The sequence below is a fragment of the Acinonyx jubatus genome, chromosome D3 (assembly GCF_027475565.1).
Source record: "Acinonyx jubatus isolate Ajub_Pintada_27869175 chromosome D3, VMU_Ajub_asm_v1.0, whole genome shotgun sequence".
NCBI lineage: Eukaryota > Metazoa > Chordata > Mammalia > Carnivora > Felidae > Acinonyx > Acinonyx jubatus.
The window spans coordinates 173,314-315,446 of record NC_069392.1 but is presented as its reverse complement, the minus strand read 5'-3'; the positions used below and the strand labels follow the sequence as shown (position 1 = coordinate 315,446).

General features: G+C 43.2%; 5 protein-coding genes, 1 long non-coding RNA gene and 2 pseudogenes across 30 annotated transcripts; 6 read left to right on the top strand and 2 right to left on the bottom strand.

The window, feature by feature from the left end:
* The first annotated feature begins 960 nt into the window (after positions 1–960).
* Positions 961–20,585, top strand: LOC113596961 (zinc finger protein 140). 11 transcript variants are annotated; one of them, XM_053205709.1, is made up of 7 exons: positions 1,565–1,927; positions 2,122–2,172; positions 2,629–2,683; positions 2,953–3,033; positions 3,827–3,953; positions 5,438–5,536; positions 18,321–20,585. In XM_053205709.1, the coding sequence occupies exons 5-7, from the start codon at positions 3,920–3,922 to the stop codon at positions 19,478–19,480; spliced, it is 1,293 nt and encodes a 430-aa protein (XP_053061684.1). In that variant the 5' UTR covers positions 1,565–1,927; positions 2,122–2,172; positions 2,629–2,683; positions 2,953–3,033; positions 3,827–3,919; the 3' UTR covers positions 19,481–20,585. The 11 variants fall into 11 exon arrangements, with proteins under 11 accessions (XP_053061679.1, XP_053061678.1, XP_053061684.1 ...); XM_053205710.1 differs by lacking the exon at positions 2,629–2,683; XM_053205707.1 differs by having other exon boundaries at positions 2,629–3,033.
* LOC113596974 (uncharacterized) lies at positions 7,501–7,610 on the bottom strand (annotated as a pseudogene).
* An 11,699-nt stretch (positions 20,586–32,284) lies between the features above and the next one.
* On the top strand, positions 32,285–40,682 carry LOC106985901 (tubulin alpha-1A chain-like; annotated as a pseudogene).
* A 99-nt stretch (positions 40,683–40,781) lies between these two features.
* LOC113592415 (tubulin alpha chain-like) lies at positions 40,782–41,392 on the top strand. Its single transcript, XM_027052095.2, has one exon. The coding sequence runs from the start codon at positions 40,916–40,918 to the stop codon at positions 41,384–41,386; it is 471 nt and encodes a 156-aa protein (XP_026907896.1). The 5' UTR covers positions 40,782–40,915; the 3' UTR covers positions 41,387–41,392.
* Positions 41,393–55,044: 13,652 nt separating this feature from the next.
* Positions 55,045–65,609, top strand: ZNF10 (zinc finger protein 10). 2 transcript variants are annotated; one of them, XM_053206785.1, is made up of 5 exons: positions 55,045–57,700; positions 59,451–59,577; positions 59,967–60,062; positions 64,144–64,330; positions 64,733–65,609. In XM_053206785.1, exons 1-5 carry the CDS (start codon positions 57,590–57,592, stop codon positions 65,607–65,609), a joined length of 1,398 nt encoding a protein of 465 aa, XP_053062760.1. In that variant the 5' UTR covers positions 55,045–57,589. The 2 variants fall into 2 exon arrangements, with proteins under 2 accessions (XP_053062760.1, XP_053062759.1); XM_053206784.1 differs by having other exon boundaries at positions 64,144–65,609.
* Positions 65,610–65,846: 237 nt separating this feature from the next.
* Positions 65,847–74,125, bottom strand: LOC113596962 (uncharacterized). Its single transcript, XR_003417796.2, has 3 exons — positions 73,880–74,125; positions 69,212–69,361; positions 65,847–65,986 (listed from the first exon to the last, which is right to left on the bottom strand). It is a non-coding gene; the product is annotated as an uncharacterized LOC113596962 (long non-coding RNA).
* ZNF268 (zinc finger protein 268) lies at positions 74,126–108,745 on the top strand. 5 transcript variants are annotated; one of them, XM_053206783.1, is made up of 7 exons: positions 74,317–74,741; positions 91,984–92,039; positions 93,204–93,309; positions 93,842–94,015; positions 96,997–97,123; positions 97,411–97,506; positions 101,566–108,745. In XM_053206783.1, the coding sequence occupies exons 3-7, from the start codon at positions 93,304–93,306 to the stop codon at positions 104,001–104,003; spliced, it is 2,841 nt and encodes a 946-aa protein (XP_053062758.1). In that variant the 5' UTR covers positions 74,317–74,741; positions 91,984–92,039; positions 93,204–93,303; the 3' UTR covers positions 104,004–108,745. The 5 variants fall into 5 exon arrangements, 4 of the variants coding, with proteins under 4 accessions (XP_026907865.1, XP_053062757.1, XP_053062758.1 ...); XR_008291958.1 differs by lacking the exons at positions 91,984–92,039; positions 93,204–93,309 and having other exon boundaries at positions 74,126–74,741; positions 101,566–105,933; positions 107,825–108,709; XM_027052064.2 differs by lacking the exons at positions 91,984–92,039; positions 93,204–93,309 and having other exon boundaries at positions 74,126–74,363; positions 74,660–74,741; positions 101,566–108,744.
* Positions 108,746–123,848: 15,103 nt separating this feature from the next.
* ANHX (anomalous homeobox) lies at positions 123,849–138,487 on the top strand. 10 transcript variants are annotated; one of them, XM_053205902.1, is made up of 9 exons: positions 123,849–124,416; positions 126,667–126,794; positions 128,898–129,021; positions 130,072–130,288; positions 130,747–130,867; positions 132,434–132,726; positions 133,250–133,401; positions 134,321–134,457; positions 135,649–135,755. In XM_053205902.1, the coding sequence occupies exons 1-8, from the start codon at positions 124,123–124,125 to the stop codon at positions 134,432–134,434; spliced, it is 1,443 nt and encodes a 480-aa protein (XP_053061877.1). In that variant the 5' UTR covers positions 123,849–124,122; the 3' UTR covers positions 134,435–134,457; positions 135,649–135,755. The 10 variants fall into 10 exon arrangements, 8 of the variants coding, with proteins under 8 accessions (XP_053061877.1, XP_053061876.1, XP_026907892.2 ...); XM_053205901.1 differs by having other exon boundaries at positions 135,617–135,749; XR_003417795.2 differs by lacking the exons at positions 133,250–133,401; positions 134,321–134,457 and adding exons at positions 137,501–137,582; positions 137,845–137,901 and having other exon boundaries at positions 123,859–124,416; positions 135,649–135,761.
* Positions 138,488–142,133: the final 3,646 nt, after the last annotated feature.

Below are 142,133 nucleotides of genomic sequence, written 5' to 3'. Positions count from 1 at the left end.
CAAGCCCCACGTTTGGCGCAAAGCTTACATAAAGTTTCTTGCATCAGTTTTCCCTAATTCCCATGCCTTAGATCAGATCACCATCCCCAGAACACACAAAATTATTGCCTTCGTTGGCCATCCTGGCTCAAATTTTCCTTCCCTTCAATTCACCCTTAACACTAGGCACTAGAGTGCAAATGATGATCATACCATTCCTTAAACTTCTTCAGTGTCTTCTCATTGCAAAATATCCAAGTTCCCCCACAATGACTTCCTTACTTTTTCAGTCTCATTTCTTTTCTTACTACTTCTCCCTTGCCCTCTTTCACCAGGCCAGTGAACTAAAAAATATATATATGTATTTTTTTTTTAAAGGAAGGCTTAACGCCCAGCGCAGGGCCCAGTGTGGGGCTTGAACTCACCACCCTGAGATCAAGAATCTCACACTTAACCGACTGGGCCACCCAGGTTTCCCCCATCCCCACAAAATAATTTTTTTTTTAAATTAAAGTATAATTGACAATGTTAGTTTCAAGTGTAGAACACAGTGATTCAACAACTCTTTATGTTCAAGTGTAGCTGTCACCATACAACCTTATTAAAGTACCATTGACTATATTTCCTATATTGTACCTTTTATTCCCATGACTTCCTCCATAACTGTAAATCTGTGACTCCCACTTCTCCACCTATTTTGCCCATCCCCCCAATCTCTCCCTCTGCAACCATCAGCCAGTGGAGTACTTCTTTCTTCCTTTTTTTTTTTTTTTTTTTTTTTAAATAATGGACTTCATTTTTTTCTTGCCTTTAAGTCTTGCACAAACTATTCCCTCCACCTGGAACAATGCTCCCGGATTCAATGGGCCGGCTCTTTCAGTGTCTAGTTCTTCCTCCCGCCTCCCTCCTCCTGGGGCCCTGAGCTCTTCAAGGGCAGGGCGGTGTCTGGCTTGCGCCCCAAAACCTTCCCTACGCGGCCACGACAGCATCCTGCACGGCGTAGGGAGGAAAGGAGCCCCTAGGTCGTTCTGGCAGTTCAGCTACTCCAGCTCCTCTTTCCGAAGGGCGTCGGGCAGGTCAGAACCTGGGAGGAGGAGCCGGGCCACCCCGGGACTGCGTTCTCCTGTCACGGCCGATGGATGCAGCGTCCGTGCTCGGCCGACGGGAGCCATCGCTGCCCTGGCGCAAGAGTCTCTTAGAATCTCAGCCCTTCACGCGGGAATTCCGTTTACTACAGCTGCCGACGCTGGTGGTTTGTCGCGGAAGTTCGGGGCCCGCAGTCCGTTTGGGTTTCGTAGCAGGTCTGAGGGTGGAGTCTTGGTGTCAGGCTCGGGACGTGGGGCATTATGGGAGTCGTAGTTGAGGCCACCGGGATTTTGGAATGGTCTCGGGGCATTCTGGGAGTTGTAGTGTGTGGGCCACAGTGTAGTCCTAGGAAGTGTCGTCGTCCCAGGCCCCCTGGCTCTGGCGCTGCGTACGCAGGCGCCTGGCATTCTGGCAGTAGTAGTGCGTGAGGGGAGCGCCTCAGCCCTCGCGGGGGAGGCCGCGGTAGGTCTTCCGCAGTGCAGCCTTCCGAGGCCCGCGGGCTCTGGCGCTGTGTGCGCAGGCGCGGGGCGTTCGGGCATTGGTGGTGGGTGATGGGAGCGCCTCTGCCCTGGCCCCGCGGCCGCGGTGGGTCCTGGGAAGTGTAGTCGTCCGCGGCCCGGCCTGGTCGCGGGGTCTCGTGTCTGAGGCTGTGGCGGGTAGAGTCCCTCCCCGGACGCGGATCCGAAAGTCTGGCTCACTTGGGCCCAAGATACTTAAAGCGGCCACCTCTGTCCGAGATCCCCTCCAGGTGGCCCGGGCCGAAGACCACCTGCAGCTCGAGAACGCCTCGTCCCCCCCTCCCGGCTAAAGGCGCAGAGGAAACGCGCCGTCCTGTGACTCCGTTACAGGAGGCGGTGCCGGGGTGCGGGTCGGGTCTAGGCTCCCCGGATCCCACACCGTGGCTGGGAGGGACTCTCTTTGGCGGCCCCGGTCCTCTGGGTGACGAGGAAGGGTGGGTGGGTGGGTGGTTGTGCCGCGGTGGGAGTCCGCAGCCGGTGGGGCCCGGTCGCTCCGGGACGGCCCCGCGCGCTCAGGGCTGCCTTTTCTCGCTGCCAGCTGTGCCGTTTCCCCCTGAGCTCCTCGGTCCCGCCGCGAGCCATGTCTCAGGTGAGCTGCTTCCTTTTTTCTTTCCCAGGGCATCTGTGTGCTTCAGGACTGGGGGACAGAGGCTTGCTTTCTGCGGAAGCGCCCTGCTCTGGTCCTCCCCTTCGGGCACCTGGACCTGAGGGGACGTGGGAAGGTTGACGGGAAGCTGTCCGGTTGTGGGCGGGTTTCGGCCCTGGGGGAAGGTCGGGAGCCGGCGGGGGAGGGGGCGGGTGTGTTAGGTCACTTCTTCCTCCTTTTCCCAGCGTTAGAATGAGGAGTGCTTTACTCTGTCCCTCGCTCCAGCTACCCCATTCTCAGTCGTACATATTAAAGTTTGTTTATTTTTGAGAGAGGGAGAGAGGAAATCCCAAGCAGGCTCCTCGTTGTCAGCGCAGAGTCAGAAGTGGGAGTCAGATCCTTAACCGGCTGAGCCACCCGACTGCCCCGATCATATTCTAATTAAGCATGTACTTTCAGCACCTGTGTCAGTGGTCTCAAAGTGGAATTCCTGGACCAGCAGTATCAGCCTCACGTGAGAACTTACTAGAAACGTATAGTCATGAGCTCCCTTCCCAAACCTTCTGAACCAGAAACTCTGGGTGTGCGGTTCAACAGTCACTCCCAAGTGACTCTGATGCGTGACCCATCCTGGGTGTGGGGGGTTCAGCTGGGGCAAACAAAATCTCTGGCAGTTGTTTCACAGAGGTGGGGGTAAGAAGGCCAGCTGTTTGATTTAGTTCTTGTTTTTAGTTCTACTTCTCTGCCCTACATACATTGTCTCATGCTTGTCTCCAAATCCAGATGCTCTCCCAAATTTGCTGGGGAGTCCAGTTTCCATCTGTGCTGCAGATTCCGTTGTTGAGAAAATAGCTTCCTTTACTAGTCAGTAACCTTTATCGCTTAAAACTTTTTTTTTTTAACTGTAAGATACAACTGCCATGCATCTGGAGCTCTTACTAGTTTGACCCCTTTTAAAATTTCTGCTCATGCTTAATGGTTCTGTGGGTTACTGAAGCAGTGCAAAAGCAGGCCGTGAAGTGGGGGCACATTATTACTCCTAACCCTGAGGGGAAAGCTTTTGGTTCCATTCTGGGATGGGGGACATGTCTTCCTTGGGTAGTCTTTCTTACTGCGTATCCTTGTTCTGTGACACTGCTTACATCCCGGGTAAGTTTCATAGCCCTTTTTTCAGGAATGGCGGTAACCGTGTTGCACTTGAGTGCATGCCCCTTTTTAAAGGTACTGCTGCTGTCTGCTGTAGCCGGTTGTTACCATGAAGATATTCTTGCCGGATCTCATTAAAATGGACTGCTATCAAGGAAAATATACACTGCCTACTGAATACAAAGGGACTGTCTTTGTTATTCATTAAGTGTTCTAAGATTCTAAGAACTTGAACAACAAAAGGCAGAAATCCATGTTGTTCATGTGTATAATCCTTTATCTTTCACAAAATTGTAAATTATGTCAGGACAAATTGTATTTGTTTTTTTCCTTTTCTCCAATTATGCAATAAAACAAAACAGCCAGGCTCTTACTAATTAGAATTCTGAAAACCCCCATTGCTACTCTGTGCATACACTGTCTACTCTCCATGGTGAGACTCATTTCACTCCTAATCAGGGCCTTTGGGAGCAGGGGTGCTGGTTGTGCAGATATCTGTATATCATTTCAGGGGTCAGTGACATTCAGAGATGTGGCCATAGACTTCTCCCAGGAGGAGTGGGAATGGCTTCAGCCTACTCAAAGAGATTTGTACAGACATGTGATGTTGGAGAACTACAGCCACCTGGTTTCACTGGGTAAGTGTATTCCTTCTTATCTCCTCTAAGTCAGAATTTAAACTTGGGGATGGCTGTTGTAAATCTTGGTTTTCTGACTTAATATTCCCAAGGGAGGTATGTTAGTTTTCTTTTTGTTTGTTTTTTACATTCATTCATTCATTATTTTAGGGAGAGAGAGGGAGAGGGAGTGTGTGAGTGGGGAGGGGCAGAGGGAGAAGGAGGGAGAGAATCCTAAACAGGCTTCACGTTCAGCAAGGAGCCTAATGTGGAGCTTGATCCCACAAGGCTGGGATCTTGACCTGAGCTGAAATCAAGAGTTGGGCGCTCAACTGACTGAGCCACCAGATGGCCTTCTTTTTTAACTTTTTAAGATGGATTATAAGCACTGAATCCTAAGCGTTCATGTTTACATCTGGTAGATATTTCTTTTTCTTTTTCTTTTGTTTTTTCTTAATGTTTTTGTTTATTTTTGAGACAGAGAGAGACAGAACATGAGCAGGGAAGGGGCAGAGAGAGAGACACAGAATCGGAAACAGGCTCCAGGCTCTGAGCCGTCAGCACAGAGCCCGTTGCGGGGCTCGAACTCACAGACTGTGAGATCATGACCTGAGCCGAAGTCGGACGCTCAACCGACTGAGCCACCCAGGCGCCCCAAGATATTTGTTTTTCGAAAAATTTTATTTATTTATTTTTAACATTTATTTATCTTGAGAGAGAGTAAGTGAGCGGGGGAAGGGCAGAGAGAGAGGGAGAGAGAGAATCCCATGCAATCCATGCTGTTAGCGCAGAGCCTGACACAGACACTTAACTGACTGAGCCACCTAGGTGCCCCTAAAGATTTTATTTTATTTTTATTTTTTATTTTTAATTCTTTTTTAACGTTTGTTTATTTTTGAGACAGAGAGAGACAGAGCATGAATGGGGGAGGGTCAGAGAGAGGGAGACACAGAATCTGAAACCGGCTCCAGGCTCTGAGCTGTCAGCACAGAGCCCGACGCAGGGCTCGAACTCACGGACCATGAGATCATGACCTGAGCTGAAGTCACTGCTCAACCAACTGAACCACCCAGGCGCCCCTAAAGATTTTATTTTTAAGTAATTTCTACATGTAGTGTGGGGCTCAAACTCACAACCCTAAGATCAAGAGTTGCATGCCCTACCAACTGAGCCAGCCAGGTGCTCCTACATCTGGTATTTCTTTAAAAAATTTTTTTAAAAATATTTATTTATTTTTGAGAGAGAGAGAGTGCGTGTTAGCATGAACAGGCAAGGGGCAGAGAGAGAGAGAGAGAAAGAGAGACAATCCGAAACAGGTTCCAGGCTCCGAGCTGCCAGCACAGAGCCTGACGCTGGGCTCGAACCCATGAACTGTGAGATCATGACCTGAGCTGAAGTCGGATGCTTAACTGACTGAGCTACCCAGGCACCCTTGGCATTTCTTTTAATGGCTCCTCTTCTAGGGACTGAAGGACTGATTTTGAATTTATTTCCTTTTCTGCAAGCAGGTCTTAACATTTCTAAGCCATATGTGGTTTCCTTATTGGAGCAAGGGAAAGAGCCCTGGTTGGAGAAAAGAGGTGTGAGAAGAGATCTGTTTTCAGGTGAGTAAGTTAATAACAACCCAACTAATCAATGAGAATGCAATACTTTTTTGTATGTTGGTTGGAAAGTTTTCCCTTAAAGATAGCAGAGGTATGGAGACTATGAAGTCTTGCCCACACAGCTCCATAAGGAACCGCGTTCACACCCACTTACCAGTCTGCCTTTAGTTCTCATCTTATGCTTTCCCCACTTTCTTACAAATAGATGTGTGCTTTCTTTCCATCGTTAGCTCTGTCTGGGCTCTGGATTTCAATTCTTTTTGAATTCTCCTCCCTGTCTTTCTTGAAATTGACCTCTGTTTCTGTTGCCTAAGTTAAAAGGTATATATTTTTTCTGTGTACTACTGTTCCAGTTAGCCACCTTGGAAAGACTGATTCGTTGCTTTTTGGTTACCTGATGGCTTTATTCGTTCACTCACACATTCCTTTAATGTTTATTTAAAAGACTTTCTCTTAGGTGCTACAGAGAGTAGAAAATATAAAAAAGTATAATAACCACCAAAGAAATTATAGTCTAGTGAGATATAATAGTTCTGTAAATAATTTCATTAGATGTCCTCAAATTGTCAGTTCAGCAGTAAGGAAAAACGAATTCCTATTTGTTTAGGCCTAGATGATTTGGATAGGGATAGTAGTAATAGAAGCAGAAAAGACAGGAAAGAGATCAGTTTTGGAGAGTAAGTGCTGAATTAGTAAGGAGATGTGCTTGGTGTGAGTAGATGATGGTATTTCCAAGTGAAGAGGTGCATAGGCTGTTGGAATAGATCACGGAAAACAGTTCAAGTTGGAGATGTAGATGTGGGAATTTTAACACTCAGAAGCAAAAGTTGAAGCCCTGAGATTGAGCAGTGCCTGAAAACCTTCACCTTCAGTTGACAGTAGAATGGCTGGTGAAGCTCTTTAAAAACAAATGGCCGTGCCCTGCCCTGGAAGAGTCTATGGAGAGTAGACTTGAAGATCTATGGAGCCTAAATTCTTTATTTATGCAGGGTTCTGTAAGTTCTTTCGTTGATTCTGAAACAAACCTCTCCTGGAGGTACACTGACCTTCCACTGAGATAACCGGAGACTGCCTCCATGTGCCGGAAGCAGCAGCTTGGAAGGACTGGTGAGGGAGCAGGAGCAGGTGTCAGGAACACTGAGCTCCATCTGTCGGGAGAGCGGTGGTTAATTGCATGTGCTGCAGACTTCCAGGAGGGTGTGGAAGGTACTGATGTGGGCTGAAGTCATGAGTGGAGCAAATGCAGGGAGAGTTCTTCATTTAAGTATGAGCTGAAGAACAGTGTCCTCTTGTACATGTAAAAATAATAAAACCAATAAAACTGTGTACAGGGGAAGGGAGGGAAAAATTGCCGCTAGTCCCACTACTTCCTCCCTCCCTCGCTTCCACCCATCTCTGTGCCCGGTGTGGGGCTTGAACTCATGACGTCAAGGATCGAGAGTCTAATGCTCTCCCGAGGGGCGAAGTGCCCCTCCGTTACCTTAATACAGCTTGTCCAGTTTTTGTGTGTTCATTCTAGTACCTCTGTCTCCCTTTTTTTTTTTTTCAAACAGAGTAGGATTTATTGGTGGCACAAAGGTGGGGGGCAGTGGTGCTGAGGTTCTCATGAACACAGGGCTTGCCATGTGTCCAGGGGGCCATGATTAGGGATGTATTTGACCCCATAGTTATTTGGGATGAACTGTTTTTTCAGTCATCATATCTTCAAATTCATGCGCATTAGAGTTAGTGAAGCCCCACTTCTTGGAGATGTGCCTCTTCCAGCAGCAGGGAACTTGCACTTGGCCCTGTGTAGGGTGCCAATCACATGCTCCTTATTCTGCAGCTTGGTATGGATGGACATGATTTGGCCTGTGCGGACCCTGGCCATGGTGCCCTGGGGCTTTCCAAAGGTCCCCCCACGTGCCTGTCTGGAGCCCAGATTGGGGATAGCATGAGGTCAGACATGAAGGTCCACTGGAAAGGACTGCCTCCTCTAAGGCAACTCACAGAAGCAACAGGCTGCATATACGACTGAGGAGGCTGCACACCAGGCCCCATGGGGAGACAGCACGGTTGGCTTAATTGGCTGCAGTCCAGTACATTTTTGAAAGGTGAAATATCACACAGAAATAATGCATAAAACATAAATCTGCAGCTTAACCAATTACTAAGACACCCATGTAACCACCACTGAGGTCAGTAAATAGAACACTGCCAGGTCCCTAAGAACTTTCTGAGTGCTCACTCCTGCCCCCACTCAAAGGCAGCCTTCTCTTTAATGGGAGTAACTTAGTTTTCTTTATAGCTTTGTCATCTGTTTGTGTCTGTAATCACTATAGTTTAGGTTTGTATGTTTGTGAACTTTACATAGAGGGGTTCATAATGTATATGTTGTGATTTGCTTCTGAAAAGTACTTTTAAGATTTATACATTTTGCATATTACCCTAGAGGTCGTTTCATTGTACAGCTAAGCCTTCCCCCATTTATTCTATTATTGAGGCCTTCATGGGTTGTTTGCGTTTTAGGGCTGTCGCAGGCAGTGTTACTATTGTCCCTGTATCCTGGCATGGGTTTCCTGGGGTGATATTTAGGGCTGGAATCGCTAGGTCAGAGGACAGTGACCCTCCTTCACATTATTAGATAATGCCAAAATGTTTTCCACAGTGCTTTTACTGACTTACGTTCTCACAAACACCGTACGTGGGGTCCTCCTGTTCCCCAAACTCACCAATGCCCAAAAGTTAGGCACCATAATATTCAACTCTCAGAAGAGTGTGCAGTGGTAGCTTGTGGCTTAAGCTTGCATTCCTGTGTCCTCCTCGTTAGGATAGTGGTGAGTGTCCCCGCCTGTCATAAACTTGCATTTCTCTGATTACTAATGTGGTTGAGCACCATTCTGTGTGTTTATGGGATATTTAGATACCGTCATTTGTGAAGTGCCTCTTGAAGGTTTTTGCTCATGTATTGGATGACTTACCTTTTTCTTACCGATTTGTAGAAGTTACATATCTCAGATTCAGATTCTTTGCTAATTATTGTCACTCACTGCAAATATCTTCTCTCACATGTGACCTACTTTCCCCCTTAATAACTTTTTTTGATGAATGGAAATTCTTTTTTTTTTTTTTTTAATTTTTTTTTTTCAACGTTTATTTATTTTTGGGACAGAAAGAGACAGAGCATGAACGGGGGACGGGCAGAGAGAAAGGGAGACACAGAATCGGAAACAGGCTCCAGGCTCTGAGCCATCAGCCCAGAGCCTGACGCGGGGCTCGAACTCCCGGACCGCGAGATCGTGACCTGGCTGAAGTCGGACACTTAACCGACTGTGCCACCCAGGCGCCCCGATGAATGGAAATTCTTAATTTTAGTGTGGTCAGATTTACCAATTTTTCCCTTTATGGTTGGACTGTTTAAGAAACTGTTTCTTACCATGAGGTCATAATGAAGACATCTTCCTGTATTTTCTCTTAAAAAGCCTGGTCTTTATGCCATTCACATTTAGGTCCGTAGCCTATTTTGAGCTTATTCTTGTGCGTCATGTGAGTTACTTGTCAGTTTTGATCCCTTCTGTGAGCAGATCCAGTTCTCATAGCACCATATACTGATGTGTCTGTCCTTTCCTTTTGTTGTCTTCAGTTTGTCATAACTTAAATACCATTTTTTGTGTATGTTTCTGGGTTCTCTGTTCTTTAGTGAATCTCTCTTTTTCTATCCTTGCATACATCTATTCAGTCTTAGTCATGGATTTAATAATGGATAACATTTTACTGTATTTGCCTTACAGCACCCTTTTTTTGCTGAATAATTTAAAAGTAAATTACAGGGGCACCTGGGTGGCTCAGTCAGTTAAGCGTCTGACTCTTGATTTCGGCTCAGGTCATGACCTCATGGTTTGTGGGTTTGAGCCCTGCGTCGGGCTGTGTGCTGTCAGCATGGAGCCTGCTTAGGATTTTCTCTCTGCCCCTTTCCTGCTTATGCTGTCTCTCTCTCTTTCAAAAGAAATTACATTAAAAAATTTTTTTTTTAATAATAAAAAAAGTAAATTATAGACATCTCAACATTTCACTCTACAATACTTCACTATCGATGAATAAATGGGACATTTCCTACATGAGCAAAATGTCATTTTTCATACCAAAATAACAGTTTTGCCTAGTATTTTTTAAATTATTTATTCATATAAGTTTTTAAATTTTTGGGGGGGAGAACGTGTGTGAGCGAGCACACACTGCGGGGCAGGGACAGAGAGAGGTAGAGCGGGTGAGTTGCCAGCAGGCTCCAGCCTCTACACTGAGCCCGATGCAGAGCTCGATCCCATGACTGTGAGATCATGACCTGAGCCAAAATCAAGAGGCAGTTGCTTAACTGACTGAGCCAATCCAGCTGCCCCAGTATTTTTTTTAAGTGCACTGTCCATACATAAATGCGTCACAAGTGCGTGCTGGTTGTCCTGCCCTGCAGGATAATGAAACGTTTCTGTTTCTCTGTATGTCCTGTAACTTTCATTGTAATGTATTCATTTTGATATTTTAAGACTTTGGGTCTTGTTTAAGTCACATTGAGATGTTAATTTTATTTAAGCAAGTTTGAAGCCATCAGTTCTAACCTCTCTCCTATGTATGCGGCTCCGGGACAGCCCTGTCTTTAAAGGCTTTGTGGGTCTGTTGTACTTGTCTTGCATGTGCACCTCCTACTGGCCTTTCCGAACTTGCGTGGTTTGTTCCCCTTTGTTTCCGTTTTCACAGTTTCTAGTATGTGATGCAGGGTCAGATCCATGCACGTGCAACTCAGGGATGAGCCCAGGATTTCATACACAACTTTACGGGAGCACTTTCCTGAGCTACCTCTCCTACACGTTTTGGCTCCCAGGCCCCCCTCTTTCAAGTCTTCTGGGTAGAAAGGCAGACCTTTAGTTTCCCTTCTGCTCTGTATTTCCTGCAACTGTGTCTGCCTCTGCAGCTGAGTAACAAGGAGACAGGGAGAAAAAGAATAAAAATGGGTGGGATCCCTGTGCTCTTGGGAACACGGATTTTTCTGCTGAGAGAGAAAACTCCTTTCGTAGAGTTTTAAGAGCCTGTATGGCCACCACTGCTGCTAGATGCCTTGGGGTTAGGCAGGAATGGGAAATGAACAGACAAAAGATAAGATTTCTCTCTGACTAGTATAGACCCTCTTTCCCATTCCTCAGACCAGAAATAGAGGCTTCTCTGGGAGCTCTTTCTCATACCTACTGCCCAGTTCCTGGTTTCATGCTGCCTTTGGCTTTAAGCCTGGAGAGTTTGGAGGGGGAAAAAAACCTAAGAAACTCACCACCGGTTCACTGTTACTTTAAGGTCTGATTTCCTTCTCTAATCACCTTGCTACCCTTTACTTTTTAGGGCTCTTAGATTCTGTGCACAGCGTTTACCTACATGCAGTAGGAGAGACAGGTCAGAGTGCACGAACTCCATCTTTACACGACTGGAACCATTCATCTTGTGTTTTGTAAGTGGAAAAAAAAAGCAAAGTTATAGCATGTAGAAAGAGGATACTAATAAAATGAGAATAGGAAGTTCAGTCTAGATTGAACAGGAGTATAAAGTAAAGTAAAAGGAGGAAAATGGTGGGGATTAAAGATGGTTAGGGAAAACATCGGTCAGATCATGCAGGCGCTTTACAAGCCATGTTAATGAACCTAGAGCTCCTCCCTATTAGGGAGTCATTAAAAGATTTTAGGCAGGCGAGCATTTTATCTTAGCTAACGTTTGGAAAACAGGTTTGTCGGAAGCAAGACTAGGAAACAGCTCTCATTTAAGAGGTGTTGCCGTGACCTCGGCCAGATGTAATCATCACATGAAGTATGGAGGGGTCCAGGGAATGAGTGGAGGAACGCAGGTTGGTAACAAACTAAGGAAGTGGACGCAAAGGGACCTGGAGAAGCCTGAGGAAACGTAGTTGACAGCACTCTCCATGGCGTTACTGGGGGAAAAAAAAAGTGAAGGGGAAGGAAAGACTGTCAATTTGTGACTGAGTTTTGGGGCTTTGTGGGATACTTGAATATATCAGTTCAGTAGGTAACTGGGTATCATTCTGGAGCTTAAAGAGATCACAGTGCTTCTCAAATTTCAGTAATTTTGAGAGTTTTAAAGCACATATTTCAGACCCTACTCTGGAAAAATCTAAGTCATTACATTTGGTTTAGAACCCAAGAATCTGCATTTTTTATTTTTTTAATTTATTTTGAGAGAGGGAACACGTGAGAGAGCGTGAGTGGGGGAGAGGCCGAGAGAATCCTAAGCAGGCTCCACGAGGACAGTGACACAGGGCTCAATCTCAACGAACCATGAGATCATGACCTGAGCTGAAATCAAGAGTCAGATGCTTAACTAACTGAGTCATGCAGGCGCCCCAAGAATTTGCATTTTTTTAAGTTTATTTATTTTGAGACAGAGAGAGAGAGAGTGCGAGTAGGGGAAGGGTAGAGAGAGAGGGAGAGAGAGAATCCAAGCAGGCTGTGTGCTGCCAGTGCAGAGCCTGATGTGGGGCTCAAACTCATGAAACCGTGAGATCCTGACCTTAACCAAAACCAGGAGTCATACGCTTAACTGGCTTAACCGAGGTGCCCCCCAAATTTGTATTTTTAACAAGCTCCCAGATGCTGATACTGAGCTAAAGTACATATATGGGAGTTATTTTCACAGCTTCTTAAAATTTTGAATCTTCCGTGTAAACTCCCTGCATTCCCTGTATGTTGTTGAACTTACTCTTAAGTAGCTTTACCTAGTTTCTTTTTTTACAAGTCATATTGCTTTTCTGCAGGAATGCTAGTGAATTTGTATATTTATATCCCTCAGTCTTTATTGTAGCAATAAAAATACCCTAAACCTTTCTTTGCTATAAATACTGTAATGCTTTTTTTTAAATTAATAAACTTCTTAAAAAGTAGTTTTAGGTTCACGTCAAAATTAAGTGGAAGGTACAAAGAGTTCCTATATACCCCACCCCCACCACAACTTCTGACACTGTGGACATCCCATACCACAATCTCATATCACAATAGTACATTTGTTACAACTGATGAACCTAGATTGACACATCATCACACAAAGTCCATAGTTCACATTAGAGTTCATTCGTGGTGGTGTGTGTATTCTGAGGGTTTTGACAAATGTATAATGAATGACATGTGTCCACCATTTTAATAGTGTACAGTATACTTTTACTTTCCTAAAAATCCTTCACGATCTGCGTGTTCCTCTCCCCCCACCCCGCCCTGCAACCCCTGGCAAACACTGATCTTTTTATTATCTCCATGGTTTTGCCTTTTCCAGTGTGTCATATGGTTGGAATCATACAGTACTTAGCGTTTTCACATTGGCTTCTTTCACTCAACATTGTGCAAGGTGATTATATACCTTTTCATGGTTCAACAGTTTATGTCTTTTTAGTGCCAAATAACGTTCTATTGTCTGGATGAAGTACAGTTTACTTTTGCATTCTCCTACTGAAGGATATCTTGGTGGCTTCCAAGTTTTGGCAATTTTAAAGAAAACTGGTATAAACATTCATATGCAGGCTTTTGTGTGAACATAACTTTTGAATTAATTTGGAAAGATACCAAAGAGTGCAATTGTTGAATCATGTGGTGAGAGTATGTTTGGTTAAGAAACTGCCAAACTATTTTCCAAAGTGGTTCTACCATTTTGCATCCCCACCAGCAATGAATGATAGTTCCTGTTGCTTCACATCTTTGCTAGCATTTGATGTTAGTGGATTGGATTTTGGCCATTCTAATAAGTGTGTACTGGTATCTCATTTTAATTTAGAATTCTCTCATAACATGATGTCGAATATCTTCCCATATTCTTACTTGCCACCTGTGTATCTTCTTTGGTGCAGTGTCTATTTGGGTCTTTTGTCCAATTTAAAATTGTATCATTCATTTTCTCATTGAGTTTTAAGAGTTCTTTGTATATTTTGGATGCTAGGTCTAAACAGATATGTCTTTTGCACATATTTTATCCCAGTTTGCAGCTTGTCTTCCCATTCTCTTGACGCTGGTTTTTGCAGAGCATAAGTTTCTTATTTTAATGAAGTCCATCCAGCTTATCAATTACTTTCATAGATCATGCTTTTGGTTGTTGTATCTAAAAAGCCATTGCCATATCTAAGGTCATCTAGGTTTCCCCGTGTTATCTTCTAGGAGTTTTATAGTTTTGTGTATTACATTTAGGTCTATGACCATTTTGGGTTAATTTTGGTCAAGAGTGTAAGGTCTGTGTCTTAATTCATTTTAATGCATATGGATGCATAGTTGTTCCAGGACCCATTGTTGAAAAGATGTCTTTGCTCCTTTGTCAAAGATCAGTTGACTGTAATTATTCTGGTCTATTTCTGAGTTCTCTACTCTGTTCCATTGATCTACTTGTCTTTCTCTAGAACCAAACTGTCTTCATTACTATAAGTTTAGAGTAAGTCTTCAGGTTAGGTAGTATCAGTCCTCCGACTTTGTTCTTTCCCTTAAATACTCTGTTAGGTATTTTTTTTTTTTTGCTTCTCAATATAAACTTTAGAATAAGTTTGTTGAGATCTGTAAAATTGCTTTCTGGGATTTCATTGAGTCTGTAGATCAGGTTGGTAAGTGTTGTAGACTCTAAGTCTAAAGTTCTCTCTTGTCTAGCAAAGGAGTGGGATACAGGATTAAAGCGAGAGATGGCTAATGTCTGGTAATAGACAAGAGCACTGAATAAGGGTCTTTGCCCCGTTTTTATTGGGATCAGAAGGCTAACATGGTGACGGATGTGCACAAAGTGACAATAATCTGTGAACATTAACTCATGGACGTGGCGGAAAGGGGGTCTTGAAGATATTTGGGGTTAGGTGTTTGGGTTAATACAAAACAAAATCCTGGCGCCGGGCGGCGGGACGGAAGGTTGTTTACAGTGGACATGGGGCACCACCTCTGTTTATCTCAGCCTAGGGGATGAGACAGGTAGGGCGAGTAACCTCAGGGTTGACAAGGCACCTTTTCTTTTGTTAACCATCTCTGCTCAGGGCAACTTTGCCTGCAGCACAGAGTAGCGTCTATAGCCCAATTTACCTGTTTATCTAACTTGGTCCTTCCCTCCTTTCTGCTATAGTACTAAATTGGGGGGCACTTCTGCCCTGAATGCCTAATCTTGTTTATTTCACATACCTCTGTTCTATATTGGTACCTTTGCACCTCCCTATTCTGGGGCCTTTTCCCCTCCCTCTCTATTCTGGGGGCTCTGCACCCCCTTGCTGTTCTCGGGTGCCTTTGCCCCTCCCTCTCTATTCTGGGGTGCCTTTGCACCTCCCTGTTCTGGGGTCCTGATCTTATTACCCAAACTCGGGTGTGAGCATCTTATGGCTTTGTCCTTCTTTATGCCTTTGTAACCATTGGTGTAAGCCCGGGGGATTCCTAAGCTTATTTCCCACAGGTAAGAATTGACATCTTGACAATATTGAGGCTTCTTATGAATGTGGAATATTTCTGTCTCTTCTGTTACTTCTTATTTCATATCTTTCATCAGAGTTTTGTAGTTTTCCTCATACAAATCTGGTACATGTTCTATTGGGTTTATACCTAAGTATTTCATTTTTTTTGGTATGCTAATACAAATAATGATGTCTCAGTTTCATACTGCATTTGTTCATTGCTGGTATATGGGAAAGACTGACTTTTGTACATTGACTTTGTATCCTGCAACCTTGTTATAATTACTTATTCCAGGTTTTTGGTTTTTGGAATCTCTGCATAGATAATACTGATATCTGCCAAAAAAAAGTTTTATTTCTTCCTTGCCAATCTGTATACCTTTTATTTACTTTTTATGTCTTTTTTTTTTAATGTTTGTTTTTGAGAGAGAGAGAGAGAGAGAGAGAGACAGAGCACGAGTGGGGGAGGAGCAGAGAGAGAGGGAGACACAGAATCTGAAACAGGCTCCACGCTCTGAGCTGTCAGCACAGAGCTCGATGCGGGGCTCGAACTCACAAACCATGAGATCATGACCTGAGCCGAAGTCGGACGCTCAACTGACTGAGCCACCCAGGTTCCCCTCGTTTTGTTTTGTTTTTTTTTTTTTTAGTGTTTATTTTAGAGAGGGGGAGAGAGAGAGAGAGAGAGAGAGAGAGAGAGAGAGAGAGAGAGACAGACAGACCAACAGAGCATGAGCCAGGGAGGGGGGGAGACACAGCATTGGAAGCAGGCTCCAGGCTCCGAGCTGTCAGCACAGGGCCTGACGCGGGGCTTGAACTCATGAACCACGAGATCGTGACCTGAGCTGAAGTCAGACGCCTAACTGACTGACCCACCCAGGCACCCCCTTTTCATGTCTTTTTACATTAACTAAGAATTCCATCATGGCATTGAAAAGCAGTGCTGAGAAGGGACATCCTTCCTGTGTTCACATTTAGCAGGAAAGCTTCAGATTTTTCACCATTAAGTCTGACATTACCTGTAGATTTTTTGGTGTTCTTTGTAGCTTGAGGAAATTCCACTCTATTCCTAATTTGTTGAGTTTTTTTTTTTTTTTTTTTTTTTTTTTTTTTTAACGAATGGGTGTTGGATCTTGCAAGGCATGTCTCCTGATGGTATGTTTCCTCAGTTTTTGTCTCAGAAAATCTTTATTTCTCCTTCACCTTTGAAGTATAATTTTGTAGGGTACACAATTCTAGGTTGGTGGATTTTTTTTTCTGTCAACACTGTAGTACGTGAAGTACTTCCTCAATGATCTTAAGTAACGTGATAGAGGATTTTTTTTTCATGAGAAGAGAGTCAATGCATCTAAAATTTTTTGCTTTGAGCATATTAGGTTTTGATTTATCATAGGAACCCTTTGTTACATTAAGAATGAATCTTTGTATCTCTTTAGGCTTTTAATAAGTGTAAGTGCTTTGTTATAGCAGATCCATTTGGGAATTACCAAAAAGCGTGTGGGCATAGTAGGCGATGGAAGAAGGGGAGGTGATGTTGAGTGAAGGAAGAGGGGGGTGAGGAATATATAATTAGCGTTCTATTTATGTCTTGTACCTAATTTTCTTGGTTGTGCTTTTGACTCTCAATGGTCTGGGAAACCATATGGCAGATAATATACTAACTCTGTGCAGTTAACATCAATGGCTTTTTCTAATATCATGAAATATCTAGGTTCACCTGACTTATAATATATTTCAGTTCCCAACTAATTTCCTGAATGAAGCCTTTGTTTATCTGTTGCAGTGATTTTTATGTGTTGTTTCTGATCTTTTATACAATTTTTATTCTAAATATAATGAATTTACTCCTTTCTTACATTATTAATTGTTTTCTTCTGTGTCCTCTTTATCTCCCTATTTAATTTCTCAGCTCATGAAAAGAATTATTCAGTTTATATCCCCAGGGCTCTTACTGAGGTGCTCAGTAGATATGAGATTGGTTTATAGAGGAGTCAGGAAAGTAATGTGAGATTTTCCCTTTATTGGGGTGCCTGGGTGGCTTAGTTGATTAAGCATCCGACTTCAGCTCAGGACATGATCTCGCATGTTCAAGCCCCGTGTCGGACTCTGTCTGACAGCTCGGAGCCTGGAGCCTGTTTCGGATTCTCTGTCTCCCTCTCTCTTTGTCCCACGCTGCTTGTGCTCTCTCTCTGTCTCTCAAAAATAAATAAGCATTAAAAAAAAATATTTTTGCTTTATTGAGATCATTTTCTTAACTGTTATTTCACTCTTTCCTGTATCCTAATGTTTCATTTTTACATGCCTACCCTATAAATATAGATCTTGATCCTTTGTTCAGATATGTATTAAAGCAATAGATCTATTTATATTTCCTAGAAGCTTATGGTCAGTGATAATAAAAGATAGCATCCCCTCAAACAAAATAAATGTCACAGTGTGTTTTAGAGGAAAATGAAGTTTTTAATGTGTTTTTGGATATAATTTTAAACTTCCAGAAAGCTTGCAAGAATAGTATAAAGAATAACCACAAGCTTGTTACTGAAATTTACCTACTGCGGACATTTTACCTTGTTTGTTCTATCCTTTGGTATATGCTTTTTTTCTTGAAACATCTGAGAATAAGTTGCATACATCATGGCCTTTTACTCCTACATATTTCCTAAGAATTAGGATATGAGTGAATATATTTTTAAAAAAGTCTTCATATTATTCATATTATAGTTTTTGTTTCCCCCCCAAAATGATAAAGTTAGCCTGGAGAAAATCGGGGCCTATGTTTGTCTATCAAAAGCATCTGATGGAAAGACACTGTTACATCAAAGTAGAGTGTCAGCTGTCAGTTTGGAAAGTAGAGTTAGAGTGAGGGTCATAGACCGTCATTGTCAGAGGTACCTTTTACTTATTTGGTCATTTAGAATAAGTTACTGTAAGGTGTTCCAAAGGCATTAAGTAAACAGAGTGTGATGTCTTTGTGGGACGTGAGGAACATTTGTGGTTTATTAGCAGCATTATGAAATTGTCTTTCTCAAGTCATTTTGGCCTCAGATAAAGTTTAAGTGGAGCTGAGGACTAAAACCCATCCTTCCCAATTATTTATCTTCGTGTTCTGTTTTATCCTCCCTCTTCAGTTACTTCTACTTAGCTTTTCTTGTTATTTACCTACATCTCCCCTCTGATGTGTTCTGAATTTCTGGGCTTACTGTTCTGATTTCAGTCTCCACGAGAACTACAAAAACTGTGAAAGCTATGCACTGCTGAGATGCCTTTTTAAAAAATCTCTCATTAAAAAAGTGAGGAGTGGCTTTATCTTACTCAACACAGAAAAAAAGAGAAACAACTGCTTTGTTTTTTCCTTTTCAGAACCAAATCGTGAGGTCAAAGAGTTTTCTCAAAAAAATGTCATTTATGAAGATGACTCACCCCAGTGTTTGGTAGTGGAAAGAATTCTAAGCCACGGCCCTGAATATTCCAGTTTTAAAGGAGGCTGGAAATTCGAGGAAGATACTCAGATGCAAGGAAATCAGGGGTGTATCCGGCAAGGAACAGTGTCTCATCAGGGAGCCCTGTCTCAGCACACGAGTATCAATACCGTGGAGAGGCCCCACGGATGTCATGAATGTGGGAAGACTTTCAGTCGGCGCTTTTCCCTTGTGCTGCATCAGAGAACTCATACTGGAGAGAAACCATACGTATGTAAGGAATGTGGCAAAACCTTTAGCCAGATCTCAAACCTTGTGAAACATCAGATGATACATACTGGAAAGAAACCCCATGAGTGTAAGGACTGTAATAAAACGTTCAGTTATCTCTCATTCCTCATCGAACACCAGAGAACACATACTGGGGAGAAGCCCTATGAATGTACTGAATGTGGAAAGGCCTTTAGCCGTGCCTCAAACCTCACTCGACATCAGAGAATTCATATAGGAAAGAAACAGTATATATGTAGGAAATGTGGGAAAGCCTTTAGCAGTGGCTCAGAACTCATTCGCCATCAGATTACACATACCGGAGAGAAACCTTATGAATGCATTGAATGTGGGAAGGCATTTCGCCGTTCTTCACACCTTACTCGGCATCAGAGCATCCATACTACCAAAACCCCCTATGAATGTAATGAGTGTAGGAAAGCCTTCCGATGCCACTCATTCCTTATTAAACATCAGAGAATTCATGCTGGAGAAAAGCTCTATGAATGCGATGACTGTGGTAAAGTTTTCACGTGGCATGCATCCCTTATGCAACATATGAAAATTCATACTGGAGAAAAGCCCTATGCGTGTACTGAATGTGATAAAACCTTTAGCCGGAGCTTTTCCCTCATTCTACATCAGATAACTCACACTGGGGAGAAGCCCTATGTATGTAAGTTTTGCAATAAGTCCTTCAGCTGGAGCTCAAACCTTGCCAAACATCAGAGAACACACACTCTAGAGAACCCTTATGAATATGAGAATTCATTTAATTATCACTCGTTCCTTACTGAACACAAAGAAATTCACGCTATAGAGAAAACATAAGAATATGGATTAAGAAAAGCAAACAGTTAATGCCTTAACTTTGACTTCAAAGGATTCTTGGAAAGAAGCCTTATGTGAATATGTTCAATGTGAAGAAAAATGGGTCATACTTGATTCAACATTCTGGAGAAAAAATAACCTAGGAATATGTGGGAAAGCCATTAATAGCTTTGCATTCTTTTTGTAATATCAGAAGATGAAATCAGTCAATACTGAGAAGCCTTCATTTGGTGAGATTCCCTTACTCTACATTTGTAACTTCCTACCAGACAAGGATACGTGGCCAATAGATGTGAGAAAGCTTTTAATTAGAAATTGGCCCTAGTTCTGCATCTGTCGGCTCAAACAGGGCAGAATGTGTGGGTAAGATTGCACTTTTTCTTGGACATCAGAAAATTCATAATGAAGCAAAGTCATGCAAACACAATGATTCAGGAGCGTTTTTTGTACCATGCAGTATTTATTAGGTTTTAAAATACTCTTCTAAAGAGAAAACACAACACTATAAATGAACTGAATATAGGGTGACTTTCTGCATTATATCAAACTACAGAATTATACTGGGGGAAAAACTACCATTGTAATGAGTGTGGCAAAATCTTAAGAGTTCTGAGAAGTCATACTGGAGGGAATCTGTGGGAGGTTTTTTTTTTTTTTCTTTTTTTTTTCTTCTTTTTTTGGGGGTGAGGTGACTTTTGCTTTAAAGCAAATTCAAAAAGCTATGAATAAATATTTTATTTTCTAGTTAATTAATCTAGTACTTGCAGAGTTTTTTCCACACATTTGTGATTGTGAAAATGCAACTACCACAATATCGATATCACTAACAAGAGTAATGCGCTTTTGTTGAAACATACATGATTACTGAAACCTTTTTAATATATTATGGCTTTAACTGTGAGACAATTTAGATTTAAGGTTATGCTAACTCATGTTTATCCTTGAATATGACTAGACCTGTTTTAATCTGAAATAAATGTAAATAAGGTGTGTCACAGGAAAATGCCAAGGTACTTTTCCTCTTGTTCCATTTACAGTAGGAACATTTCTTTTGTAAGCACGTATTTGTCAAAATAAATCAGATGATGTTTTCACTCTCCATGTACACCTTGCCCATTTTTTAATGTCCCAGTTAAAGGTGTATCTTTCAAACATCTGTCTGCCTCCTTTTAAGAACTTACCTTGCATTTAATATAGATAATATGCAACTTAGCACTTGAATAAGTGCCTTATTTAAGTCTGTTTTTTTCATGTATGGGTAAATCTTTCACAAAGTGAGAGGCTGGCATTTTTCTCTCCTACTCCTTGTGACATACATCGCTGCTGCCTAATAATTTTCTCCAAGCCTCAATCTCTACCAGAACAGCTCCGTGGTACAAATCCTCCCTTTCCTTTGGTGTGCCTGGCATTATTTTCCTAGCACCATATGGGGGTCTTTGGTGAACAAAAATGTATTTATCATTTTAATTTTTTTTAATGTTTTATTTTATTTTTGAGACCGAGAGACAGAGCATGAGCGGGGAGGGTTAGAGAGAGAGGGAGACACAGAATCCGAAGCAGGCTCCAGGCTCTGAGCTGTCAGCACAGAGCCCGACGCAGGGCTTGAACTCACAGACGGTGAGATCGTGACCTGAGCCGAAGTCGGAAGCTCAACCAACTGAGCCACCCAGGCGCCCCAAATGTATTTATCATTTTAGAGGTTTGTAACATTGAGACGTGGCCATAGACTTGTCTCAGGAGGAAGGGGCTGATTGGACCCTGAGCAGAAGTTATATTGGAACATGATGACTGACAACTATGGGAACCTCATCCAAGGTTACTATTCCTGCAAATTTAGAACCTGAACTTAGGTATCTTTGCTTTCTCTTTAGGAAATAGGGAGTGGGCTTTAAATTGCCCACCTGGATTCCTTCTCCATATTCTTGAGAGAATGAATTAAAATTGGTACAAGTGGGAAGTGGCTTGCTTGTTTCCTTCTGCTTTTGCTTTTCTTGTAATAGCTTTTCTGCCTTTATATTAAGAGATTGGGTCTGGATCTAGGAGGAACCATAATATTTTGAAGTATCTATTTTTTCCCTCTTGTAAGCAGGACTCTCTGTTTCTAAATCAAATGTGACCTCCTTACTGGAGCAAGGGAAAGAATCAAAGAATGATGGAGAAAAAATGATAAGAGGCCTCTGATCAGGTAAGGGTGGGGCAATCAGGCAGGGAGCACCTTTGCAGGTAGTGGCCCAGCTTACCAAATTGCCTGAATCATTCTTTCAAAAATAACAATTTGCCCATAAAATTCCCTTCATGCAACATCATCCTGAACTATGTAACTCATCCTAAGGGTATTCTCAATTTGTGGTTGAGATATTTCAGAAAATAAGAACTATGCCATTATTTTTAATTAAATTTAAATACGTAGTTTCTAGATTATACAATAAGAGATGTCAAGACACTACTAAGTAAGAAAGAAAGTGAATGGTTTGTGGGAATTCTGTTATACAGTATGTTTTATTTGTCATAGCAAGAAGGTGCTGGCAAGGTTCATAGTTGTTTTCTTTCTCAATTTTAGCACACAAATCTGTTACATCTTTCCATATTTAACATAATCACTTTTTGTAAGCTGTAGTGCTTTCCAATGGTAGCGGAAGCCCAAAAAAGAAAGTTGCCTGTTTTTCAAGGAGAAATTCTGCAAAAATAGCCAGACACACTAAGATATAACAGCAAACAGTAGGAGAAAAACGTATGGATGATATTGCACTTTATTTTTTGTAATGTTTCTTTTTGAGAGAGACAGAGCATGAGCGGGGGAGAGGCAGAGAGAGAGGGAGACACAGCATCTGAAGCAGGCTCCAGGCTTTGAGCTGTCTGCACAGGACCCAACGCGGGGCTCGAACCCACAAACTGTAAGATCGTGACCTGAGCTGAAGTCGGATGCTTAACCGACTGAGCCACCCAGACACCCCGATACTGCATTTTAGGTCACTTGTAGAACATAATATTATTTCAGTTCCTATTTGTATGCTTGAGACAGAAACAATGGTGATCTATAGTATGACCATCTCAATACACATGAGGGGGTAAACATCCAGCTTGAACGCTTTTTTTTTTTTTTTTTTGAGAGAGAGAGAGAGAGAGGGAGAGAGAGGGAGAGAGAATGAGCAAGGAAAGGGGAGAGGGAGAGAGAATCCTAAGCAGGCTCTGTGCCCAGTGCAGAGCTCAACACGGGGCTCAATGTGGGGCTCTATCCCATGATCCTGGGATCATGACCGGAGCCAAAATCAGGAGTTGGGTGCTTAACTGACTGAGTCAACCAGGTGATCCCCAGCTAAAGCATTTTGATCTATGTAGTAGTTTGTATTTCAGGCACAATTTTCTTAGGATTGCATATTCGAGATGTGTAAAGTTTAGTGAAACGTGCTCAGGAATGCAACCATTATTTGAACTGAGACAGACACAGTATTTTCATTATTCTGTTGTCCTTTGTTCAGTTATCCATATAGTATAAAAGCATCATACTCCAAATGAATAGGTCTATCCTTTATAGAAGAGCACATTGGGTAGTCATTCACATAACACATTGTATCTTCTGGAATATGACTCCTGTATAACTACTGTGGGAAATCTTCCTGAGTTGACTTTACCTTCGGAATAATTATATTGTATACTGTCAAGCTAGGTCTACAGCTGAATGACTGTCCACATCTGGCAACTCCTAGATGCAGCTGTCGTGCTGTTGTGAGTGTAGAATGTGTACCAGTTTTTACTGTTCTCTCTTCAAATGAATGTGATGTTACCATCAGGTTGGATTCCACTGCTACTTCTAATGTTTTCAACAAGTCTACTTTCAAATAGGATGAAGTATTGTGGCAACAACCAGATAAAGCAGATAAAATACAAATATATTTTTACTAGTTTTTTTTTTTTTTAATGTTTATTTTTGAGAGCGAAAATGCGAGCCGGGGAAGGGCAGAGAGAGAGGGAGAGAATTCCAAGCAGGGTCCACACTGTCAACACAGAGCCCCAGTGCAGGGCTTGAACCCACAAACCGTGAGATCATGACCTGAGCCAAAGTCGGATGTTTAACCAACTGAGCCCAGGCGCCCCTTTAGTAGTTTTTTGTTGTTTTTAAAATGTGTATTTATTTGAGAGTGTGAACGGAGTAGGGGCAGAAAGAGAGAGAGAATCCCAAGCAGGCTTTGTGCTCCCAACACGGAGCCCGATGTGGGGCTTGATCCCACCAAACATGAGATCATGACCTGTGCTGAAATTAAGAGTCAGGTGCTCAACCGACCGAGCCACCCAGGTGCCCCTCAAAAATCATATTTTTAAAGGCATATTTGAACTGTGGAAGCAATGATGACTAAATGGACCAATATTCCAGAGGGAAATCTCAAGTTTTTGCGGTCATTTGAAGGTGATGTGGCAGATTAGCAACTTGAGAAGCTTCAAGTGCACACAGCTGGTTCCCTCTCCTGGGACATTTGCTGAATTTTAGGGCTGTGCAGAACTCTGGGTGGTTAGAATAAAAGCTGAAAGAGTGAAGTATCTGCAGTGTCTGTGGTACTTAGGAATGAAAAGCCCACTAGAGACGGGCGACTGCCCAAAATAAGTGGCCAGTCTTCTCCTCAAGCCATCTGTGAAAAATTTGAAGCTGCATGAGGTAGGAGGTTAAGGAGACTAGGACCTACCAAGCCCTCAGATTTAAAAGCTTTAGGAGAGTCCTGCCTAAAATACAAAGGCTAAACAAGGCTAACATGAGGCTTATTAAAAATGCAGTGTAGCTCTGAGCCAGCTCAAACTTATGGGACTGAGGTGATTAGCACCTCAAACAGAGGAAAGGAGAAACTCTCTGGTAGAAGGTAATGTAACCTAGAGCCCCTGTGGTTCTTTTAAACATGATGTCTGGTACATAATTGAAAAACAAATTACTAGGCATGTGAAGGACAGGAACATATATAGATATACTTCATTTTAGTGTGCTTTGCAGATACTTTTTTTTTTTTTAAACAAATTGAAGGTTTGTGGCGACCCTGTGTTGAACAATTCTATCTGTGCCATTTTCCCAACAGTATTTGCCCACTGTATGTCTTTGTGTCACATTTTGGTGATTCTCATAATATTTATTTTTCGTTAATATTATATTGAATTGCTGCAATCTCATGATAAAATTTTAACAGATGAGGAGTTGCTTCTTATCAATGAGCAAAGAAGGTGGTTCCTTGAGATGGGATCTAGTCTTGGTGAAGATGCCGTGAAGATTGTTGAAATGACAAAGGATTTAAATTATTACATAAACTTAGTTGACAAAGCAGTGGCAGGATTTGAGAGTGCTGACTCTAATTTTGAAGGAAATTCTACTCTGGGTATAAAGCTATCAAACAGCATCATATGCTATAGAGAAATCATTCTTGAAAGGAAGAGTCAATTGATGGGTCAAACTTCTTTATCTTAAGAAATTGCCACAGCCACCCCAGCCTTCAGCAACGACCACCCTGATCAGTCAGCAGCCATCAACAGCAAGGCAAGATCCAATACCAGCAAAAAGGTTATGAGTCACTGAAGGCCCAAGTGGTGGTTGGCATTTTTTTTTTTTTTAGCAATAAAGTATTTTAAAAACTAAGGTGTGTGGTTTTTTTTTAATAGAAATTAACAACATAGCACACTTTATAGACTGAAGAGTAAACATAACATATGCACTGGGAAACAAAAAAAAAATCATTTGACTTGCTTTCTTGCGATATTGTGCTTTACTGTAGTGGTCTGGAACTGAATCCACAGTATCTCTGAGGTATGCCTGTAATCAATAAGAGACAAAACAGACGAGAGAAGCAGACATACAGGTGCCTAGATATTGGGGGTTTTAGACAAGGATTTTGATGTATGGTTAATATGTTAAAATACAGGAAAGAATGGAAGAAAAAACCATTTCAACTAGTAAGAAGAATCTATAAAAAAGGCAAGTGGCTATTCTAGAATTGAAAACACCATATCTGAAATTAAGAATTGAATAGATGGACTAAACACAAATTGAATACATAACTAGAGATAGTAAACTGGAAGGTGAATCAATAACAAAAATACTGAAACAGAGATGGGGGAGGGGAGAGAAAGAGAGGAAAAATATGCCATGGTCTGAATGACGACTTTGACTCTTGTTGTTCTATTCAGAAAGCTCTCCTGTTCCCCCCGCCCCGCCAAGGAGGACTACTACCTTTCCTTCAGATTCTGGCTGATGGTCACCTGGGGACCTTTCTTGACTGCCTTATCTAACACAGGTGCCCTTATTCTTATCCCACCATCTTGTTTCCCTCTGCTTTGAATTTAGCCTCAAAGTCCACTTAGATGAAGTCTAAAAAGAGCCCACACTCTTAAGCAATAATTTAAAACATGCTTTTTCAAAAGGTTTGCTTTTAACAAGTTGGGAGATAGTAAAGACAGTTTAAAAATGTAAAAAAAGAATTATCTGACACTTCAAAAATGGATAGAATCGATATCCAATAACAGTCTAAGCAAATCTATGTATGACTTTGAAGACATTATAATCATGCTTTTGGAAATTAGTTCGTGATGGAATTGTTCACCTAAAAAGAACAGAAAACTTAGTTCTGTTTACTACATGGACTAGAGGACAGACAAGTAAAATAAAATTATGACTCAGAAATAACCACTAATAAGACAGATCAAGGAATACATGGATCAATGGAACAGTACAGAGAGCCAGAAATAAGCCCTCGCCTATATGGTCAATTAATTTATGACAAAGGAGGGAAGAATATATAATGGAGAAAAGACATCTCAATAAGTGCTGTTGGGGAAATGACCACTTTCTTGCATGATACACAAAAATAAACTCAAAGACTTAAAATGTGAGACCTGAAATCTTAAAACTCTTAAAAGGAAACATAGGCAATAATCTCTTGGCCATTTGCCTTGGCGACATTTGCTAGACATGTCTCCTTAGGAAAGGGAAACAAAAGCAGAAATAGACTATCGGTACTATACCAAAATAAAAAGCTTTTGAACAGCAAAGGAAATCAACAAAATGAAAAGGCGACCTAGTGAATGAAAGAAGATATTTACATTCAGTATGTCCAATAAGGGGTTAATAGCCAAGATATATAAAGAACTTGTTCAACTCAATGCTAAAGAAGTTGAATAATCTAATTTAAAAATGGGCAGAGAACCTGAGTAAACGTTTTTCCAAAGGTATACAGATGGCTAACAGACATATGAAAAGATACTCAACATCACTAATCATCAGGGAAATGCAAGTCAAAACCAAAATGAGATACCACCTTACACCTGTCAAAATAGTACTGAAAAGACAAGAAATAACTAGTGTTGGTGAGGATGTGGAGAAAAGAGAACTTTCATGCACTGATAGTGGTAATGTAAATTGGTGCAACCACTGTGGTAAATAGTGTGGAGGTTCCTCAAGAAAGTAAAAATAGAAATACCACATGATGCAGTAATTCTACTGGGGATCTACCCAAAGAAAAATGAAAACACGAGTTTGAAAAGATATATGCATCTACATGTATATTGCAGCATTTTTTACAATAGCCAAGATATGGAAACAACTCAAGTGTCCATGGACAGGTGAATGGATAAATATGTGCTATATACCTACAATGGAATATTACTCAGAAATGAGATCTTACCATTTGAAACAATATGGATGGACCAAGAGACTATTATGCTAAGTGAAAAAAGTCACAGGTAAATACCATGTTATTTCACTTATATGTGTAATCCAAAAAATATAAGAACTAGAATCATAAATACAGTAAATAAAGTGGTGGTTGCGAGAGAGCAGGGGGTTGAGGAAGTGGGCAAAATAGATGCAAACTTCCAGTTATAAAATAAAAAAGTCCTAGGGATAGACGTACAGCATAAGAGGTGCTTGGATGGCTCAGTCAGTTGAGTGTGTGACTCTTGATTTTGGCTTGGGTCATGGTCATGGGGTCAAGCCCACATTTTCTCTCGCTTCCTCTCCCTCTGTCCCTCTCCCCTGCTCATGCTCTCTCTCTAAAAAAAGTACAGGATGAGGAATATAGTCAATAATACTATAATAATGTATGGTGACGGATGTAACTACATTTATGATGAGCACACAGCATAATGTACAGAATGGTTGAATCACTGTGCTGTAGACCTGAAGCTAATATAGCATTGTATGTCAACTATACTTCAATTAAAAAAAAATTGTTACTCAGAAATAACTACTGATAACATTTCAGTGTATGTCTTTCCAGGATATTTTTAATGCACGCACATACACACATACATACTTATATATTTTAACATGATCATATTCTGATATCTGTAATTGTATTTTTGAAAGTCACAATATATTGAATACATCCCCACACCAATAAATATAAAACTACATTTTAATAAGTGCATTTTGTCCCATTTTATGGACATACATGGTGATGTAAAACCCAACTAGATGCTATTAGAAATTTAGGAATTTTGCAGTTTTTCACTAGAGCTTGAAACTGAGATGACAAATGTTACTTATACAAGCTTCAATGAAGAGCTCTTTCATAAAAGCTCAGAAAAAAATTGCTAGGTTAGGAGTTATGAATATTCTTGTTTTGGGCACATATTGCTTATCTGTCCTCCAGAAAAGTTGTATTAATTTATGCTGCCATCAACAACCTGAAGAATACTGCACCCTCAACAATGCTGGGGCATTTCATTCCTTTTAATACACAGTGTAGCAGCATACGAACACTGACTGCAAAATAAATTACATGAGTGTGTGACAGAGGAGGCAGGCTGTGAGGTGAAGGAAGAGGGCTGAGGGGCTGGGAGAGGAGAGAATAGGAATACATATCCATTAAACTGAAGTTCTCTTGACATGCCTGTCATGGTGGGATATCTTGCTATGCTGAGTGGGACTCCAGTGCTTAGAAAACAGACATTTTGATACATGCAAATTTTGCCTTATACAATCCCTTAAAACTCAGCCCTTGTTTTAACCTAGGCCTCCACTGAAATACTAAGTAAACAAGAAAAGGCATACAATGCATTGAAAAGTTTTTTTAAAGTCTATTTGAGAGAGCATGAACGGGGGAGGGGCAGAAAGCGAGAATCTCAAGCAGGCTTTGTGCTGTCAGCACAGAGCCAGACATGGGGCTTGATCTCATGAACTGTGAGATAACGACTTGAGCTGATAGTGCTTAACTGACTGAGCCATTCAGGTGCCCCTGCACTGAAAAGTTTTAAATGTTTAAATCAATACCTACTATGGGCCAAGTACTAGGAGTAAAATAGTGAAAAACTGAGACAAAGTTCTCCCCTTACCAAAGCTTACGGTTTAGAAGGCAAGATATGTATTTAAACAGGCAACACTGTGTCTGATCAGTGTGTTAAAGCAGACAGAGGGTTCAGAACCAAGGGTGAACAGGCCAGGTTAAGGTCCAGAGAGAGAGTGCAAAGATGGGTGTAGCAAGGAAGGCAGCCCAGAAAGACAGCTAAGAGTTTGAGTGTGGAAGGCCATGTAAAAGGAATTTATCTTAATGGAGGAAAAGCCAGTGGAAGACTTAAAAGTGAAATGTAATACAATGGGATTAGTACTTTGATGGGTCACCCTGGGAACAGTATGAAGAACAGATTAAGGGAAAGCAAGATACATAAACAATATTGTTCATGGCAGTGTTGTTTATTATAAAATATCTGGAGGGGGAAATGACTGAATACAGTACATCCATATGGATGTACATATGGATGGACAGATGTATAGGTATATATAAATACTAAGCAGTTGTTAAGAATGAAAAATTAACTACACATACTGGGGTGCCTGACTGTGAGGCCTTCAGCTTTGCTTTTGTTTTTCAAGATTGCTTTGGCTATGTGGGGTACCTGGGTGGCTCAAGCAGTTAAGCAAGCATCGGACTTGATTTCGGCTCAGGTCATGATCTCATGGTTCTTGAGATAGAGCCCCGCATCGGGCTCTGTGCTAATGGCGAGGAGCCTGCTTGGGATTCTCTCTCCCTCGCTCTCTGCGTCTCCCCACTCACTCACTCACTCTGTCTCTCAAATAAACTTCAGGAAAAAAAAAAAAAAGATTGCTTTGGCTATGCACGGTTTTTTTTGCGGTTCCATACACATTTTAGGTTTGTTCTAGCTCTGTGAAAACTGTTGGTATTTTGATAGGCATTGTGTTAAATATGTAGATTGCTTTGGGTAGTATTGACATTTTAACAGTATTTGTTCTTCCTATCCATGAGCCTTTGTGTCATCTTCAATTTCTTTCATTAGTGTTTTATAGTTTTCATAATACATGTCTTTCACCTCTTTGGTTAGGTTTATTCCTATGTATCTATTGGTTTTGGTGCAATTGTAAATGGGATTCCTTAATTTCTCTCTCTGCCACATCATTATTGGTATATAAATGCAATGGATTTCTGTACACTGATTTTATATCCTGTGACTTTACTGAGATCAGGTATCAGTTCTAGCAGGTTTTTGGTGGAGTCTTTCAGGTTTTCTCTATGGGTTTCAGGTCATCTGCAAAGAGTGAAAGTTTGACTTGTTTCTTGCCTATTTGGATGCCTTTTATTCCTTTTCATTGTCTGATTACTGAGGCTACAAATTCCAGTACTATGTTATGTTACTGTTATTTAACAGTAGTGAGAGTGGACATCCTTGTGTTGTTTCTGATCATAGTGGAAAAGCTCTGCCTTTCCCCATTGAGGATGGTATTGGCTGTGGGTTAATATATGGCCTTTATTATGTTGAGGTATGTTCTTCTAAACCTGCTTCGTTAAGTTTTTTTTTTTTTATCATGAATGGATGCTGTACTTTGTCAAATGCTTTTTCTGCATCTATTGAAATGATCATATGGCTCTCATCCTTTTTTTAAATTAATGTGTATCATGTTGATTGACTTGCGAATATTGAACAATGCTTGCAACCCAGGAGTAAATTCCTCTTGATTGTGGTGAGTGATTTTTTAAATATATTGTTGGATTTGACTTGCTAGTATTTTATTGAGAATTTTTGCATCCATATTCATTAAGGATATTGGCTGTAGTTCTTGTTTTTAGTGGAGTCTTTATCTGGTTTTGGGTTTGGGGTAATTCTGGCCTCATAGAATAAATCTGGAAGTTTTCCTTCATTCAGAAAGTAACTCTTAAAAAAACCAAAGAACACTTTACACTTCGGATGCTCTGAGGGCAGCTCCATTAACTTAGCTATAAGTAAATAAGCAGAAATTAAAACCAGCCCACCCACTCCTCCCTTCCTTTGATGGTGGAAGTATCTTCTTCGAGATAACATTAATACATCTCTCTGTGCTCCAGACACCTGCAACCCCTTCTCAGGAACTTTGTGTGATTGACTGTCTCTCTTCTTACATCTGCATATTTAATCTCTCCAAACTGGGTGTATTACGTTAGGACTTAAACATGTTCTAGTTTCCCATTACTTTAAAAATCTTTTGCCATGGACGCATGGATGGTTCAGTAGATTAAGCGCCCATCTCTTGATTTTGGCTCATGACCTCCCAGTTTGTGGGTTCAAGCCTCGCGTCAGGCTCCGCAATGACAATGTGGAGCCTGCTTGGGATTCTCGCTCTCTCATCCTCTGCCTCTCCTCCAGTTGTGCACGTGCACTCTCTCAAAATAAATTAAAAAAAAATCTTTTGCCTTGGCCACATCTTTCTGTAATTACTACACTTTGTCCTATTCACACTTGTCTATATTCAGTCTTTACTTATTTGTCCTTTATTGATTACTAAACCTACCCAACCTACCATCCATCCTTAATGTATTATTTCCAACTAAGGTTAACAGTATTCCTCATGTTGCTCTATGATATGTTCACTTTTTAAGACTTCATCATCTAATCTGACCTCTAAAGAGCATTTAGAAGAACTGACTTTACCTTCCTTCTTGAGACACTGGTTTGTCTTGGTTTGGCAAAACTCCAGTCTTTCTGGTTTTCCTTTTACCTACTAAGACTCCTTTATTCAGCCTACCTTTAAATAGAGCAGGTCTTCATGGTCAGTAGCAGACATTCTCTTCTCACACCATCCACTTTCTCTCTGCAATGTTAGTTGCCTCCACAAGACCTACTGTAGTCTATCTACTGATGTTGCTAAAATTGTATCTTCATCCTGGACACGTCCTCTGGTCCAGAAGTGCAGCCTGTTCATCTGGATGTCTCAAACTCTATAAAGTTAACATGACAAAAACTGCAGCTACTGCCTCTTTCTTCCATCATAGACTCCTCTATATTTTGTTTCTTAATATATTAGAGCCAAGCTAGTCAGTTTTTATAGGACCAACTAGCAAAATCTCATGGGCTTCATTCAGCAATTAAAATTGTAACGTCTCCTTTCTCTGAAAACTTGATTACTAATACTGAAATGTTTGGGATTCCCTGCTTCTCTGATCACTTGGTTCAGTGACCTTGGTTCCATCATCATTTCTAGCCTAAGCACAAGAGTTCTGTAAATATTCTTCTATTCCTCCCTTCCCTATGTTCCTATCCAAACACATGCATCAAACATAAAATATTTAACTCTACATACCTCTGTGACCTTTTTCTTTTTTGTGTGTGGTCTTTTTTCTTTTTAAAAAACAAGGTTACTCTGTTGACTGTATATACATACATATATATGTGTGTGTGTGTGTGTATATATATATATATATATATATATATATATATATATATATATTAATAAGGTTACTTTTCTCACATAAAAATATCCAAATACAAGCAGTATACTGCTGGCACAGCTATTTAAATAGGTCTCTGAGGAACCAGGATCTCCTTCTTTTATACCATCCTTAGGCCATGGCTATCATTCTCAAGGCCACAGATGGCTCTTTGAGCTCTAGGAATGGAAAACTCGAAGGGAAAACAATGGAGAAGGTATAAAAGGTGAAGTGCAAAAGGCAAAGAGAAAAAGCTACATAGGTCTGTTTCCAGTGATAGTAGTTTTGATTCTCAAGATGAGGAAAATGGCTACACTTGGCTGCAAGGAGACTGCGAGGAGTTTTATACCTGGACATATTGCTAGTGTGAGCCAAAATAGGGTTATCAGTAGGAAAAGATGAGATGGATGTCTGACTGACTAGTAACAGTATCTGCCACAACAGGCCAGAAAGAAAATACCAATAAAGTAGTATCAGATACTCCAGCTACTCTAAATATAATGCAATTAACTTAGAAATCATTAAGAACATAACTGCAAACTTCAAATCATATTTTAAAAAGCATAATTCTAAACCCATATAGATTCAAAAAGTTGTGATACATTTATACATTTAGAATTAAACTAACACAGACCAAAATGTATTACATTGCTGAAGAGGTGTTTTAGAGGACTATATAGTGTTACATGCTTATTTTGGATAACAAACACTGTAACAATGAGTTGGAGTTCACTTGAAGACAATGAAAAAAGCAATTCTACATTCATAACATTTATAGAGTTTCTCTCCCAGTATGAATTCTCTTGTGCATAGTAAGTGAACAACTCCAACTGAAGGCTTTTCCACATTGAATACATTCATAGGGTTTTTCACCAGTGTGAGTTCTCGTGTGTCTCCTAAGGCAAGAGGAAACACTGAAGGTCTTCCCACATTCGTTACATTGATAGGATTTCTCTCCAGTATGAGTTCTCACATGTACCCTAAGGGATGAGAAACCCTAAAAACGTTCCCACAGTCATTGGATTCATAGAGATTCTCTTGAGTGTGTATTTTCTTGTGAACTTTAAGGTGCGAGCTTGTTGTAAAGGCTTTTCCACAGCCACTGCATTCATAGTTTCTCCCCAGTGTGCATTCTCTTGTGCACTATATGATAACTTGTGCCAAAGGATTTTCCACAATGATTACATTCATAAGGTTTCTCTCTGGTGTGAGTTCTCACATGAACCTTAACAGATGTTTTCTGACTGAATGCTTTTCCACATTGATTACACTCATACACCCATGTGACTTTTCTTGTGCAAAATAAGATTAGAATTTCTTTTGAATGCTTTCCCACATTGATTACATGATATTTCTTTTCACTAGGAGTTTGCTCTTGTTGCCTAAGGGATGGATAATGACAAAAAGCCTTGCTTTTATTACATTCATAGGGATTAAATTGTTATATATAGGAAGCATATTATTATGTTTGAAGTGTATGCCATATTTGAAACATGCATACTCTTTTTGTGCTGTTTGAGTTTTTTCCAAGGTGTCACAGAGCTCTACCATATGTATGACTTTCACAGAGATTCCCAGTTTCTTGTAATTGTTTAAGACTGATTTTTTTAAAAAACATTTATTTATTTTGAGAGACAAAGCATGAGCAGGTGAGGGGCGGAGAGAGAGAGAGACATACAGAATCTGAAACAGGCTCCAGGCTCTGAGCACAGAGCCTGATGCAGGGCTCAAACCCATGAACCATGAAATTATGACCTGAGCCTAAGTTGGACGTTTACCTGACTGAGCCACCCAGGCACCCCAAGATTGAATTACGTTCTTTTAAAAATTTTTTTTTTCACATTTATTTTTGAGAGATAGAGAGAGACAGAGCACAAGTGGGGGAGGGGCAGAGAGACAATGAGACACAAAATTCAAAGCAGGCTCCAGGCTCTGAGCTGTCAGCACAGAGTCCAATGCGGGGCTTGATCTCACAAACCGTGAGATCATGATCTGAGCTGAAGTCAGATGCTTAACTGACTGAGCCACCCAGCCACCCCAGATTGAATTATATTTCAAACACTCAATACTAAGTAGCATTTATGGCAATGTTTAGTGGAGACTCTCTTGAAAAAAACAAGTTTTGATTTAAGTTTAGAGTTTTCCTCTAATTCATGATGGTCATAGAATCTCTCCTGAGATGCTGTTTTCTTTTGGATCACTTGCCTCATATTTCTCCCTGGGATCTTGCACTGTTTTCTGGTCTTATGGAATTCTTGGTCTTCAGTTAATGTGGAAGACCAATCATCCATTATGAATCTTATCATTTTCACTGCACTGGAGGATTTTTCCTTACAAATATTCTGCTTAAGAGTGGAGTCTTTTAAGTTGAATTTACTAGACTGGATAGGTGCCTTGGGGAAATCGCTTTGTCATAGTTTATATATATATATATATATATATATATATATATATATATATATATATATATATATTTTTTTTTTTTTTTTTTTTGAGACAGAGAGAGACAGAGCACGAGTGGAGGAGGGGTAGAGAGAGAGGGATACACAGAATCCCAAGCAGGCTCCAGGCTCTGAGCTGTCAGCACAGAGTCTGATACGGGGCTCGAACCCACGAGCTGCGAGATCATGACCTGAGCCAAAGTCAGATGCTCAACTGACTGAGCCACCCAGTCGCCCCTCTTTCTCATAGTTCTTATCTCTTCTTTACCCAACAGGGAGATCACAGTAGGCTTCTGTAATTGATATTCCACTGAGATAAGATTTATATAGCTTCCCAACATCACATCTCTGTAAATTCTTCTCTGAGCAGAATCAAGCATCATCCACCCCTGGGTGAACTCCCCAGCCACATCCTTAAAGGTCACTGGTCCCTGTAACCACGTTGTGGGAAATCAAGCCATCATCCTTTCTTCCTCAGTGTTTCTCACATAGAAATAGAGTCCTGTGTCGACAGAGCCCTTATGGAGGACAGGTTAATGGCTGCCATCTTGAGAGTCTAAAAGTGATATCTGCTTGCACAACAGAGCAGAGAGATCAGGATATTTCTTTTTTCTCTGATCCAACCACAGCATGGATACATTTCACTGGGTATCCTCCCTGCAGCCAAAGAGGCAGGTTCAGGTGAAAGAATAAAGGTGGAAACAGGGCTCCATAGGTGGCAAGGTAAAAAGAAAAATTGTAGACCCCCCTCAACTACCCCAGCAGGGTTTGGCCAGCTTAAAATCTTTTTTTTTTTTTTAATGTTTTTATTTATTTTTGAGACACAGAGAGATGCTCAACTAACTGGAGCCACCCAGGTGCCCTTAAAATCTTTACTAGGATTTGTAGTCACATGCAAAATAGTCATCGTGGTTTCTCTGGTTTCTCCTGGAGACTATTTGTCAGTAATGGGTGGGAGAAGCATGCATTATTATTATTTTTTAAAGTTTTTCCATTTCTTTCAAGAGAGAGAGAGAAAGAACAGGGGAGGGGAGGAGAGAGGGAAAGAGAATCCCAGGCAGGCTCTGTGCTGTCAGCACAGAGTCTAATAAGGGGCTCGATCCCCCGAGCCACAAGATCATGACTTGAGCCAAAATCAAGAGTCAGACACTCAACTGACTGAGCTACTCAGGTGCCCCAGGAGCATGCATTATTAAAAGAAAAAAGATTAAAACTAAAGAGAATCAGCTAAAAGAAGCATGGTTGTTTAATTTTGTGTGTACTTTTTAGTTACCTTCTGAAATGGAAAAATAATTTTCCTGTTAAACACAACTATTTTAGGTAGGCTTACTTTTCTACATAGCACTTGATGTTTTTAACTGAATAACACACATGATCAACAACACTGATGATGTGGCTGCTACTCTACTCAGGAATTTTATTAAAGTTGTTAAAGGTAGATATGTGACTTTGAAACAAATGTTCATTTGTTTACCTCCAATTCAGTCTCTCTTCCCAAAGTCTGTATTTTCTCATGATAATTTATTCTATCTAGAAATTGAATGGGATCTACAAAGAAGCACAAACCATGATCCAAATGTTGGGAAGAAGGTCATAACAATGTTAATTAGATGGTATAACACTTTCCTAAATAATTTTTACAATAGCTTTAAAATAAATTTAAAAAAAACCAGTGTGTATACAAAAAATTAGTGCTTAGGGAGACTTTAAGGATCACAACAAATCATGCAATAATTTATTAGGTTAATATTTTTACAAGTCTCACTTTTTGAAGATTTGATGATAACCTCCAAATGAGAGCCCCCATCTCAATACAATAGAGTTAAGTTTTAATGGGAAAAAATACAGAATTGGCATTTATTTTTATTTTATTTTATTTTGTTTATTTTATTTTTTAAAATTTTCATCCAAAGTAGTTAGCATATAGTGCAACAATGATTTCAGGAGTAGATTCCTTAGTGCCCCTTACCCATTTAGCCCATTCCCCCTCCCACAACCCCTCCAGTAACCCTGTTTATTCTCCATATTTATGAGTCTCTTCTGTTTTGTTCCCCTCCCCGTTTTTATATTATTTTTGTTTCCCTTCCCTTATGTTCACCTGTTTTGTCTCTTCAAGTCCTCATATGAGTGAAGTCATATGATATTTGTCTTTCTCTAATTTCACTTAGCATAATACCCTCCATTTCCATCCACGTAGTTGCAAATGGCAAGATTTTATTCTTTTTGATTGCCGAGTAATTCTCCATTGTGTGTGTGTGTATATCTATCTATCTATCTATCTATAGATAGATAGATAGATAGATATCTATCTATCTATCTATATATATATCATTCATCCATCGATGGACATTTGGACTCTTTCCATACTTTGGCTATTGTTGATAGTGCTGCTATAAACATTGGGGTACATGTGTCCCTTTGAAACAGCACAACTGTATCCCTTGGATAAATACCTAGTAGTGCAATTGTCATAGGGTAGTTCTATTTTTAGTTTTTTGGGGAATCTCCATACTGTTTTCCAGAGTGGCTGCACCAGATTGCATTTCAAAAGCAGTGCAAAAGAGATCCTCTTTCTTCGCATCCTCGCCAACATCTGTTGTTGCCTGAGTTGTTAACGTTAGCCATTCTGACAGGTGTAAGGTGGTATCTCTTTGTGGTTTTCATTTGTATTTCTCTGATGATGAGTGAAGTTGAGCATTTTTTCATGTGTTGGTTGGCCATCTGGATGTCTTCTCTGGAGAAGTGTCTATTCATGTCTTTTGCCCATTTCTTCACTGGATTATTTGTTTTTTGGGTGTTGAGTTTGATAAGTTGGCATTTTTATTTAGACAAATATCTTTGACAGGTAGATTCTATGTCCTTAAAACCAGAAAGGTCTGTCTCTTTGGGGTAAACCATATAGAAATAGATTTCCATCTGATTTGTTGATTCCTGTATTCCAAGTACCTAGAACATTTCCCAGCATATGTCAGACACTCAACAAATATTTATCGAATAAGCTGAATGAGTCCACAGCAATTAAGGTTTTGTGAAGGAGGTCCTCCCACCCCCCCCCCCCCATCCCCCATCCATACCCTTCTTTCAGGAGCAAAACAAAATTAGAAAGTTATGTTTCCTGTTCAAAAAAGGAACTTACTTTGCCTTCTGGTTAAAGCTTTTTAAGTTAAGAATTATACTCTGGACTTGCTCCTTAATTCCCCAAGTTTCATTTCTTTTCTAGTTACAGAACTAATAAGAAAAACTAAATGACTTTAGGGACAAACAGGAAAAAAATATTTGAATAAATGGAGACATTCATCATGATCATGGATCCAATATTATATTGGTTTCAATTTTTCTCTGACCAGAACTGAATTGTATTTTCATTAATCTATATATTCAACAGGGACTTCTTGAAATGAGCATCTGATTTTTTAAGGTTTTATAGGAAAACAAAGCTACATGAATAACAAGGCAATTATTAAAATAGTGCTTTGCCCCTACTATATTTCAAAATGTGTTATAAATCTCTAGTAACTTAAACATACTAATAAGGAGGCAATAATAAAAAGTAAAACAGTAACTTTAGAAACAGGTTGATGTGTAGCTGGCCATTTCGTACATGATAAAGGCAGCAGTGTAAATCATGGGGGAAAAGGATGCACTAGTTATCAAAATGCTGTCAAGACAAATGACTATTTTTTGAGAAAAGCGTAAATTCTACTTCACATATTTCCAGAGAGAGGGGGAGAGAGAGGAGACACAGAATCCAAAGCAGGCTCCAGGCTCTGAGCTGTCAGCACAGAGCCCAAAGCAGGGCTTGAACCCATGAACTGCAAGATGATGACCTAAGCCAAAGTTGGATGCTTAACCTACTGAGCCACCCAGGTGCCCCAATTGTTTTAACTTTTAAAGGAGTTCTTATTAGAGATAGATTCTGAAATATTTACAATATATCGTGTAAAAGGTCTGCTTCAAAATAGTGATGGATACCAGGGTGTTCATTATCTTTTTTTTTTTAACATTCATTTATTTTGAGAGAGAGACAGGCTGAGGGAGAGACAGAATCACAAGTAGGCTCCACACTGTCAGCATAGACCCAATGTGGGGTTCAATCTCATGAATCTTGAGATCGTGACCTAAGATGAAATCAAGAGTCAGATTCTCAACAGTCTGAGCCACCCAGGTGCCCCATCATTACACTTTTTTTATGTTCTGAAATTTTCATAATATAAATCTAAAAATCATAAGAGAGAGATTTTACTCATAAAACATTAATAGGATGTATGGGTTATTATTTACATATAAAATCACAAATTAAGAGATCTTAAGAAATTTAAAATTATAACAGAAACCAAAAACAGGTAAAAAGGTTTAAAGATAAAGCTGAGGAACTTTTCCAGCAAGCAGACCTCCCAAAAGAGATAAGCAGTGAGAAAGAAAATGTAAGAAAATGATATGATCAATTTCAAAGGTTCAACACCAGATTATTCAGAGTTCCAGAAAGAAAAAAAAACAGGAGGAAGAGAGAAACAAATACAGGAGAAATTCCTAAAAACAGTGAAATACCTAAGCACTGACCCATTGAAACGGGCAATTTCTTAAAGACTGGAACTAAACATATCATCATGAAAGCTTTGAATACCAAAAATAAGATGATCTAAAAGTTCCAAGAGATGATAAACAGGTTACATACAAATCAGTAACAGGCATGACTTTTCAATGGTAACACTGTTCATTTTTTTTTTTTTAACGTTTATTTATTTTTGAGACAGAGGGAGACAGAGCATGAAAGGGGGAGGGTCAGAGAGAGAGGGAGACACAGAATCTGAAACAGGCTCCAGGCTCTGAGCTGTCAGCACAGAGCCCGACGTGGGGCTCAAACTCATGGACTGTGAGATCATGACCTGAGCCGAAGCTGGATGCTCAACCGGCTGAGCCACCCAGGCACCCCTGTTCTTTTTTTTTTTTTTTTTAAGTTTATTCATCCATCCTGAGAATGAGAGAACACAAACACCCCGTGCAAGTGGGGAAGGAGCAGAGAGAGAGAGGGAGAGAGAATCCCAACCTGGCTCCCTACGGTTAGCTCGGAGCCCAATGCAAGGCCTGACCCCACGAACCGTGAGATCATGATGTGAACCAAAACCAGGAGTTGGACATCCAACCGACTGAGTCACCCTGGCACCTCTTTATTGTTCCATTTCTATCTAGCTTTGCCTGCTTTCAAAATCCCGAGGGAAGGCAGGTTCTTACATCAACCACCTAAGACACATGCTGTAAGAAGCAACAGCCCCTCCCTGTCCTCCCCACCACCTGCTCAGTGGCCAGGTGAATACATCTCCATCCATGTTGGCCAGGTCGGCATCCAGTTGCACTGCCTGGAACAGGGCATCCCGCCCATTGGTCAGAACAATGGGGGAGGGGATGTGTCCTTCAACACCTTCTTCACTGAGATGGGTGCTGACAAGCATATGCCCAGGGCAGCGTTTGTAGACCAGGAAGCACTGGCACCTACCGCCGGCTCTTCCACCCTGAGCAGCCCATCACAGACAGGGGAAGTGATCCCGATAACTATGCCTGAGGGCACTACACCATCAGCAAGGAGATCACTGACCTTGTCTTGGACTGAATTCAGAAACTGGCTGACTTGTGCACGAGTCTTTGGGGCCTCTTGGTTTTCCACAGCCATGGAGGGGGAACTGGTTCCAGGTTCACCTCCTGCTGACGCAACTCTGTCGAGTCTGACAAGAAGTCCAAGCGGGAATTCTCCATTTACCCAGCCCCCAGGTTTCCACAGCTGTAGTTGAGCCCAACTCCATCCTCACTACCCACACCACCTTGGAGCACTCTGATTGTGTCTTCATGGTAGACAATGAGGCCATCTAGGACATCTGGTGTAGCAACCTCGATATCGAACATCCAACCCACGCTAACCTAAATAGGCTGACGGGTCAAATTGTGTCTTCCATCACTGCTTCCTTCAGATTTGATGGATCCCTGAATGTTGATCTGACAGATTCCAGACCAACCTGGGTGCTTTACCCCTGCGTCCACTTCCCTCTGGCCACATACGCTCCTTTCATCTCTGCTGAGAAAGCCTACCACGAACAGCTTTAAAAAAAATTTTTTTTTAATGTTTATTTTTGAGAGAGAGAGAGAGTGAAAGAGAGAGAGAGAGAGAGAGAGAGAGAGGGGAAGGCCAGAGAGAGAGGGAGACACAGAATCTGAAGCAGGCTCCAGGCTCTGAGCGGTCAGCACAGAGCCTGATGCAGGGCTCGAACTCACAAACCGCAAGATCATGACCTGAGCCGAAGTTGGACACTTACCTGAGCCACCCAGGCGCCCCTACCATGAACAGTTTTGAGCCAGCCAAGCAGACAGTGAAATGTGACCCTTGCCATGGTAAATACATGGCTTGCTGCCTGTTGTACTGTGGCCACGTGGTTCCCAAAGAGGTCAATGCTGCCACTGCCATCAGCAAGACCAAGCATACCGTGCCATTTGTGGACTGGTGCCCTACTGGCTTCAAAGTTGGCATTAATTACCAGCCTCCCACTGTGGTATCTGGTGGAGACCTGGCCAAAGTACAGCGAGCTGTGTGCACGGTGAGCAACACCACAGCCATTGCTGAGGCCTGGGCTCACCTGGACCGCAAGTTTGGCCTGATGTATGCCAAGCGTGCCTTTGTTCACTGGTATGTGGGTGAGGGCATGGAGGGAGGAGAGTGTTCTGAGGCCCACAAGGACATGGCTGTCCTTGAGAGGGATTATGAGGAGGTTGGTGTGGATTCTGTCGAAGGAGAGGGTGAAGAAGAATACTAAAGTTAAAAAAGCCACAAACGTGCTGCTTTTACAGGGAAGCTTATTCTGTTCTACACATTGAAAAGTTGTGCTCTGATCAGTTAATTTCATATACAATTACTGACCTATGCTTTAAAACACAATGAGACCCAAGCTGTCCATTTCTCTGATGGGTTTGAAAAAAGTATTCCCTGTTTTATTTATTTTATTTTATTTTTTTTAACGTTTATTTATTTTTGGGACAGAGAGAGACAGAGCATGAACGGGGGAGGGGCAGAGAGAGAGGGAGACACAGAATCGGAAACAGGCTCCAGGCTCCGAGCCATCCGCCCAGAGCCCGACGCGGGGCTCGAACTCACGGACCACGAGATCGTGACCTGGCTGAAGTCGGACGCTTAACCGACTGCGCCACCCAGGCGCCCCAAGTATTCCCTGTTTTAAATGAAAAGAAAAATTCTTAAGGAAAATAATTGCCTTTCCAGGACTTATACAGAAGGCCAAAATACCAAACAAATATGAGGACGAGATAAAGTATTTTGTAGTTATAAACAACTTAGCTCATATGGGCTCTTTTTCCAGAAGGTAATAAGATTATAATCTACCAAAAAGGAAAAAAAGCTTCCAGGAAATAAATCCAAAACAGAGATGAGCTGAGGGAATACATAAGCGTAAAGGGACGTCTCACAATGCCAGGAGGGTTATATATGCCTGGAGAGTAACGGATCTGTCAGACTTCAGGAGGCTCGAAGGCTCCTCAGAAAAATGGTAAGGCTGTATGACAGGTTTGACCTTGAGGAAAACAGAACTGAGAGGCATTTTACATGGACTTAGTGAAAACAAAGAAAATGAATAAGAAAGGCAATTACTAAAAATAGGAAGAGCAGAATTTGCACAAGAAAGAAACTTATGGTTCAGCACTAAACCATATAAATAACTGTATTTATACAGTTATTACAATGAAAGTACTGCACATGGATAGAACCAAAATTTGTGAGAGAACTACATTGTAACACTTGCAATATAATTGCATTATGGTTTAAGAATGTAGGAAGGATGGACATAATAAGATTCTCATTTAACGCAGTAAGAAATGGAAAAATGTCTCAAATTGATGAACTTAAAAAATACTGAAGACAGTTTAGGGGCGCCTGGGTGGCTCAGTCGGTTAAGCGTCTGACTCCGGCTCGGGTCATGATCTCGCGGTCCGTGAGTTCGAGCCCCGCATCGGGCTCTGTGCTGACAGCTCAGAGCCTAGAGCCTGTTTCAGATTCTGTGTCTCCCTCTCTCTCTGCCCCTCCCGTGCTTATGCTGTGTCTCTGTCTCAAAAATAAATAAACGTTAAAATAAAAAAAAAAATTAAAAAAAAATACTGAAGACAGTTTAAATAAGTGCAAACAGCTTAAAAATTTGAAAGTGGTTGCCATTGAGAAGAAGCAGGGACCTCTGTTTTTATTATGAGCCTTTTTAACATATTAGATATCTATTTATTTGTTCATTGCTTTTGAGAGAGAGAGAGAGAGAGAGAGCACATGCACACATGATCAGGGAAAGGGGGAGAGGGAGAGGGAGAGAATGTTAAGCAGGCTCCACACTCAGTGGAGAACCCTATGCAGGGCTCCATCCCATGACCCTAGGATCATGACCTGAGCAGAAATCAAGAGTGGGATGCTCAACCGACTGAGCCACTCAGGCACCCCAACATAATAGATTTTTTAAAAAATGTATATATATATTTCTTAAAAAGTAAATAAATTTCAGAGAAAATACATGAATTAGTCAACCAAATCAAGAAGTAGACAAACAGCAACAAAGTAAATTTAAAAATACAGAGTAAGTTACTGTACAGAAAACCAAAATACAAAGACATAAAACCAAACACAAAAACTATCAAAATCCACCTCTTTGAAAAGATTAACATAGATATATATAATGCAGGACTAATCTATAAAAAAAGGATGGCCCAGAAAAAAATTAAACTCAAAAAGGAAGAAATGGCTACAATTATAGCAATGATTTTTAAGTATCACTAAAAAGTAGTGATTTTTAAAATTTCCAAAAAAATCACTGTAAAAGATTAGTATAAACAACTTTATGCCAGCAAACTTGAAAATTCAGATGAGATGAACAATTTTCTAGAAAACCTAAGTGTCCAAATTGACAAAGAACTAGAAAACTTAAATCCATCAACTACCATTTAAAAAAAATTGGGAGTGCCTGGGTGGCTCAGTCAGTTAAGTGTCAGACTTTCGATTTCAGCTCAGGTCATGATCTCACAGTTCCTGAGACTGAGCCCCTTGTCGGGCTCTGTGCTGACAAGATGGAGCCTGTTTGGGATTCTCTTTCTCTCTCTCTCTGCCCCTCCTGCATATGTGCTCTCTCTCTCTCTCTCTCTCTCTCAAAAAAAAAAAAAAAAAAAAAGAATCAGATGTCAAATATCTACCCCTAAGGATTTTGAGCCCAAAACTTACAATGGAAAAACTATTTCACAAAATAGAAAGAAGAAAATCTATACTTCCCAAATTATTCATGAGACTTGTGAAATCTTTCTGGTACAGTACAGGAGACAGTCGCACAAGGAGAGTGTAGAGGCCACATTGAGGCAAAGAGTCTTGAGAGATGGAACGTAGAAAGGGCCACAGGGACCACCTGGCTGAATACAGACAGACATTTCAGGCCCTAACTGACCAAGGGGCTACTTACAACCAGGCAGTTACCAAAAAGGGAAACTTCCATGCATGGCCATACCTGCCGCCTCATCTTCCCCCTTTAAAACAGCCCCCACCGACGGCCCTGTGCAGATGGCCTCCCCTGGGCTGTCCTGCCCTTGACAGGGAGCACCGCTCCCTTGAGGTGCGCTCAGGCAGTTGATCTCCCTCATTCTGTTTCGGGTGAATTCTTTTCACCCACCGCCACCAGCTTCCGCTTCATGGTGGCCCCACATTTGGGGACCCATCTGGTAGGGTGAGACTCCCACATGTAAACACCACAGATAGAACAAGAAGATTAAAATGCAAGTAAAATATTAACAAATTGAATACAGCTGTTTACTAACGTGATAAAAGAACATTACATTTAATCACTGTTTGCACATTTGCAAGAATTACTGACAAGCAGAAAAACTACTGTTGTTACTATAACAGCTACTGAACACTCTTGTACCCACTGTATCCTGAAGCAGATCTGAGGACGTTATATTATTTTTAAGTATTTCAGAATTTATCGCTGTGTATCTGTATAGGAGAGAGAGAGAGAGAGAGAGAGAGAGAGAGAGAGAGAGAGAGAGAGAGAGTGTGTGTGTGTGTGTGTGTGTGTGTGTTTTAAGAAAGCTCTATGCTCAGGGGTGCCTGGGTAGCTCAGTCGGTTAAGTGTCCAACTCTGGGTTTTGGCTCGGGTCATAATCTCATGAGTTTGAGCTTTCGTGAGTTTGAGCCCCACATCCGGCTCTGCGCTAACAGCGCAGAGCCTATTTGGGATTCTCTTTCTCTCTCTCTTTCTCTCTCTGCTCCTCCCCTACTCACGCTGTCTCTGTCTCTCTCAAAATAGATAAACTTAAAAAAAAAAAAAAAAAGGAAGCTCTATGCCCCTCCTGGTGTTTGAATTCACCACCATGACATCAAAAGTTGCATACTGGACTGAGCCAGCCAGGGACCCCCGGAATTTATCTCTGAATAAGATGACCAGGATACTGTCACACCCACAAAATTAGCAGTAATTGCTTATTATCAAATATGTAGGCAGTGTTCAAACTTTTCTGTTATCAGGATGTTTTTATTATTTTCTTTTAAATGTTTCTTCATTTTTGAGAAAGAGAGAAGTGAGCGGGGTAGGGGCAGAGAGGGAGGGAGACACGGAATCCAAAGCAGGTTCCAGGCTCTGAGCTGTCAGCACAATGGGGTTCGAACCCACAAACTGAGATCTGACCTGAGCCGAAGTCAGATGCTCAACCAACTGAGCCTCGCAGGCGTCCCTCCGTTATCAGTTTTTTATTATTTTCTACTTTTTTCCTTTGTCCAATTATTTATTTATTTAGAATTTTATTTTTTTCATATAATTTATTATCAATTTGGCCAAAATACAGTGTGTAAAGTGTGCTCTTGGTTTTTGGGCTAGATTCCCGTGGTTCATGGCTTACATACAACACCCAGTGCCCATCACCCATTTCCCCCTCTCCCCTACTTGTTACCAGTTTTTAAAGTTATTTCTTTGACTCACGGACCAAATAAAGGTTCATACAATTTCAAATCCTTTAAAAAAAAAATTTTTTTTTAACGTTTATTTATTTTTGGGACAGAGAGAGACAGAGCGTGAACGGGGGAGGGGCAGAGAGAGAGGGAGACACAGAATCGGAAACAGGCTCCAGGCTCCGAGCCATCAGCCCAGAGCCCGACGCGGGGCTCGAACTCACGAACCGCGAGATCGTGACCTGGCTGAAGTCGGACGCTCAACCGACTGAGCCACCCAGGCGCCCCTCAAATCCTTTTTTAAAAAAGGTTATTTATTTTGAGAGAGAGCGCGCGCCCAAATGGAGAAGGCATAGAGAGGGAGGGAGAGAGAATCCCATGGGTGAGCTCGAGACCTGAGCAGAAATCAAGGGTCGCACGCCCAACCCACGGAGCCACCGGGGCGCCCCTCGAGTCCCTTTGAATTTAAGGGTTGCCGGGGAGAACGGAGACACCATTCCTGGGCCGCGACCCACGAGCAGACGAAGGTTAGGGCAGACCCAGGAAGAGCTCGCGGATGAGGTCACCGGTACATCCCAGCGCCCACTCCCGAACCGGCGGCCCCCCGCTCCACCGCCGTCCTGGGACCGCGCGCGGCTCCGCGCCCTCCCACCCTCGTGGCCTCGGCCGCTCACCGAGCCTGGAAGAGCGCGCGGCGCGGGAGCGGCCCCTCCCCACGTCGCCTCTCACAGGCCGCGCCTCCTCAGCTCCGCGCGCTCCCACGCGCTCCCCCGTCCTCGCGGTACCTGCCTCTCGGAGTCGGACCCGCCCGGCCGCCGCGAGAAGGGAGCGGAGAGCGCGCGCCGGGCGGACGGCGGCGTCTGGAGAGCAGCGAGCGGAGCTGCGGCGCCCGACCGCCCCAAGAAGCCGAGGGGCCGAGACTACATTTCCCAAGAGCCCCCGCGCCGCCCCTCCCTGCCCCGTGGAGGGATTCTGGACTTCTGGTCAAGGCTGCCGCGCGTGCGTGCGTGGACGGGGGCGTGTGTGTGACGCCGGGGGCTGCGGCGTGTGCGTGAAGGGACGGGGGTCCCAGGGCGCGGCGGGCCGGGGGCGTGAGCGCGAGCCGGCGGCGGGCAGCGAGGAGCCCCGCGCGGAGAGCCGGCCGCCGCCCGGGCGGCCCGTGCGCGCCTCGCCGCGGTCGCGTCGCCTGCTCGCGGAGGCCTGGCTCGTCATTGATTCGCCGTGGCTGCTGCCATTGTGACGGGATCGCCTCGCCCACCGCGCCTCCCGGTGCTCGCTGCGGGTACACGCGCAGGCGGCGGCGCGTGTGTGTTTGCTTCGCAGTCGGGCCCGTCGTGTTGTTGCTTGTTGACCTCAGCGCTCGGGGCGGACGGTGATTTCATTGTAAGTTTTCTTCCCAACTGATTTTTACCCCTTGCGTGGATGACTGTTTTCCCCGTTGCGGGTGATTCTTGAATTCACGTCGTAGCATCAGTAGCGCACATTGCTGCTTTGCAAGAATAATGACAATACCCCCTAGCGTTTGGTGTTTGTGTTGTGTGGTGCTGGTGGTAGGTTTGAACCACATAGTCTCAGTGGTTCAGAATGCGGTGTCTTTTGGTCCTGCTTCTCTGTTTCCAGCTAGGGCTGCAGGTTTAAATTTTGCATTTGGCTTTTTCTAGCATTTGCTGAAAATGATCAGCAAATTTGTTAGAGGAGGACATTTCTTAGCAGTAAGAGCCTCACGTTCCTGGGAGAAATCCAACGTGGTTGTACTGTTTTTAAAACGTGTACACTATTGGATCCTATTTGTGGATATGATCAGAGTTATAGGCTACTTGCTTCTTGGAGAAGTAGGTCTGCTTTAATATCCAGCCTGTAGAAAGGGCTGGATAAGTTTCTGTTTCTTGATCTAGTCTAGAAATACTAAGTTAAAAACACGTATTTACCTCTTACTGCCAGCATTGGCCTGATGCGGGGCTCGGACTCACAAACTGGGAGATCATGACCTGAGCCAAAACCGGGAGTGGGAGTCGGAGGCTTAACTGACTGAGCCACCCAGGCGTCCCTATTTTATTTTTAAGTAGGCTTCACACCCAGTGTGAGGCTTGAACTCAGACCCAGAGGTTAAGAGTTGCACACTCTACCAGCAGAGCCAGCCAGTCGCCCCTAACTTGTGTAGTTTTTTTTAATCAAGTAGATTAACTGGAGGTGCCTGTGTGTTTAACCTAGTTTTAATTGTTATTTTATTTTCCCTTGACACTAGAGTTGTTAAGCCAATCAAAATGATGCATATCATCTAACATCTAGTATGATGTCAAAGGTCAGGTTAACATCAACGTTACTTAGATCCCACCCAAAGTCTATGGAGAAGGTGGAGCATTTCAATTCTGGTAATAGCAGAATATACCTTGCTTTTAAAGTACAAGGGAAGATGAGATGGCATCCAGAATGCTAGCTACAAATGTGTCAGGTTGGCGATGTTGACTGTAGTTAACTGTCTAGACAGTTAAATAGCACAACTCGTCCTCACCCCTTTTAAACTAACTCAGCCCTACACTAACTTTTCTCTGTGACCTAATTTACTTCTCTTCTGTTGCATTAAGATTGTCTTGCAAAGCCTCCTGGAGGGTGAATTTCACACGTTCATGCCTATTCTTGAAAATTGTTCCCTTGTGCTGTCATTCCTTCTCTCAGTACACATTTCTTGAGCTCTGAGCATGTGCCAGTCATAGGGCAGGGATTTGAGATACAGATGAAGAAGGAAGTCTGTTCAGTATTTTATATTAACATTGTCTCAAAATTCTACTTAGGACGATATACAAGGTATATTTTTTGGAAAAGATATTACAAAATTATTCTTATTATTTGTCATTCCCCCCCCCCCCCCCGCCGCGTAGAAGAGATTCAGTTAACATCAATGAGTTTTTAGTAAAGTGACTGAAAAGGAAATAGGTAAGTGAATAGATTCTTTACTGTCTTCAGTAACAAGCTAACACATGCATTTGTAAAAGAAAGTCTACTCACAATAGGAATAAAGTATCTAATATTACTTTTAACTAGAAATATACCTCAGCTAAGTGAAAAACTTTAACACCTTACTAGTAGATAGAAAATAAGAATAAAGAATGAATAGAAATGAGAACAGTTCTGTTTTTTATTAAATTCATTTGTCTAGGAAATAAAACTGGGATTTTTTTTTCAAGAATCCCTATGCACTTTGTTCTTTATATCTTCATCTTTTTTTTCCAATTTTTAATTAAAAACATTTTAAGATATAATTTATTGTCAAGTTAGCTAACATACACAGTGTGCTCTTGGTTTCAGGGGTAGATACCCGTGATTAATCGCTTACATACAACACCCAGTGCTCATCCCAACAAGTGCCCTCCTCAATGCCCATCACCCACTTTCCCCCTCCCCTGCCACCTGCATCAACCCTCAGTTTGTTCTCTGTATGTAAGAGTCTCTTATGGGTTTGCCTCCCTCTCTGTTTGAAAGTATTTTTTCCCCGGGGCACCTGGGTGACTTAGTCGGTTAAGCGTCTGACTTTGGCTCAGATCATGATCTTGCGTTCGGTGGGTTTGAGCTCCGTGTCGGGCTCTGTGCTGACAGCTCAGAGCCTGGAGCCTGCCTCGGATTCTGTGTCTCCCCTCTCTGTCTCTCCCCACTCCCTCTCTCAAAAATAAATAAACATTAAAAAAATAAAAAAAAAATATTTTTTCCCCTTCCCATCCCCCAATTATGGGGGAATGTTATGGAAGTAGCTCATTTCTTTTCTTTAAAAAAAAAATTTTTTTTTTTTTTTTAGTGTTTATTTATTTTTGAGAGACAGAAAGAGCTTGAGCTAGGAGGTGGGGGAGCAGAGAGAGAGGGAGACACAGAATCTAAAGCAGGCTCCAGGCTCTGGGCTGTCAGCTCAGAGCCCAACATGGGGCCTGAACCCACAAATTGTGAGATCATGACCTGAGCCGAAGTTGGACGCTTAACCGACTGAGCCACCCAGGTGCTCCTTTTTTTTTTTTTAAGCTCGTTCCTTTTCATAATTTGATGAGAAAATGTTTCTGTTAAAAAGAGATACTCCTAGAAACGGTGGGTTACCTTGGTTTTCATGACATAATTTAAACACTGAAGGCTTAGTAACATAGTTTAAAAAACTTACAGGTTTTAAGAATTTGTATTTTAAGGAAAAAGAAGTTTAATATCGTAATATGTCTGTTTTGCTTACAATACACTTTGGTGTTCAGTCACCGTATAGGATGTCTCACATCAGACTGAAGTTTCCTATCACATCAGCATATTTTGTATCTTCTGGGAAGGAAGCAAGGTCAGGACTGGGTGTGGCATAGGCTGTATGTGTATCTGGCACAGAACCAACACCAAGAGCATTGTTTGTGCCTCTTTCCCCACAATATCTGTTGTCTCATTCTTACGTTTCTCACATTTCATTATGAAAACTTTTGAACATACAGCTGAATTAGAAGCAGTTTACAGTGAGTACTTGTAACCCCCCCGACTCTACCATTAACATTTTATTATTCTTATTTTAACATACATCTGTTTCTTCGTCAGTCCCCATCTTTTTTTTTAATGCATCTCAGTGTAAATTGCCGACATCAGTATTCTTCCCCTAAATACTTAAGAATGCATGCACGTTATTAACTAGAATTCAGTATTTGTATAGCTTTTTCTTTTGATGTAAGATTGAGGTAAAATGCACAAAATGAAAGTATACGTTTGCTGAGTTTTCACAGACGCATGGTCCTTGCCATCTTTTCTGGTCCCAGAGCTCTAACCGTGGCTTCTGGGTTCTTTTGCTAATCATTCCTTGCCCTTTGCACGTGCTAAGTCCTGATGTACTTACTCAGAATCTAAAGAGATTCTGTTTGCTTTTGTTCAGAAGCATATTCTCCATATGCCCGATTGAAATGCTGTCCCTGTCAACGTTTTGCTTGTCTCTGGGCACTGGCCCTCAGGTACTGGGGCTTAAAATGGAGACTGGAGGGCAGACACCTTGGGAAACAGATGTGTTATCTTTTTTTTTTTTTTCCAACATTTATTTATTTTTGGGACAGAGAGAGACAGAGCATGAACGGGGGAGGGGCAGAGAGAGAGGGAGACACAGAATTGGAAACAGGCTCCAGGCTCCGAGCCATCCGCCCAGAGCCCGACGCGGGGCTCGAACTCACGGACCGTGAGATCGAGCCATCAGCCCAGAGCCCGACGCAGGGCTCGAACTCCCGGACCGCGAGAGCATGACCTGGCTGAAGTCGGACGCTTAACCGACTGCGCCACCCAGGCGCCCCCAGATGTGTTATCTTTGTGGGTGCTTGTTAAGAATTTGACAAACGCCAGTGGAACAAATACGAAGTTCAAGGCACTGTGCCAGTCTCTTTCTGAGATTGTGAATGAGATTATCCCAATTCTGAAGTGGTTCCTTGCCTCCGAAGGGATGTGGACAAGTGAGTAGTGGTAGCTTAAGGCAGAGTGAAGTGCCGGAGTGTTCCATGATTACTGTTCAGGGAAGTTATTCTTTCTCAGACAACAGAAAGGCTTGTCAGAAAAGGGGGCATTTAAATGACGCTTAGAGAGCGTGGGATGAGTGCAGCAGGAATTCAAGTCGCAACGTAGTCAGGGCCCGGAATGTAGATGGTTGTGAATCCCGTATACTCAGTGGCTTGATCAGAGATGTGCTGCAGAGCCTCTTGTGCCTCGATAGTAGCTTTCATAGCCTCTGGTTCATACTCGGAGCTTCTTGCAGCTGATCTCTGCCCCGGCGGTTGGCAGAAAAATCACTCCCCAAAGAACCAGAACCTTATGGTGGATGTGTTGCCTTATATGGCAGAAGGGAATTTGCAGATGTGATTCAGCTAAGGACCTTAAGATGGGGAGAGTACCCTGGATTGTTCAGGGGGACCCAGTATAATCACAGAGGTCCCTTGGAATAAGGGGGCAGAAGGTGGGTGTCGGGGAGACGTGACCACAGAAGAAAGGCACAGAGAGAGACGGTGTCGCCAGCTTCCTGGCCGTCGGTCCTGATGCCTCCATCAGAATTTCTGACTCTGCCCCTTGCCCTCCTCTCTGCTCTGGCTCCAGCGTGCTTCTTTGTCACTTCCTTGCTCTCCGGTCCCCAGCACCTCTTCCAGCTGTGCCTTTTATCTTCTTTCTTCACCTCCAAGCTGTTCATTCCTTTTGTGGAATGTGTCTGCTGCCTCCGGCAGTATGTTGAGACCGCTCCCCCAAATCGTTGCTGAACCCTTATCTAACCAATCCAGCATGTTAGAATCCAGGCCTTAGCTTATCTGAACCCTTGTTTTAAGTCTGCCCTCCTTGAAATTCTTCTGGCTTTGGATATGCCTCTCTTCTGGATCTTCTCATTCATTAGTGGGTCTTTCTTTCTCTCCTGTTTGCGTCCTAAATGTTGATTTTTCCCCCATAGTCTATCCTGGTTTTACACTTTATCGTACTTCTCGTGTTATCTTTGGTTGACTTTATGTATTGCCATGGTGTCATCTGACAATACCATGAGCTAGCTTTATCAAGTCTTACTGTTTCTTACTGGGCTTTATAGGAATTATGTCATAGGGTTGTTGATAGGAGTGTCTGATCTCTCTCAGACTCCTGTCCATTTGCCTACTTCATCTTTATCTCATAGCAGAAGAACACAGTCACTCTCAAATCTGTGACAAAAGGCCACCCCTCACTCCCCCGAGTCTTGAGAATAGAGCTGATTAGTTTGGATAGATACAGACAGAACAGAAATGTGGAAGGCAGATGATACAGCTGGATAACCCTCACATCTAAATGTATCTTCCTAAATGTCGTTTCTCTGGCCCATTTTCTGTGTTTAAAACCAATGCCATGAGGATGTGAGGATGATCTGGCTGTGACATCGGTCAGGCCATCGATCGCCAGCGTTGATTTGGCTGGTCTGGTTTTCTAGGCAGGTGTCCCCTTCCTCCCCCACTCCATGTGCGTCCCTCCCGAAGCTGTGCGCTTGGTCAGAGAGGACGACCTTCCCCAATACAGGAGGACTTTCAAGGGTATATGAGTAGCTGCGCTCGCTGCTAGACCCTCCAAAGGAGCTCTCAGGGACCATTTGTAGGAGAACGTGGGGTAGTTAGCTTCCAGAACTCCAGACACGTCCAGATGAGGCGCTGCACACGGCAGTTTGCCTTTCTTTAAACAGACACACAAATACACACGGTCCCCTCCTTCCTGTAGTGCCTCCTCCTGATACGTTGTTGTTCTGTCAGTCACCCAGGAAACTGGGAGTCTCCTCTAACCCCTAACCTGTCTTCACATCTGTACCCATTTGATTTCCAGGATGTACCAGTCTTTCCAAAATCTGCCTGCTTTGCGTTTCTATCCTCAACAGCCCTAATTTGTGTTCCCATCCTCTGTATTATGATATTAGCCTCCTTCCTGTTTCCTTTGCTGCTGTTACATCTTCCTCCAGTCCGTCACAGAACTATCCCAAATGCAGACGAGGCATTTTTAAGGTGCAAATCTAGTATCATTTCTGGGCTTAAAACACATAGGAGAGAGTCTGAAAATGGCATTTTTGTCCTTTTGTGACCGAGGTCTGGCCATATGTGTTTCTGGGCTCCTTTCTGGCTCCTCCCTGCCCTTCCCAGTGTGCATTGTCTCAGACTCTGCCTTTGTTCACACAATTCCCCACCCTCCTTTGTCTGCCTGTCTCTCTGACTCAGCCTTGAACCCACCAGGTGGTCCGTGACCCCTTTGCCATGGTGTTATCAGAGCAGTAATCATAGTGAACTCTGGGTGTCTGTTTCAGTTTCTTCTGCTAGACTCAGCTGCTTGATGTCAGGAAGAAATACTTAATTCGTGTTTTTATCCCCTGGGCCTTGTACAGAGCCAGGCACGGAGTAAGTGCTCACTAATGATGTATTAAAACGACAGAAGAAGATCCAAATCTGTAACACCAAGATACTCATCAACTTACCAGCAGTTCGGCTGAACACAAATAAAACTCATCCCAGTATCCCTTTTGGGGATCAGTTTTGGCCAGTTGCATAGAAAGATACTTTGTGTATCTGGTGACTGATTAAAGAATCTGGTTATCCCTAAGAAGTGGTAGGATTTAATTAATTAGCTCAAATAGGTTTGAATTAAGTAGATTAAATAATGGCTCAAATCAGTGGTTCTCAACCTTGGTTGCACATTAGAATCACCAAGGAAATTATTTAAAATAAACAAAACCCTGGCCCCTTTGCAGGCAATTAAGTCAGAATCTCTCAGAGAAGGACGGCATGGGATGCTGGTGTCATAATTTATAAATATACTTGGCAATCCCAGTATTCAGTTAGGGTCGAAAACCACTGGTTTAGACAAAGGTTAGAGTGAATTATCAGAAGTGGAGGTTAAGGGAAATTAGGATGAAATGAGATTAACTATAAACTTTTTAAATTTTATATAATCATAAAATGGGAGAGTCACTGGAATGGATCTTAGATCTATGTAGAGGCTGTACTGTAGTTGCTTTTTTTTTTTAATTAAGATCTGATTGAAAATTTATTGGTGGCCAGAAATTTCCTGTTTCCTTAGGCAATCTGATCTATTTCCAGGTGTCATATGATTAACAGTGTCTTATTATATTGACTTGTAACTGACTTTTTTGTGACTCTGCACATTATTCCTAATTCTGCCCTCTGGAGCAACTCAAATATCCCTGTTCCACAGGACCTCTAAATATGTGAAAACCATTCTCTTGCTTCCATAAAGTGATTTCTTATGTAGTTTAACATCCCTGGTTATTTCAGCCTTTATTCATCTGACATGAAAAGTAAGCTCCATGAGAGGTTAAGAAGACACTTAGTAAGTTTTGGAGCACAGTTTGAAATATGCACTTGGGGTTGAGGAACAAGGTTGGGATAGGAGACAGAGTGATCTGTTCATTCCAGCTGAAACACTTAGGTCTGTTGTGTGCGATGCAGTGGGAGAGACAGGATAAAACAAGTAGATATTCTGTGTCCTGCTAGTGCCTAGGGCGTCACTGAAAATGGACACCAAGAAAGGCTGAGGACGCAACAAAGGGAAACCTACGTTAAAGTTCATCATAATTTTTGAAATCATTAGAGGAGACTAAGAACCAAGATATACAGAGGGAAGCGAGGTGGTGAAGGAGGCAAAGTAAATAAAGAGCTTCAAGAACATTCCAGAGGCCAACAGTGTCCTCTGTAACAGATGTTGTGGGTGAGAACCGTTTTAATGGTATGGCAGGGCAGAAACCATGTTGCTTTTATTCATATAAATTTGCATAGAACTGCGAGGAAATCCTTAAGATCTCCAGAAGACAAAGGGGGAAAACAATAGGAATGAAAAGTTCAAAAGAACTGTAAATACAAACATACGGAAAATAAGCCCAGTATTCAAAAGGTGGAAATTAAAAATACAGTCTAAATTTAAAACAACTTAAACACGCAATGTTTATAGACTTCTGTGTCTGGCCATGCTGGAGTGACGGGGGTGGGGGTGGGGGGTGGGAGTGGGGTAGATTTACGGTCTTGCCCGTACAACAGCAACAACAATAAAGAGACAGACAAAATACACGAAACAGTTGGTCTATCTGGATATCAGATGACAAAGGACACTCATCCCTGGGAGATGGAAAAGCAACGAGGTAAGCCTTCTGATTGCCCAGTTTATTGCCTTTGAGAGGGTTTCCAGTTTCCAGTAGAGGAAGGAGGAGCTGAGGTGGAGTCCAGCAGACTTCCTGAGCCAAGGACGGAGCTGAGAATCTGGGGAGAGCAAAGCAGCTGTAGTTCATAGGACAGACCAGCAGAGAGGAGAGGTCTGCAGAGGGCCTCCCAGGAGGACTCAAGAGCACAGAGCAGCACATGTGTGAGGAAACTCCCCAAGGACAGGGAAGGAATCCTCTAAAGGGTTGGAGGGAATAGTCCTGATATTTGCATGGGGAATACTGTTCCTATGGGCTGGGCTGGAAAACTCCTGCAATTCCTGGAGCATTAGGAATGGAGCTATTTATGTAAAGCACTGAAAGGAAAAATAACTCTACTTAGAATTCTGTATTCAGCAAAAATACATTCCAACCACAAAGACAAGACCGCCAACAGAATGGGAGAAAGTATTTGGAAATTATACATCTGATAAGGGTTTAATATACACAGAATACGTAAACATATTTGTGTATGTATACATGCTCATATGTAGAATGTACAAAGAACTACAACTCAATAACAAAAACACAAACTTAACTAATTTAAAAATGGGCAAAGGACTTGAAAAGACACTTGTCTGATGGCCACTAAGTACGTGAAAATAATGCATATCAAAACTACAATGAAAGGTCACTTCAAACCAACTAGGATTGCTGTAATAATCTAAAAAATGGAATAACAAGTTTTGGCAAGCATGTGGGGAAACTGGAACCTTGGATGTTGCTGGTGTGACTGAAAGGACGCTACTACTGTGGAAAAGTTTTGTGGGTCCTCAGGGAGCTCAGCACACAATTACCATATGACCCAACAATTCTGCTCCTAGGTACAGACCCGAAGGGATTGAAAGCAGGGACTCAAGCAGGTACTTGTACACCAGTGTTCACAGCAGCACCATTCACAAGACCCACTAGATGGAAACAACCCAAGGGTCCATCAACAGACGATGGGGTAAACAACATGGTCTGTCCATACACTGGAATATTACCTGGCCATTATAAGGAGTGAAGGTCTGATTCATGCCACAGCATGGATGAACCTTGAAGACATTATGCTGAGTCAAGTAAGCTAGACACAAAAGGACAGATATTGTATGAATCTATTTATATGATTATCTAGAATTGGTAAATTCAGAGAGACAGTAGGTTATCAGAGTCTGAGGAATAGGGAGTTTGCTTAATGTTTCAGAGTTTCCATTGGGTGATTAGAAAGTTTAGAATTCTTAGTGAGGGTTGTACAATATTGTGAATGTAATGAATGCCACTGAATTGTACACTTAGCAATAATAAGCAAATTTTGTTAATTTTTTTACTAGAATTTTAAAGATGAATAATGTAATTACCAAAAACCATTGTGATTGTGTACTTTGAGTGGATGAATTGTATGGTATGTGAATTATGTCTCAGTAAAGCTGTTTTGAAAAAAAAAAGCAAAATGAAGACATTCTCAGATTTAAAAAGCTGAAAGAATTTATTACCAGCAGACCCACATTGCAGGAAATGTTAAAAGATGTCCTTCAGGGAGAAAGGAAATGAAACCAAATGGAAATCTGGATCTACTGGAAAGAATGAAAAGCACTGGCAATGGTAACTACGTAGGTAAATATATAATATTTTTTCCTTATTGTTTAAGTGACTTTAAAAGATAATTGACCGTGTATTAGATTTCTAGTGCTGTGTAACAGATTATCTCAGACGTGGTAGCTTCAAACAGCACCCATGTACTAGCTCACAGTTCTGTAGGTGGAAGTCTGACACACTCTGGCTGGGTTTTCTGCTCCGGTATCCCAACAGCTGCTGTCAAGGTGTTGGCTGGCCTGGGTTCTCATTTGGAGGCTCTGATTGTCGGCAGAACGCGGTTCCTTGTGACTGTACGCTGTCCTAGGACTGGCTGTCAGCTGGGTGCTGCTCGTAGCTCCCCGAGGCCGCCCACACTCCTTGCTGTGTGGCAGCCTCCACCTGCAGGCCAGTAGTGGCCCATCCCAGTGTTCTTGTGCTTCCAATCTCTGACTTCCCTCCTGTGATCAGCTGGAGAAAACACTTGTTTTCTTATCTGTAAAGTAAGGATATTAGATCGAGGCGGGTTTGGTTTTTGGTTTGTTTTTCTCAAAAAAGAGAATTTGTAGCAGTAGAACCATATAAATTGCAAATGAAATTTTGCGTGGAACTCTAGAGACTAAGGGGAAAAACTCCAATCGACATAGCTCTTTTCTTCCTGCTCCTGGGAATTTCAGCACTGTAGATGTGTTTTTGGACTATCTCTGATGTTCCTCTTTGTGTGGTGGGTGTTTGCATTATACTCAGCCAAGTATGAGGGAGTCTAGGTTGATGGTTTATGAAACCTCCCCATGATAGCAAACCTTCCTCATGTTTCTTTCTTTTTTCTATCTTCTCCTCCTCAGGATCTTCATTACAGAAAAAAGCATCATCAAGAACAAGGAGGGCATGGAGACCAAGTTGTTAACGGCCCGGTCCCATGTAAGTTGGGCTGCCTTCTTTGTTTTCCAACTGAGAACCCCTTTCTGCTTGAGTTTTGGAGTCCTTTGACTAGGAACTTGAGAAATTATATCTTGGACACTCTTCTCTGGGAGACTGGCACTATTTTGTTTGCTTGTTTGTAGATGTAGTTTTATTTCCTTGCATGTAAAAGAAATAGAGGTTTAGCAGTGATGTGGGCAGGAGCCAACTGGGTGATATTGAGGATTCTGACAACATGCTTTCATCCACACTGGGGATGAAGGCCACAGCATGCTTCCTCCCCACAAAATGATGTGGGAACTGGGAGTGTTCGTGCCTGGTGGGTCTCTCTGGCCCCTGGTTGTCCTAGATGTGGAGCTGGCTACATGATGCCTCCCTGGGGAGCTCCTGTCGGAAGGAGCTCAGGCACAAGTTATGTACTTATCCAGGGGTGACCACAGCCAGGGCACGAGGAGCTTGGGGGATGGAACCTCTGGGAGCATCCAGGGTGGGAGACGGGGCCCCTGGTGCCTCATTCAGCTTCCTCCCCTGGAGCGTCCTACACATACTACCTCTGCGTATGTGGAAAATCCCACCGAGGAGTGCTGTGGGTTTTGCTTTCACTGTGCTACATATTTTGAAGGAGTTAGGAAAACTAGTAATATTTACCCAGATGTTTACCGTTTTTGTTCTTCATCCTTCATTCCTGAGATTTAAAGTTTCTCGCTGTTAATATTTCCCTTTTGCTTAAAGAACTACTTTTAGCGTGTCTTTTAGAGCAGCAGGTTTGCTGGGGACAAATTCTTTTACTTCACTTGAGAGTATATTTTGCATCATTCCTGAACGATATTTTCACTGGATATTCTGGCTTGACAGTTCTTGCAGCTTTTGAAAAGCTATTATTCCACGGTCTTCTGACCTTCATGGTTCTTGAGGAGATATCCTCCTTCAAAGTAGGTGTTGTTTCTCTGTGTAGTCAGCATTTTTTTTTTAATGTAGCTAATAAAGGCCTTGCTTCTGTGACTATTGTTTCTTTGTCAAATCTTCATTTAAAAAAAATGCCTACCATGGAGGCGCCTGGGTGGCTCAGTCGGTTGAGCATCCAACTTCAGCTCAGGTCATGATCTTGCAGTTCGTGAGTTCGAGCCCCATGTTGGGCTCTGTGCTAACAGCATAGAGCCTGGAGCCTGCTTCGAATTCTGTGTCTCCCTCTCTGTCTGCTCCTCCCCGGCTCATGCTCTGTCTCTCTCTCTCCTTCAAAAATAAAATAAAAATAAATAAAAAATTAAAAAAAATGCCTACCTACCAATGTTTAGGAAAAATGTTTTGGATAATTGTTTTAGATCAGAAAACATGGTGAGTTTGGTCTCTGAAGCATGAAGTTATACTTGAACTGAAGACTGCTGTGTCCGTCTTTTTTCTGCCCTGAATTGGGTTCTTTATTTCACGTAATATAAATGTAGATTAACTTTTGGTGTCTGATGCTCCTTGCTGTAGGTGTCATAACAGAGTTGATTTAAATACAAGTTCTGACAATTTCTAAACCTAGAGCATAACATGGAACTGGATTTTAGACAGTAGGTATCTAATAGCCATTCCTGTTAGGACTTGATCAGAATCCGAAATAAATACTACTCACTTCTGGAATGAATTCTGGCCCATTCTCTTTCCCTACCCCAGTGCTGTCTGCCTAATTCTCTTTCTGTCTGTACTCAGGAAGGAAGGGCGGAAATATACATCTGGCTTGATACAGATTTGTTCCATGTTGTAGGCACTGGTGACCTTCAAGGATGTACTTGTGAACTTCACCAGGGAGGAGTGGAAGCTGCTGGATACTGCTCAGCAGATCATGTACAAAGATGTGATGCTGGAGAACTATAAGAACCTGGTTTCCTTGGGTAAGACTAAGTTGTATTCTCGGAGCTATCCCCGTGAGGATTTTGGTTTCTCATTGATCAAAAGGTATGGAGATCGTCAAGCATGTATATCAGAGTATGAGCTTGGGGCCAGGGATGTGATTTCCTTGGGGCAGAGAAGAGGGCTTTTGTACTCACTCCTACTTTTGTGTTTGTGTGTGGGATATATATCTATATCTATGTCTATATCTATCTATATCTATATCTATATCTATATAGATAGATATATCTGTAGCCTCCCCTTGTCTACTTTTGAGAGTCCCCCTGGGAGTAAGAAGGGGTTGGGGTTGGGGCTGAATCTGGGATGCTCTTTGTGTCCAGGACAGAGCTTCCCAACCCTTGCCCAATTCTTTATCTTTCACCATGCACAGGGCATCAGCTTCCCAAACCAGATGTGATCCTCCAGTTGGAGAAAGGGGAAGAGCCGTGGCTGGTGGAGAGAGGGACTCACCGGGAGACCCACCCAGGTGAGGACCAGTCAAGAGGTATTGCAGGTCATGGCCCGGAGGAGCATGAGGGGCTGGACTCCCTGGGCATAGTGGTCACTGGTTCTCATTTCCGAGGCGAAGACTGAGTTTATTTACCTTCTGTTTCCCCGTGACCAGTCTTTCTGCAGTCTTGCCACACGTCATTTGCATTCAGAGACAAATGTGTACTCTTCATGAAAATTATCTTTCTGTTCACGTGCTTGGTTTCAGCCCCGTTGGTCTTGCTTTCCTGGTTCTTACGCTTATTCTAGTGTCGCCATGCTCTCATGTGTTACACAGTCTCCTCTTTCATCCTTGCCTGTCTTTTCCCTTTCCTGTGGCCCCTTCCCATGGCCTCGTGCTGGGGGGCTTGGTCACTGGCCACTCTTCTGAGTTTGCTGAGGGGCTTGCCAGTTCTGCTGGCTGAACTCCCTTTTCTCCAGAACTGCTGCTCCCAAAACACATCTTTCTTACTGTACTCCAGCTCTTTATTTTGTATTTTCTCAATTCTTACTTTTAATTCTTTTAATTAATTTTTTACTTTAAAGATTTTTTTAATGTTTATTCATTTTTGAGAGAGAGACAGAGAAAGCGCGCGCGCACGTGAGCGGGGAGGGTCCGAGAGGGAGACACAGAATCCGAAGCAGGCTCCAGCCTCTGAGCTGTCAGCACAGAGCCTGACGCGGGGCTCGAACCCACAGACTGTGAGATCGTGACCTGAGCTGAAGTTGGACGCTTAACCAACTGAGCCACCTGGCTACCGCTAAGTGTACTTTTAAATACCATAAACTGTTTTTTAGTTTTCTTATATTTGGTCTTGTAGGTGACTGTCTCAAATTTCTGCCTCAAAGGCAAGTCCTTTAATACAGTGTTAGAACTTGATCATGCAGTTGCTTTGGGGCCGTGGGAAGAAAGATTGTCCTCTGTTTTCTTTTCATTTCTCTATTATTTCCTTTATTTTTTTCATCCACGTCTTCATTCATTTACAAGCTTTCCCAGGTGTCTCTTGACTGCTGTCTAAAACTAACTGACTAGATCAGCAGTTTAGATTTTTATTGAGAATTTGCTGTCCAAAGAAATACTGAAACTCCATGTGCTTAAACACACGGAATTTAAGGGAATCTACCAGGCTATGTGAGCTTCATAATCAAAGTGGAAAGAAAGTATAATGAGTGGTGGCTTTAAAAATACAAATGATGAGATGATGAATGGATGCTACATATTTTAAATATAACTCACTAGAGTATTGTGTTACGTAATATATGACAAGTTTTAGGATTTTAATGAAGGGAAGAATCACATGTATGTGTTCAAACATGCCACTCACAGCTGTTCCCCATTGGTACCCAGCCCCCAGTCTGCATCACACATGTTCATTTTAGAATTTTCCACTTGGCATTTGTGGTTTGAAAAACTTCTCTGTGGGATTTTGATGCCCTGGAAGGAGGGGAGGGGAGAATAAGGGTGGTGTGTTTCTTATCAGAAATCATGGCTGCACACGTGCACGTGTGCACGCGCGCGCGCGCACACACACACACACACACACGCACATACATAATGGGCTATTTATTCAGCCTCAAAAAGGAAGGAAATTCTGCAAACTACATCATGGATCAGCTTTGAGGATGTTATGTTAAGTGAAGCCAGACACAAAAAGATAAATAATATGATTAGTTTACATGAGGTTACTTAAAGTAGTCGAAATCATAAAGACAGAAAGTGTGATGGTGCCTGCCAGGTGCTGGTGGGATGGGAGAAGGGGCTTCCTGTTTAAGAGGCACTGAGTTTTGATTCCACAGAGGAGATGACACAAGGGGATATCTGTACAACCATGCAAATGTATGTCATACCTGAGCTGTACCCTTAAAAATGGTTAAGATGGTAAATTTTATGTCATGTGTATTTTACCACGAGAAAAGAAAAGTCAGGGTGAGGGAGAAGCTAGTCACTAACAAAGTAGTGACTGAAAACGGAGACTGGTGGGGGTTCCACAAAGAAGGCGGTTAGGGGCCTGGCACAGGGATTATCAGCAGGCCTGTTAGTTCCTGGCACTGCGAAGATAAAGTTCCACAAACTGGTAGTTTACACAAGCGTGCTTTCTCAGAGCTCAAGGTCAGAAGTCTGAAATCAAGGTGTCAGCAGGGCCACACGCCCTCTGGCGCCTGGAGGACAGGATCCTTCCTTGCCTCGTGAGGCTCTGGTAGTCTCAGGTGTTCCTTGGCTTGTAGACACATCATTCCAATCAGCCTCTGCCTTCATGTCTGTCTTCTCTGTATGTCTGTCTCTGTATCTCCTCTCCTTTTTTTTTTTAAGTGTATTTATTTTGAGAGAGAGGGAGAGCGAGAGAATCTCAAGCAGGCTCTGTGCTATCAGCACAGATCCCAACTGAGCCACCCAGGCCCCCTCTTCTCTCCTTGTAAGGACACCAGTCTCTGGATTAGGGGCACACCCTGCTCCAGTACTACTTCATTTTAACTGCACGTGCAGTGATCCTGTTTCCAAGTCAAGTTGCGTTCTGAGATACAGGCACATATCTTATTTGGGACACACAGTTCAACCCGTACACCAGATAAGAGTAGAATATTACCTCACTTGTGTAGGGAGAGATGGTACTTTGTAAACAGTGTTTTTGGGTGGGGGGAGCCTCGCTGGCTCGGTCGGTAGAGCATGTGACTGTTGATCTAGAGGTTGTGAGTCCGAGCCCCGTGTTAGGCATAGAGATTACTTAAGGGGCGCCTGGGTGGTTTGGTCAGTTGAGCGTCCAACCTGATTTCGGCTCAGGTCATGATCCCAGGGTCATGGGATAAAGCCCTGTGTTGGGCTCTGTGTCAAATGTGAAGCCTGCTTAATGTTCTCTCTCTCCACCATTTCTTTAATGGTGTTTCTTTTCTAGGTTAAGAACCAACATTTTACCTAAAAGGCATTGAGAAACAGGCTTTTAACTAGGGTAAATAATGTGCAGTAATACAAGTACAAACAAAAGGGCAGAAAAACCCAGGAGAATATGAGTTAGGGGCCAGGTTGTGAGTTAGTGTCCTGTGGTGTGAGTCCTATCAGTTGTTAAGTCTTGATGTCTCCAAACAAAGGAATCAGGATGTAAGACCAGAATAATGTTGTTGTTGTTGTTTTTTTAGTGTTTTTTTTTATTTTTGACAGAGGGAGAGAGAGAGCATGAGCGGGGAGGGGCAGAGAGAGAGGGAGACACAGAGTCTGAAGCAGGCTCGAGGCTCTGAGCTGTCAGCACAGAGCCCGACTCGGGGCTCGAACTCACGAGCCGTGAGATCATGACCTGAGCCGAAGTCGGACGCTCAACCGACTGAGCCACCCAGGCGCCCCCCTTTTTTTTTAAGACCAGAATAGTGTAAATAATGATTACTATGGTATTGCTTTGACCACACGTGTGTCAGAGTCTGTGATGAACTCATACCGTACAGTACTTAATGACAATCTTACGCCACAGTTAACTGTCGCTCCTTGGATTACAGATGAGCAAAGTGATGTTTGAAAAGTTTAACAACTTGTCTGAATTCACCACTAGTAGTGTTCCAGCTTAGAATCAGAGCCTGTGGCTGGATAATGTGTGTACAGTTGCTTTTCCAGCCTGTTGCTTGGCCTTTCTGAGGTTCTTGGTGCCAGACGTCTGGACATTATCGTGTTGCACTGTGCTGGTGTCAGGAACAGGCACTGCCTGGCATAAGGCTGAACTCGTGGTTTAGGAATGTGAAATTGCAGTGTGAAGAAGGCATGTCAGGGGAAGGGCCTGGCAACAAGTAGACATGTTAGGTTCTTACATCATTAATAGTTTAGATCATGGGAGTGCCATAAGGGATTTCCCTTATTGCCACCCAGCACTGAATATCCTGATCCCGTGTGTCCTGCCCAGTCCTGTGGCTTCCCCTTGGCCTCACTGCTTCTCTTCTGTGCTGCACAGTCCAGCACCCTTCCTGTTTGCTGCTCTCCTCTTTGCTTTCTTACTAGGAAGGCAGCTGTATAAGCAGCTCGTGCAGCCTCCATACTTCACATCCCACTGTTTGCACCTTAATGGTTTTTTAGTTACACAAAGGTTCCTCATTTCTTTCAGATTTGGACACTGCGGTTGAAATTAAATCATCAGTGTCCAGTAAGAGCATTTCTAAAGATAAACAATCCTATGGCATTAAAATGGAAGGAATCCCAAAGAACGATCTCTGGTATTTGTCATTAGAAGAAGTCTGGAAGTGTGAAGACCAGTTGGACAAGTATCAGGAAAATCAGGAGAGACATTTGAGGCAAGTGGCATTCACCCAAAAGAAAGCACTTAATCAGGAGAGAGTCTGTGAAAACAGTAAATATGGGGGAAATTGTCTTCTTCCTGCTCAACTAGTGCTGAGGGAGTATTTCCACAAACATGACTCACATACTAAAAGTTTAAAACATAATTTAGTTTTTAGTGGTCATCAGGAAAGCTATGCAAGTAATAGTAGTGAATGTGGTCAAACCTTCTGTCAAAATATTCATCTTATTCAGTTTGCAAGAACTCAACCAGGAGATAAGTCTTACAAATGCTCCGATACTGTCAACTCTCTTACCGGTGGTACATCCCTTGGTGTATCGAAGGGCATACATAGGGAGAAACCATATGAATGTAAGGAGTGTGGAAAATTCTTTAGCTGGCGTTCTAATCTTACCAGGCACCGGCTTATTCATACTGGAGAAAAACCCTATGAATGTAAAGAGTGTGGAAAGTCTTTCAGCCGGAGTTCTCACCTCATTGGACATCAGAAGACTCACACTGGTGAGGAACCCTATGAATGTAAAGAGTGTGGAAAGTCCTTCAGCTGGTTCTCTCACCTTGTGACCCACCAGAGAACTCACACAGGAGACAAACTGTACACGTGCAGCCAGTGTGGGAAGTCATTTGTTCACAGCTCCAGGCTCATTAGGCACCAGAGAACTCATACTGGAGAGAAACCTTATGAATGTCCTGAGTGTGGGAAGTCTTTCAGGCAGAGCACACATCTCATTCTGCATCAGAGAACTCATGTCAGAGTGAGGCCCTACGAATGTAACGAGTGTGGGAAGTCATATAGCCAGAGGTCTCACCTTGTGGTGCACCACAGGACTCACACGGGACTGAAGCCCTTTGAGTGTAAAGACTGTGGAAAATGCTTCAGTAGAAGCTCTCACCTTTTCTCCCATCAGAGGACGCACACTGGAGAGAAACCATATGAATGCCACGACTGTGGGAAGTCCTTCAGCCAGAGTTCTGCCCTCATCGTGCATCAGAGAATTCATACTGGAGAGAAGCCATATGAATGCTGCCAGTGTGGGAAAGCCTTCATTCGGAAGAACGACCTTATTAAGCATCAGAGGGTTCATGTTGGGGAAGAGACCTATAAATGTAATCAGTGTGGGATTATCTTCAGCCAGAACTCTCCGTTGATAGTACATCAAATAGCCCACACTGGAGAGCAGTTCTTAACTTGTAACCAATGTGGGACAGCGCTTGTTAATAGCCCTAACCTTATTCGATATCAGACAAATCATATTAGAGAGAATACTTATTAATATTACGAATGTGGAAAGTTCTTTACAAAGAGCAATAACTTGGTTTTACATTAGAAACTCCTTCTGGAGGGAAGCAGTATAGATGTAATCTGTGCAGAAATGCTTTCAATCTTGTCACTACCCTTTTGTGCACTAGAGAATTGGTCCTAGAAGGAGAAATAACCTACAGATTTCATTGTAGTACAAAAACACATCAGCTTTTCTTTCCACAAGTTCCTATAAAAGCAGTTGTCCTTGGAGCATTCTTGACCGAGCCTTAAAATGCTAGAATCTGAGAAGGAACCATTAAGTAGGTGGGAGATTATCCAGCTTCATTGCCTTCTTCAAAAAGATGTCAGTCAGAATGATACTTCAGAAAGATAAGTCAATGAGAGTTCCTATTGCAAAGAATAAAAAATTGATAGTTATTGTAAAAAAGTGGAAAATAATATTCCAGTGAAATAACCTGCCATATTTTTACTTGATTGTCCTTCTGGGACAGTTAGTAGTGTCTACTCTTTTATGTGTCTGATATAAACCACATTTTGGTTAGCAGGGAAAATGCTTATAATGTAAAGCTGAAAAAGAACACATTTACTAGTAATGGTACTTATTTTAAGTATATTTGCATGTGAGCAAGAATCGAAAAACTGGATAATGAACAGAATCGATTTGTTAGGTGATGGGATTGAGTGAGTTTTATAGTTTATTCCATGTTACTCCAATAATTATTTGAAGATATTTTTAAACATTAAAAAGGATATCCAGTTTCTCTATTCTATCATCAAGGATGCTTAAGGACCACCTGCTAGCAAGTTTCCTATTCTACGTTGTTTGGGTCATGGAGTTGTGCTCTTTGAGACCGTGTGCTGAAGGCTCCTGGGAATTTAAACACAGGGTTTCTTTGGACTTTGAGACCTAGAAGATTAGGTGTTTGAGCACATGAGGGAGGGTCCCCTTTGAGTGGGAGCAGGTACCTGGGCCATTCCTAGAGCAGCTATGCTCATGAAATAAACAGCACTGCTCAAAGCCACCCTCCTTCCAAGGTAGTCTTTTATCTTTATAAAGGAAACTTAGTGGCTAAATGCACAAGCTTGAGCTACACTACCCAAGTTGAAATTCCACCTCTGTCCTTAACTTGCTGGGTGAACTTGGCATGCTGCCTAACATCGGTGCCTCTTCTGTAAATTAGGGACATTACTTACCTTGTAGGACTGTGGTGAGTATTAACTGAGTAAACATATAAACAGCTTAGAATAGTGCCTGACGTATATTAAGTGCTTTATTGTTGTTAGCTGTGGTAACTGGTGTCACTGTTGTTGCCCCACCTCTGGTGTGCGTCATTGAATTAAACCTGCTTGCCAGTGAGCAAGAGCTCCTGGAGCTCTCACTTCCTTCCCAGCCACGTTTCCTTCTTACCTACATCAGCACTTCTCAACCTGAGGAAATCACTACCCGTAGTGGGTGTAACGACTCACTTCTGAGGATCAGTAAACAACTTTTAATATTGTATGCAAAATCATCTCGTTTGTACAGAAGTTTTCTCTTCTAGGGAGAGAAGCCTGATCTTCAGATTCTGTGGTAAGTTCATGACCCAAAAAAGATTCAGAAAGAGAACCTGTTTTAACTCTTTGTTTCATTCTATAAATGGATCTCTGTGAAGGACTAGCCATTATTTGCCATTTTCTAGCAAACAAAATATATTTTAGATGCTTAATGATTGATTGTTGAGTGATAAGTATTTTTGAGACCAGGAGGACAAAGATCTTGATGTCTCTCTCCCAGGAAAAATCTAGAAATGACTGTCAAGAGTCACGAGACTTCACAAGGAGCAGGAGACCATCTAACATGTAATCTTGGTTCCAATTTTAGTATATGTGCTGCTGAAGCGAGCACCTAATGTGTAATCTTCATTGTACAGTTGAGATCAAGTGAGTTGGCACTGGTCTCACATTTTGAGTGAAGTCAGACCAAGAACTAGATCCTGGGTTCCTCAGTTAGTGCTGTGTTCTTCAGTGCATATATATATCATTCGCATGTATAATGTACTCCTATCAGAAATCGTTTTCATGGTAAGCAGTGGTTCTTAATGGGAGTCGAAGAGTAGTCCCTTAACCGGGCCTCTTAGAGTTTCTGATAACCTATGGCTCAATTTTCCTCAACTGTATAATGGAGTTATTTCTAGTATCTACCTCAGAGGGTTGTTGTGTGGATTAAGTGAGATAATGTGTATAAAGTATTTAAAACGGTGCCTGGCCCACAAGTACTAAATGTGTTAGCTACTACTACTGTTATTAACACACCAAGGAATGTAGAAGAGAGAAATGTCTATGGATGGTCACTAAAACATTACTTATGATAGTGCAAACTTTGCAATATAGAAATGTATAATAGCAGAATGGTTATAGTGTATCCGTGTCATGGAGTATTACACAGACATTAAAATTAATGCAAACTGTTGACAAGAAAAATGTTGATGTTGTCATGTGTTTTGAAAAAAGCATGATGAATAGTTGTTAATATGGAGTAAACTGAAATGTATAAAAATAAATCGATTGTAAATAACTGAAATGAATCTTGCTTAAAACTCTTAAGGAAATTTGTCAAAAGATTAAGAGCAGTTAACTTTCTTTTTTTTCTTTATTCTTGTTTTGTTTTGTAGTTTTCTATTTTTTCCCAAAGTCTCTTCAACAAATACAAATTACTTTTATATTACAGTTTCTTCAGTAAAGGAATTTTTTCTCTTCCAAAGTTTTTGTCTACAAATAAGCTGCTAGAACCTTAACCATGGAACTTGGCAGCAGATAAACCAGTGGTTGGCTGGGGATGGGAGAGTGACTGAGAGCAGACGGGACCCCAAGGGAACCATTAGGGATGATCTGTATCTTGACTGGTGGTGGTTCCATGACTGTACTTGTCTGTTAAACTCATCAGAGTATACATTTTAAGTGGGTCCAGTTTGTTGTATGCAAATTTTATCTCAATAAAATTGATTTTTTCAAAATACTCAGCAAACCAGGAATTTCTGGGAAATCAGAGAAAATCTGCAGCTCCAAGTGACACATAGTAACAGTAGTAGTAGTTGCTGATTTTTGTAGCTCATCTTCATTTATAGACAGCTTGATACAAGGTAGCCAAGCTAAGCCCTTTACTACAATAGATTACTTCTGTCTATAACCCTGTGAGTGACATACTATTGCCCCTATGGTTAAGGGAACTAGAGGTTGGCAATTTAGGTAGTTTGTCCCCATTTACATAGCTAGTAAATGGTGAAGTTTCATATGAAAAATAACTGGTAAGTGTGTGGCAGATCTCAAACAAGACAATGTCTGGCACTTTGTAGAGGATCTTAACAAAATTAGCCAGTTCAATATAAAAAATACACAGTACCATTGTTATTTATCTCCTTCAGAGACAAATTCACTCAGACCTCACTCAGTGTCCTCTGTCTCCCCCTATGTTATCATTGTGTCATATCTTAAAATGATGCAGGGACTGAGTGGAAATTAGGATGTAAAGGGAAGAAAGTAAATTACTGTTAAATGCCACAAGTGGTGGCATATAAGTTACATGCCCCGTCTCGCTTAATCCTCACATGAATTCTGTTCATGTGTGCTACCTACTTCTGTTTTGAGTTCACAGCGACTTGCCCCAAGTTGCAGAGTAAGTGGAGGAAGACCCAGGGTTCAAGCGCAGATCACTTTGGCTCCGGCACGTGGTGTTTCCACTACTACCTGCCGACTCCACATCTGGTTAAGGATCCTGGCACTATCCTAAGGGTAAGGGGAAACCACAGGAATTTTAAGAGAGGTCCCAGTATAATCAGTCACCATTGTTACAGGCACATAATGATTCAGAAAGTATTGTCTTTTTTTTAAATTTTTACGTTTATTTTGAGAGAAAGAGGAAGAGAGAGAAACCAAAAGAGAGAATCCCAAGCTGATAGCACAGCTCAAACCCACGAACTGTGGGATCATGACCTGAGCCGAAATTAAGAGTGGGAGCTTAACCGACGGAGCCACCCAGGTGCCCCGAGAAAGTATTAACATTCATCCATGAATTAAGCACACACTGATTAATCTGTGCATTACCATTCCTGAAAGGCAAGATGGTGAAAATGTTTGGTTTAGTTAACTTAGCCCTTAAATAACTGGGAAGCTGACCATGTGCCCAGTGGCTCAGCAGCTGGTGAACGGGAATTAGAATTGGTTGAAAGAAATGGTGTGTAAACAGCTGTTGGTTGAGGTTCACAAGTTACTCCGACAATGAGATCAATTTAGGAGACAGATGGCAAGGCAATAGAGGTGCCATAGATTTGTGGCGTCAGGTTGGAAAGGCCAGCTGCTTTTCACTGCACACAGTAGAAATTCATCTTTCACTTATTTTTAGTGACAAAGTTCTATCACAGACCTGCGGGAAATGATTAGATGTAGGGTGTATTACCTTACAAATGAGCTCTACCCTGACTACCTTTTATGGATTGAATTTTGTGCTCCCAAAATTCGTGTGTTGAGGTCATCCCCCGTTACCAGAACGTGACCTTACTTGAAGAAAGGGTCTTCACAGAGGTAATCAAGTTCAATAAGTCATTCGTGCAGACTCTAATTCAGTATCAATGGTATATAATAGGCAGAGGCCTGTAACAGATGCTTCCCTCACACCCCTCGGAAGGAACCAGCCCTACCAACAGCCTGAGTTTGGACCTCTAGCCTCCAGAACTGTGAGATACATTTCTGTTGCTGAAGCCCACACTCTGGTAGTTTGTTACAGCTGACCTAGGAAACTAAGACACTGCTTTACTTAAAGTTGCAGCCACCCCTCTGGCACTGCTAGTCCCCTTTATCCTCTTCTTTTCATTTTTCAGTAGTATTTCTTATCTGTCAATCATCTGTCTTCCCTTGCCAAAATGAATGCTTCCCAAAGGATCTGTCTTAATTACTGATAATAGCCTCTGGCCTAATACAGTGGCTAGCTCATTGTAGTCATTCAATAAATATTTGTTGAATGACTTGAAGAAATAAACATGCATCCACTGAATCTAGAAAGGGGAATGCCATAAACTTATGGCCAACCAGCACCTAAACGTACAGAGCTTTTGTAGCAAAGAGGAACGGGAGAGGACAGTTACTGGACGGTGAAGCAACAGTGCTTGCCACGTAGAAATAACATCCTAATAGATACCACAATTTATTACAGAGGGTTTTACTTGGAACTTGGTCACTGAAGCCTAAAAGGTGCACGCGAGACCAAAGGAATAAAAATAACAGACCGTTTTAAAGAACAACAGCAAAAGGTTTCGACCTACTACTGAACAAGTGGTATATACTTACTATAATGACGGGGTAACAACACGGGGTGCCCCGGCATAGTGTTGGCCAGGAGTCAGCAAACAATGGACATAGATCAAATCTGGCCTTCTGTCTACTTCTGTCATTTCAGTTTTACCAGAGCACAACCGTGCTCATTCACGTACGTGTTGGCTGTGGCTGCTCTTGTGCTACAAGGGCAAGGGTCAGTAGTTGTGACAGACTGTGGCACACAAAACCTAAAACATTTACTAACTGATTGTTACGGGATGAATTGTCTCCCCCCCCCCCAAATTCCTATGCTGAAGTCCTAATCCCCAATAACTCAGAATGTGACTGGGGTCTTTCAAGTTTAAACATTTTAAATTAAAATAATGATATTAGGGTGGGTCCTCATCCAATGTGACTGGTGTCCTTAGGAGAGGAGAGGAGGACACAGATACAGAGGGACAACCATGGGAGGACACGGGGAAATGACCTCTCCAAGCCAAGGAGAGAGGCATTAGGAGAAACCAACTTGGTCAACACCTTGATCTCTGACTTTCAGCCTCCAGAACTGTGAGAAAATAAATTTGTTTTTGAGACCACTCTGTGGTACTTTATCAGGGCAGCACTAGCACACTTATTCACTGGACTTTGACAGAAAAAGTTTGCAAGCCCCCACTGCAGGGAAATACCGGTGGAACGAAGTTTTGGCTGGAGACAGTCATGGATACGGGATAGGCGAAATAACGGCCCCTGGAAGATGTCCACATCCTATCCTCGAATCTCTGAATATGTTATGTTTATGGCAAAAGGGAATGAAGTTTGCTAATCCTGCGTTCCCCAAACGTGCCCAGTGTAACCCATACATCCTTAAGAGTGAAAGGGGGAGGGGCGCCTGGGTGGCTCAGTCGGTTGAGCGTCCGACTCGGCTCAGGTCATGATCTCACAGCTCGTTGAGTTCGAGCCCCACATGGGGCTCTGTGCTGACAGCTCAGAGCCTGGAGCCTGCTTCCGATTCTGCGTCTCCCGCTTTCTCTGCCCCTAACCCACTCGCATTCTCAGTCTCTCTCAAAAAAAATTAAGCAAAAAAGTGAAAGAGGGAGACAGGAGGAGGCCAGAGGGAACAGGATTCAACTGTTGCTGGTTTTGAATATGGAGGGAATGGGCCATGATCCAAGAAATGCAGGTGGCCTCTCAAATCTGGAAAAGACAAAGGAAAGGATCCTTTCCCAAGAGCCTCCAGAAATGGATGGATCCCTGCCAACACTTTTAGCCTCGTAAGACCCGTGCTACACTTCTGACCTACAGAACTGTAAGATACATTTGTAGCTTAAGCCACCAAGTCTGTGGTAACTTACTGATCTCGTTTTGGGTCCTCTGTCCTCTCTCTCTGCCCCTCCCCCGCTTGCACCCATGCACACGTGCGCTCTTTCTCTCTCTCAAAAATAAAAAACATTGGGGCGCCTGGGTGGCGCAGTCGGTTGAGCGTCCGACTTCAGCCAGGTCACGATCTCGCGGTCCGGGAGTTCGAGCCCCACGTCAGGCTCTGGGCTGATGGCTCGGAGCCTGGAGCCTGTTTCCGATTCTGTGTCTCCCTCTCTCTCTGCCCCTCCCCCATTCATGCTCTGTCTCTCTCTGTCCCAAAAATAAATAAAAAACATTGAAAAAAAATTAAAAAACATTAAGAAATTTATATAAAAAAGAAAATGAAGAGAATACGAGAAACTAGTATATAACAGATTGTTTAACAGACCAGTGGGCAACGGATGGTAACTACATTTCAGAGTAAAGCTTTTCAGTCTTTCTGTCTCCATCTAGTATTTAATGTATCTAGGATTTATTTCACTTTAGGATGTCCTTGGTAGAGCAGTAAAAAGTAATTTTATTAAAGCAACTCTTGAGCACATATCTTTTTAGTCTCTGTGCAACAAATATTCTGTGCTGCATAGTGAGGTTCCACAGTTGTCTAGAAAAAGCACTTGTGTGATTATTTGATCTGACAGCTTAACTTGACTAAAAGGAGAGACAAGGCACACTTAGGGATGTGGCATTTTCTCAAAAATCAACCAAGTGAGTTTGTCACTTCAAGGAAAATAAATGACAGTATCTTTTTTTTCCCCAACATAATTTGAGTTTTCAAGTGAATAGAAGAGTTTTGGAAAACTTGTACTGCCACTGTGAATTTCACAGCTTCCCAATACTTAAGATCAATTATAATACTATGGAATAAGATTTTTCAAATTGTAAAATGAAACGTGGCAACATTGTGAAGATCTGCATAAATCAGTGGATATTTTCCAAGTGACTAATTTATGATGCTACAAAAGCATGAATGAAACTATCCATTCAAAGTGCAAGACAGACAAATACATTTTAACGTAATAGCGTGAAGTCACCAACGTGGTTTCAGACTGCACACCGCAACTAAGGTTTCCCTTGTTCAGCTTGTGCTATCCAAGGATATCCACAGTTATCTGATAAGCGTATTAAAATATCCTGTCCTTTTCCGGGCGTCTGGGTGGCTCAGTCTGAGCATCGGACTCGACCCTGCGTCAGGTCATGATCCCACGGTTGCTGAGTTCGAGCCCCACATCGGGCTCTGCGCTGACTGTGTGGAGCCTGTTTAGGATTCTCCCCGCCCCCGCCCTTTCAAAATAAACATTAAAAAAAAAAAAACCCCAACCCAGTCCTTTTCCAACTGCATACCTGTGTGAGGCTGGATTTTCTTTAAATACTTCACAAAAACAAAAACAAAAACAACACATGCAACAGATTGTGGAAGCAAACACGAGAATCCAGCTGTTCTCTATTTAGCTGGACATTTAAAAGATTTCTCGCAGGAGAAAAATGTAGAACAATGCCACAGCTCACTACTTTTTTTTAAAGGAATATTCATGAAAATGTCACGTTAACGTGTTACCATGAATTTTTGAGTTATTAAACAAGAAACTTGGACTTTATAAGCATTTCGGAAACGCAGAGAACTGTGAACATTTTTACCTCAACTTACGCCACTCCCGCCTCTGTGCTGGTGCCGTGAGTTACTGTAAATCTCGGGGAGTACTTACGGCTGCCAGCGCGCCCCCGACTCCCCACCCGAGAACCCGAGCTTCTCGGCAGCAGCGCCCCCATCCGGCGGCCCTTGCGCGGAGCCCTCCCTGCGCCGCGGGACCTCCTGCAGAGGCTGCTGGGAATTGTAGTTCGCTCTGCCCCGGGGTCGCGCTGACGCATTTCCGGTGCGTCCCTTACGGTCGCGGTTGGCTGGGCCCCGGCTCGAAGAACCTTGTTTCGGGGTCTGTGTCAGTTTCCCTTCTCGGTGGTGACCGGAGCCGAAGTGGGCTGGCCTCGTCTTCCCCGGGGGCCGTGGCCGAAGCACTCGGGCGGCCGCCGCAGAATCAGAAGGGAGGACAGAGCCAATCTGACTGCAGCTCCAGGAGGCGGAGGCAGCCAGTCTTCCCCGAGTCCTACGGCTGCTCGCGGAGGGGTTAGTGGAGCCGTACGCGCCCAGTCCCTTACGTTTCCAGGCAGCGGGACTGTGCAGACCAGTGTGACCCGGCTCCCTCCTGCCCGGACTCGAAACAGCCGTCCGATCGCGGCTGTGTTGGCAAGGGGCGCGTGGGAGGCGGGGAACCGCGTGGCTCGGCGGGGCAAGCAGTCTCGCCGGCGGGAAGGGCGGGTGCTGGGGCCTCGGACCCTCCCTCTTTGGGTGCAGGAGGGTCTCCTCTGCTTGAGGGTGGGAGGGGCGGGGAGACCCTTCACGATTCTTTTTCCTCCGGGCAGCCCTCGGGTCCTGCCACCACCCGCGGGACGCACAGAACTGACCGTGGGGATGGCCACCAGGGTCCGGACAGCTGCCATCTGGGTGAGTAGGGGTGTTTCTCTCCTTTCTGAAAAGCGCTCCCTGAACTCCGTCTTTAGCAGGGTGAGAGTTGGTCATGAGCTCCCTCTCCCCTCTCCTCTTCCAGGACGCTGGGCCTCCTTGAGAGGATGTTAGACTGTCCAGGAATACTTGGCCATTAGACTTTTTACAACTTTCAGTTTCCTTTCTGCCCATTTTGTATCCTGCGATTTGAGTTAAACAAAGGGTTATCATCTCTCGTCTCTTATATCCAAAGTATTTGAGCCTCATTTGAGAAATTCGGCACTCGTTTATTCTTTCATTCAACAGTTTTTATTGTCTTGTGTTTGTTGGACCCGGAGTCAGGTGCTAAGAGTGCAGAGATAAGTTGTTGTCCTGCTTTGTGAGAGCAGAGGTCTGGTGGGGCTGGTGGACAAGAGAACCTGGAGGCATAGTGACAAGTTAATAGGTACTCAAACAGGCTGCACAAGTGCATGGGGACACAGCAGAAGGTCAGTTTTGGAGGTGAGGGTACTCCAAGAAATGCTTCAGTGATTAATAAGAGATTCTTAACTGAGGTTTAAAAGGTGAATGTGAATAAGGGACTGAAGGTCAGCCTAGGAAAAGGAGGCAACATGCAACTTTGAGAGGCTTGAAATGACTTAGTATGTTGGTGAACTTTGATCACTTTAGGGTTGCTGAGGGTTTGCAGGTAGTGGTGAAATATAAAGAAATGAGGTCAGGGGCACCTGGGTGGCTCAGTGGTTAAGTGTCTAACTCTTGATTTCGGTTCAGGTCATGATCTCATGGTTGTGAGATCAGGCCCCGTGCTGGGCATGAAACCTGCCTAAGATTTTCACTCTCTCCCTCTGTCCCTCTCCTCTCATGCGTGTGTGCATGCTCTCTCTCTCTCTCTCTTTTTCCGTCTTTCCAAAAAAAAAAAAAAAAAGAGGCCAGAGCCATAGGCAGGGACCAGATCATAGAGGGGTTTGAAGATCACCTTAAAAACTTGGATTTTATTCTCTTGGGGAGAGAGATTTATTGGAGTGATTTCTCAAAGGACTTTGGGTTGGAGTAGTCTGCAGTGGGCAAGAGAAGACAAGGGTTTAAGTAAACTAGTAGTTTTGAGAAGAAAGATGGTAAAGAGGCAGAAGTGAGTCATGGGGATAGAAGGTATATCTGTATGCTAGCATGTAGGGAATGTTCTCAGTGGTATTACAATAATGTGTGGTGACAGTGGCTATGCTTGTGGTGAGCACAGCATGACACAGACCTGTCGAATAACTGTTGTACACCTGAAACTAATGCAGCGTTGTGTATCAACTCTTCCTCAATAAGATAAATTAGTAAATAAGCCAGTTAGGAAAATATGTAGAAGAGACTAGTTTAAAAAGGGGGGGGGGGCAGAAGCATCTGGATTTGGTAACTAGTTGGGTGCTGGTTGTGAGGGAGACAGGAGAGCCAGGGATGGCTGCTGGAATTCTGCTCTGGGGGCCTGGGTTGGGAGTGGTAGCGTTCCCTGAGTCAGCGAGGACTGTTGGAGTTGTTTTGGGGGCTGGGGGGTGGACTTTTCTGTTTTATATGGATTGGACTCTCCCCTTGTTGAGGGCAGGTGAGTAAGCGTGTGTCTCAGGAGAAAGATCCGGACAGGTTGCACTGGTTAGGCATGGCCACATTAGCTCAAAGAGAGTGGTCAGGATGAGGAGCGGATGAGGACAACGCCCAGGGGGCGCCCGGGTATCAGCGGAGGGGCTGGAGACTGGGAGGGAGCCCAGAAGAGATGAGAGAAAACAAGGGACCTGTGTTTTAGAGTTAAAAAAAAAACCCTCAACACTGGTTGTCATGTGAGAGACGTCCCGGGGGGGGGGGGGGGGGTCAAGTGACCTTAGGTCATAAAAGTTTAAATTGGATTGAATGTGATGGTAGTGGTGTGTGTTGCTGGTAATATTTCCAGAACAGGGTGTGAGTGTGTCTGCACGTTCAGCAGGGAAGGAAGGTAAGGGAACAGCGGGTGGCTGCAGAGACGGGAATGGGGACGGTGATGTAGAATTGAGGCAGTCGTGCTGCTGCAGTGGGAAGAGAGTGGGAAGAGAGTGGGAGCTTGGGGACAATCCAGTGAGATACCTTGGTACAAAATCAGTCTGAAAATAAATAGGTTTCCTACTTATAAATACTTACCAATTTAGGGAATACAGTGAAAGAAAATATCCTATTTACAATGGCAAAAGATAAAATTGCTACAAACCTAAAACGCGTAGAGGACTTGTGTCTGAAAGCTTTCCAACATTGCTATTTAACATTTACACGGTGTTTACTATGTCCTAGGCGTGGGTCTAAGCACTTTACACACGCAAATCAGGCTCCCAGCTCTGAGTTCTTAACGTGACAGTATTCACCCTTTCAAGATAAAGAGCATCCTAATAGATAGAAACCATACACTTCGGTTTTTGAAATGTTTGCTCATTTTTGCATTCTCTGGGTATTTGCTGAGCACCCACTATGTTCCAGGCCCCCTGCAAGGTCCCAGCCATGTGCTGTTGAACGAGACTGACAGAATCCATGCTCTTGGGGAATTTGCGTTCTGGTGGAGGGAGGCAGATGACAAAGTAAACGGTGAAGAAACTACTCAAGTAAAGAGAAAATGTCAGAGTTGAGTTATACGTAGAATTAAAACTGGTAATGTCAAAGATTGGGTGACTGGAGAAGGCCCTGCTAAGGAGGCGACGTTACGTCAAGGTCTGAGTTCCCGGAGCAGGTCAGCTGTGGCAGGAGGATGGTCATGAGGGCGGAGAAGTCTTGTGCTCTTGCAACCTGGAAGGAAGGCCTGTGTGACTGGGGATGTGGGGGAAGGGAAGGGAGCAGACACAGAGCTGGGCAGAGTCCAGATCAGGCTGGTAAACTATTGTGTTGCGAAAGGGGTCCACGTGACATAGGTAGGTTTTTCAAAGACCCTTCTTGCTGCTGAGTAAAGAACGGTTGCAGATGGGCAGGAGTAGACACAGTGGTAGGAAAGGGGTGGCCAGTTAGGTCACGGCAGACGAGAGGTGGCGGAGGTTTTTTCTCGGAGGGTAGAGATGGAGAAACGGGACAGACTAGAGGCCATTTGAAAGTAGAGCCCTCTTTCCTGAGAACCACCTGACGCTTTCATTTAGCCCATTGATGTTTTTTCAGAATGACTTATTTTCTTTAAGCAGTCCTGTCTTTTTTGCCATTCCGACCGAATTTGGCAATCAGTGTTTACTATGTGTGAGACGTGGTGCTAGGTCTTGTGTAGCTACGATTTAATGCCTTTAGTCAGGAGCCAAGTTATACCCTTGATCAGTGTCGACTCACGATTTGAACTCAGGTTGGTGGCTTTATCCCCGTTTCCTTGGCCAGTGTCCTCTACTGCTTCAGGATGTAGGCTGGGAATTTCTCAGGACACAGATTCCAGCATTCTGAGCCCTAACGGGAGTTAGTATTTACCTATGAAGCGTTACTTCTCAGCTCCTCGGACCCCGAAGATGGCAAAAGTGGGACCAGTGAAGTATGTGGCTGTGCCCTGGGCAGAGTGGGTGGGAGTGGCCCAGTCTCTGGGGAATGATTGAGAGAAACTGGGTTGCTTTCTTTCCTTTTTTTTTGAGAAGAACACTTCTTTTAATTATTTTACTTATTTTGAGTAGATAATTGTGCGTGTCCAAATTAGACAATTTTTGGTACTTCCTTTACAGTAGAGCCACATTGCGGACCCTGCACTGTTTTCTGCCAGTAAACATAGCATGCCGGGTGCCTGTGACTGTGTTTCCCTGCACCCCCACTGCCTGGCACCTGCCTAGAGATAGTGCCTGCATATGAAACACGGTGCAGATGAACTGGTATCATTGAGACAGCTGATTTCTTACAGGATTGAAGCAGAAGTTACTGTGTCGCATTTTTCATTCCTTTACTACAGCTACACCTGTTTTTCTATTAAAGGGAATCCTCAGGAAGTACCTTAAAATCATCTTCTACCTCAATTCATATATCTTTTCAAAATAAAAGAGTGTCAGACTGCATATCATATAGACAAAATATATATAGAATTTTAAATGGGCTAGTTTTCAAAGTAACAGACTCAATTTAACGTAAGATTGCTCTGCTCAGAACTCTAGAAAGTATACCTTCAAAAGATCTATCTTTTGATCTTGCTACAGTCTGGATCTTAGAGGCATTTTGTTTGTTCTGGTTTAGTATTTTACTTAAAATATTTATCACAGGGGTGCCTGGGTGGCTCAGTTGGTCAAGCTTCTGACTTCAGCTCAGGTCATGACCTCATGGCTTGTGAGGATCAGGTAGTGATCTCAAGGCTCATGAGTTCGAGTCCTGCATCAGGCTCTGTGCTGATAGCTAGGATCCTGGAACCTGCTTCAGATTCTGTGTCTCCCTCCCTCTCTCTCTCTCTTTTTTTTTTATTTAAATATATTAAATTTATTGTCAAATTGGTTTCCATACAACACCCAAACTGGGTTTCTTTCTAAACATAGATGGCCTCACTCAGGGATGGGTTAAAAGCTGAAAGTGTGTAATATGCAAGAGACCCTTCCCCTGGCATATATCCTGGGCCCATATTCTGGGCGTCTTATGGGTATCAAGGTGATACTTAGTAACTAGAAGACTATTTGATGAGTATGAATTCAGAGCAAAAGGAGGTGAGCATCGGAAGTAACATTTCACTGAGGCCTTGTGAGCCTCTAGATCCCTGTTTCTTTCCTCTGAGGATGCTGAGCACTTACTGGCAGGTTTTGTTTTTTCACTCACTTTTGTTTGGCTCCTTTCTTCCACTGGCTCTCCCCCGCCCGTTTAAATATGTTATTACAAATTCGAATCCATTGAGTCTCCATTCCTAGGGGCTTGGAAGGGTTTTCTATTTCTTTATCTCCAATAGGAGTTGACTTATTTATACCAGTGAACTTTGTCTCCGTGGTTCTCCAGGACCTCTGCTCCCGCGGACCCTTGTCGGCCACCATCACTGGCAAGACAGGCTGATATTCGTAGTTTGTAGTGCAGCGAGTTGGGGATTCAAAACTAATGTGAGCTGGAGCATGGGGGAGGGAAGGGAATTCTGCCAGAAAGGCCTTTCTGAGAAAGGTTGGCTGGTGCCCCTGTGTATACTGAACCGTATGTGCTTAGCTTTCCCCAAACTGATCCTTTTGGGGAATTAAAGGTTAAAACGTGGCAGTGTTCATTCACTAACTACCCTTACTGACAACCCTTACTAAACACCTGTTTATATTCCAGGTACTGATTTGGCATGAGGATACACAGGTCAGAGACAGCCCTGGCCCCAGAGATCGCACGTCTTCCAGGAAGTTCAGAGAGGGAATAGAGTGCAGTGCGGGCAGCCATGGGATTGGAGCTGAGGCAGAAGGAGGCCCAGGGAGTGATGTTTGACAGCGTGTGCTCTCAGAGGATCTGTAGAATTGGCTATGTGAAAGGAGGGGACGGTACAGTTTCAGAGAAGGCTGCCTGTGCGTGCAGGTGTTGGCAGCAGTAGGGAAAAGGGGAGTGGCAGGGACAGTCCTGGAGCTCAGGCGGAGGAAGACCCCAGTTGCTGTGTCCTTAGCTGTTAGGAGCTTGGAGGGGAGAAACGATTTAAGTTGGTGGCTGGTTTGAATTCAACCACCCCTCCTTAGCTGGCCGTGAGCAGGCTCCTCGTCCTCTCCAGACAGCTCCAAAGTACATTTTCCTGATGTGTTGAGCCTGTAACGATTGTGGAATCACCTTTATTTCCGGGAATTCTTTTTTGCCTTAAAGTCTGTTTTATGTCCATATAGCTGTCGGAGCACCTTTTGGTTGTTTGCTTTATCTTTTGTATCTTTATATTTTAGATGCGCCTTTTTAAAATTCACTGCTTGTTTTTAATCTGTCGATCTTTTTATTTTAACTGGAACACTTTATGATTCATGTGATTACTGACATGTTTGGGTTTAAATCTACCCTTTTACTTGCTTTCTATTCGCTGTACTTGATCTGGGTTTTCTAACTTTTTGTTTTTTCTTCTTCTGTCTTGCCTTTATTCTTTTCCCTCTCCATAGAGGTTTGGAAGTTATGCATACAATTTATTGCTTTAAAATTAAAGAAAACACTTAATGGCTACTTTCTGGATGATTTCTTCTAACTTGTCTTTCACTTGACTAATTCATTCTGACCTGCTATTAAACATATTTTGGTCAGAGCTCCTGGGTGGCTCAGGCGGTTCAGCGTCTGACTTTGGCTCAGGTCATGATCTTGCAGTTCGTGGGTTTGAACCCCATGTTGGGCTCTGTGCTGACAACCTGAAGCCCACTTTGGATTCTGTGTCTCCCTCTCTCTCTGCCCCTCCCTCGACTCTCACTCTGTCTCACTCTCCATCTCTCAAAAATAAATAAGCAAAAAAAATTTAAACACATTTTGGTTAATATACTTTTTCCATTTCTAGTAACTCTTTTTCTTTTTCAGATATGCTTGCTAAATCATCATCTGATTCCTGGCCAAATTGGAAAGTTTGCCTTTGTCTCCTTGAATATAATACGATGTTTGCTTTACAGTCAGTGTCCATTGATTCCAGTGTCCATTGGCTTTGATTGTTTCTTTCTGTTGTTTGTTGACTTTTGTTAGTTTTGTTTCTGTCATCTTGTTTTCTGAAAGTTTCATTATTTTGTGTGCTGGTCACTGTGCTTGAAAAATTCTTTTAAGGAAAAGGTTAAGGTACAGGATGAAGGTACCTTACTCCAGATGTGCATATAGTTTTGCTTTTTTCCCCATCTGCTTTTTTTTTTTTTTTTTTAAGTTTATTTTGAGAGAGAAAGAGAGAGTGCATACGAGCAGGGAAGGGAAAGGGAGAGCTGGACAGAGAGAATTCCAGGCAGCCTCCAGGCTCAGCATGGGAGCCTGATGCAAGGCTTGATCCCACAATCTCACACTATGAAGTCATGACCTGAGCCGCTATCAAGATTTGGATGCTTAACTGACTGAGCCACCAGAGTACCCGGCACCCCCCCCCCCCCCCCCGCCTCCCCCATCTGCTTTTGAGCACTGTCAAGGACAGCTGCTTCACTCTTGTCCTGAATTTGTAAGGAATGGCCAGGTACATGCTTAATTCTTTCCCAGGGTTCCCTCAGGAGTTGTATCATGGTTACCTGCATTGCTGACTACAAGGAGTTTTTTGTTTGGTTTTCTTATTGTTAATTTGAGTATGATTAAGAAATTCATAAATCTTAATATATTCAATTAGTTTCAATCAGTTGCAGTCCTTATTCTTTTAGAGGGTTACATTGCCCCAGCTTTGGCCAGAGGAAGCCTCTCAGCTTGGTCCTGAGCTCTTTTGAAATGACTCTGTTAGTCTGTTAGTCTGGTTTCCTCACTTTTGGGCCCAACAAGACATTCTAGGCTCATCTGATTATTTCCTGTCCCAGATCTGGAATCAACCTTTCTGCCTGGGAACCTGATACCTTTTGGTAGGTTAATATGCTCCGCGACCACAACTGATCCTGGGTGTCATTGCTTCTAGGCTGTTTCACTAGGCAGACTTAGGAATCTTTAGAAAGGAAAAAAAGCATGGTTCGTATTGGTATTTCCAATTTAAATTAGAGTTTTCCCTTTTTAAAAATTGCTAATTACTCTCTCTTTGGTGGAAGTAACTCAAGTGTTCACTGAAAGAGAAATGGATAAGCCAAATTGTGTGTGTGTGTACGCACGGGCTGATACAGATGCACATGGAACATGATTCAGCCTTAAAAAGAAAGGAAATTCTGACACCTGCTGCAACATGGATGAGCCTTGAGGATACTGTGTTTAGTGCAATAAGCCAGTCATGGAGGGACAAATATTACATGATTCTACTTAATGTGAGGTTCCCAGAGTTGTCAAAATCGAACAGAATGTAGAGTGATGGTCGTCAGGGGCTGGAGGAGGGGAGAGGGGGGAGTTATGTTCAGAGGATACAGTTTCAGTTTTACAGATGAGAAGGGTTCTGGAGAGGAAGGTGGTAATGATTATGTAACACTGTGAATGTACTTACTTCCACGGAACTGTACATTAGAAATGGTTAAGATAAGTTTTATGTTATGTGTGTTTTACCACAATTAAAATTTTTTTAAAAAGATGAACTTTGACTCTTAACCTTACACAGTACCAAAAAATGAATTCAAAATGGAAAATAGGCTTACCTGTAAGAGCTAATGCTGTACCACTTCTGGAAGAAAACACATAGGAAAATATTTATGACCTTGGGTTAGGCCATAGGTCTTAGCTATACCTCCATTACCACAGTCTACAAAAAAAGAGAAAACTATTATATAGATTGTGCTTTGAAGTTATATATTGGACTGCTACATCAAAATAAAAAGCTTTTGCACTTCAAAGTCCCTTCTTTCAGCAAATGAAAAGACAAGTCACAGACTCTGGGATAATATCTGCAAATCATATGTCCAGTACAGGAATGTATTCAGAATATGTAAACTCAGAATATATAAACTCAGTATGAAGACAGTCCAGTTTAAAAATGGGCAAAGGATTTGAGCAGACATTTCACCACAGAAGATGCATAGATGGCAAATAAGGACATGAAAAGATGCTTACCATCATTAGTCATTAGGGAAATAGAAGTTTCATCGTGATGAGGGATCACTCTATACCTACTAGAATGGCTGTAGGCAGAAAGGCAGACAATGAAAGTTAGAGAAATTAGAACCTTTACAGACTGCTGGTGGGAATATAAAGTGGTACAGTCACTTTGAAAGGATTTTGGCAATTTCTTTAAAAAGTTAAATATAGGGGCTCCTAGCTGCCTCGGTCAGTAGAGCATCTGACTCTTGATCTCTGGGTCATGAGTTCAAGCCCCACGTTGGGTGTGGATTCTACTTGAAATAAAAAGTTAAAAATAAACTTACCATATAGCGCATCAGTTCATTTTCTAGGAATTTATCCAAGATAAAGGAAAAATTATGCAAAGACTCGTATGTGAATGTTCATGGCAGGATTATTCTTAGTAGCCCAAACTGTAATCTAAATGTTAGCTGATGGATATATCGACAAAGTGGAATACTGTTCAACAATAAAGGGGACAAACTATTGGTACATGCCTAACAAGAATAAACCTCAAAGGCATGATACTAAGTGAAACACGCCATGCACAATATATAGCCTGACCCCATTTATATGAAATGCCCAGAGAAAGCAGGGCAGCGGTTGCCTGGGGGTTGGTGAGAGTGCCCTGGCTTCAGTGCAGCACAATGAGTGTCTGAAACAACGTGAATTTAAACCTGGATGAGATGATTTTTGCAAAGCCATCAATTTAATAAAAACCATTGAAGTTAAATACTCTTCTTTTTATACAAGTTTTATTGTGGCATGATTTATAGACCATAAAATTCACTCAAAGTGTCCCATGCAGTCATTTTTAGTATTTGTAGTTCTACAAATATCACCAGTATCTAATTCCAGAACATTATCATCACTCTAAAAAGAAACTCTGTCCCCCCATCTGCAGCCACTCTCCATTCCCTCTTTCCCCTTTTCCCTGGCAACCATGAATCTACTTTGTATTTTTATGAATTTACCAATTCTGGACATTTCATATAGTTCTACCATATGTGGCCTTTTATTTCTGGCTTCTTTCTTTCAGCACCTTTTCAAGGTTACTTTGTGTTGGTTCCAGCCCATCGGTAGTGATGTAGTGATTAACAGTGCCTGTGGCCCTCACCGGGGCCCCTGTGGTGAGCCTTCAGACATTTCCTGACTGGAATCAGAGTTGTGGATAGACCAGCATTTGAAGTTCTATGATTGCAAGATGCATCTCAGCAACAGCCAGCAGGGAACTTTGAAAAAACAAGGTTTATAACTCACAAGTCCTGGAGGGTATATGGTATGCCACACAGCAAGGGCATGGGGAAGGGAAAGCTTGAGCTCAGGCCTGGGATTCTGCTTTTTGGGGGCTGAAGGTGGAGTGCCTGTGTTTTGCAGGTTCACTCTTTATTGGTGAATTTAAAATACAAGGGCGAAGGGGCACCTGGGTGGCTCAGTTGGTTGACTGTCCAACTTCAGTTCAGGTCATGATCTCATGGTTTGTGAGTTTGGGCCCTGTGTCGGGCTCTGTGCTGACAGCTCGGAGCCTGGAGCCTGCTTTGTATTCTGTGTCTCCCTCTTTCTCTGTCCCTTCCCTGTTTGTGCTCTCTTTCTCTGAAAAATAAATGTATTTTAAAAAATGAAATATAAAGGTGGGAATTAAAGCACAGAAAAGGTGCATGTACTCCTTCAAATCAGTATTTTGTATCCTTTGTGCAAATAACCTAGTAGTGCAATTGCTGGGTTGTAGGGTGGTTCTATTTTTAAGTTTTTGAGGAACCTCCACACTATTTTCCAGAGTGGCTACACCAGTTTGCATTCCCACCAAAGGGGAGCAAGAGGGCTCCCCTTTTTCTACACCCTTACCAAAGTCTGTTGTTTCCTGTGTGTGTTTTTAATGTTTACTTATTTATTTTGAGAGAGAGCAAGCACAAGCGGGGAGGGGCAGAGAGAGAGGGAGAGAGAATCACAAGCAGGCTTTGTGCTGTCAGTGCAGAGCCCGACTCAGGGCTTGAACTCCTGAACTCTGAGATCATGACCTGAGCTGAGATTAAGAGTTGGATGCTTAACCGACTGAGCAACCCAGGCCCCCTCCGAATTACTCATTTTAGCCATTCTGACAGGTGTGAGGTGGTATCTCATTGTGGTTTGGATTTGTATTTCCCCGATGATGAGTGATGTGGAGCATTTTTTCCTGTGTCCGTTGGCCGTATGGATGTCCTCTGTGGAAAATTGTCTGTTCATGTCTTCTGCCCATTTCTTTAAAAAACATTTGTTAATGTTTATTTTTGAGAGAGAGAGAGAGCCAGTGAGCGTGAGCGTGAGTGGGCACGTGAGGAGGGCAGAGAGAAAGGGAGGCACAGAATTCAAAGCAGACTCCAGGCTCTGAGCTGTCAACACAATGTAGGGCCCAAACTCACGAACTGTGAGATCATGACCTGAGCTGAAGTCAGGCACTTAACTGACTGAGCCACCGAGGCACCCATTTCTTACCTGGATTATTTATTTTTTAGGTGTCAAGTTTGATAAATTCTTTATAGATTTTGGATATTAACCCTTTATCAGACATGTCATTTGCAAATATCTTCTCCCATTCCCTAGGTTGCCTTTTAGTTTTGCCGATTGTTTCCTTCATTGTGCAGAAGTTTTTTATCTTGATGATGTCCCAATAGTTCATTTTTGCTTTTGTTTTCCTTGCCTCCGGAGACAGATCTAGTAAGAAGTTGCCATGGATGATATCAAAGAGTTTGCTGCCTATGTTCTCATCTAGATGTTTGATGGTTTCCTGTCACATTTAGGTCTCTCATGCATTTTGAATTTATTTTTGTGTCTGATGTAAGAAAGTGGTCCAGGTTCATTCTTCTGCATGTTGCTGTCCGGTTTTCCCAATGCCATTTGCTGAAGAGACTGTCTTTTTCCCATTGGATATTCTTTCTTTCTTTGCTTGCTTTTTGTTGCTTTGTTGGCCATACATTTGTGGTTCCATTTCTGGGTTTTCTATTCTGTTCAGTTGATTTGAGTGTCTGTTCTTGTGCCAGTACCATAGTGTCTTGATGCTCACAGCTTTGTAATGCAGCTTGAAGTCTGGAATTGTGATGCCTATAGCTTTGTTTTTCTTTTTCAGGATTGCTTTGGAAATTTGGGGTCTTTTCTGGTTCCATACAAATTTTGGGATTGTTTGTTCTAGCTCTGTGAAAAATCCTGGTGGCATTTTGATAGGGATTGTGTTAAATGTGTAGATTGCTTTGGGTAATAGATATTTTACAATATTTGTTCTAATCCACAAGCATGGAATGTTTTTCCATTTCTTTGTGTCATCTTCAATTTCTTTCATAAGCATTCTATAGTTTTCAGAGGACAGAATACACACACACACACACACACAATGGAATATTACTTAACAATCAAAAGGAATGAAATCTTGCCATTTGCAATGATGTGGATGGAGCTAGAGTGTATTATGCTAAGAGAAATAGTCAGAGAAAAACAAATACCGTATGATTTCACTCGTATGTGGAATTTAAGAAACATTATAGATGGGGGTGCCTGGGTGGCTCAGTCAGTTGAGCGTTTGACTCTTTATTTGGGCTCAGGTCATGATCCCAGGGTCATGGGATCGAGCACTGCATGGGGCTCTATGCGTGGAGCCTGCTTAAGATCTCTCTCTCTCTCTCTCTCTCTCTCTCTCTCTCTCTCTCTCTCTCTCCCTCTCTCTCCTGCCCTCTCTCTCTCTCCCTTACTCACATGCTCACCCTCTCTCTTTCTCTCTCGCTAAAAAAAGAAAAAGAAAAACATTACAGATGAACATAGGGGAAGGGAAAAAAAGAGGGAGGCAAACCATAGGAGACTCAACTATAGAGAACAAACTAAGGGTTGCTGGGGGTGGGGGTGGGCGGGGGATAGGTTAAATGGGTGATGAGTATTGAGGGCACTTCTTGTGACAAACACTGGGTGTTGTATGTTAGTGACGAATCACTAAATTCTACTTCTGAAACCCATATTACACTATATGTTAACCAACTAGAATTTCATTGAAAAATTGAAACAAAACAAAGCAAAAAAAGCACAGAAAGGGAAAAGCAGGGTTATTCAAGCAAGTAGTTATGTAGGTCACTCAGGACTTTTGGAAATGGGAACTTCATTGAGAGGGCCTGTTTCTTTGCCTGTTTATATAGCCCACAATGTGTTTGTCCAAGATGAATGTCTTTGAAATGGATGCCTTGACAACGAAAAACTTACTGTCAGGCACTTACATTATAGTCAAGAAAGCCAATTGTCAGACACTTCTACAAAAATTCATCCATGTGGTGGCATTTATCAGTACTTAGTTCCTTTTTATGGCAGGATAACTTTTGTATAGATACGCCACATTTTGTTTATCCATGCATCCATTGATGGACATTCGGGTTGTTTCCACTTTTTGACTATTATGACAAACATTTGCGTACAAGTGTTTTCATGGTCATATGCTTTTAACTTTCTAGGGCAGATACCTAGAAATGGAATTGCTGGGTAATACGGTAATTCTGTGTTTAACATTTTGAGGAACAAAGTGGTTGCTCCATTTTAAACATTCTCAACAGCAATGTATGAGGGCTTTTAAAAAACTTACTGTTGCATAGCCAAATTATGGAAAGAGCCTAAATGTCCATCAACTGATGAGTGGATAAAGAAATTGTGGTTTGTATACACAATGGAGTACTACATGGCAATGAGAAAGAACGAAATATGGCCCTTTGTAGCAACGTGGATGGAACTGGAGAGTGTGATGCTAAGTGAAATAAGCCATACAGAGAAAGACAGATGCCATATGTTTTCACTCTTATGTGGATCCTGAGAAACTTAACAGAAACCCATGGGGGAAGGGAAGGAAAAAAAAAAAAAAAGAGGTTAGAGTGGGAGAGAGCCAAAGCATAAGAGAGTCTTAAAAACTGAGATAAACTGAGGATTGATGGGGGGGTGGGAGGGAGGGGAGGGTGGGTGATGGGTATTGAGGAGGGCACCTTTTGGGATGAGCACTGGGTGTTGTATGGAAACCAATTTGACAATAAATTTCATATATTGAAAAAAAAAAACTTACCGTTGCATTTTTTGTCTTGTGCTAGATATCTTGTTTTTTTTTTTTTTTAATTTCATTAAGTTTTTAATTTTAATTCTGTAGTTAACATACAGTGTTATATTAGTTTTGGTGTACGATGTAGTGATTAAACAATTCTGTACATTACTCAGTGCTCATCACAAGTGTACTCTTAATCCCCATCACCTAGTTAACTCATTCCCCACCCTCCACCCCCTCTGGTAACCATCAGTTCTCTATAGTTAAGAGTCTGTTTCTTGGTTTCTCTCTCTTTTTTTTCTTTGTTCTATTTCTTGAATCCTATGAGTGAAATCATACGGTATTTGTCTCTCTCTGTCTGACTTATTTTACTTAGCATAATACACTGTAGCTCCATCCATGTCATTGCAAATGCCAAGATCTTATTCTTTTTAATGGCTGAATAATATTCCAGTGTATGTGTGTAGGTACCACAACTTCTTTAACCATTCATTATCAGTCAGTGGACACTTGGGCTGCTTCCATAATTTGGCTATTGTAGATAATGCTGCATAAGGGTGCATATATCCTTTCAAATTAGTTTTTTTTGTATTCTTTGGGTAAATACTCATTAATGCAATTACTGGATCATAGGGTAATTCTATTTTTCACTTTTTGAGGAAACTCCATACTGTTTTCCATTGTGGCTGAACAAGTTTGCATTCCCACTAACAGTCACGAAGGTTCCTTTTTGTCCACATCTTTGCGAACGCTTGTTGTTTCTTGTGTTGTTGATTTTAGCCATTCTGACAGATGTGAGGTGATATCTCATTGTAGTTTTGATGTGTATTTCCTGGATAATGAGTGATGTTGAGCATCTTTTCCTGTGTCTGTGGCCATCTGTATTCTTCTTGGGAGAAATGTCTGTTCATGTCTTCTGCCCATTTTGTAATTAGGTTATTTGTTTTTTGGGTGTTGAGTTGTATCAGTTCTTTATGTATTTTGGATACTAATTCTTTATCAGGTATGTCATTTTCAAGTATCTTCTCCCATTCCATAGGCTGTCTTTTAGTTTTGTTGTTTACTTCACTATGTAGGGGCTTTTTATTTTGATTTAGTCTTAATAGTTTATTTTTGTTTATATTTCCCTTGCTGCAGGAGGCATATTGAGAAAAATGTTGCGATGGCTGACATCAGAGGAATTACTGTGTGTTCTCTTCTAGGATTTTTACGGTTTCAGGTCTCACATTTAGGTCTTTAATCCATTTTGAGTTTATTTTTGTATATGGTGTAAGAAAGTGGTCCAGTTTCATTCTTTTGCATGTTGCTGTCCAATTTTCCCAACGCCATTTGTTGAAGAGACTGTCTTTTTCCTACTGGATATTCTTTCCTGCTTTGTTGAAGATTAATTGATCACATAATTGTGAGTTTGTCTCTGGGCTTTCTGTCTTCTTCTGTTGATCTATGTGTTTATTTTTGTGCCAGTATCATACTGTTTTGATTAATACAGCTTTGTTGTATAACTTGAAATCTCGAATTATGATACCTCCAGATGTGTTTTTCTTTTCATGATTATTTTGGCTATATGGAATATTTTGTGGTTTCATACAGATATTAGGGTTGTTTGTTCTAGTTCTGTGAAACATGGTGTTGGTATTTTGATAAGGACTGCATTAAATCTGTAGATTACTTTGGGTAATATGGACATTTTAATAGTATTTATTCTTCTAGTCTCTGAGCATGGGATATCTTTTCATTTGTTTGTATCATCTTCAGTTTCTTTTCTTTTCTTTTCTTTCTTTCTTTCTTTCTTTCTTTCTTTCTTTCTTTCTTTCTTTCTTTCTTTCTCTCTTTCTCTCTTTCTCTCTTTCTCTCGAGAGACAGCGAGCATGAGCAGGGGAGAGGCACAGAGGGAGAGGGAGAAAGAGAGAGAAAGAGAGAGAGATGGGGGGGCTTGATCCCCCTACCCTGGGATCATGACCTAAGCCAAAATCAAGAGTTGGATGTTCAACTGACTGGGCCACCCAAGTACCCCTTCAATTTCTTTCCTCGGTGTTTTATAGTTTACAGGGTACAGGTCTTTTACCTCCTTCATTAAGTTTATTCCCAGGTATTTTATTATTTTGGGTACATTTGTAAATGGGTTTGTTCTCTTAATTTCTCTTTCTGCTACTTCATTATTAGTGTATAAAGATGCAATGGATTTCTGTGCATTGATTTTGTAGCCTGCAGCCTTATTGAATTCATTTATCAGTTCTAGTAGTTTTTTTGTGGAGTCATTGGGGTTTCCTCTATATAGTATCATGTCATCTGCAAATAGTGAGTTTTACTTCTTCCTTACCAATTTGTATGCCTTTTGTTCCTTTTTCTTGTCTGATTGCTGTGGCTAGGACTTGGAGTACTATGCTGAATTAAAGTGGTGAGAGTGGACATCCTTGTCTTGTTCCTGATCTTAGGGGGAAAGTTTTCAATTTTTCACCATTGAGTATGATGTTTCTGTGGGGTTTTTGTATATAGCCTTTTTTATGTTGCGGTATATTACCTCTAATCCTACTTTGTTAAGGGTTTTTATCATGAATGAGTTGTACTTTGTGAAATGCTTTTTCTGCATCTATGAAATGATCATATGGTTTTTATTCTTTCTCTTGTTGTGATCTGTCATGTTGATTGATTTGTGAATATTGAACCACCCTTGCAACTCAGGAATTAATCTCCCTTGATTGTGGTGAATGATTTTTTTTTTAATGTATTGTTGGACTCAGTTTGCTGTTATTTTGTTGACGATTTTTGCATCTATGTTCATCAAAGATAGTGGCCTATAGTCTCCTTTTTTTGTAGTGTACTTATCTGGTTTTGAGATCAGGGTAATGCAGGCCTCATAGGATAAATCTGGAGGTTTTCCTTCCTCTTCTGTTTTTTGGAATAGTTTGAGAAGAATAGCTACTAACTCTCCTTTAAATGTTCAGTAGAACTTAACCTGTGAAGCCATCTGGTCCCAGACTTTTGTCTGTTGGGAGTTTTTTGATTGGTGATTCAATTTCATTACTGGTGATCAGTCTTGTTCAAATTTTCTATTTGTTTCTTTTTTCAGTTTGGGGAGGTTATATGTCTCTAGGGATTTATCTGTTTCTTCCAGGTTGTCCAATTTGTTGGCATATACCTTTTCATAATATTCTCATAGTCCTTTGTATTTCTGTGGTGTTAGTTGTTATTTGTCTTCTGTTCTGGATTTGTTTATTTGAGTCTCTGTCTCTCCCCCAACCCCTTTCTGAAGAGTGTAGCTAAAGGTTTATCGATTTTGTTGATCTTTTCAGAGAACCAGTTCCTGGTTTCATTGATCTGTTCTTTTGTGTTCTTAGTTTTATTTCATTTATTTCTGATCTAATAATTCTTTCCTTCTACTGGTTTTGGGTTTTGTTTGTTCTTTTTCTAGTTCTTTGGGTACAAGGTCAGTTGTTTGAGACTTTTCTTGGCTTCTTGCGGTAGACCTGTATTTTTATCAACTTCTGTCTTAGAACAGCTTTTGCTGTATCCCGAAGATTTTGGACCATTGTGTTTTCATTTTCATTTTTCTCCGTGTATTTTTTAATTTTCTCTTTGGTTTCTTGGATGACCCATTCATTATTTTAATAGTATGTGATTTAACTTGCGTATATTTGTTTTTTCCAGGTTTTTCTTGTGGTTGATTTCTAGTTTCGTAGCGTTGTCATCAGAAAACATGCATGGTATGACTTTGATGTTTTTGACTTTGTTGAAATTTGTTTTGTGGCTTAATATGTGATCTATTCTGGATAATGTTCTGTGTGTATTTGAAAATAATGTGTATTCTGTTTTATGATGGAATGTTATGAAAATGTCTGTTAAATCCAGATACCTTGGTTCTTAATAATAGCAATATAACTGTCATATCTTACAGTGTACATAAAATGGTTTTAAAATTACAATTTGTTATTATTAACAAGGATACTGAATGAAGTTCAGTATGTCCTCGTAGTTCATTTTATCCAAAGAATACACAGCCAAATACTACATGTTAAGATCAGCTAGAAAAATTATGTTCTTGTAGTTTTGTTTCCAAAAGTGATAAACATATGCGCGTGTTGACACTTACTTGCAATTTGGGGATTGCCCTCCCTCTTTTTGATTCTCTAAAATATTTACCTAATTCAAAAGTAGACACTGACTTGCTTCATCCCTTCTGGCCTGTTCTTTGCTTCCTCCTGGGTCACCAGTTTTACAGTTCCTGCTTCATCTTTTCAGTGATTCTTTTGGAAGTATAGCAAACACATACTTACGTGCTAAGGCTTATCAGGAAGCCCTTTTTTCTGCCTCTAGCCCTGTGCTTCCTCAAGTTCAGCATGCCCTGTCTTTTCACGCATTTCTGTCACATGTACATCTTGTGTTTTGTGGTTAATTTCTGAAACAAGATCTGAACCGTTTTCTCTTACTATCTAATAGCCTTTCTCCCTTTTCTCTCCTTTCCTTCTAGTCTGGATCTCTCCTCTCTTCTCTCTTCCCTCCACCCCCGACTCCCTTCCCCATGTTCCCCCCTCCCCTGTCTCCCCTTCCCCTTTCCCTCTCCCCTCCCCTTCTTTGCCTGTTTCTTTCTGTCTCTCTCTTGTTCCTTTCACTGCCTGAATATTTTTCTGTGTGGGTTGATCTGGGCACTATTTTTATTGTTTTTCCCTCGAGCAAAAATATGTGTGCCTGGAAGAGACTATCTGCCAATTATTTCTCAAATCCCCACTTTCTTAGGTGGTCACAGTGCTGTCAGGCCACTTAGTGACTTTGGGATTGCTCTCCCATTGGGGGACACATTGGTGACTTTGGGGATGTGCAGTGTGTAGCCTATGAGAATCTTCCTTCATTGCTCACTCTTACTCCACTAGGATCTACGCCTCTGCTCTTGGGTCACATCTGTGTATATACCTTAACGTTTGTGAGGAGACCCTTGTTTGGTGTAGACGTCTTTGGGCTTTTTCTTGCACTATGATGGTTGGTCTCTTCTGTGTTCATTGGGAGTTTGGGGAAGGTTAAAACCTGCATTGATACCCTGATGTTATCGTACCCCAATGTTTTGATAACAACAAAATGTGAAACCTGGTGAGAGGGTTTAAGTAAATTGTCCATCAGCATCCAAATAGTGAGGGAAGAAATTCTGACTGAAACAGACTGGCTCATTCCAAATCTATTGCTTGTATACACCCGGCCTACAACAGAGTTGTTAGTCTTTAGCGTCCAGCATTGTGTTCTCATTGAAGTGGCTGCCTGACATTTTTCAACTCTTAGGTGCTTGCTGCGTCTTCAGGGTTCCTGGGTGCCTGTGCAGAGTGAGGGGAGGGGACTTTTGTCAGTGTGCTGGGCTCCCCATGTGCATTTGTCTCGTGTCTGCCCCACGGCAACACTGAATACAGAGCACAGAACACCCAGCCTAGCCTCACGTGAGTGCGTTCACCAGCCAAAAAGACCAAGGTTGGGGCCTAGGGGAATTCTGGCCATTAAAGCGAGTTTGCTGTTACATCCGCAGGTTCCGCCTCTCCAGGAACAAGAGAGTTCCTGCAACAGAATCAGAGAGTTCCGAGATCAGGAATCCATCCTTGGCCCTGGTGCACCTCGGCAAGGACATAGGAATCACAGGACAGAGCAGGTTCTAGAGTGGCTGTTTATTTCCCACGAGCAGCCAAAACCCACCCAGTCTCGGGTGAGTTGTGTGTTTATTTATTCCCGCTTCTCTTCTATAGTACTTGTCTCCTCTTTTTTTTTTTTTGGTTGGGAGAGGGATGGGGATCCTTGGGTCAAAGAGTTAAGTTAGTCACTTCTCAGTTCTTGCCCTGTTTAGCATCACTGGTCTGTGTAAGGTCCCTATACCTTTATTTACATACTGTCTGATTTCCCCAAACTACATTTCTGTCTCCTTCCCCACCTCTAAAAATTACTTTGTTTTTTGTGGATTTCTTTTGCTTATATGTATTCACAAAATATGTATTGTTATTGCTGTGTATGTATTTTTAATTTTTGTTAATGGTGTGTGCACGTGTCTTGCTGTATTGGTTATATTTTGCAGTAAGCACTTTGTTTGATTATATTTACCAGCTCTTGCTACGGAGAGCAGTGCGTGAACATCCGTTTGCCTCACTTTCTCAGCCAACAATTTCTATTGTTAACTCTTTTGATTTTGGTCATTCTGGTGATTGTATGATGGCATCTATTGGTTTAATTTGCATTTCCTCCTGGCTAAAGAGGATGAGTACCTTCTGTCATGCATATTTGATAGTTTGTTGCCTTTTGGATTTTCTTTTTTCTTAGTTTAAATGAATTTTTAATATCCTGGAAGCTTGTTAGAAATGCAGAATGTGACACCCCACAACCCTCTTCATTTTAACGAGATCCAGTGATCCGCGTACATGAAAGTTTAAAACTAACTTGATACCAAATCCATATTCAAATTTTACCTGGGGTGCTTCCTTTACCTCCAGTATTTTGTTGCAGAAATTTTCAGGCAGAGGGCAAAGTTGAAAGATGTTAGTGAACTTCCGTGTTCCCGTCACCTAAAAGTTACCATTAACATTTTACCGTACTTGCTTTATCGCATTATCCGTGTTTTTATCTCTCTATGCATCCATTAAACCATGTTGTTTGGGGTACATTTCTTAATATAGTTCAGATACCATCATGCCTCCTTTAAATACTTCAGTATGAATAGCATTAACTGTTGTTCAATTTTTTTTTTTTTTTTGCTTGCCTTTCATTCTGTCAATGCTGTCTTGATGAACAGGTATTTCTAATTTTAATTTATTCTGATTCATAATTTTTTATTGCTTGTGCTTTTTGTGTCCAATTTAAATACTTTTTTGCTATCTGAAGCTCATGAAGACATTTTCTTCATTATTTTACCTTTCACATTTAGGTTTGTAATACATCTCGAATGAATTTTTGTTTGGTGTGGGTGGGAGGCAAGATTTATTTTTTCATAAAGTTATCCATTGTCCCGGGCCCATGACGTGATTGACTTTTTCCTATGCCTGCCTCCCTTGTCATCTGTCAGGTGTCCGTGTGTGTGGTTTGCTTTCATAACTCTTGATTCTGTTTCACGGGTGTCACGAGCACACTCTGAAGAGGCACACGTGAGTTGTGTCAGCTTTATGCAGTCATAGAGCAAGGTGTTTTGTTTTGTTTTACTTTTTTTTTTTAACATTTATTTATTTTTGAAAGACAGAGACAGAGGGTGAGCAGGAGAGGTGGAGAGAGAGAGAGACAGAGAGAGAGAGAGAGAGAGAGAGAGAGAGAGAGAGAGAGAGAGAGAGGAAGACACAGAATCTGAAGCAGGCTCCAGGCTCTGAGTTGTCAGCACAGAGCTGGTTTGAAATTACACCAGCTTAACTTTGTTACCGTGCAAAGACTCTGCCCCTTTACAGCTCTGTCGTCACCCCTTTTGGTTATTGATGTCACATAATTACATCTTTATGCACTGCATGACCCCACGCACAGACTAGTAATTATTTTAAATGCATTAGTTTCTTATAATATGTAGGAAACAAACTGTGGAATTACAAACTGAAGTTAAAATAACACTGCCTCTTGCAGTTATTCATTTATCAACCTTTATTAAGATCTTTATTTCTTCATACAGTTTCGAGTTATTTTCTACTTTTATTTCACCTGCTCTCTGGAGCACTTCTGTCAGGCAGGTCTAACAAATGAACTCCCATTTGTTTTCTGGGAATGCCTCAATATCCCCCTCTACTTTTGAAGGTCAGTTTTGACAGATACAGGGTTTTTGGTTGACAATTTGGTTTGTTTTAGCGCTTTGAATATATCAGGTCATTGCCTTCAAGTCTTCAAAGGTGCTGATGAGAAATCTGCTTATAATCTTACTGAGGATCCTCGTGTGGGACCAATTGTTTCTTGATGCTTTCAAGATTCTTTGTAGAAAATTGGATTATAATAGGTCTTGACGTCGGTTTCTTTGAGCTCATATTTGTTGGTGTCTGTCAAGCTTCTTGGGTGTTTATAGTCACATCTTTCATGAAATTTGGTGTTGTTATGACTAGTTTTTTTAATATTAGCCATTCTGATTGTGTGTAATGGCGTCTTATTGTTAATTTGTAATTCTTTAATGAGGTATGATGTTGAACGTCTTGTCATATGCGTAATTGCCATCTGTGTATCTTCTCGTTCAGATCGTGTGCCTCACAAACTGGCCACTCCTTAGAGCTGTTCCCCTTTTATTCCACCTAAGTTGTGACATGCCTTCTCTCACAGTGGCTGCCCCAGCATTACCCTTTTATAGATTCAGCCTGACACTTTCAAATGGCTTTGCCAGCTTCCTCCTTTGTGCCCCTGTTGTGCTCTGTATGTTCGTTCATCTTAGCTTCTTTGACTCCCAGATATGTTCACAGATGTTTAACTTTGCTTTCCTATGTAGTGGTGAACACTTCTTGTGCACAGAGTTGTGTTTCATTCAAGTTTATATCACCTGCACCTCACTGGATATCTGGCACCAGCTGTTCTCATATGTTGAGTGAAAGGCTGAGTGATTTAATACACATCGAAGGGATGCTTTCAATAAATTCTAGCTTTTCTCACAAAGTAGAATATGAACAATGGACATTCTGGGCAGCTTGTTGTTTCCCACGAGCTCAGTAAAATGATTTGAGATTCAATGGGAATGTGCTCTTTCAGGGACCATTGTCATTTGTGGATGTGTTTGTGGACTTTACCTGGGAAGAGTGGCGGCTGCTGGACCCAGCTCAGAAGCACCTGTACAGGAGTGTGATGTTGGAGAACTACAGCCACCTGGTGTCCCTGGGTAGGCGCTCCCTCCCTGAAAGGACTGCGTGTGATCTCCAAGCTTCCCCTTCTTGGGTGCTGAAACTTGGGTGGCTTTTGCAAAGAAATTACTTGTGATTTTAGACTTATATTTAAAGGCCAGATTTTCTTAGTCTCCCTTTGGCATCAGAATATGGTAGTGGAACAGTCTCCACTTTGCTGTGGGCATAGGGCAGCTTTGACATGCTGCCTCCACACTAAATCTTCCCTATTCTTCAGGGTCTGGGGTAGTTTTGGCCCAGGTTGTCTGTGATTTTCCATTCACAGGTTACCAAGACACCAAACCTGATATCATCTTCAAATTGGAGCAAGGAGAAGAACTGTGGATGTTGCAGGCCCAAATCCCAAGTCAAGGCCATCCAGGTGAGTGATCAAGATACTTGGATCTTTTCCTCCTTGCTCAGAGTTGATGTGAATTCTGATTGACGTACAACTCACGTTGGTGCCTTTTGTCTCATTTGTTACCGTTTTTTCTCCATTTCCTTCCCGTTCTCTTCTGTTCTTTTTTCTACTTTCCCAAGATAGTAGACTCATTTTGTTATCCATTTAAACAAGCTTCCTCTTTATCTTACTCAGTGTGACTATCACACACCCTTCTACTTTCTTTTTTTTTGAATTATATTTTTATATCTCTTTTTTATATTTTTTTAATTATATTTTTAAATCAACAACCACAGTCCCAACCTTCTTCCTTGTCCTTGAAATCTATTAGGATAAGTTGTCACTGTCATTTCTAACTGCATTCCTACAGTCCTGGATATTAGTTATTCCACCTGGAGCCCTTTTCCCCCCTTACCCAGGTGACACCCCACTGAACCCACTCACACACTACATGGTGAAGCACTTATTCTTTTCATGCTTTACTGGCTTCGCTTGTTTTTCCTTCTGAGTCCAAGGGGTCTTTTTATAGTCACTACTTTTCTTCTTTATTATAACCTTTAAAAGATACCCATTCTGAAGATTTAAACTGTTTTTCTTTCTGGTAATTGACAGCCCGTCTGTCTTTCATCTGCTTTTTGGTACTGAGATTGGTCCAGAGGGCATCTTCCCTGCATGTGTGCCCCCCCCAGTCTCATTTTCAGGAACTGGAATTGTCCATTGGTTTGCTCCATAGCTGCATCATACTTTCTTCTCACCTTCTGATTGTTTGTTCATTCTGCTGTGCTTCCAGCTCTTTCTCTGGCCACTGGGGAGTCAGCTTAAATCTCTTTTATGTGCCATTTTCTTCACTAGTGTTGCTGAAATCTGTTAATATTTTGGTTCTCTATAGAGAAGTCTTTTAAATTTCCCACCAACACCAAGGCCAATATCTCATTTTTGGTCATTGTATTTATTAATCAAATGGATTCATCTTGGTCCTTTGTGTTAGTTCATCTTCGTGTTACTATCAGGTATGTTTCCCTACGCGAGTTTAATCTGTCACAGGCAGGGCCATATGAATCACGTTGGTGTTTGTATCATTAGGATTGTTTCAGCTGTAATTTCTCATCAATCCGAAATCAACCTATTGAGCAGAAGCTATTTATTAGTACACATCACAAGAAGTCCTGAAGTAGGGCAGCTGTAGGGTTGACTAAGTGATTGACTCAGTAAATCACCGAAAGTCTGGTTGTTCCCTGCCATCCTCAGTATGTCAGCATTTTCCCAGGTTATCTTCCCCATGGTCACCAGAGGCTATTACAGTTCCAGCCAACGCCTGCAGATATGCTAGCCCCAGTAGAAGAAAAACTGCTTTTTCCACAGGGCTGTTTTTATGAGGTGGTAAAGCCTATTCCAAGAAATCTCCTCAAACTTGCCATACTCAGGGGGTTAGGCTTTTATCACAGCCCCTGTCTGAAGAAGGCTCTGGCAAGGGAAGTGGGCGTACCAGTGTTGACTCATTTAAATGATGCTTCACCTTCTGGGGAGAGGGGTAGAGGTAGCAGTGGAGACAGGTCCCCATTTCCCTGACTGAAGCACGTGGCCTTAAGGATGGGTTTGGGGAAAAAATCAGGTTTCTGCCAGCCAGGAAAAGGGAGGAAAGATTGTTGGGTGGGCAGCACTGTCTACCTTCGTCCACCTCTTTGGAGAGGTAGCTTCTAGTCACATCCATCTTCCGGTCCATCCATCTTCAAAAATATTCCACCACCCCTGTTTTCCTTCTAATACTGTATTAACCCAAGTCCTGGATCCTTGTTCCCAGTCAGACCTGGTGGTAGTTCTTCATGGTCTGGTGGCTTGCAGTTGAAGATAAGTTATTCATATTCAACCAGCCAGAGAATTGCAGAGTAGGTAAAACAGAGCCACTGCAGTGAATGCCACACACAAGTCCCTGGTTTGCAGTGCGTTGAAACCCTGGTCGGGGCCAGGACTCCCTGGTGTGGCAGTGGCCTCATGAGTCCTTGGTTCTGCTCTCTGAGCATAATTCTCTTGCTGTTGTCTTCTGTGGCTACACTCAAGATGGTCGTTCAGGAGAATGTTTTTCTGTAGCTTCAGTGTCTGAATTCTGTTGGTGCAAGTTGAGTTTCCAGGGACTACCTTCCAGGGACAGCCAGGAATCATCTTCAGTTACGTTTAAGTAATATTTAAGTTCAGGAACTTCTGTCTTCCATTCATCGGCTCTGGTATTGTTTCCTGTTTCTTGCATTCTTTGAACTTTTCCCGTGACAACCAACCATAATATCATTTTCTGCCATTATTGTTGCGAAGAGAATGCCCCACCAAAAATGCATTAGGTTTCTCGGGAAGTCAAAGGAAGGAAGTCAGAGCTGTGCTAACCAAGAGCGGTAAGGACGGGTATGGCGCCAGTCAGAGAAGGGTTACAAGGGTAGCGTATTAGGATAGGTTCGGTGTCCACGAACTCTGAAAGTCTGCACGGATAAGACTGTTAGCCAAACACATGACCAAATCTGATTCTCATTTTGGCATCTAGATCAGGTCTACCCATTCTCTTCTGTTCAGCCTCCAGATATCTGTCATTGTGCCTGAGGATTTAGTCCCGTGTTTCGTTCCCTGTCTGCGTTCTGTCGTTGGCTTTTGTTTTGTTGTAAACAGCATTCTGTTCAGCCTGCCCCCTCTCAGTTTTCTGTTCCCCCAGATTCAGCCACTTTCATCCCTTGTGGCTCTACTTGCCTCCATATTTCTAAATAACCAGCCTATTGTAGTGCATCTTGATTTTCCCCCTTAATAATGATTATTCAGTATAAAAGTGTAATGATTTAATTCTCTTTCACCCTCCTTCCTTCATACTCCCCATGATACACACACTGTCTTCTTATACTCCAGTCATCTTAATAAAGTTACTTCATTTGGGTTAGATCGGTCTTCAGTTCTTACATCTTTATGACTATGTAAGTTCTGTTCACAGGTAAATCATGCAAATACGCAATGGTGTTAATTTTTGTTCATAGATCATTTATTTTCTTTTGAGTTGTTTTATTTGTCTGCCAAGTCTTCCCTGTTCTCATCATTAATGTATTTATCATTAACCCCAGACTTTTCTTCACATGTCTAAATATTCTTGTGGTACAGTCAACCAATTTAGTAATTCTGTCAATCTCTTCCTGATGACATCACTTCTCTTTGACTTTCTCCATTATAACCTAGTTTTTCTCATATCCTGGGTATACCATTTTTTATCCTGGAGTCTCAGGTTTTATTTTCTATATCTGTTTTGTGTCATCTGTTTTCTTGGTTGGTTTTATTAGAGCACTCTTCAAGTAGCTTCCTGTGAAAGAGTGCATGTGATACAAATTTTGAGACCTGTGCCTCCAAAAATGTTTATATTTTACTCCTGAATGCTCTGCTTTTTGTCCTCTAGTGATGCTAATGAGAAGTCAGATGCCATTCTAAATTTTGATCCAATTATTTATTGAAAGAATATAATGCTGAGATCCCTTCCAACTGCTTTATATTTTCCTTATTTTTCCTTGTACCTATTTTGTTTTCTTTACTCACTATGCAAAATTTCAAGACTTAAAACTATCTGTATGCATTGTCAGTTTTCTATGCCTATCTTCATTTTTAGTTTTTTTTTTTTTTTTAAATTTTTATTTATTTTTGAGACAGAGACAGAGTGCGAGTGGGGGAGGGACAGAGAGAGAGAGAGAGGGAGACACAGAATCCGAAGCAGGCTCCAGGCTCTGAGCAGTTAGCACAGAGCCCAAGGCGAGGCTCAAACTCAGGAGCCGTGAGATCATGACCTGAGCTGAAGTTGGACATTTAACTGACTGAGCCACCCAGGTGCCCCTTCATTTTTAGTTTTGATTGTTCTCCCCAATGGCCAGGAGTTTCATTACGTTTATACTTGAGGTTTTATTTATATTCAGATCCGATATATGAAACTAAAAGTATAATCTCATGACATGGCATTTTTAAGATGATCTTATGTTCTGCCAGGATCATGTTATTATTTTGAACATGTAACTATTTTCTCATTTCTAGAAAAAGTCCTGGAAATTGATGATCATATGGACTGGCATCAGGAAAATCAAGGCAAGCTGGAAAGTATGGCAAAAAACTATGAATGTACTGCATTTGGAAAACTATGTCTTCTTAGTACAAATTATGATTCTTCAGGACAAAAGCTTCATAAATACATCACTCATGGAATGAGTTTTAAATATAATATAGATTTCAATAGTGGTTTTGCTGGAAAGAATCCTAATGAGTTTCATGCATACAGGGAACCATTCCATCATTCTAAACACGAGCAAACTGTTACTGGAATAAAATACTGTGAAAGTAATGAATCTGGTAAAACTGTCAACAAGAAGTCACCACTCATATGCCAACAGGTGTATGTGGGTGGAAAACCCTTTGAATGTGGTTTTTGTGGGAAGGCCTTCAGCAGCAAGTCATACCTTGCAGTGCATCAGCGAACTCACGCAGAAGAGAAACCCTACAAATGTAAGGGATGTGGGAAGGACTTTAGCAGCAAATCCTACCTCACTGTCCATCAGAGAACTCACACAGGAGAGAAACTCCATGAATGCAGTGAATGTGGGAAAGCCTTCAGTTTCAATTCACAACTCGTTATACATCAAAGAATTCACACAGGTGAGAATCCCTATGAATGCTGTGAATGTGGAAAGGTATTCAGTAGAAAAGACCAGCTCGTTTCACACCAGAGAACTCATTCGGGGCAGAAACCCTATGGTTGTAATGAATGTGGTAAGGCTTTTGGTTTGAAGTCACAGCTCATTATACATCAAAGAATTCATACAGGAGAGAAACCCTTTGAATGCAGTGAATGTCAGAAAGCCTTTAATACAAAGTCAAACCTTATGGTACATCAGAGAACCCATACAGGGGAGAAACCGTATGGTTGTACTGAGTGTGGAAAAGCCTTTACTTTCAAGTCGCAGCTCATTGTACATCAGGGGGTTCACACAGGAGTAAAGCCCTATGGGTGCATTCAGTGTGGGAAAGCCTTCAGTTTGAAGTCACAGCTCATTGTGCATCAGAGAAGTCACACAGGAATGAAACCTTTTGTATGTAGTGAATGTGGCAAAGCCTTCAGGAGCAAGTCCTACCTCATTATACACATGAGGACTCACACAGGAGAGAAACTCCACGAATGCGGTGACTGTGGGAAAGCCTTCAGTTTTAATTCACAACTCGTTATACATCAGCGGATTCACACAGGAGAGAGTCCATATGAATGCCATGAATGTGGGAAAGCCTTCAGTCGGAAATACCAGCTCATTTCACACCAGAGAACCCATGCTGGGGAGAAGCCCTATGAATGCAGTGACTGTGGGAAAACTTTTGGCTTAAAGTCACAGCTCATTATACATCAGAGAACTCATACAGGCGAGAAACCCTTTGAATGCAGCGAATGTAGCAAAGCCTTTAACACAAAGTCGAACCTTATTGTGCATCAGAGGACCCATACAGGGGAGAAACCCTACAGTTGTAGTGAATGTGGAAAAGCCTTTACTTTCAAGTCACAGCTCATTGTACATCAGGGGGTTCACACTGGGGTAAAACCCTATGGATGTAATCAGTGTGGAAAAGCCTTTAGTTTGAAGTCCCAGCTCATTGTGCATCAGAGAAGTCACACAGGAGTGAAACCCTACGGATGCAGCGAATGTGGAAAAGCCTTCAGGAGCAAGTCCTACCTCATTATACACATGAGGACTCACACAGGAGAGAAACCACATGAATGCAGTGAATGTGGAAAATCCTTCAGTTTCAATTCACAGCTCATTGTACATCAGAGAATTCACACAGGAGAAAATCCCTATGAATGCAGTGAATGTGGAAAAGCTTTTAATAGGAAAGATCAGCTCATTTCTCATCAGAGAACTCATGCAGGGGAAAAACCTTATGGATGCAGTGACTGTGGGAAAGCCTTTAGTAGCAAGTCCTACCTCATTATACACATGAGAACTCATTCAGGAGAGAAACCACATGAATGTAACCAATGTGGGAAGGCCTTCATTTGGAAGTCACTACTCATTGTACATGAGCGAACTCACGCAGGGGAAAGCCCTTATAAATGTAGTCAGTGTGAGAAATCCTTCAGTGGAAAATTACGGCTCATTGTACATCAGAGAATGCACACAAGAGAGAAACCCTATGAGTGCAGTGAATGTGAGAAAGCTTTCATTAGGAAATCTCAGCTCATTGTACATCAGAGAACTCATTCAGGGGAGAAACCCTATGGATGCAATGAATGTGGAAAAACCTTCTCTCAGAAGTCAATTCTCAGTGCACACCAGAGGACTCATACAGGAGAGAAACCCTGTAAATGCACTGAATGTGGGAAAGCCTTTTGTTGGAAGTCTCAGCTCATTATGCATCAGAGAACTCATGCGGATGAAAAACATATTGATGAATTAAATGTAAGAAACTTTCTTCCAAAAGTCAACTCATAGGAAACTCCAGCAAATTCATACAGAAGAGAAACTCTGTAACTGAAATAATCTCATTGTACACCAGAAAACTAATACTGAATAGAAACCTTATGAACGCACAGCATGTGGCAGGGCACCCACAGAAAGCTGCTTTTTGCATATAAAATAAAAACAGTAAATGCACATGGAATGTCATGAATTCAGTGAGCCCGGTAGGTCATCCTTTGTTAAAGTTTGTACAGGTGAGGAGCCATATCAATGAAGTGAATTTTGGAAAGTTATTTTTTTACTGTGATAAAATTTGCAAAGAGGAAGTTTCATAAAGCAAATGAATATGGAGCACACTCCTTTGAAATTAATTTTAAACCGTAGGATTTTAATGAGAGAATGTGTAAAGGCAATGAATGGCAGAATTATCAAAATTGCACACTCTTTAGGTATCAGAAAATCATACCTTGGAGAAATCATGCTATAAATTAGGGAAATTCTTCACCTAGGAAAGACAAACTTCTATTTAAAAAAATATATTATGAATGAAGATCTATGAATGTGTCAGAAGGGGTAAAGCCTCAGTAGAAAGGTTCCCTTCACTGTTATTTTAATTTGGAAGATAATTTAAGAATTATTGTAAGGGAAATTATGTTCCAGATGTTCCAGATTGTTAGGAAAATATTGGAGAAAATATTCAACTATAAATGATAGGCATGTTCATAATGGAATATAAAGTGGTTTTTTTTTTTTTTTTTTTTTTTTTTACAATGTAAATAAATATAATCAGGATAACCAGAAATACATCATAAGACCTACAGGGATATTTAGATGTTATCTTCCTTTTACTATAGGAGTTACGTGTAGTTTGGCATTCCACTTGTGAATGTCACATATGAGAGATAAGTTAGATACATGCCATTGCCCAGGGACTTATTCTTTTTAAGAAATACAACTTGTTTCTAGAATAATATGATTTATTAAAAATACATTTCAATACTACAAACCTTTTCTACTGTTTTGTACCTTTTGTAAGTGGGCCTGGTGGCTACTTCTTTAGTTACGTACATTATTATAGTGCATAATTGATGTGTTTGTGTAGCTGGAATCTATTCTGCCCTCACTAGTTAGAACATCTTGATTTTCACTAAGATAATCTCTCACAGTGTGTGAGGTCCTGATGGGGCCATCATTCAAGGTGCCCTACAAAGGACTTGACATGATCGTCAAAGTAGGCTGAGATATTCCAGACTTTGAATTTCTCATGGACTCCTTAAGTACCAAAAAGCAAACTGAGCTTTTGTTTTCTGGTAACATTTTCCTGCAATTATTAATTAGTTCTTTCTGTATAGATTACCCAGGATAGCTTTAGTTATTGTCATTTTAAAATTCTAATTCATTTATCTTTATATGAGTTATCTGGTGTGCTTTTAACATACTTAAATGACACGTTTAGTGGCACTGCTGAAATGTGTTCAGGCACACCTCATTTTATTGTCCTTCGCAGGCAATGCTGTTTCCCAAATTGAAGGCATGTGGTGACCCTGCACTGAGCAAACGTATTGGCTTCATTTTTCCAATAGCATTTGCTTACTTCATGTCTCTGTCACATTTCACTAATTCTTGCAATATTCCAAACTTGCCATTATTAGTTATGGTGATCTGTGGTCAGTGATTATGATTTGCTGAAAACTCAGCATGGTTTAGCAATGTATTTAAATTAAAGTATGTACATTGCTTTTTTTAGACATAATGCTATTGTACATTTAATAGACTACAGTGTAGTGTAAATATAGCTTTTATATGCGTTAAGAAACAAAACTTCATTTGACTCGGTTTATTGCCACATTTGCTTCACTGTGGTAGTCTGGAACCAAACCTGCAGTTGTCTGAGGTACGTGTGTACGTGTTGCTGTAGAGTGAGGATGGGGAAAAGTCACTGTGCCAGCTTCCTTCTTACAAGGTCAGTTTTCCTCTCCAGTTTCTTTATGTGAATGAACATTAACCTGAAGAAAGTTGGGACCCTGGCAATCACAGCTACACTTCAGGAGTAGCGTATTGCAAACCACAGATGTTTCTCTTTTTAAATTTTTAAAAAATGTTTACTTATTTTGAGAGAGAGACAGAGTGTGAGCAGGGAAGGAGCAGAGAGAGGTGGAGCCACAGAATCTGAAGCAGGTTCTAACCTGCTTGGAGGCTCTGAGCTGTCAGCACAGAGCCCGACGTGCAGCTTGAACCCATGAACCGTGAGATCACATCGGACGTTCCACCGACTGAACTGTCCAGGCGCCCCTCAAGCCACAGATACTCCTGAATCCCCTCCCACTTTGTCCTCTGTACTTGAGGAGGGAATACCACCATTTACCCTCCTTTGAAGGAGGTGTTTAATGATTTCTGAATGCCTGGTCCTTCCTGTGTTCAGCTCATTACACAGGATGCAATCTAAAGATACCTGGAGTAAAGAAGGATGATTCACAGAAGACAAGAGAAAGTTTGCATGAGGGAAGAATGTCAGATACTTGATCAAGTATATTCCCTAAATCTGGAAAATATAATGAGTATGTGTTCTGTCATAGATGTTCCAAGGAAGATTCACACATAATAATGAATTGTGTGAATGTATCGTGTGATGCAAATCCACATGCAACCTTGCCCAGTAGAAATGTTAATATAATGTTGACAACATTATAATGTTTCAACAACGTTGAAATCAAATACTGTGGGAAAGGCTAATGCTAACATTAAGTTCTTAATCTTAAAAAGAAAATTTGGGGCAACTGGTCAGTGTAGAGTGTGCAACTCTTGATCACAGGGTTGTGAGTTTGAACCCCATGTTGCACGTAGAGATTGCTTAAAATAGGGGTGCCTGAGTGGCTCAGTTGGTTAAGTGTCTGACTTTGGCTCAGGTCATGATCTCACGATTCATGGGTTCGAGCCCTGCATTGGGCTTTGTGCTGACAGCTCAGAGCCTGGAGTCTGTTTCGGATTCTGTGTCTTCCTCTCTCTGCCTCTCCCCAACTCACGCTCTTTCTCTCTCAAACATTAAAAAAATAAAATAATAAAATAAAATCTTTAAAAAAAGAAAATCTACCAGATAAATGAAATTTAACAGAATGAATAGATTTACAACCAACAAACAATAAGAAAAAGTAAAAAATTGAATCTCTGGCTTGAAATCTGTCTAGCCCTTCTAACCCTGCCCCAGCCCCAGACTTTTAGTAATAGCTGATTATTCTCAGGAAAATTCAAGGAAAGATAATCCAGCATTTTACGGTTTTTCCAAAAAATCGACATGGGGGGGGGATAATTCATGAGTCGTATTTATGAACATAGGTTAAAATGTACTAAATCTAATAGCAAAATTAATTCAACAATGTGGAGGTGTTTTTTTTTTTAAAGCCATGACAATACGTGTAGCAGACTACTAGTCATGAACCCAGTGTCCCTTCATTACCAACAGAGTCACTGTGCCTTTTTATTTTAAAGTTGATTTATTTATATTGAGGCAGGGGAGGGGCAGAGAGAGAGGGAGAGAGAGAATCCCAAGCAGGCTCTGCACTGCCGACACGGGGCCTGAACCCATGAACCAGTGAGATCATGACCTGAGCTGAAATCAAGAGCCGGACCCACTCAACTGACTGAGCGACCCAGGTGCCCAATTACTGTAGTTTTCATACTGACAATGAGCTCAGCCAAAAAGTTACATTTCTCCATTGTTCTTGTAGTGAAGTATCTTGCTACTAAATTCTGAGTAATGAAGTAGAGGTTGCTGACAGTGTCTAATGGAAAGGCTGTAAAGAAAACTGGGGAAAGCCCCCTAGTGTTCTGGAATCATTTCCCACTTTAATACACAGCACACATGATGGTTGGAGATTGAGCATCCATTGTGGAACCTGGATTCATCTCAAGGACAGAAGCCACCTGCGTCCGTGCTTTCTGGTAATGACGGGGCTGCTATACCAGCTCTACACTACTAACATCTGAATATCTTTTACACAAGGGTGCATGAACTGCCTTGTTTAAGCCACCTTTTCTTTTTTAGGTAGGAAGGGTGTTGGATCTGTTATATGCAGCTGAATGTCACCCTATAAAAATACATTATGATGTTTGGGAGATTTAATATTTAGAAAATCTTCATAAAATTAATCACACTACCAGATAAAAGAAAGGCCATGTGATTATCTCAATATGTGTAGATAACACATTTGATGGAATGTAATACCCTAGATGATTTTTAAATATTACTACATTAGGAATGGAAATTAAATCCTTTAACTTTGCAAACAGAATGTTCCAAAACTGGACATAAGTACTTATTGGTAGATATATGCCATTATATTAAGAAAATTACAAGAATGGCCATCACTTTTATTGAACAGTGTGTGATAATTCTAGCCAATGTGTGGAAACAAGGAATTGGGGGTGAGGGCAGAAAAAAAAAAAACTTCCATTGTTTGGAGGTGTGGTTGTCTGTTTAGGAAAACCAAAATAAACCTCAGGCAAATACAGAGAATTGCAAATAGAGTAGGATCTCTACTGGATGCGTATCAGTTGTGTTGCTCTGCTTCTGGTTAGGCTGGGCAAGCTACGACATCTTAGAAACTGAGAGCACAAACCGCAGTGAGCATGGCGGTAGGAAGTAGAAAGCACTTTCTGTAAGAAAAGAGAGTTTCTGCTCTCATCCTCGGTGAAACTGCAGGAAGAGGAGAGGGCCCACGTAGCAAAAGGGAAAGCAAGACAAACAGGCAGTTGCCTGTGGACTGGCGTGACACATCAGAATCCCAGAGTGCCCCCGCCACGAAGGAGCATCCGGGCAACTCTTTCCCATGGGTCTTCCTGGAACCCTCAGAGATAGTATGACAAGTGCGATATTGATAGGGAAAAATATTTTAATTTTATTTTTTAAAATTTGCATCCAAATTAGCATATAGTGAAACAATGATTTCAGCAGTAGATTCCTTAATGCCCCTTACCCATTTAGCCCATCCCCCCTCCCACAACCCCTCCAGTAACCCTCAGTTCTCCATATTTATGAGTCTCTTCTGTTTTGTCCCCCTCCCTGTTTTTGTATTATTTTTGTTTCCCTTCCCTTATGTTCATCTGTTTTGTCTCTTAAAGTCCTCATATGAGTGAAGTCATATGATTTTTGTCTTTCTCTGACTAATTTCACTTAGCATAATACCCTCCAGTTCCATCCACGTAGTTGCAAATGGTAAGATTTCATTCTTTTTGATTGCCGAGTAACACTCCATTGTGGGTGTGTATATATACCACATTTTCTTTATCCATTCATCCATCGATGGACATTTGGGTTCTTTCCATACTTTGGCTATTGTTGATAGTGCTGCTATAAACATGGGGGTGCACGTGTCCCTTCGAAACAGCTCGCCTGTATCCTGTGGATGAATGCCTAGTTGTGCAATTGCTGGCTCGTAGGGTAGTTCTATTTTTAGTTTTTTGAGGAACCTCCATACTGTTTTCCAGACTGGCTGCACCAGCTTGCATTCCCAGATAGAGAAAAATTTTTAAAAATCCTGTTGAGATGCCCAGGTTTTCCTTTAAGTGCAAGGCAGATACTATCTGAAGGAAGGTGACAGGGCAACAATTGAGAGAAATCCATTAGAAGCACTCCGGACTTTTAGGCTGAGGGATGGGCAGAGAACGGGGAACACACATATATGAAAACCACCCCAGCCCTTAAAATCTATTACAAAAGAATGGAGAAGACTACACAGACTGTAGAGACTGTGTTCTCTACAGAGAGCTGAGAGACTCCCAAGGTCTTGTAGGCCTTCCCAGAGTGCAGGGCTGCTGTTCTCAGAGGACCCAGAGACTAGGCAGCAGCATGAAACATCTCTGGGAGCCTGGAAATCCTAAGAATTGGAAAGCAAAGAGACCTTAGCAATCCAGAAAGCAGTCAGACAGTAAGGCAAGGAGGTAAGTAGTTCACTGAAAGCTGGCGGCTTGGCTGCGAGCACAAGCAAGTGTCTAGAATATTCTCATGCTGAGATCCTAGGCCCTCTGAGGAAAATATCCTGATCCTGTCCTCAGAATATTTGAAAGCAGTTGTGCACTAAATGAGAAGCTGAAACAAAGCCCAGACACAGCTTAATACCAGATTAAATTGATTCTGACCTACACCCCATTTCCCCATCTCACAGCTGACACTAGAAAATATGTACCCTTTTCTCTAGGTAAATATGTATTAAGAGCCAAGAAAATCACCAGAAATAAAGAGGATATTATATAATGATAAAAAAGTAATTCCACCAGACAATCCTAAATGTGCACACATTTCACATCAAAGCTTCAAAATCATTCAAAAACTACTGGAAGGAGAAATACACTCTACCATTGTAATTGGGCATTGCAACAATTCTTTCCTTTTTTTTCTTTTTAAATATTTATTTTGAGAGAGAGGGAGGGAGGGAGAGAGAGAACAAGAACAAGTGGGGGAAGGGCAGAGAGAAGGAGAGACAGAATCCAAAGCAGGCTCCACGTGGAGCCCAATGCAGGACTCAAACTTACAAACTGCAAGATCATGACCTGAGAGACATCAAGAGTTGGACATTTAACCAACTGCACCACCCAGGTGTCCCAACATTTATTTCTGGGTAACAAAATGGGACCAAAATTCAGCAAGGCTATAAAATTAACTGAATACTGCTATCAACAAACGGGATCCAATAGGCATTTCTAGAACATCCAACAGTAGAATACACATTCTTTTCAATTGTTCATGAAGCATTTAGCAATGTGGGTCATGTCTTTGGTCATAAACTGGAACTTAAAAAAAAAATCATGCAAATTGTCTTCAGACTATAATGCAATTTAATAAGAAACCAATAGCAAAAAGAACAGTAAAATATCCAAATACTTGAAAATTAAGCAACACAAATTCCAAATAACCCATGGACCAGAGAAATCTAAAAAAAAAAAAATATATATATATATATTTTGAACTGAACAAAAAAAATACCGCAAATCAAAAATTGTGAGATAAAAAAGCAGTGCTTATAGAGGATTTGTAACATTAATTGCTCATATTAGAAAAAAATAAAGATCTCACATCAATAACCTAAACTGTTACCTTAAGAAACTAGAAAAAGAACAGTAAAATAAGCTGAAAGTAAATACAAATAAAATAATGAAAATAAGACCAAAAAGCAATGAAATAACACTCCCCCCCAAAAAACACTACACATATAAATCTGACAACTGTGATGAGATGCACTAAATTATTTTTTTTGTTTTTGTGTTTTGTTTTTAAATTTAATTCCAGTGTAGTTAACATACGGTGTTATATTAGTTTCAGATACGCATAATAGTGATTCAACAACTCCCTCCATCACCCAGTGCTCATCACGCCAAGTTCACTTCTTAATCCTCATCAACCTCTTTCACCCATCCCCCCCCCCCACATCCACCTGTCTTCAGGTAACAATCAGTGTGTTCTCTACAGTTAAGAGTCTCTCTCTCTCTCCCTCCCTCCCTTCCTTCCTCTCTCCCTCTCTCTCCTTTGCTCATTTGTTTCTTAAATTACACACATGAGTGAAACCATATGGTATTTGTCTTTTTCTGACTTATTTTGCTTAGCATTATACTCTCTAGCTCTATCCATGTCATTGCAAATGGCAAGATTTCATTCTTTTTTATGGCTAATAGTCATTGTATGTATATGCTATGTCTTCTTTATCCATTCACCTATCAGTGGACACTTGGCTGCTTCCATTTCTTGGCTATTGTAAATAATGCTGCTATAAACATAGGGGTGCATATATCCCTTTGACTTCGTGTTTGTTTGTTTGTTTTGTATTTTGGGGGCAAATACCCAGTAGTATAATTACTGCATCACAGTGTAGTTCTATTTTTAATTTTTTGAGGAACCTCTATACTATTTTCCACAGTGGCTGTACCAGTTCACACGCCTACTAATAAGAGGGCTCCTTTTACTCCACATCCTTGCCAACACTTGTTTCTTGTGTTTTTTTTTTAACGTTTATTTTTGAGAGATGGAAAGAGGCAGAGTATGAGCAGGGGAGGGGCAGAGAGAGAGAGACACAGAATCCCAAGCAGGCTCCAGGCTCCGAGCTGTCAGCACAGAGCCCGACGTGGGGCTTGAACCCACGAACCACTAGTTCATGACCTGAGCCGAAGTCAGCTGCTTAACTGACTGAGCCACCCAGGCACCCCTTGTGTTTTTTATTTTAGCCATTCTGACAGGTGTGAAGTGATATCTCATTTTAGTTTTGATTTGCATTTCCCTAATGATGAATGATGTTAAGCATCTTTTCACGTACCTGTTGGTGGAGGTGGACTAAAATTCTTAACAGATAAACTATCAAAAGTCACTTATGCATAAATGGGTAAACCTGAATAGCCCTATAACTACTAAAGAAATTGAATTTATAGTTAAAAACCTTCCCACAAAGAAAAATCCAAGCTCATATCATTTCACGGTGAATTCTACCAAACATTTCAGGATGAAATAATACCAGTTCTATACAAATTCTTCTAGAATATAGAAGAGGAAGAATACTTCTTAACCCATTTTATGTGGTCAGCATTACACTGATAACAAAACCTGACGAAGATATTACAAATAGGCAAAACTGCAAATGGTCGTCATGAACATAGATGCAAAAACCCTCAACAGAAAGCTAAATCAGGGTTGAGCAAAGATGGAAGAATGCCATATAAATATATTTGCTGATAAAGTAGGAAGAATGTGAGTAAGCTTGGGAAGAGGAGAGAGAGGGATGGGGGAAGTAATGTCATTGATATTAGAAAACCAAAAAGGATACTATCTCAACTGATAGGCTGATTATAAAAGATGGAGAAAAATGAGATTCAGGGCACCATAAAAAGTTATAAAAGTAACATCTCCCCCTCCCCCCAAAATAGAAAACTTCCTAAATCACAAAAGAAATCATTTGGAAGAACAAAGGGCCAAATAAAACAACAACAACAAAAATACATTGCATTGAAATAACGGATGAAAAGAAGGAGGAAAACTCTTTGTGACAATAGAATTCAAACTGATAAATGTAGAAAAAATGACGAAATTAGAAAGTCACCATTTGGCAACCATTATAGTAAAGATTGTTTCAGTCAGGAATTATCAATGGATGTTAAAACTTGTGAGCAAAAATGTAATGAGAAACAAATATTACAGTCTCAAAGTCTCTTCCTCCTAGATACTAATTAATGGAAAAAATAGTAACTTTAGACTGAGAAATTTGAAGAAATAGGAAACACTTTTACATAAATGATAGCAAAATACAATGCTAAACAGTATTTAAAGGAAAATGTTTAGCTTTAAATGAACATATTAGAAGAGAAAAAGATTAAAAATTTATTTTCTAGCCCTTTATTTAATGAAGCTAGAAAAGCAAAGCAAATTAAGCCCAGATTAGGAAGGCAATAGCAAAGAGCAGAAAATGATTAAATAACAACAACAACAAAAAAATGTACTGGGAGAAAAATGTATCACCAAAAGTTGGTCCTTAGTAAGACTGATAAAATTCATTTCCAATAAAGAAAAGGCAAGAAAGAGAAAAGAGACACTGCCAATATCCAGAATGAAAATGGGAATATCATAATGGATTTTACATGAAAATAAATAATGAATCATGAATAAACAAACAATGAATAAATATAAAAGATAATGCAAGTCAAAGAAGGTTATATAATAGGGAAACACATTTGATAGTTTTGATGATATGGATAAATTCCTTGAAAATCACAACTTAAAACTGACACAGAAAGAAGTAAAATGAGTTAGTCCTGAATCTGTTGAAGAAATTGAATTCCAAATTTAAAACCTTTCTACAAAAAAAGCTTGAGGCCTAGATAACTTCACTAGTGAATTATTCCTGACATTTAATGCAGACATAATTTCAATACTATAAAAATTTCCAGAGAATACTTCCCAATACTTTTTAGGAGACCAGTGTAACTTTGATGCCACAGACACATGGGATGAAATGAAACTGTAGACCTATCTTTTTCTCAAAAACAGTGATGTATAAGTCCTAAACAAAAAATTAGCAGACTGTATCTGGTTTTTTTGTGAGGCAAACACGATAACCACACACTACAGAAACTGGCCTGTATCTCGTGACTTATAAAAATTACATCACAGTCAAGTATGGTTTAGCCTATCCATGCAAAGATGCTTTAAAGTAAAAAAAAATTTTTTCAAAAAAAAAAAATCAACCACTGTAATATACCACATTTACAGAATAAAGGAGAAAAATAGTATGAGATGTAGAAAGAAAGTTGATAAACAGATGTTCATAGCAGTGTTTTAAAAATAGTACTAGAGAGGAACTTCCTTAATCTGATAAAGGGTATCTACAAAAGAAATCTGCAAAATACTTCATGATGTAAACACATCATGATTGCTTTTCATAGTGAAATATTTAATGCCTTCTCCTCTCATACCAGAATAGAAAACTGACAACATTGAAGATTGGTGGTCCTAGTCAATGCAATATATTTGTTTTAATTTTTATTTTTAAGTAGGCTGCGTGCCCAGAGCGGAGCCCAATGCAGGGCTTGAACTCAAGATCCTGAGATCAAGACCTGAGCTGAGATCAACAGCTGGACACTTAACTGAGCCAGCCAGGTGCCCCTGCAATTAAAAAAAATTTTTTTTGAGTGTAAAGATAACTGGGGCGCCTGGGTGGCTCAGTCAGTTAAGTGTCCAACTGTTGATCTCAGTTCAGGTGTTGATCTCACGGTTCTTGAGTTTGAGCCCCTCATCGGGCTCTCTGCTGTCATCACAGAGCCGCTTCAGATCCTTTGTCCCCGTCTCACTCCGCTCCTCCTCAGCTTGTTCTCTCTCTCAAAATAAATATATAAACTTTAAAAAGTGTAAAGATTAGAAAGAAAGAAATGAAAAACAACATGTTTGTGTAGTTAGAAAAATCCAAAATAATCTAAAAATTAACTGTTAGAATTAATGAGAATCTAGCAAAGTTGCTAGATAGAAGGCCAATATAAAAAAATCAACTGGGACACCTGGGTGGCTCAGTCAGTTAGGCATCCGAGTTTGGCTCAGGTCATGATCTCACAGTTTGTTGAGTTCAAGTCCTGTGTGGGGCTCTGTGCTGACAGCTCAGAGCCTGGAGCCTGCTTCAGATTCTGTGTCTCCCTCTCTCTCTGCCCCTTCCCTGCTCGTGCTCTCTCTCTCAAAAATAAATAAACATTTAAAAAACAACTGTATTTCTCTATATTGCAAAAACAGAAATGGTACTAAAAGTACCATTGACAACAGAATCAAAAACATTAAGTGATAGACATAAATCTGAAGGGAAGTGTGAAAAGTTTATACACAGAAAACTACTAAATATTGCATGAAATTCAATAAATTGAGATCTATTTCATAATCATGGATCAGAAGACCCAATATTTTTCTCAAACATTTCCTAATTGGTCTATAGATTCAATGCAATCTCAAGTAAGGTCCTAGTACATATACTTCTGTGAAAATTAATGAACTGATTATAAAATTTATGTGGAAATGCAAAGAGTAAAGAATAGCCCAAAGAGGAAGAACACAGAAGGGTACACACTGAGTATCAAGACTTACACCAAGATTAAAATAGTATGGTTTTGTGTAAAGCTAGACAAATAAACCAGTGGAACAGATCAGAGAACCCAGAAACAGACCCACACTTGTATCAGCATCTGATTTAAGGGAAAAGTGCCCCTGCAATACAGTAAAAGGTCAAATGGGCTAGGCCAATTGGATATCCATATGGGAAAAAAAATTGACACGACATAGTTCATTCTAGAAGTTAAAATGATTTCCAGATGAGTTGTATACCTAAAAGTAAAGGGAAGAAAGTAGAGCCTCTAGGTTACAGTGGGGGGACATGTGGCATTTGAGGAGGCAGATTTAGCAAATAGAATATAAAAGTATCAACCATAAAAGGTTGCATTACACCAAGCATTTTTTCCTAAACGCATCTTTAAGAAAATGAAAAGAAGAGCTACTGGCTGGGAAAAAGTATTTTCATTACACACATATGAAAAGAACATAGATCCAAGTTTTATAAAGAACTGCTACAAATCAGTAAGAAAACTTAAGGCAAATGGGCAAAGAACTTGAGCATGTCACAAACAGATAACCAAATAGACATATGCACATCGCATATGCTCATCACCATTAGTCATTAGGGAATACAAACTGCAGTGGTATTTCACCACACACCCTCCAGAATAGATCAGACTCACAACATCCAACAAGTATTGGCAAGGAAGTGGAAAAACTGGCCTCATACATAGCTGGTGGGAAGGTACATGTGTACAGCTTCTTTGGAAAATGGTTTGGCAGTTTCTTCGAAGACTAAACATATGCCTATAATATAACTCAGCTTTTCTTCTCCTGGTTGTATACCCAAGGGAAATGAGCGCATGTGTTCACTCTGAAATGTCACAAGAATGTTTGTGGCATCTCATCGATAATATATGAACTGCAAACACTTAAAATTCCAACAGTTGAAGGGAGAAACAGTTTGTGGTATACTGAAACCACAGAATTCTACACCACAGTAAGAAGTAATGAACTATTGATACATGCAACAGCATGGATGAATCTTAAAACACTGTGAAGTAAAAGAAGCCAAACTCAAAGGAATATATACTATATAATTTCACTTATATGAAGTTTAAGAAAAGGCAAAACTTACCTGTGGCAATAGAAGCCAAAACAGTGACTGTCTTTGGGATATACTGACCCAATGATGCCAATGGTGCCAGTGGGCACCAATGATGCCTGTTAGCATGCTAAAGTATGCCCTATCTTGATTTGGGTGTTGGTTTTCTATTTATGTGAAGTACAAAAACAGGCAAGGCTGATCTGTGCAGACTTAAGTCAGAAAAGTGGTTACTCTGGGGGGATAGTGACTGGAAATGAGCACAGGAGACCCCACAGTGTGCTGGAGACATGACGGCTCAAGTATATACATATATTAAAAAATCAGAGGTATACCCTTGAGATTTGTGCACTTCATGGAAGTTATTTCTCAATAGAAAAAACACAGGATCAAAATCATTAAGAATTTTCACCGTGAAAAATGTATTTTCACGGTTTTGCACTTATATTTTCATTCAGCTATTTACATGTAATATTAAGCTAATTTAAGCAAATGCTTTTGGTTAAACATCTTTTTATACCTGTTTTTCAACAACAAAAATACACAAGTCATTTTTTCCTTCCTGCTCTACTCAGGGTAGGCAATCAACAACTCTTTTTTGAGGGGATGGATTCCTCAGGTGCAGGAATACACATTCATTTCTGATGTCAGTGCCCAGCATAGGCCTGCAGTATGAGAAGCATCAGGAAAGTTTGCTGAGTAATGATAGAATGCAGGTTACACGGACACTCCCCTCCTTCTCTCCTACCCTCCATCTCAGTAAGCTTGGTAGACATCACATCCCTCTGCTCCCAGGGGGCATACTCGTGGCAGAAAGCCTGTGTCCAACAAGCAGTGGTTCATGTCAAAAAGAAATCCACATACTTTGTAATCAGGTGGATGTGAGTTAACCTCAACCCTTCTACCAGTTCTGTAACTATACACCAGTGAGTTACCCTCTTGGGTGGGCATCTGTAACATGTCCCCAAACTTACAGATCTAGACTCCAGGGAGTGTTGGTCTCCCCACCTGCTGAGTCATTGCCCTAAAGCTGGAACCCAGAGTCATGAAGGAGGCATGCCATCGTGGTGTTGGGAGTGGGGTGCTGGACCATGACCCAGAAGAGGACACTGCAATGCTTTGACCCATCAGAAGATCTTCATGTAGAGGTGCATCTTGTCAGACTCATCAAGTTTGTGAAAGAAAAGGGTTCAACCCTCTAGCAGGGCTGTTAGTCTGAACTGTTTCTGTCATAGCAGAACAGGGAGCCATTTCTAATGCCCTCTGGGAGGGTGCTTTAAGTTGAGGTCCTGCTTTCCTGTTGCCTGTCCCCCATCCACATCTGCCTACTTCCATGACCACTCTTAAGCTCTTGTTTATGTTCCCTCAGTCCTTTACAGAATTTTACCCAGGACATCAAGTCCCCTGTCTCTCTTTTCTGCCAGGCATCTTCTTCCTAGGATGTTTCCCAGGAGACCAGCTCGCTATAGTTGTGCGAACGCAGTGAAGGGGCCCAAAGGACTGGTCTCCAACAGCTACAAACCATCTAATATGCAAACAGACATGAAAAAATCTAACAGATCTCCCGAGAGGTACTTACCCTGGGACCACTGAGAAGGCAGTGAGAAATGGGACCTGAATCCCCTCAGGGGAACCCATGGTAATGAAGGTGATATTCCCTGCAGAGAAGAGGGCTTCAGGGTGAAGCAGAGGTTCCTAGCAGGCTGATCTAGATTGCCTCCCAGCCTTCTGTGGATCAGGGATTTTAAAAATTGTGTTCAACGTATCATGACAGGGGAAAGTGCATGAATCACCAAAAACTTTTTTCCCCGCAGGGTTTTCCCCAAGTCTCCATGTCCAGTGTGGGACCTCAACCCCATGACCCCAAGATCAACTCATATGTTCCTCCAACTGAGCTGGTGAGGTGCCCCACCAGAGATTTTCTAAAAAGCAAAAGTAATATGGAGGAAACTACCTTGCCAGATTTTAAATGTGATAAAAATAAATGGTATACATAAGAAACAAAATGATGATGATGAAGATAGCACTTTTTGAATATTGACTAATTATCTCAATCCCATGAAGGGTTCTGTTATTATCTCCATATTACCAAAGATGGAAAGAACGTGCAGGTGACCAATAATTTGGCCGAGTTCATATAGTTGTCAAGTAATTGAACTGAGAGTCCACCCCAGGTAGCCTGTGTCTTGGAGAGAACAGAAAATCTGGAAGGAGTAGTATTCTTTAGAATGTGTTATGTGCTAATGATTTCATCTACATTAGAAAGCATGGAAGAGAGGCAGTCCTTATTTACAATGGGCACAGGTCAGCCACATTTTGGCACTATCTTTTGTTGGGAGATCAAACCTCTATTAAAAGTGCAGCTTATGAAGTGTTCGTCCCGATTTAGAAAGCTTAGAAATAGTTATGTGCTGAAGTTAAGAACAGAAGTTTCCTTGTCTGTTATTGGTGCAGGGCCTCTGGAAGGTGTTTTAATATTCACTGGACCTATTTCCTGATCAGTAACAAGGGAACATAGTCTTAGTTCGGGTGTGGGGGTGGGAGGCTCATATAATAATATCTTCCTTGGGACATACTGAGTGTTCAGCAAATGGCAACCAAAAAAAGTGATGTTTTTTAGTGAATTAGGATCGTGTAATTTGTTGAATTACATTTGAATTTAATTCAATAATGTAGATTTACATTTTAGGTTCCACTGACTTTTTTAAAATTAAAAATAATTTTTTTTAATGTTTATTTATTTTTGAGACAGAGAGAGACAGAGCATGAACAGGGGAGGGTCAGAGAGAGGGAGACACAGAATCTGAAGCAGGCTCCAGGCTCTGAGCGGTCAGCACAGAGCCCGACGCGGGGCTTGAACTCACAGACTGTGAGATCATGACCTGAGCCGAAGTCGGAAGCTCAACCGACTGAGCCACCCAGGCGCCCCTCCATTGACTTTTTAATTCATTGGAGAGCAATCAGGAATATTTTCATTGAGCATCTAGTGGGTCCTAGAGAAAAAGACTAAGATTGCACTAACAGCAAGATTTCACTGTAAATGCGAGGGTATGCTGTAGCAAATCCCTAATTCCCCCTGTGTTCACCCATATCAGGGATGCTCCAGCCTCACTATACAGTTGACTGTTGAACACGTGGGGTTAGGGACACCAGCCACATGCAGTTGGAAATCCATGTATGAGCTTTTGATGAGGGAAACAAAGGCAAAAGAAATGTAGCATAAATTAAATCTCCTTACAGCTTGCAGCCCAATGACAGACAACCTGAAATACGCAGAGCGTCACCTTCCTCGAGGAACTCATGGCTGCCTTACTTCCTCAATGTTCTTGTTTTATCAAAGACTAAAAGTAACCTCATCTTAACAGCAGCTCGCCCCTCAAGGTCCCGAAAGCCTTGCTTCCAAATTCCGTAGAGTCTTATGCTATCCCTAACCCTCACTTAAAAGTATATAATCAGTCACTCCTCACAACCCCAGTGCAGCTTTCTGTCCATGGGTCCTGTCCTGTGCTTTAATAAAACCACCTTTTTGCACCAAAGACGTCTCAAAAATTCTTTCTTGGCTGTTTGCTCAAGAACCCCATCACTTCAACTTCCCCAAATCTTAACTACTAATAAGCTACTGTTGGCCAGAAGCCTTCCTGATGACATAGCTAATTAACATACATTTTATATGTTATATGTATTTTATATTGTATTCTTAGAAGTATTATTTAAAAATTTTTTTCAACGTTTTTTTAATTTATTTTATTTATTTTTGGGACAGAGAGAGACAGAGTGTGAACGGGGGAGGGGCAGAGAGAGAGGGAGACACAGAATCGGAAACAGGCTCCAGGCTCCGAGCCATCAGCCCAGAGCCTGACGCGGGGCTCGAACTCACGGACCGCGAGATCGTGACCTGGCTGAAGTCGGACGCTTAACCGACTGCGCCACCCAGGCGCCCCTTAGAAGTATTATTAAGAAAATCATATGGAAGAGAAAATATATTTAAGGTACTGTATTTGCTTTTTTAAAATCCAGGTATAAATGGACTTGTATAGTTATTTGTTTCTTTATTTGAGAGAGAGAGAGAGAAGAAAGAGAGCACACGTGAGTGGGGAAGGAGGATGGGGGAGAGAGAAAATCTTAAGCAGGCTTTATGCTCACCTTGGAGCCCATGCTGGGCTACATCCCACCACCCCGGAATCATGACCTGGGCCGAAATCAAGAGTTCGCTGCTCAACTGACCTAGCCACTCAGGTGCCTTTAGACCCTGTAATTTACCCCCTTTTGTTCAAAGGTCATCTGTACTTGGTCAGTCAGGACTGCTTCCTACAACCCTGTTGTTTTCTCTTCCCATTCCTTGAAAAGAGCCTTAAAAATAGAAATATAGACTCTTCTTTTTATAAAAAATAGAAAACGTGGTAAGTAAAAAGAAGGAAATTAAAACGCCTAATAAAAATAATGAAGTAGAATAGTAATTCTATGTCTACGTTCAAGCAGAGTTTAACAACGTGGCCTATATCATTCTATGCTTGTACCTTTCAAATCGGCTCATCTCACTCAAACTGTCTTGTAACACCCCTTTTTTATTGTACAATGTATCATGACAGGGTCAGGCCGATATACATTCTTCTGCAGCAGAATTACTAATAACCTTCCAGGAGCCCGTTCTCTTTCTGAAGTGTGATTTATTTAGCAAATCTTTCACCAGACACTTGGGTTGTTTCCAGATTTTCACTCGATCAAACGCTGAAATGTTTATGTTCCCGCCAAAGTCTTTTGCATAAGCTTTTAAGCTTTGTCTTCAGAGAATCTTAGATGACCCGCCCGGGGCCATCCTAGGTCGGAAGATCTCTGGGCTGAGGTCGGCCGGAGATCCGGGGTCGAAGGCGCAAGGGGCTGTCCCCGGTGGCCGCTCTAGGAGCCCGGCTACAGGAGTCCCCCACTGCGCCGCAGACCCCGCACCCTCCACAGGGACCTCTGTCTCGACCTCATCTCCTAGGGAGGGTCTGGATTTGAAAGGCGCCCGCCTCGAGCAGGGGTCAGGGAGGGGATGCGGGAGGGGAATGTCTGCCCCAAGAACTGCGCCCTCAGCTGGGCTTTGGCTCCGCCACGGGGTGCCTGGTGTGGGGGTCAGTCAAAGGTCACAGCTTTCTCCTGCTCCCGCCGCAGGGGCACGAGGGTCCTGGCGCCTTTCCCTACACCGCCGAGCAGGGCTCTCTCTACAGCCCACGACCCCCAAGACCCTGGTCCCGCTCCTTCCTGCGTCTGAGGACGCGCAGAGCCAGGCTTCACTGCCCCGGTGGTCCCCCAGAAAGTTCTGGTTCTTCCAGAACGCCCAAGGCCCCCACAACTTGTCGGCGCCCCCCTCCCCCAACCGAGAACCCGCACGAACTCAGGGGAGACCTCCCTCACGCAGGGGCGCAGGCCCAGAGGCCCGGGGTCGTCGGGCGGAGCCCTCGCGCGGATTGGCCGCGGCCTCGATACTTTGTCGCAGCCGCGCCTTCCGCGGACTTGTGGGCCGAGCACGTGCGCTGGAGCGGAAGTGGGGCGCGGGCGGCCGGGCGCGGTGAGTCCCGGCGGAGGGGCGGGCGGGCGGCCTGCCTGAGGGGGGCGGGTGCGCTGCGCCGGCCCTGCGGCGCCGAGAGTGGGGGCGCTGGGCAGCAATCGCGGCCTTTGCGGGGGAGCAGCACGCCCCGAAAGGTACGGGGTGGGGGTGCGGCCTCAGCCAGGCTTCGGGGAGGGTGCCCAGGTCTGGGCACCTGGCAGAGCCACAGCCCCCCGGGTCCCCTCCATCCCTGCCCGGGGCCGGGTCCCCTCAGTGTCCCCTGGAGGTACCCCCCAGGAAGACACTTTGTTCTTGAAGCCCGAGGTCCCGCCTGCAGGAGCCTGGCCCTTAGCCTCCTGTCCTCTCTTCCTAGAGCCGGTGCGGGGGGGGGGGGGGGGGGGGAGGGCGGGGGTTTGCGCCGGAAGATCCTGGGGTCCTGAGAGGAGCCCTCCCCTTACCGTCCCTGCCGAAGCCCCGGAGCCTCGGCTCCCTGGGGGGACACGGGATCTGAGGCCTACTGCCCTTCGCGATGGGGAGAAACACTGGGCTCCAAGGTAGGATCTGGTGAAGCCCAAAGCCGTGGCGTAGAGCTCTTCCTCCTAGTGGGCGGCCCCAGGCGCCAGGAGGACCCAAGAGGCAGTGCTGGGCCGAAAGAACTAGAAACTGCTGCTAGACCCTCCTTCAGGGAGCGCGCACACAGGCCTGTTGGCTGCAGTTCTGGGCACGCATGTCGTCACCACATTTGTGGAAAGCGGTTTGGTAGCATCTACAGAAAACACAGCTGCCACATAGCGCTCCCCTTTAACCTTGCTTACGTGAGTCTGTTCGGTAGAAGAGTAATCCTGAGCCCAAGGTGTTAGGGTTGTCATGCTGCCTAAGTGTCCAGGAGTGGAGAGATGTGGAAAGAAGCCTGGCCCCTACCGTCGTGGGCCACTTGACAGGACCGTTCATATGGACCAGGAGATTAATCACGAGCAATCTGTCTCTGTTGGTAAAACTGCTGTATGTATATGGAGATTTTTATAAAAAAGAAAATTCACAAAGCCTTCGGATCCAACTTGCCATAGCTTACCTGTGTGTGTGGGGGGGCGACGGGGGGGGAGGTTGCGGAGTAGATGGACTGGGCACAGGGAGGCCTTGCAGATGTTCGCTCCTTTGTGTATATGTTTAACGTGTGGGATTAGGACAATCTTTAAAACTTTGTGTTTTTCAAATATGTTGGCTTTTTTTTTTGTTTTCAAAATCAAAATAAAAAGCAGATGGTGCTAGTCCTGCCTCTGGAAGGTCCCATGGCTCCTCTTTGTAGAGTGCAAGCAGTGTCTGCCCAGCCCCTGGCCCGGGGTACCTCCTTACTGCTTCAAGAGGCCTTGGCATCCATTGCACAGATACCGGGGAACTCTAATGACCCCAACACACATGGTCCGTGCCCTGATTGAGGTCAGAAACGGAGGGGAAAAAAAACCCCACCATTACCTTGTGTGTATAAGAAAGTGGGGCAGGGGCACCTCGGGGGCTCAGTCGGTTCAGTGTCTGACTTCAGGTCATGATCCCGGGATTGTGGGATCCAGCCCTGTGTCGGGCTCTGTGCTGAGTGTGGAGCCTGCTTGGGATTCTCTCTCTCTGCCCCTTTCCCGTGCTCATACATGTGGTCTCTCTCCCTCCCTCTCTAAAATAAAATTCAAAAGAAAATGAAGAATGTGGGGGACAGAGAGGAGGAGATAGGAGAAGACCAGGGTGGGGCCTGTGGACGGGACACAGACAAAAGGTTCGCGGGCATGAGATGCGCCATCGCAGTGACAGTACCTAGTGCACAGCAAAGGACTAAAGAAAGGAAACTAGCCGGCATCTGACACCCCTCTCTGCCTTCCCCTGGGGAGCTCTCACAACCATGTTAAAAATGCCTGTGGCTGGAGGGGCCTCGCAGAGTTGAGGATTGAGGTGCAGCCGGCATGTGGCCATCATGATGACTGTTGTGTTGTTCGCAGAGGGGCCGACCCAACGTGGGATGCAGAGCTTCCTGAAGCTGCTGAGGGAGAGTGGGGGCGCTGGGCCACCCCTGGCGGAGCTGGTGACTCTTGCAGGCAGGCTGTGCCGAGACCTCCAGGATGACCCCGCCCAGGCGCAGCCCTTGGTCACAGCCGTGTTGGACAGTCAGCTCCGCCTGCACCTCTTGGACAATGCGGACGTGGCCTTCGTGTGTGCCCGGGTGCTGGCCCAGCAAGAGCAGCACCAGGCTGCCTGCCGGGTGCTGGAGGTAGGATGGATCGGTGAGGGGGGCACAGACAGGTTCAGTGGCCACCACCGTCCCGAACACAACGGAGATGTGGGGAGACTTCTTTATAAACGGAGCCAGGAGGGTCTACTCTGCCTCACAGATTCTAGCTACCTTGTGATCTGAGGCAACACTGTCCCTTTATGAGGTCCATTCTGAGTGGTGGCCCTGGCTCGGGGAGCGGGGCTCCCAGGTGGTGAGACGGTCAAACAGAGCCAGGCTTTCGATCCTTGAGCCACAGGTCTGCAGTCGAGAACGCAAACCGAAAGTATCGTTGTCACTCCTCTGGTGATACTTGGATGCTGACTCATTTGGCATTGATGTGACCTGACCTGCACCGAGGTGAAGCCATTTATGGTCTGTAGCCACTTAATGTGACCGTGGTGCATTCTGCTGCCTAAATACCGGTATGTTTGATTCTAACGTGCTGCCTGCCCCAGATGACACTGGGGTGGTGCATATTACGGAGCGTATGCCTGTGTTACTCCCTAAAATCTGAGACATTCTGAATTCCAAAGTACATCTGGCTCGAAGGGCTTCATGTAAGGGATTTGGAGGCATCCTTTTCCCTTTCACCCCCAGATACAGTTCATGCCTGGTTCATGCTGAGTTTACCTTGGAAATCCTCACTTCTTTCCAGTTCTTTCCGTTTCCACTCCTTCTGCCACAGGCTGTGTGGGGTCCTCCTGGTTGCTCCCCTAATGTCCCCTCCTGTCCCCTTGATTTGTTCCTGTAGCAGCCACAGGGAGTTTGAAAACTGCAGATGGGCCGTGGTCTGCATGAGTCTGCAGGCGGCTCAGGAGCCTGCCATCTGAGATTGCCTGCTTTTTAGTCTCTCTTTTGGACTCTCCCCCTGCTTCCTTCATGTAGCCATGCTGCTTCCTGCTGTCCCTACAACTCCTGAGATCTTTCTGTGTCTCAGGACCTTTGCATGTGTTCTCGCCTGTGCCAGAGGCCGGAGCCTGGCTCTTTGTGTGCCTGGTGTCTTTCTTCTTCTCTGGTTTCTGCTGTAGATGTCACGCTGTCTAAGCAGTGCCCACTTTATTCTCCAGTGGAGAATCTTGTTCACCCTATAGCTCCTTCCTCAGTTCCTAATTAGAAGAATTATTTGTTGGTATTCATTTTGTCTGCCTTCCCTTGCTGCACTGCAGGCCCCATAAGAGAGGGGCTGCCTTGGTTCTGCTTGTTAAAGGATCCACGGCACGGAACATAACACCTGTAAGTAAGAGGGGCTAAGTTTTCCCAAATCTGTCAAAATGGATCCGGTAAACAAACAAGGGAAAACACAGAGTTGTAATAATGTCTGTTAAGGCATTTCAATGATGAAATGTGTGAGTGACACCAGTAGTGAAAAACTCCCAATAGAGGGATTATAAACACAGTCTGGATGGTCCAGAAATGTCTCTGAGAAGGTGACGTATAGCTGAGACCTGAGAGAGAGGATGGGGACACCACACCAAGAAAGGATGTTTCCTGCCCAGGGCCACATCCTGCAGGTAGCAAGTTTCCCATATACATTCCCGGACGGCTGTGCCCTCGGCCAGTGAAAGTCACAGCCCAGAAAAATGGGCTTTTCTGATGCTGTGGAGAGAAAGCTAAATGATTGTCAGCACCTCCCTTGCCAAGATGGTCCTGAGGACATTGGAGTTAAATGCAAGAACCCCACACACTGACTACAGCAGCTGGGTTCTGGGGGAGGCCAGCCGCAGGTATCCTTGGCCATCTCCAGAGTCTGGTTATGTGATCAAGTCCCACTGGGTTAGTGAGCTGTCACGGGGCACGGACCAGGACTTCACCCCACTTGACTCAGAATGTACTCGCTGGGCACCGGAGGGGCCAGCTCTGCTGGGTGGGAGAGAAAGGTCTTTCATGCAAGATGTGGGTCAAGCCTTGGAATCCCCATGTGGTTCTAACTGTGGCTCTGCCTCTTGCGTGTTGTGTGGCCCCAGGCCAGTCATTTGTGTTCTCCTTGCTTCCTGCTCTTCATCTGTAAGCAGTGACTGAGAGCTGTGTTCACCTCATGTGTTGTGTGGGAGGGTTGAAGGGCTGAAATGACCTGAATGGCTGGCTGGGCCACCAGGGACAGAGCCTGCTGGTGATTGGAGTGCTGGGTTCATGCCCTCGTTGCTTGGCACATCAACAGGCAGCTCTTCTCAGGGATCAGGTCGGGTCAGATGGCAGTGCTCCAGGCAGGGCGAGGGCAGCCAGGTCTCAGCAGGCTTTTCTCGGCAGGGTTGCCGTGTGCCCGGAGGCAGCCAGGAGCTGGTCCAGCTCTGGAACGACATTCACTACCATCTGGTCATGAAGCGGCTGGGCGTGGCTGTGCTGACCCCAGTGCAGAAGTTCCGCTGCAGAAAGAGGTATACTGCTGGTCTGTCTTTGTGCTTATTCCCTAGGACTCCCGAGGGCTGTGCCTTCTAAAACCACAGGGGGGCCGAGGTGAAATAGAGGCGGGGAGATAAATGCAGAAGTCAGAAGAAGCCGTAGTAGTCAAAAGATCATAGGCTCTACGTCAGCCATTGTGCCCCACACTGAGCCACACTCTCCACCTACCTGCGCAGCTGGGGGAGGGGTGCATTCCCATTTATGCTTGCAGGGTAAGGAGAGGGAGCCTTTTCCAGGACCCAGGCAGAGAGTTCTAGTTGCGGCAGGAGACGCTGCCTTCTGGTGAGGGCTCTGCAGAGAAGGGGGCAGCAGGTGGGCACCCTGACCTTACTCTCTTCCTCTCCTCTTCTTCTCCCTTGGGTAATTTCCAGCACCTGTGTCTTAGGTCATCTGATTCTCGCAGACAGGCTCTGCAGGTGCCGTGGTCTGGATCTCAGTGCCATCCCTTAGGGCTGCAGGACATTTTAAGGAGAATAAAGAGGAGAGAGATGCAAGCATTAGAGGAGATACGTGTGGTGCTTAGAAGATTGCCTGGCACGTGAGAGATGCTGGGCCCATCCTCAGCACCAAGTAAACATTACAAGTGCTAATTATTATTATTATTACTGTCATCACCATTCACAGATGAGGAAACTGAGGCACAGAAAGGTCAGCAACTTGCCCAGGGTTACACATGAGAGAGATGCAAAGCTAGGCTTCCAGGAGAGACACTGAGGCTGCACAGCCTTTGTCCTTCATCTTGCGTGTTCCTCTCTGACCAGGAGGAGCTGCAGATCTCGCTCTGAGCTCCTGCCAGCCCAAGTGACAGGGGGTTCCTGTCCCACAGGGCCTGGTTACTGGCCTGGTTACTGGAAGAAGAGATGGATTCCTTCTGGATCAGAGAGAATTATTTTCCCAGTGCCCACAAAAGAGTGAGATATACCCTCAAAACCCAGCAGTTAATCAGCCTTGGGGTCTTCAGGAAAGCAGTCATGTCCCTCCATATAGGTGCTAATGGCCTGCCAGAGTCCAGTGCAAGGAAGAAAATGATTTGGGGATCAGTATGCAGTATTTGGAAGGGGCCCCTGATTGCAGGATGCTATTGGAGGTGCTGGGGGTAATGCTTGGGCCCTACTCTCCTGGGCTGACATTGGGTATGGACAATGGGTGGTAGATGAGGAAACACTGTGGATTCCATAATCAGAGTGGGGAGTACTAGACAGAGAATGTGCTTAGTAGAGGACTATCCTGCCTTTGTTCTTTGCTGTGGGTTGGAAGTTGCAGGCAGGCTCACCTAAGCCTTGGCTTGGAGGCCTGAGCTGTGGGACAGCAATCCCTAGATGTGTAAGGAGGGGATGATATTGGGGTTACAGCCATCATGGTTGGTACACTGCCTAAGTGTGGCAGGGTCTCCTAAAGGTGGTTAGTACAGGAGCAGGGGCAAGAGGTTCTTGGGAATCTTTGGGAGTGATTGTAGAAAGGGTTGTGTCAGGGCAGATTTCGGAGGATTTGCTGACGAGTGAGATGTGTTGGAGGAGGTAAAGAGAATAAAGCTGGACTCCAGGGCTCTTGGTCTGATTGACTGGAACATGATGGTTTCTCACTGAGATGCACAGAACTGGGGGAAGATCCGAGAGCAAAGGATCGAGCTCCATTTGGGATGTGGTATGTGTGGGATGCATTTTTGACATCCATGGTGATTTGTTCATTTGGTGTTTGGGTACCTTGGGTGTTCCTCACAGGTAGTATTTGTTTATATATCACTTTTTCCTTTTGGAAAAACTCGTGTATATATACCGTAAAGAGTAGCATAGCCCACCTCAATATCTTCATCATCCACTTTCAGTAGTTACCAGCCATTGGTCAGCTGTGGCATCTCAGTGAGCGGTAGTGGAAACCCTGGTGACACCCCTCTGAGGTTGTGCCGTGAAATGTGGGCCCCTCCCTTCTTCAGGGGATGGACGCTTGGGACTCTGCAGCTTAGAGAGGAGAGCAGCCAGTGAGATGAGAGGATGTCTGGGGGTGCAGTGTTTGAGAGCACACGAGGTGCATCCAGGAGAAGGGGTGTCTGTAACCACCACTTCACTGTCTTTATCCAGAAACCCACCACCCCTCTCCCTCTGCCCTGATGGCCTGAAGAGCCGAAACTTTCCCAGAGAGGTTCGCCGGAAGCTGCACGACTTTGCCTCGAGCGTGAGCACCAACCCCAGCAAGGCCGAGCGGGTAAGAACCCAGGAGATCGAGGCTCGACAGCCCCCCGTTTAGCCTACCCGCCCCCCCCCCCCCCCCGACCTTAGGTGACGCCACCACCCTTAGATGACTCACACCTTTACAACCTCCCCTCCTCCGGACCTCCCCAGTGGCCCGGCTGCCAGGATGCTGGGGGCTTCCGCCTCTCTCAGAACTTTCCTGGAGACGGGAGCTCATTGGCTGGCAGCTCGTGACCATCCAACCTGCACTCGTGGAGGGTCTAGTTTTCAAACGTGGGGTCATCATATCCCCACTGCTGTCGTGGAGCTTCCAGCCTGAGGGAGGCAGGTATTTGCGGAGCTCAGGGCCAGCAGGGCGCCATCCTCAACGTAGCCCCGGGAACCTGGAGGGACGGAGTGGAGTGGGGTGAGGTTGCTAGGGGTAAAGAGGCTAGATACGACCAGTGGGAGTTTCCCGGTGCTCCAAAATCCCGGCCTGTTCTCTCCGCCCACTTCTCTGCTCTGTCCAATCGGCAGGGCGCTTCCGTGTTAGCTCCACCTGCTTTCTCCCCTCCCCTTCTAGAGCTTGTCCAATCAAAAGGGCACTCCTGGTGCTTGCTCCACCCACCATGTTACCTGTCCAATCAGTAGTGCTCTCCCAGTGATCACCGCGCCGGCCGCGTAGACTGGGTTCTCCCGAGCGCCGAGCGGTGGCCGCAAGAAGAGTTGCTCTGCGGGGTCCTGGGTCACAGGCGTTGGTCACGGGCCGTCGCTGCCCCCTGCTTCGGAAGGCTCCGGCCCGGCAGGCCTTGTCCAAGCCCTCCGCGTTTCTGGGTTATCGTTGGCGGGGCCGCCGTTGCGGCGCCAGCGGCGAACGAGGCCGGGCTGCCGGACGTGCTGGCGGCGCAGATGGCCTGGCTCGGGCCTCCTGCTCTGAGGCGGCTCAGCTTCTCTGCTGCCGCTCTCCGAGAGTGAGGCCGGGCTCCCGCTCGCCGCCTCGGTGAAAGCGTTGTCGGGTCGCCCTTGTGCACGCCGCTGCTCCGGGGACGGTGGAGGGCCTAGAGGTTGTGCTGTTTTGGGGCAGGAGAACCTGGCCTTGGAGACGAGCCTGACCGTAGAGCAAGTGTACAACTGGTTTGCCAATTACCGGCGGCGCCAGAGGGCCCTTCTCCAGCGCCTGGAGCCAGCGCCGGAGGACACAGTAGAGGACCCCAGTGTGAGGGAGAGGGGTCCGGACCGCCCCCAGCCCTCAGACCACCCCCACCTTGGCTCTGGGTGTGTGGACAGGCCTCAGTGGCCAGGTGAGTGGTTCCAGGGCTCCCCCCTTCCTCGTGGTTGGGGGCACCCTTTGTTTAGGGCTAAGCCTAGTTAGGTTCACTCTGGTTATAGGGACAGCACCTTCACTCCCAGTCTGCACTTTGAGGACGTCACCTTGTGGTTAGTGAGATCCCTGAGGGTGAGGGTCAGGATGCCCCTAAGTGGGGCCTGCCACAGGTGTTTTGCATTTAGAGATTATGGTGTGTCCAGGGCCAGGAGTCGAGAAGACTTGGGAAGTGAGCCAGCCACCATGATGTAGGGGTTCATGGGTTTGTAATTATGGATTGGTTTCAGACAAAAGACATTTAAGGGACAAAGGATACTGTATTGAGTCAGTGGTTGACCGCTTTTTTTCAGCCAGTAGGGCTGCTCTTAACCTGCTGGGAAGGAGGCTGGGACTGGGAGCATCAGCAAGTCTCCTTCCTGTCTGATTGGCTTTCAGCAGGACAGGAGGAAAATGGGCCTGCACAATCCAGAGAGACCGCCCAAGGGCCATGGGAGTCGCTGGCCCTGGCCCCGGACTTTTCTGGAGATGAGACTATGCCAAAGCCATTGCCTCCCAGGTACTGCCATCCCATGGGACCATGGGACCATCACCCTGTCGAGTTTCCCCATCCTGGGTGGGTGACCAGGCCTGGAGCAGGCATGTGAATCCTGGGGCCAGCAGTGGGACCAGGTCAGTGACTGCAGATTCTGCCATTCTGGTATGGGAGAGCCACTGGTAAGGAAGCCATGCATGTCAGGGACCCCACACTTGCGCCCTGGAGCCAGGCTCCAGCCTGACTTCATGTATGTATTGGAGAATGAGGAAAACGGATTTGGAAAGAAAAACATGCAGACTTATTCCTAAAGGTGAACCCTAGCTCTTGTTTCATTTTATTTCTAGTATTTTTGTACTGTTTGCATTTCATTGAGTCAGTAACAGCTAACATTTCTTGAGTTCCTCCTGCGTACTAGGCACTGTCCAAGCACTCTCCCTCACCTGGGACGAGGCGTGAACCTGATGTAAGCATAAGGAAAGTGCCAGCCATCAGCAGGACTAGGTCTGAGCGAGGGGCCAGGTCCCATCTTGTGTAACCATCAAGATATGGACACTTTCCATTTCCCACGTGACATCAGCATCTCTCATGACACTGTCTGTGCCTGGCCCTTCACATGCAGGCTGGCACTGCCCAGGTGTGTGAACTTAGGCAGGTTCCTGTGACCTCTCAGTGCCGTGCTTTTCTCATCTGCGAAATGGAGAGGGCATGCCTTGCAGGTTATTGCAGAGATTATGGGGTGGGTTGCGGGGAGTGGTAACATAAACCCAGGAGTACCATCTTAGACATAGTGAGTGTTTGTGCCGCATGGAGTCTGATTGTTATTGACTGCTGCCCGGTAATTCCTGTAAGGTCAACCATCATTATCCACTCAACTGTTAGGTTCTTCCTAATCATATCTTGCTTTCATCGTTGTGGAATAGTGCTTTATTGAAGTTCCTTTTGAAGAAACTGCTAATGTATCTTAGGTTTCCAGTAATGTTTGTTTGTTTGTTTGTTTTTTAGAGAGAGCATGGGCAGGGAGAGGGATGGGGGAAGGAGGAGAATGAGTCAGTGAGTGACAGAGAGAGAGAGAGAGAGGGAGGCGGGGAGAGAGATCGAGTGTGGGGGAGGGGCAGAGAGAGAGAGGGAGACAGAGGATCCCAAGCAGGAAGCAGGCTCCTCGCTGACAGTTTAGATGCAGGGTTCGATGAACCACGAAATCGTGACCTGAGCTGAAGTCAGATGTTTAACTGACTGAGCCACCCAGGTGTCAAGAGACATTGAGAATCCCAAGCAGGCTCCACGCTCAGCACGGAGCCCAACGCCGGACTGGATCCCATGACCCTGGGATCCTGACCTGAGCTGAAATATAGGGTCGGACAACCAAAGGACTGATCCACCCAGGTGCTGCAGTCATAGTATTTTTTAAATGTTCTAGAACCCTAGCAGCTACATGTAGAACAGTGAAGGCAGTGTAATTAGGGACGTGGTGGGCCTCACAGCCATCAGTGGCTGGGTCGAGTCGGGAACCTGGATTCCCAAACTGGGCTGGAGTCTCCTCCTGGGAGTCTCTGCCCTCCAAGGGATGGTGTTTGCTGTCTTCCCCAGGTCTCTGCAGGGTGGTGAGATGTACCAGGAGGGGCCTGGCCACGATCCTGTCACTCTCCCTGCCATCTGCCCAGGCCCTGGCGTCTGTCCTCTGGCTGCTGGCAGTGACATGCTAGACCCTTCTCTGGCTGCCCCTGAGTCATGGCTGATGTCTCTTGCACTGGCGTCCTCCAGGGAAGTTTCCTTCCAGACCGGGCATCTGGTTCACGGGCCTGGGTTGGACTTCATGATGCGCCCTGCAGATGCAGCTGTGGCTGTGTCCGTTACTGCTCTGGGTGAGCCCAGCTCCACAGGTGGGTCCATTCCAGGCCACACTCTTCTGCACAAGATGCCACAAGTACTTGGGTCTCATTTGAGGGGTTGTGGGAAGGGCCAATACTCTCCTACTTTTCTAGTTTGCAAAATAAAATGTGCATATGACTAATAGTAAGACAGTGAGGAAAGAGTTAAACTAATTAGACATCTGCCACCCTGCATTCCCCATTCTAGTCCACCTAACTTACCTGTCAACGCTTGCTGCAACAGCAGATGGTCGAGCTTATTGGACCTCCTACAGCATCTCATGATTGAAATATCACTTCTTTAGTTTCTTCTTAGTTGTTATCTAAAGAGTATGTATTTACATATTGTTTAGTCTACCAAATACAAAAGCATCTTGTGACATCTCACCTTGTAAGGAAGATATTGGCACCATCAATTTGCCTGTCACCTAAATTTCTTAGTCTTCTATGGGTACATCCATATTTCCTGGAGTTTGTAATTCCCTTTCTTTTTTCTTACATTACCTGTTTTTATCACATTCTTAACTTCTTCCAGCTTTCCGAGTGTCTCCTCTGAAGACTTATGGCTGGAGCCCTCCTTCCTGTTTCCATCCCAGTGATGTTTCCCTAGACCTGGTGTGGGGTCACCATCCCGAGTGCTCCTCTCATTGTCTCCTTGGGTTTGCATCGGTGTTTCCTGAATTGCAGGTCTTGTTCTTTCTTCCTTGACTTCTTTGTTATGTTTGAGAACATCTTCAATTAATTGGGCAAGAAAGGGTACTTGCAAGATAAATTTTCTGAGTCCTTACATGTTGTGAAATTGTCTTTAATCTGCCTTCACATTTGATTAACAGTTTGTCAGGGAAGGAGTTTTGAGTTTAAATATTCCTCCTCCCTTAGATATTTACAGATATATTTATATCATTGTTTTTAGCATCTGATGTTGGTGATTTCATTTTATTTTCTTCTTTGCAACGTATCGTTCCTTTCTTGGAGTTTTGTTTTTTAAGTCTGGGTGTTCTGAAATTTCACAATGATGGTCTTAGGTGTGAGTCTTTTTAATTCACTTATCTGTTAAGCCTTTCAATTTAGAGAAGATAATGTCTTCTTTAAGGTTTGGCTATTTTTTGGACAATGTTCTTTGATAATTTATCCCCTCCACATTCTCAGTTCTCTTTAGAGCACAAATCTTATTCTGATGTTGGAAATCCTGGACCAGTCTCCCAAATGTTTACCTTTTTTCTTGCATTTCTTTTCTTTTTCATCGTATGTGCTTTGGAGGTGTTAAACTCTGTCTTTCAGTATTCCATTTTGACAGGTAGGCGTTAAGAGAATTCCAGGCTCTTTTTTTTATTTGAATTTTCCCTTCTTCGTGCATTCTATTACTTTTTATAGATGCAGTGTCTTTGATTTTTCTGAGTATTCTCAATAGAAGTTTCAAAAATATGTTTTGTTGTCTGAAGGCAGGAATATTGGGGCTGTGGATTCTGGCCCTTCCTTGGATAGGGAAGGAGGAAGGGTCAGAAAGAGGAAAGGCCCTGGAGACTCATTGCTCTGTAGGCAGCTTTTCAGTTTGATCATATCGGTCCCTCATTTCTTGCTGTCCATGTTTTTTTTCCACTGTCAGAGACCTACGTTTGCCTGTCCAAATTTACCAACAAGGCTGGAGTGGGGCAGTCACTGGCCAACTTCACACTGGGACGAGGGGAGCTGGTCTTCACACCAGGTCCAGCACATGTGAGGGGTGATGTTCTCTAGGAACTGGTGAGCCTCCCTGCTGACTGCCTGAGCACCAGGATGTTACCCTGCTCTCCCTTACTGCTCCCTCCCTTCCAACCTCCTTAGGGTTCTCAGGACCTGACCTATACCCCACCTTCCTTTCGGATGCCCTACCAACAGGATGTACTTGTGCCCTGGGTCTGCAGACTGTGGACATCTCCCTTCCACTAATTATCCCTCCCCTGATTCTCCCTTTGTTCTGGGCTTTTAGCTTATTACTTGTTTTTCTCTTGGAGGAAGAAGATCTAACCCAGTGATCTTTTATGTTTGAATCAGAAATGCTCAAATCAGCACTTAAACTGTATTTAATGTATCTCAGAGTACTTTTAAAGTTCCACAGAAAAGAGGAAACAGTGGAAAGTGGAGGTAAAATCATACATACACCAAATTGTCAGGAAAGTTCCTTTGGTTTGAGATTGTCTGGGCAGCTAGCTGGCTGGCAGGTTGGGTCGTCACTCTGGCAGACAAGACAAAGGACTGTGAGCCCCGCCTGGCTGGCCTGTTGTTCTGAGTCGGGGATCAGGGATTCCATTGCTAGGTTTACCACCTGGTAGACTCAGGGAAGACACGCACCTTCCTCCTTCCTTTCCTTTGCTCCAGAATGTTTGTTGACCCAGAATTGATCAGATTCACCATGGCTTATCTTGAATGATACATGGAGATACTCTCTTCAATGTAGCGAGAAGGAGCCAGGTAAGGTCGTGACACCTTGCACCTCATTGAAATCATGGTGAAACCTCAGGTAAAAGGTGAAAATGAAAAAAGCTAAGGGCTGGTGGCTCAGCCTTTGATGGACCAGCACGAGATAAACTGAGAAGTGGACTGCCCATTCCCTGTCCTCATGCAGCAGGGGTGTGTGGGGGGCAGATTTGGATGCTGAATCTTTGGCATTGGGGGCTGGCACGAAGTCTGGGTTAATTAAGCAGAACTTGAAGTCTGCAAAATTGGGCTTTGTCTTTGTTTCTGAAGCCTAAAAAGGCCATTGAGATCAACAGTCGTGACTGTTCCTTCCTCAGCAAGGGAGGCTGAGGCTTGAGGCCTGCCAGGTTGGATGCTGCTTCTCTCCATGGAGGTCTTGATTGTGCTGCTTGTGGGCTGTGTTCTCTTCTTCCAGCACTGGGTTGTGGAATTTGTTTCTGTGTAGGATTCGCTGACCCACCTGTTGGCAATCCGCAGAGCATGTACCTGGAGGAAGGTCCGGGCACTGGCGGTGGTCAAGAACAACAGGCTGGCGGCTTCCAGGTGACACAGCCCCCGCCACAGCCTCCTGAATTCATCCTGACCCAGAGGTGAGGCACGCAGAGCCATGGGGCTCAAGCAACATTTTCTCCGGCCGTGGGTAAGGTATTGTCTGGTTTACATACAGACTTGTGACCTCAGATGTGCAGATTGAGCCCTTTCCTTATGGGTTTCTGGAAGAAAAACAACATTCTTCCCACCCTGCATCTACCAGAAGAAGAGGGTAGTTTTTCTCTGAGACAAAAGAACACCTAGAAATAGCAGAGCAGATATGAGGTCTGTGTTGTGGACAGTGCTTACGGTTTGTGTCTTCTCCAAGATCACCCTGGCCCCAGGAGCCTCTTTTTGGGCATTTTCTTTTCCCTAGACAGAGGTTGTCTGAGTTTTTGAGCAGCATCAAGGTGGATTTTATATTCCAAACCGTAGTTTCAGAGGTGCTTGGGAGAGCCATGAACAGCCTAGGTGCTGTGGATTTTGGCCGTGGGGCCAGGACAACAGTCCAGGAGAATCTAGCGGTAGAGAAGAGGGATGGACGAGTGTGAGACGTTGGGGGTCCTTTGGTGGATCTATGATAGGGGTCACCAGGATCAGGTCCCCAGGGTTCACAGTCTCCCCAGTCTGGGAGCCGAAAGCCAGGTGCCCAGTACGGGCAGAACTACAGTGCCATGTGTGAGAAAGAAGGGGAGCAGTTCTTTAAGTCACTAATTTTCATGCTGAAACAGCAGATGGTGAGAAAATGCAGACTATGCAGATGGACTCACTTTTTCACTCTTGACCAGGAACCGTGATGGAGAAAATGCCCCCACTGGGTACCTTTGTGGTTTGCTTGGTCTCCCCACTGGCTGTATCAGCCTTGGACTCCCAAGGCCCAGCCCATCATTGCTCTGATCTGATGACTTTGATTCCTTCTTTAAAAGCAAATTCACTGGGGCGTAAGTGGCATTCATTAAAGCAACATGTTTAGATGGTACAGATGGTCGTTTTCTGAGTGCGACTTACGTCTCCACCACGAAGCTATAACTGCTGAGTCGTACAGAGCACTCCCACCTGCTTCTAACCCTGACACCCCCAGGACCATGGATCTGCTTTCTTTATCTGCATTTTCTAGAATTCCATGTAAACGACATCTAAAATTTTAAATTTGGGTGGGGCGAGGGGTCTGGCGCCTTTCACTCGGCCTGAGTACTTTGAGATTTTCCCCCTGTTGCTGTGTGCATCAGCAATCCATTCCCCTTTATTTGTGAGTTCTGGTCCTTGATGTGGCTGGACCATGGTTTTTTGATCCATCACCGGTTTGTAGTCATTGCTGAGTCCCTGGGTTGGGTTGCTTTGAGCATTCCTGGACATACGTGTTTGCCTTCACGTCTCTGGGGTGTGTACACAGAATGGCTGTGTAGGTGTGCGTCTGCCAGTTTAGGGAACTACCAGACTGTTGTCCCGAGTGGCTGCACCCGTTATCTTCCCTGCTCTCCCAGCCTGGTCCTAATGGCCTCTTGTCTCCTTCACACCCCAGGCCTGCCCCTTCTTGACCCTTCCTTCGGGTTTCCACTTGCCGGCCCTTCTCTGTGAGCCTGCCCTGAAGTGCTCTCTGGCTCACCCAAGCCCCCTACTTGAGGTGTCACACAAGCCTCTGTGGCACCTGCACACCGGAGGGCCCTATGAGAGGACAGTGTTCCTGAAGAGCATCCAGCACCTGGAAGGGCTGCTTATGTGCAGAGAGCGGTCAGGGCATGTAGTGACCTGGCGCCCCATTGATTCAGAGCTTGTCCTGACATCGTCTCTTTTCCAGCCCCCTGGAGTTGGCTCCGGACCCCTCTTTCTCCAGCCCTGTGTCTGCTCTGGACCTGAGCCAGCCCTTGCCCTCCAGCCAGGTGAGACCCTACTACCAGGTACCATGGGTTTCCCTTTGAATTCTTGGATTCTCAGGTCATGCCTTTGGAGTGAATAAAGCAGACAAATGGAACGAGGGGTGGGGATGCCTCAAGGCTGGAGTCAATTGAATGGGAGCTGGGTGCCATGGGCTAGTGTTTCCCACAGTCCAGAGAGGGTGGGTCCCAGGGTAGGGGTGCCTGGGTGGGAAGGTGGAGCCAGGCAGAAGGTGCTTCTGTGTGTAACGCTGTGTTGGCTTTCCAGGTGCAGTGGCCCGATGGCCAGGCCTCTAGTGATGCCTTCTGGGGAGCCCGGATGCTCCTTGAGCTTTCAGGGGGCAGCCTGGGTTGAGAGAGATATCCTTTGGGGTATCCAGCCAGTGCCCTGGGGAGCAGATGTGGACATCCAGCCATTCAACACACATTACAGAGCTTTATTCCGACTGAAAAAAGGACCCCAGAGTTCCTTAGGGGGTTCCAGTGAGAAGCATTGGGGGCAAGTTAGCCCCCTGCCATGTTTCATAGTTTGGTTGGCTGGCAACTCACTGTATTGGAGGAAGCAAAGCACTCGAGAATTCTCTTGAGCCCAGAAGTTAGAGGGGTCTGTTTCACTCAGGCAGCGAGAAATTGTGACCTCAAGCTCCTGGGCAGGTTCTGGGCAGGGAAGGCCTTTCCAGAGCAAGAGGGGAATGTTTTGCTGTAATGACGAGGCCACACTTTACCCAGTTAAGTTGGTTAGTGGGGCATGGGCAGTGTTCTGACATATCTATATCTTGGGGGGGCTTCTTCAGAGGGTTATGTGGTTGGGATGGCTCAGGCAAGATGTGATGGTACATTTCCCCCTGAGGTTGTAAATCATTTTGTTTGTAAAACAAATGTTCTGTTCTATTAAATTACAGTTTAATGTTCTGAACTCCCCCTTTTACTCTTTTCAAAAAATTTTTTTAATGTTTTTTTATTTTTGAGACAGAGCATGAGTGGGGGAGGGGCAGGCAGACACACACACACACACACACACACACACACACACACACACACACACACAAAATCCCAAGCAGGCTCCAGGCTCGGAGCTGTCAGCGCAGAGCCCGACATGGGGCTCGAACTCATCAACCGTGAGATCACAACCAGAGCCTAGTAGGACGCTCAACCAACTGAGCCACCCAGGCGCACCCCCCTGCCCCTTTTACTCTCTTAACTACATCTTGGACACCTGTTCCTTTCAGTCCCTGATGGGCACTTCATGGCATGAGTGGGCATTGATTGATGAATTAGTACCCTGTTGATCTGATTGTTTCTAATGTCTCTGTTTTATAAACAGTGTCACAGTGTCCCTTTGCCCTTTACGTGTTTTTTGTTGGAGGAAGGAATTTCCCCGGTGCTACAAGCTGCCATGTTCAAGCACACTGGGCCCAGGGGGGCCGACTGTGATGTGACTCTTGATTCATGTGACCCTCCTTTGCAGGGGTGACGTTGATACTCATAACTGTCACCTCCAGGGATAGGTCCTTGGTCCTTGCCTCTCCCATTGTGTCAGTTGACAGATATGTGCTGAGCAGTTTGTGTGATACAGCAGGGAGCAGAGTCTATTTCTTGCTGTCAGGCACCTCACAGGATAGACAAATAAGGAGCAATCGTGGGTAGTTGCATATCCCAGGATATGTGATGCATTAATGATGAGACACCCAGGGCTTCCCAAAGGGAGGCACCTGAGCTGAGACCACCTATGCTCCCTGCCCTCACCTTGACTCTGCAGACCTTCATTGCCAACACAGCACGTACCGAATGGCAGCAGCAGCAGCAGCAGTAATGTTTCCACTCGGGGACATTCACTCGCATTCGCATTTGGTGTTCCCAGAACCAGCTGTCAAAGATTTTCAGTTGTCAAAGATTTCTTTATTATGCAAGTCACAAACTTGTAAAAAGTTGCAAATGGAACACAAACGTTTCTGATGCCTGTCATTGCTCTACTTCTGTGTCGCCTTTACATACAGAATTCTACATTCCCATAAGGCAATCATCAAAAAGGAGATCAATACTGATACATTACCAGCTTTTTCCAGACCCCATTAAAGTTCACTCAGTCGTCCCACTAACGCCCCAAATTACAAAAGAGCCATCACATAGCACATGCTGCGTGTACTCAGTGCATCTTTTCCTGGCCTGCAACAGCCCCTGTTCCTCCCTTGACTTTTATGACTGACAGCTACTCTAGCACGTCACCCCAAACGGCCAGGTCTGATGTTTCCCTGTAATTCAGGGAAGGACTTTTTGGAAGGAATATCCCAGAAGTGACAGCAGGTACTTCTGTCTTACAGGTGGCACATGATTTTGATGGTTCCATCATTGTTGGTGCTCATTTTGATCACTCGATTAGGGTGTTTTCTGCCAGGCTTCTCCACTACAAAGTTACTGTTTTTGTATATTTTGGGGGGTGGTGCTTTGAAACTATGTAAACATGCTGTTTCTCATCAAGCTTTCTGTTGACTCCTGAATTTCTCTAATGGGTGTAAATTCTAAGAATTCATGAACACATTACCAGCTTCCCTCATTGACACAGTGCATGCTCATGAAGATTTACTCTTCAGCCTTCTCATGTGCCAGTCACCCAAGTAGTGATTTGTTTTAATCACTGAGATACAACTCATTGTGCATTACCTGCCACCTTAGGAAGTGCCCTGTTCAAATTCATCCTGCCCTCAGTCATTCAAAGTCTGCACAAAGTGTCAACACAGTTGATAAACACACTGTAGTGTGAGGGTTAGAGGGTTAGGGACTAACCCTGGGCTGCTGTGAGAGGTACTACCCTTTGGCCTTCCTGGGAAACATGCAGAGCTCTGGACCCATACCAGCCTTGGCCTTATCTGAGATGCAAGGCGGTAACTATGTGAGGTGGTCACAGTCCGAGGCAAGACCCTTCTCAAAGGGCTGTGCGATGACCTCCCAGGTATCTTCCTTCTTCCTACCCTTTATAGATAACTGGGCTCAATACTGAAAGTTCAGAGCACTACTGACTCAGCCAGCTGGAGCATGTCCATTTTGTGGGCAATGGACTATAGTCTCTGGAGCTGACCCTTGACAGACTCCAGCTCCTTTGGAGGGCCACCTGTGCAGTGGTCAGGTGGCTCATGTGGATGGAAGCTGCTCGGCACCTGTGGGAGGGGCTTCTGCTGAGCATTCCACCACTCAGCCCCGACTCCGAGGCCCACCACTCCCCTCCCTGCTTTGTGTGCTGATCCCAGGCCCTCTGCGGTGGGGGGTGGGAGGGCACAGTCATTTCTGCCCTCACCCCGTTTATGGGCCAGCCCGGACCCAGTAGACATAGGTGAGGTACTGTGACCAGGCTGAGGGGCCTCTTTCTGTGCCTTGCTGAGGCACTACCCCTAGTGAGATTAAAAGGGATATAGTGGCTATTCCAAATGGCCGATGGCTGAGAGGGGCCCAGAGGAGGTGTAAGAGGATGTGATCTGGCCATTCCTGGGCTTTCTGGGCTCCACTGACCAGCTCCAGGGAGGCCAACTCCCTTGCCTCTCCTTTTCTTTATAGTCCCATGGGCCCCATGAGGTTGAAAGCTATGGTCAGAGTTCCCAGTCAGGGCTAGCAGTGGCCTTGGTCTGTGAAGGCCCCTGCCTTAACCCCCACCCCCTATGGTCTGGAGACTGCTGGATAGAGCAGAGGGTGCCTGCATTGGTCTCTTGGGTCTCCTGTAACAAAGCTGCACAAACTAGGTGACCTAGAGTACCAGATCTGTTACCTCACGGATCTAGAGGCTGGAAGAGTGAGATTAATGTCATGGTCATGAAATCTCGAGGGGAGCTTTCTCCAGGTTCTGGTTTGGGACAGCAGAGCTCCAGTCTTCACATGGTGTTTTCCCTGTGTGTGTCACTGTCCAGTTCCTCTGGCTTATTCCAACATCGTCATAGTGGAGTAGGTCTGATCTAAATGACTTCATCTTGACTTCATTATCTCTGAAGACCCTATTTCCATATCAGGTCTCATTCAGGGGTATTGAGGATTAGGGCTTCAACATATGACATTTTATAGAACACAGTTCAACCCATTAACTGTGTCCCTGCCCCTGCTGGTGGTCACCTCCCAACTGGCCCAAGGCACTGTGGGGTCTCCCAGCACACCACCTGAGTGGCTCAGGCAGAAGACCATCTCCTGCCTGACTGCTGGAGTTGGGGTGGTAGTGGGATCGCCCACCCAGGGAGAGCTGAGATGAAATTGTTCTGGGATTCGAGGTGCTGAAGTTTTGAAGGTAGGATGAATGGAGGCCTGTCTCTGGATGCTGAGCCAGAGAGGGCACCTCTCCAGGGGTGTGGGTGCCCACTGTGACCTGGGTAGACAAAAGCACTTGTAGCCCCGGGTCTCCAAATACAAAAGCCCCTTTTGTTTTAGACAGACATCCCCCTCCCTTCTGTGTGCCTGTGTAGCCCCGAGGTTTTGTGGGGAGCCAGATCTTGGTCAGCGGGACGAGGTAGGAAACAGAAGGGATCTTTAGCATCCAGAGCAGGAGAGATGTGGACAGAAGTGAGGTGGAGGCATTTTCTG

Bases quoted from the DNA above. Each gene is read 5' to 3' on its own strand.
- ANHX (XM_015084092.3), top strand. From the start codon at position 124,123: ATGATGACTGTTGTGTTGTTCGCAGAGGGGCCGACCCAACGTGGGATG. The intron at 126,795-128,897 runs GTATACTGCTGG...GTCTTTATCCAG, and splicing joins AAGTTCCGCTGCAGAAAGAG to AAACCCACCACCCCTCTCCC. The intron at 132,727-135,616 runs GTGGGTCCATTC...GTTTCTGTGTAG, and splicing joins GGGTGAGCCCAGCTCCACAG to GATTCGCTGACCCACCTGTT.
- ZNF268 (XM_027052064.2), top strand. From the start codon at position 74,709: ATGGCCACCAGGGTCCGGACAGCTGCCATCTGG. The intron at 94,016-96,996 runs GTGAGTTGTGTG...GTGCTCTTTCAG, and splicing joins CAAAACCCACCCAGTCTCGG to GGACCATTGTCATTTGTGGA. The intron at 97,507-101,565 runs GTGAGTGATCAA...TCTCATTTCTAG, and splicing joins CCCAAGTCAAGGCCATCCAG to AAAAAGTCCTGGAAATTGAT.
- LOC113596961 (XM_053205702.1), top strand. From the start codon at position 3,746: ATGGTGAGACTCATTTCACTCCTAATCAGGGCCTTTGGGAGCAGGGGT. The intron at 3,954-5,437 runs GTAAGTGTATTC...CTTTTCTGCAAG, and splicing joins CAGCCACCTGGTTTCACTGG to CAGGTCTTAACATTTCTAAG. The intron at 5,537-18,320 runs GTGAGTAAGTTA...TTTCCTTTTCAG, and splicing joins GAGAAGAGATCTGTTTTCAG to AACCAAATCGTGAGGTCAAA.
- LOC113592415 (XM_027052095.2), top strand. From the start codon at position 40,916: ATGAACAGTTTTGAGCCAGCCAAGCAGACAGTGAAATGTGACCCTTGC.
- ZNF10 (XM_053206784.1), top strand. From the start codon at position 57,590: ATGTTTCTTTCTTTTTTCTATCTTCTCCTCCTCAGGATCTTCATTACA. The intron at 59,578-59,966 runs GTAAGACTAAGT...CACCATGCACAG, and splicing joins TAAGAACCTGGTTTCCTTGG to GGCATCAGCTTCCCAAACCA. The intron at 60,063-64,143 runs GTGAGGACCAGT...CATTTCTTTCAG, and splicing joins TCACCGGGAGACCCACCCAG to ATTTGGACACTGCGGTTGAA.